The sequence below is a fragment of the Coturnix japonica genome, chromosome 2 (assembly GCF_054131305.1).
Source record: "Coturnix japonica strain WE chromosome 2, WE-NBRP24, whole genome shotgun sequence".
NCBI classification, from domain to species: Eukaryota; Metazoa; Chordata; class Aves; order Galliformes; family Phasianidae; genus Coturnix; species Coturnix japonica.
In genome coordinates, this window is record NC_140664.1 from 8943492 (window position 1) to 9065387 (window position 121896).

Consider the following 121896-nt stretch of genomic DNA (forward strand, 5'->3'; position numbering starts at 1 on the left):
TTGGATGTAGTCAACCCTTCTGGTATGATAAAACAGATTAGCTGTAGGAGATCGAACATATGGGCCCAGTGCCAGATAATGGTCCTACATATTATTACTTGTGTGGATACAAATTCAAAGAGCTGTTTGAGCCCTAAGTGAGGAAAGAACAAGGCAATTTGTTAGAGGTTTTAAAACCATATTAATCACTACCCTAGTCAGACACATAAATAAACGCACAGGATGCTGCTATCATTAAGTATCCCAGTGCCAAGTCTCTGTGGCTATGTCTATACTAAGTAAAAAGGCCAGAGGCTGTCTCAGGATGGGATGGCTGATGCCCAGACAGCTGGATTCCCCCTTCTCCTAGCACCACCACTGAGTCAGACTGCCTCTTGCAAAGCTGTTGGCTTGGTCTGCCCCTGAACCATGCCAAAATACTGCCCAGGAGAGCTATTTGGGGTAGGCTTTTTGGATGACGATGTGACTGCAATTGACCTCATGTCTTTACAATAACAGTTTATACAGAGCTGTGTTCTACAGAGCTCTCTGAAAACACAGGCAGTACAGCAGGATGAACTACTAGCTTCAACTGAATATCTGCTGCACAGTAGATTTTCTTCTCTATTTTCTTTACCTTCACAGCATCGATTAAGCAGCCTTCCATGAGTTCTGTGCATCCCTTCTGCATAATAGAATTCCTCAGCCAGTGTAAGGTGTAGATGGAAAGAGTCCGGGGCTCCAAAGGAAAATCCCTTCTTTGGAAAGTAGGAGGCAGAGGTGCCCAGCCATGGATCGTTTTTGTGTTGATTCAGCACTATGAAAGCTATTTCTGTCCTCATTTTAGAGACTCAGAATTTTTTTAGCATCTATAAGTGCACAGCTGAAAAGTAGGTCAGGTAGAATAAGTGTAACAAGACAGGCCATTCCTTGGGAGGTGGAAAGTTCAGCTATTATAAGGACAGTTGTGACAAGTTTAGCTTTGGCACTCACTGATCGGGATCTCTCAAGCAGCTAATAACTTCAGCCTTCTCCCTAAAGGACAATGTGGCTCTGCTCGTCCTTAAACATTTTGTGAAGTTAACAGCAGAAAGGATATATTTTAGGGACTGAATATTCAATTAAATAAGCAATTTCAAGTTACTTAGGACAGGATAATAAAGTAGCTTCAGAAATTATGCTTTGCATTACACAGTCAGTTATAGGGCATTTCATTTTTAACTACAGTATATTAATGTTAGGGATCTGATTAACAATGAACCTAACAACTGTGTATGAGATGATCCATGTCTATTAAGATGTATTAATATAATGCAATGAAATATTTTCCAATCATAACACTATTTATTATGTATAAGCTATCTAAACTTAATTTTTGTTAAAAAAAAAAAAAAAAGAGCAATAGTGTTGTTACTTGTTATTTTACTTACAAAATAGCTGCCAGCTTTCAGAAGCATCTCTGTAAATACTAATTATATAAAACCCTAATTTTAAAGCTTCTTTAATATTCATAGCAGCAAAGCTGGAAATCTTATGTAATTTATAATATAAGGATATCTACAAAAGCCAATTAAAACTCCAAATTTCAGCCATAACAGTTACAGGCTTGACCATTTAAAAGTTAATGAATGTTAACATAGAGGCTGTTCAAATATTTTTGCAGTGTTCATGCCAGACTCCTCCCACATTCAGCACCACACACATTCGGTTCAGCTCTCACCCATGGCATAGATCAGTCCTGGTAAGACAGACACAATCCGATGATCCCATTAGAAGGCAAAAGTTTGTAGCATCTTAGCCAGCAGGACTAACAATAGGAGGATGGTTGACTCAGTGGGGCACTAGTGCAGGATTTTGGAGATATCAGTTCTCGCTCCTCCTGAGTCACAGGTTCTGCATCATGGGACATCTGTATTTAAGGCTCCCTCTGGGGAGTATTAAGAGTAACAAATGAGGTGCTCAGGTGTGTCAGTGACTAGGGTCACACGAACATGCTTGGTGGCTCAGTTCCTTCTTTTCAACCTTCATGCACTTAAGATGTACGTGAATGCTAACTAACTAGGATGTTGATCTTTGGGTGGCCTCTAAACAACCTGAAAATTCATTTGAAAGGCAAAAAAAATTCTACTTTATAAATGAAAAGTCTACAAATTACTGGCTGATTTTTCCTCTTTCCCACAGATACCAAAAACTGTTTGTGCTTTAAGGTAGAGTCATAGATTCTTGGTTTATTAAGGCACCAGAACAGGTTGCCCAGAGAGGTAGTGGATGCCTCTGTCCCTGGAGACATTCAAGGTCAGGATGAATGGAATTCTGAACAACCTGCTCTAGCTGTAGGTGCCCTTGATCACTGCGGAGAAGTTCAACCAGATAACCCTTAAGGGTCCCTTCCAACTCAAATGATTTTATGATTCTCTAACTCCATGCTAGTACCACCATGCTGTAGAAAACCCTTATCCAGCATCCCACAACCACCTTCGGCTTACACCATCACTAACTTCCATCTAGTAGAGCAAGAAGGCACCATAGGACTGGTAGCACTTGTTTTGGTTATGCCCAAGCCTGGCTAATCTTCAAAGATCAAAACAAGCTTTCAGTCTCACTTACACATCTACAGGCATGTTGTACACAGCTTTATGTGATACTCGGAGCCAAGAGACTCTTGGGAATAGATTTTTTGTACGAATTTTCTCACACATGCACTGCTTGAAAAGGAAACAAGGAAACATGATAAACAGTGTAGTTAATAAAATTATCAAAGTTTTTTAGAATTGCTTGTGACTTGCTTTGCAGGCTTTTCACCTGGAGGAAGTCATTGACAGCTGGGTAGCTCCAAAATACTTTTCAAATTAGAAAGATTACATTTAACATTTCACAGTCACTCAAACATTGTTAACCATTGCACTTCACATTCTTCATACTTCATAGAGTATATTAATAACAATATGATATTCTGAGTTCTCTTTCACAAGGAACATATGACACATCTCTCCTACAACCATGAAAACTTGTGAGATACCCTAACATTTGGAATTTCCTAGCTTTACAATGCTTCATCTCACATGAATCAAATGCAGGAAATACTGGGGGATTTTAAGGGTGGCAGGAGATGAGGGGGTTCCGCTTTTGTTTTAGGCTCTTCTTTTGAGGTAGGGATTTGCTAATTTTTGTTTTGCATATAATTTCATAAGTATTTTTAAGCACAAAATAAGGAAATAAGAAAATTTGGTTCAGTGTCTAAATTCTACTTCTCAGAGTTTTAAATAGCTTTTTTTTTCTTTTTTTTTTTCTTTTTTTTTTCTTTTTCTTTCTTTTTTTTTTTTTTTTTTCTGTACCAACTTACTGTGTAGATTTCTCTCCTCATACATGGAGAGTCTTACATTCGTTCTGTTAAAACTGTGTTCTCAAACTATGATCTTACCTGCTTTTCCCAGAATTTTAATTCCTCCATGAAAGAAATGGTGTACCAATAAGATCTGCACACAAGTGACTGCACCACAGATTAAGATTTTGGTGGAGATCTCATACAAAGTAGCAGCGAAGCCCACATGATAAAAATGGGCACAGTCCCCTAATGTGCTGGGGCTTCACAAGCACAGAGACATATTTACCTACAAGGGCTGCTTTTACGGTAATATCTCCTATTTATTATGTTGGCCTACAGCATCATAGGCAAATGTTGGTGGTATGGCAGTAGAAGATGAACCTTCCCACCAGCATTGTTACTTTTTTTTTTTTTTTTTTTTTTTTTTTTGCAGTGCAACAGAGGGCATCAGAGGGACAGTCAAGACAGAATGGCAACTGATATAGAAGTTCAGATGAAGCAAAATGGGTGTAATTGAATCACTCCATGTGGAAAAAATGGCACCCATTGAATTCATCAATGCCTACTGAACAATTATGGAGACCAAACAGTGTAGTGAGGTGATGGGTGACATTTCAATAGTGGCAACATTGACAGTGGATTAGTTTTTGCAAGTGTGGTATGCAGGCTCTTATTTATTGCTGGTGAAAATGTGTAGCTAATAATGGTGACTGCATTGAAAAATGGTGTTTCGTAGGTCAGAGTTTGTTCTATCAAATAGTGTTATCAGGCTTTTAGTATCTGTTGTCATGTCCATGGAAATAAATAGAAGGCATTACTTTTCAGTAACCTACTTAAGTGAGCATGAGTTTACCAGCTGTGTGGTTACGAATAAATGAGGGTCCTTCTGAAGGATCTCCCTGTAGGGTCTCCTCTCAGACATATGTAGGGACTTCTTTCAAGTTAGGTGGTTTTGTTGTTGTTTTTCTCTGTTTAGGACACTGGTAGTATGAGATTTAATTAAATATGTGACTAAAACTGCAAGTTTTGTGTCTTCCCCCTGTGAACTCCCCTCCCACCTTCCCCATTTCTTCCGAGAAAGAGAAGCTGAAAATGGCTGCTTGAGATTTTCCTTTCTGTCGAACTGAAAATGAGAGAAAAGCTAAGACTTTCTGGGTGCAACTGTACTTTCCCAATCAATAGCAACTGATCGAGAGCCTTAAATGTTCTGCACAGAGCACTGCATTTCCTGTCACAGCCTGAGGTGAAACCTTCCACTGCCTAGTGCGATGATTCATTTCCAAAACTTCAGTTATCACAACGCAGGTGACCTCCAATTTTCACCCATGTCTTTTCCCCACCCTTGCTTTCTTTTATTCTGTTTCTATTAAAATGTGACTCACTGTGATGGAATTTTGTCAGAGTCCATTAAACCTGATTCTCTTCCACTCCAAACCCTGTTTCTAATACATCTGTCACAAGCACGTATTTTAAATCTTGTTATTCAGTGTTGTCATTTCATTGGATATGTCTGCACTTTCCAGAAGCTGAATTCAGAAGGGCTCTGCTGTGCCAGGTGCTGTATAAACATAATGAAACCTTCCCCCAGGAACTCTGTTTAAAAAGATATTCCAGGCCTTTAACAATATGCTGTCTTTCTCTGTCTTTCTCTCTCTTTTTTTTTTTTTCCTGTTTTTTTTTTTTTTCAGGCTACTGTTGGTGCTCTCATGAAAGCTGTGGCCTGGCTGCACACTTGTCTTTTGCTATCATTGCAGTAAATGAGCTGATGTTTGAGGTACTAGAACTACTCCAGGTTTACACTTCATCTAGCCAACACCAAGCTACACCCCTTTCACTCATTACAAAGTCCTCTCAGGTTAGAGATCCGATGAACCTTTCTTTATTATTTATTTTTAAATTCCATGTGATAGTACCTGCTCTAAGGTATTTTAATTACTAATTAGCTATGCGGTGCACTTGTTATATTATATTCGTCCCTGCTTTCAGCTGGGATTTCAGCATCTGCTGGAGGGGAAACCTTGGAAAAAAGCCAGAAGACTGCAGTAGATGTCAGCAATGCTTTTTTCATGTCAGAACTAGATTGCTGACCCCATGTGATGGTAGTTACCCCACTGTGATTCTGTCTTGGATAGCATCCTGAGAAGGTGACATTGCTTGTGCTCATCAGAGCCTGGAAGTCCTAATAGCAAACTGCAGTGCATTAAGTAGAATTCAGGCATCTAAGTGAAAAGGAAAATATTAAAGAAAATTTAATGGAAAAGAAAATACATTTTCTTATAAACTGACCTACCTAATGAAGAGGCTACTCGGGAAACCTTTGACTTAAGCACTCTTGGGTGAACTCTTTCACATAAGAAAAAGCTTATCACTTTCCCCATCAGTAATGATCTTCACTTCAAGTGATAATAGCCAGCAGCCTGACACATAAGCAACCACACACTGGTAGCAGAGCTAATTGATGCAAATGGTTTTCAGGAACATCTAAACTATCCTCATACTCCAGGCTATGCCACAGCCTTGTTAAACAGGTTACCTTCACAAGACTTTCCTGAAGGAGAGTTGAAACATGCTAACAAAACCAAGTACTCAGTATTTTAACAATGAAGTTACATGTTGTGTCTTAACATTATTGCTATTCTCTTAAGCACCTAAAAATAATTTTTCCCACGTAAATAAATAAATAAATAGATAATCAATCTCGTGCCTCAGATATTATGTCTTCACTTCCTAAGTTACCCAGGTGAAGCTGTTGCCTCTTCCACTTCATACAGAAACCCAAATCTGAGTGTATGCTTTCCATTCACAGCAGGATTACCAATTGAAGCTCAGGCTTTGTTTTCACAGGGGCTAACTCTATCTCACTGTTGAAGAAGTAGTCACTGCATTTGAATACTGTGCTTCCCAACACTTTCCCATACCTCTCTGTGCCCTTCACTTTGCATGTACTGTTCTGGGTGGGATAGCTACGTCATCATCTCACCTTCTAACTCACCCTTGGTCTTGGTTTCCCTCAACCTTTGAATTCTCAAGCACTTCCAATGTTATCATAACACTCATAATAGTAATATAAAATATATATTATATATAATAATATAAAAAAATAGCCTCCTTACTTCTGCTTTGGGCTCCCAGTAGAAGGAATTACCATTCACCCAATATGATCTGTCCATAGCCAGCTTTTCTGGTTGTTTCTGTCAGTTTCTCCAACTTTAGCTGTGGAAAAGTTAAAAATGCTGCAAATGAAGAACAAAGATACATGGCAAAGTTTGATGGAAAAGCAGTAATTCAGCTATCCTATGGTCATGCAGAGGGAGCATAATATAGGTGGAAGACTCAAGAGTTTCTTATACTTCGTATTTGCACTGCACTAATGCACAGATCTATTTATTATGTGGTATTTTAATAGAAAAGAGGGAGCCAAGTATCTCTTCCTGAGCCTGCCCAGAGCCTAGTTTCAGTAGCAAAATGTTGGCAGTTTTTAGATCTTTGTAATCATTTTGTTTAAATAAAAATTCTCCCAAACCACTTCAAGCAATCTGGAAGAAAATACTGCTGTAATTGGCAGCGTAGTACATCCCCAGTGCCTGAACACACACAAAAGGTGCCAGGCAGCTGCTTTAGGACAAAGAAACATCTGCAGCTTTCTCAGTGGTGTGGCTTTGCTCTTACATGTAATGTCAGTGGCATTTTTTTTTCTTTCTCATCTGAAAATCAGTTTAAACTACATCAAAAATAGTATTACTGGAATGTGACTTAGTTGTGGAGGCATCAGAACACAGGTAGCTGGAAATCTGCACTGCAATAATGCAGGAGATAAGGAGTTCCTTCACATCTTGGGTAGCCTGCATATCTCCTTCTCACTCCCAAACTAAGCAAAAGTCTTTACTAAATGACAGCTGTAGAATTCAACAAACCATTGGCTCCATCTCTTCTTGCATACTGTAAATATCCATATCAGAAAGCCTACAAACACCCACATATATTGGAATCTGAGCAGATAAAAATCAAAGGAGAGATACTGAAGTCTGCTGTCTTCATCCAAAGCTGACTGAAGGCAATCTCTTAAACGACTTGGTATTTATAGCTATCCCTAAATTACCCTTCATTCTTGGGTATGTGTAGTAGAGGCTGAAATCTCTCCAAAGCAGGCTTAAGAAGACTCCATGTGATACATATATACCAAGTTTGTGTCACCTTCTTCATACTAAGCCCAAAAAATCCATAAGACAAGCTGGAGCCTGTATGTATATAATCAGCCCTAGAATTCCAAGCTTATTATAAAATAAATAAATAAAAATAAAAGTCTCTCTAGTTAAACTGCCCCTTTTCAAATCCACACTGGTGACAGAAACCCTATTACCAGTCACGCACTAAGTGTGCTGATGTGAGCACTGCAGATCATTTCTAACATGAGTTACTGCCCATTTTCAATGGCTTGTTCCATCAGTGGGTTTTCTAATTGCTTTGGGGATTAATAACGCAATGGGAGGCCATTTCACATTGGTTGACAATTATTTTATCCAACTGTATAAAGAACAGGTGATAAATTAATAAATTATAATCAGTCAGTTATTAAAGCTTAATGGCAGATGGCTGTAACAAGAATAAAGATACCCTGAGCCTCACAAAATGGTATTTTGATAGTATTTTTCAATGCATTTTTAATGAGAGGCATATAAAATGCATAAAACTTATAAATCATTTATAGAAGAACAAACTACAGAGTAGAATGGTCCAGTTATAATGCTGTGATATTATTAATATCACAAGATTACACAGCAGCCAGCAAATCTGCTGGAAGCACAATGTGCCAGGCACTACACAAACAAGCAGCACTGTCCAAGAGCCATACAGCTGCAACTGGAAAGGAGGCAGAGATAGAAAGTGACTTGCAAATGTCACAGCAGGTCCCAGGGATTAACCTCACTTATCTATAGATATCTTGCACTCCAGTTCTTAGCAACTGCTGGACCTCATCTAGGATTCTAGGATTTTAACACTGATGTTGGTTAAACGCAAATTTCTTATGCATTTTGGTGTGCAAAATGTGCTGAGTTGTGAGACCAGAAAACATCCCATATTCAGATGGGGAAATGGATGCTCAACAGTACTGTTTTCTTTCATTGTTGGTAGACATAAGATTTTTTCACAGCACAAATGTATGTTCTTGTACCCTTTTGGGTACCCATTCGGAAGATGTGGTCAACCAATTCAGTCTAGAAAGTCTACTGCTTTCCCAATTTTCTTCAAGGCAATGTTTAACCCATGTATACATTTTACCATTTTTGTACTTTTGAATGAAATTTTGGCCCATCATAGGCTGATAATAAAACACTTTTTGATTTTAGCTTAGTAGATTGGCTCTACTTTCAAGTTTAGAGTATTATTTTGTCCACTGTATTCACATAGCACCTGCACAAATAACACCTTGGAGTCCCAGTCCAATGAATATTTAAGAACAGATAATAGTCTCTGACTATTGCTTGCTAATGTCTGGCTCGGTCACTTAAAATGTAGGATATTCCCCATGAGCAATTTGATGCTAGGAGGACAGGGGCACTTAAACACATCTGCGCACAGGAATTTAAGCTCCTCCACCTCAAAACTCATTTAACACAAAATTTGACCTAATTTCTTACCACTGAAGTGATTGAGCCAACATTAATTTAATATTCCAGTTCCCCAAAGCCAGATGTGTTCCTCACAGAGCAGTCATTGCAGGTAATAATCCACTGCTCATATTAAGCCACAGATCAGGAACTAAATAACCTCTGGAAACTCAAGTATGCTTCTTGTCTTGGATGTAAATGCTTTGGCTCTGCAAGTCTCTAAAACTGTGAATGACAGCTGAGCAGCTATCCAAGAATGTGTTCTGTCACACCCACTGTCTCTGTCTTTCTGCCTTCGAACAATGTTCTCCCTCCCATTTCTGGCCAGCATTGCTGGCTGCTTACTCCTATCTCTAACCCACATCTAAAGATCTACAGGAGGCACCTCTTGTTTTCAGTTCTTGTACAGCCCTTAGAGTCATGGGGAGAACCTGGTCCTTGGAAATAAGTTGATTGGTTACATCTCACTCACTTTCTACAACTAGTCCATGGCTAAACACGGGAGCACTAGACAAGCACCTTTTGCAAGAAATGGCATTTATGCTGCAGCATACCCTTACATGGCCTTGAGGAGCAGAGCAGTCCTAGGAATGGCTTGGGCCCTGGCTGCAAGCTGGCCCTGTGGAGCTGAGTGGATGAGGTGATGATCAAGGTGAGCTTTACACAGACCTCATCTGTGATCAACCTCCCTCCAGCACAGCAAGACTCCTTCTCTAGGATGTGGTCTACTTCACGGACATAATAATATCAGATCCAGGTCCTCTTATGTCTGAAGAGTGATTTGGGTCCAATCTTGTGACAAACTGCAGAAGGACATTGTTGAAATAAACATATAAGTGAGGTACCTTCAAAGCTCATTAAGTTTCATACGTATTAAAAGAAAATAAAGCATTATTTTATATTCTTCTCTATAGTACCTGATTTCATCTTTGTTCAGAAGGGAACAAAATCACCCATAAATCATGAGGCAGCTTCTGTCTTCTCATATGAGAGCTCAGATGGTTTCTTGCAGCCATAAGAACATGGTAAAGGGTTTCAGCAAGCAACACGGAATTACTAGTTATGTAGAAAACTGAGGGTCTGAATCTTTTGCAACCAATGAAGAGCACAGCCAGGTCAAAAACATGAATTTTCCCAGACCATGAAGGAGTCTTCAAGTTGCTGAGAATCTGTAAGAACACCCTTCCTCTGAGAAGAATACTCTGCATCTAAGAGACCTGAGGGAAAATTCTGACAGTCGACAAGACATTCTCGATGATAACTGAAAAGTCAAGGAAGTCAAGTGAAGTCTCTGGTGACTAGAAAAAAGACAATAAATGACTAATTTTTAAAAAGGGTAGAAAGGATGACTTGATGAGGTGGAAGACCATGGTGCAGATCCTCCTGGAAACTATGTTAAGGCATATGGAAGAGGGGGAGGTGATATGGGATAACCAGTATGGCTTCACCAAGGGCAGGTCCTGCCTGACCAACAGTGCTGCTTTTTATGATGGCATAACTGCGTCAGAGGACAAGAGCCACTGATGCCATCTATCTGGATTTCAGTAAAGCCTTTGACATGGTCTCCCATACCATACTTCTCTCCAGACTGGAAAGATATGCATTTGATAGCTGGACCATTTGATGGATGAAGAACTGGTTGTGAATAACCCACCCCTTGATACATTCAAGGTCAAACTGAACAGGGCTCTGAGCAACCTGCTCTATCTATACATGTCCCTGTTCGTTGAAGAGGGTTAGGACCGGATGAATTTTAAGGGTCTCTTCCGACTTAAAAATCCTATGATCCTATGATTTAAAATGGACATGCAGTGTGGATTCCCAGGGATTTGCAGGTGGAGAGCATGCTCAGATTGTCCTGGAGCCCCTGGGATTATCAGGCAACCAAGCTAGCAGCCCCATGTCTTCCTCCAGGGAAAAAAAAAAACTGGACCTATGCCATCCCCTAAGCAAGATTAGCTGAGATGAATTATTTGCCTCCACATCCCCAGCAGCCCCATGATCACATCCCGTGCTGGCTCCCCCGAGAGCTCTCATCCTCCCTGCTCTGACCAGGTTCACATGAAAGTCTGCCCTTCCTAAAACAAAATATGTGTTAATCTCTTCTTCATATCACTCCTCTCTCAAGAATAATGAAGCATTTTAGACTCTATTTCTGCAAAGATCTGGGAACTGCAGCTCCCACAACTCCCACATTAAAGCTGCCAATACACAAAGAAACTCCCCATCAACCCCACCTCACCTTCTCCTGGTTCAGGGGTCTTTGGCTTATTATCATGATGCTGCATTTATCTGACCTTTACTGAATATACCATCTGCTGTGCTAGAAACTTTAAAAATCATTTAACTCCACTTGTATCTAATTGCAGTTTTCCTCATTGCCCTCCAAATTTAGCACAATATCATCTGCAAGTGCTGTGGATTCAGCTGAATCACAAAAGCCAATTATGCCAATAATAATAATTTAATTTCTTTTAAAGAAAAGATTAAAAGGCAACTATGCACCCAGGATTTCAAGAACTAAGAAACAGCTCCACTCCCTTCAGGTTTAACTAACAGTTAATTTCACCTTATATTTTTATCCACTCTGTAGTGCAGGCATCAACCCCAGTCTTTCCTAACAGCTTTATTCCCCCAGCCCACTGAGGTGCACAATGCCCACAGTGAGTTGCCTTTTTTTTTTGGTCTCCCTCAGCGGCAATATCCTCAAAGAATTCCAGCCAGTTAATGAGGCATGCCCTTCCCTTCCTGAAACCATATTAGATATCCTTAATTAGGCCATGCTTTTCTAACTGTTCCTCCCTTAGTATCTCAAAAGAGGAGCTGAAGACTTTAAACTGCACAGATCTACAGCTTCCCAGTGCATCCCCAGGCCCTTTATAAAAATAGAAAAAGAGATCACATTACCTCCCCTTCCACCCTAAGATATCTCTCCCCTGAAGGAAGCAAACTTGTAAAAATAGCAACTATGGCTTCTCCAGTTTCCTAACCAGAGAAATAGCAGCCTCAATACATGTGTATTTTTCTTTCTTCAGCAAGGATGAGCCTCAGAAAGATTGAAATGTGTTTCAAATGAGCATGGGAAAGCAAAGGACCACATGCCTCTGTTTGTCCCAAGTTCATCTTTCTATTGTTTACTCTGATCACCTGAAACTTTGTAAGATAATTTTATGGTTTTCTAAGACAGAAGTTTCTTCTGTTTTTCTCGTTCACAGTTCTTATTGCTAACCAGAACTGAAACACAGTTCTTCAGGCATGTAAAGCTTTGACTTTGCGCCGGAAATAACCGAAGTTTCTGGAATTTCTATTATTTTTCTGAAGATGGGCCCAACACTCTCACAGAATTCTCTCAATTTCTAGAACCTGATCTATAAATAAGGTTTTCAAATCATAACCTAATTGGCAAGTCTCACCTAAGCAGATTACCATAAGTTTCTCTCCAGGTTGCCTCTTGGAACTGTTGGCACAAGTCAGCAATTTGGGGATTGGTTTTGTGAAAGTAACCCAAATCTGACCCTTCTCTATCTGCAGTAACAGTACAGTCCAGTTCTTCCTCTTTTTTTCCATGTTTATCAAGAAGGGAAAACAAACTCCTGCAATGATGCCTTATTAGTCTCCCCTCTCTCACTACAGATTTGAGTGATGAGTTAAGGAGAGGGGCGACTTGTTCAACAAACACGGTTATCATCTCCTCTTTATTCTTTATTCTTTATTCTTTATTCTTTATTCTTTATTCTTTATTCTTTATTCTTTATTCTTTATTCTTTATTCTTTATTCTTTATTCTTTATTCTTTATTTCCCTTCCCTTCCCTTCCCTTCCCTTCCCTTCCCTTCCCTTCCCTTCCCTTCCCTTCCCTTCCCTTCCCTTCCCTTCCCTTCCCTTCCCTTCCCTTCCCTTCCCTTCCATTTCCATTCCTCCCCTCCCCTTCACTTTCCTTTTCCTTTCTTTTCTTTTTGCCTGAGGTTTACATTTTTCTTGTTTAATAAGAATGATATAAATTTTAATTCCATATAGAACAACCCAAAACACAGGAAATTCTGAGGTCCATCATCAGGCAATCCTGGCAGATGTGTGCAGGACCCAAGCAGAGCCTAACTCTCACACAGTTGTCAGACATGGACTGAGCTCAGCCTCCCCTGAGGTACAGGAGATAGTTAATTTGATTTCAGGAGTATACGAACTCCAAAGCAGTTGCAGAAATGAACATCTGGTGCCCAGGTAATGCCACACAGATATGTAGGACTGTGGATCAGAAGGTGTGAAAGCCGGTGCTAGCAGCTCAGATGTGATGCTGCAGATAGGAAAAGCTGAGTTCATCACTGAGGCTGTGACACTGGGAAGCAGTGCAAGCAGAACAGATGTTTCAGCAGCAGGGTTTCTGCCAAAAGAAGCTTCCTGTTTACTGATGCCTGACATTTCTTTTGTGCAAATGACACCAAAAGGACTAAAGAGTAATTTTTGTGACCAGTACCTGCACCATAGAAAGTACTGTTCTGAGGAGCTCCAGATTCTGCTGTTGCTCAGTAGGCTGGTGACAGTGCCTGCCTGGTGAAATTATTGGATTTAAGATTTTCAAGAACTCTTTGAACTCACACAGAAAGGCTACTTCCAGTACAGTGAAAACTTTAAGAAATTATTTACTCTTTTAACATAAACTTGCATTTACCCTTGATCCCGTTTAACATTGGTGATTTTCCTACTTCAAGTAGAGGCGAAATGGGAAATATCCAGAGGTCACAGATTTTCAGCATTTTTATAGGCCTCTGAAGTAGAAACAGACATCTCAAATCTCATGGAAAATATATCTTGTTGGGTAAACTTAAGACATAAAAACCTCCAGATAGAAATCGATTGTATAATCATGGTCCACTAAAAAAAGATATTATTTGCGACCTTTGAGAAATAACCAGATTGTTTGAAGCCAGTGAATATATGCCACAGTTGAAGGCAGTCATATATGTGTGTACTGTTTTTGTGTGGGAGACATTCACATTTATCTCAATGAGTTACAATCAATCACTACCATCAAAAATGTCTCAGCTGAGTTTCTACACCAAGAAAAATGTGGTTTTTTTTCTCTCACCCTGCATCAGTTCTTGTTTTTAGCATGAGAGAAATATAAAAACTTTCTGTAAACAGGACATACATCTCATCCCCATCATGCTTGATTCTCTGCATCTTATTTAGTTGAGGGCAGTGCTGAGCTTATCTTCCTATCTCTGTGGCTAATAACTACTTGTGCTTTTCTTTAGGGATATACGTACACGGCATCATTACGTAAAAACACAGCACAGTGAAAGCATTTCAGTTTTACCTCAAGGTAAAATCATAAAGGTCAGTGTTAAATGTGATGTGGGTATTAACCTGACTCTAAGAAAGCCAATCTAACGTTTAAGTTGAACTGCCTTTTTTTTTTTTTAATGTATATGCATCTTGCATGTCTGAAAGGTGCTGGGTACCCAACTCTGTGTGCCTGTGAAGCACTGGGTACCCATTTCTGTACAACTGAGAAGAGCTAGGTACCCAACTCTACTCGACCACCTGCTCTCCAACCTGTTTTTCATTCAATCCAATGAAACACAACCGTTTGCAGAGGACTTCCCCTGGGTTTCTACGTCATAGAAAACCCCTGTGGCAATATCCAGAAGCTTTAAGTAAGTATACACAGCAGAGGTTGACATGACGTGCAGAAATATGTTTTGCTTGGCAGTTGTATTCCCAGATCATTATTTCCCCTCTGTTTCTGGATTGATGGGTGCACATGGAGAGCTCTGGATGTGCTGCTTATGCTTGTCTGTGGTCTGGGGAAAGCTTTTTGGTTCCCATTTTCTGTGCTGCACTTTAACTTTTGTCACTGTTCATTCTTCTTTCATTGCTGTGGAAAAATGTTTTTTTTTCAGTGCTGTAAAGGCTGTATCAGAAGCAGATAACACCCTGGGAGGCTGCTGAAGGCATGACTCCTTGGAGGTCACCATGCTCTGCAGAGAGAGGGCATTACTGCATCACCTTCCCTCTTGAGCTAAACTACCCACAGTGTTGAGCAGCCTGGCTGCCAGTCTGCCTGCTCTCCTATCACAACTGCTCCTTGCTATCCTCATCCTAAGGTGAGTATCAGAAGTCAAAGGGATCTCCTAAACCAAAATCAAAGCAGGGCTCCCTTAGGTGCACTTCTGCTCAGCTGGCTGGCCTAACAGTGCTTGTTACACTGAAGCCTGATGTTTCTGTCCATCTACACTTTAAGTCTCAGTAGTACTCTCACCGTCTCAGTACTAATTGATTCACCACGACAGTGCTTCACAATATTAAGGAAGGACTAATTACCCATTTTTATTAATGAAAACGGAAAGTATCCTAATTCAGATCTCCTAAATCCAACATAAATTTTTGGATCTACTACATCTTAATGACTTGTCCTATGCTACAGAAGTAGCTGTTGAATCGCAGAATCACAGAGTTGTAGGGGCAGGAAGGGACCTCTAGAGATCACTGAGTCCAACTCCCCTGCAAAGCAGGTTACCTAGACTAGATTTCACAGATAGGTGTCCAGGCGCGTCTTGAACATCTCCAGAAAAGGAGATTCCACAATGCCCCTGGGCAGCCTGTTCCAGTGCTCCATCACCTTCACTATGAAGTTCTTACAGACATTTGCACTGAACATCCTATGCTTCAGTTTGTGGCCATTTCCCCTTATCCAGTTACTGCACACCTCTAAGAGTCTGAACTTGTCCCTTTGTCTCCCACAAATGGAGAGTTCCAAAGACAGAATCAGCACTGGTTGAATACACTCCCAGCCAAACAATAAATTAATTCATAGAAGAACGCAGACACCACTCCAGCCTCTACATGACTTCCTTCCCATCCCATTCTTCCGCTCAACCTCAACTGTTAAAAGTGTTGCAATAGCAGAAGTAGTAAAAAATAACCAATTTAGAGGAGTCACCATGGCACATGACAAGCACTTTTTTTCTTTTCTTTTTTTTTTTTTTTTTTTTTTGTGAAGCCCTCAAAAGCCCATAAGCTACTCATTAGGAGAGAGTGAGGCCAGCTCAGCAATAAGCATTTATGAAAATGTCACCCTAAAATCAAGTTAGAAAAAGCATTTTGCTTCTCCTTCTGTTTTTCACTGGAAATACAAATGTTTCCTTTGATGTGCCACAAGCATCAATTTGGAAAAAATCATTATGTGAGATTTAGCAATTCCCAGGAATATTTTAATTCAGTCTAAAAATGTACAGGAATAAGTAGCCTTCTAAGGGAAATTTACATCAACACAATATGGGGCTATCTGATTACTGGATAAAATCTGGATCTGTTCCCTGAGTATATCAGTGATTCAGAAACTCAGACGAGTACCCTGAGAAAAGTGTGTACATTAAAACAAACAAACAAAACATCCTTATATGCAATATTATTAATATTAAATGTGCAGAATAGTAAAAGTAAAATGCATCCTTCTAAGCAATTGTAAAATAGAAGTAGTTCCATGGAATTCAATCACTGAGTGTTGAAAGTTAGGCTGGGGATGAGACAGAAGATGTCAAACCACTGTTGTGAAATCATTAATGTTGTGAAGACATCCTTTTGAGACATGTAAACATATGAAGACCTCATAAGAATTTAAACTGTCATAACTAGCCATAGTTAAGCACTGCTGCAAGGGCCTAAGGATGCAGGATGACTGTGCAATAGCCTAACTGCAGAAATGAGGATGTGTCATTTATGTCACATGTGATCTTACGGTGTCACTGCTGTTGCAAAATTGGCCCTTGTAAAATAATACCCTTACAGGGGTGCAGACAGACAATATAAAGAAAAACTGCACCAAGGCAGACAACCTGCCCCCTAAAAGCAATCCCCATGTCTACAAATTCAGTGGCTGAAGTTGGAGGCTGGGATGGGAACTGAGGCACAGCTTTGGTTGGGAACACATCTGTTGCAGCCTGAGCCCCACCATTCCAACTGTGGTTGTGGAGACACAGAAAACAACAAGAGCTACTAAAGCAAATGGCAACTGTCTCCCTTATGAGGGAGACCCTTACTGAGGGTCCCAACCTCTTTACATGAGTTCTTACTCACTGAATATTAAGCCAAAATAAAGCCCAGTCACAAGGTAGAAGCACAAGGACGTATGAACACAGTAACAGAAGTGTAAAACTAGACCCTGTAACTTCATTATTTCTTATAAAATTACTTGGATAATGCAAGAAAAGGAGACAAATTTCCATTTCTGTGAAGAATAAAATCCCTTTAAAGTGACCGGGAATTCACATGCAAAAAAAGCACACACGCACAAATAACAATAATTCTATACATTAATTAAAACTGAACTTTCTTCAGTTCTCCTGTTTCCTGCTTAACCATAGAACTTCCCATACAAAGCACATCCAGCCACAGTATAATTAAGCCCATGATGTTATTCTAATTACAACAACAAAACAACAGTTACACTCTGTCTCCCTTGGTATGAAATCCAGAGTGCAACAGAAACAAACCAATGAGGTAATCCTTTTTCCTGTTTTGTGCTTCAAATCTCCTGTAGCTACACACATTATACAGCCAAAGGAGTTGCTGCTCATTTAAGCTTTTTCTTCTTGCAAACCATAAACTGCACTTTAATTGGTTCAAAAGGCATACAGGCAGGTAGGGATTAGCAGAATCAAAGTCAGATAAGAGAGGGAGATTTTTTAAGACTTCCAGTGGCAAATACAGGCAAGAGGGTAATGCAAACACAATTAAACTCTTTTGATGCAAAGGAAGCAAATGCTTGCATTGTGACTTTGAACAGAATGAGTCAAGAAATTAAGACAATTGGGCTATGTCATGTTTTAGCTCACAGTCACTATAAAGTCTGGGGTTATAAACTCTTTCCTTTCAGACAAGCAAACAGTGAGAGCTCTGTTCTGTTTTCAAGGAATGGATGCTATCACTCAGACAAGATCCGAACTCCCAGTGAGCGATAAAAGCTTATCACTCTCGCGAACAACACAGCTCAGTAACTGGTGGGTGCCTCTATCTCACAGCCCCAGCTGCTGGTTTCCTCTGCCTTGAAGTGAGAGGAACATAAATAAAACAATCACCATATGGATATTGCATTATGTAAATGGCAGCGGTTGTAAGTAATGCAGTTTCATACAGCATTAGCAAAAGGCTGAATTCATCACCAGCAGTTTTGGGGCTGATTGAACCTAAAGAAACATTTCTCAGACATGATTCTCCAGCAGCAAGGGACATCTGAGCATTATCTTCAGGACACAGTCTTCCTGGCTAGCTGACACAGATACAGGGCTGGAAATTAATAGGAAGTGGATGAGGATGGATGATTCAAACATCTTGAAAGGACATGGTACCAGAGGATGAACTGTTGCATCTTGGTTCTCACTACCCTTCCAATTAGCATCAGTCTACAACGTGTTTATGAAACAAAGCGTGATTTGGGATGAAGAGCTTAAGGAAACATCATCCAGGGCCTGATTCTCTCTCCAAGTTAAAATCAGTGATAACAGAACAGAAAGATGAAAGACAACTATGTGATGTGACTCCCAGACTGCAGCAGAAAGATCTTTTTTACATTGTGCTTTACAATGACCCGAAAGGAGGATGTAGTAAGGTGGGTGTTGGCCTCTTCTCCCAGGTAACATAATAGAATGAGAAGTAATGGCCCTTAAGTTTTGCCAGGGGAGGTTCAGGTTGGATATTAGGAAAAATTCTTCTCTGAAAGAGTGGTGAGGTGTTGGAACAGGCTGCCCAGGGAAGTAGTGGAGTCACCGTCCCTGAAGATATTGAAGAGGGTGGATGTCATGTTGAGTGACATGGTCTAAAATGGTCATAGGCAGGGGCTGATGGTTGAACTAGATGATTTTAGTGATTGACCTTAATGATTCTATGATTCTAAGGCCTTTTTCAGCCTTTCTCCATCTCAGTCTTCTCTATCCTGGGGCTGATTTGCTGCTCATGTCTGTTTCCAGCCAAAGTCTGTTATTCAGTTAAACCAATGCAAATCAGTAGAACCCCCAGCAAAGCTGGCGAGCTCTCTGACTGACATGGCTCTGTAGGATCCAACAGCTTTCTGCCTGCTGTGGTCAGTGTTTATTACCATAAGCAGAGGTCTTCTCAGCTCAGAACAGAAGGCTAAGACCATGCTGGTTTACGTTACTCACAAGCAAAAATCAGTTTAGGATTTAAGAATCTAGAACAGGACTGAAGCTGAACTTGGGATCCAAGATCTCAAACTGAGAGCAGCACTCCTCTACACTTCCTGTAAGTGCAGTTTCTTTGAAAAATCTGTGGGCACTCAGATGCCCAACACTGTCCCATGTTGTTTCATACAGGGTCAAAGCTGTCCTCCAGCCGCAGCTCAGGGCTCTGCTTTGTGAGCACATCCAAAGTGTGCACAACATGTCATCAGAGGTAAATGGCTGAGCAATCATAAATTTTATTCTAGGGCTTAAAACCAGGGGATTGCAGAGGCTGTTATCAGACCCAGCCCCCATCTTTGTGCCTGGCTGCCAGCACAGGTGTGAATTTCAGCCTTAAACAACTTGGGTGACTTCATTTAAATAAGCTGCTAGTCTGAGTCCCCTTTAATCTCTGAGATAGGGGATTTTTGCTGCTTGTATGTTCTGTACTTGTAAGAATGAAAAATGAGTGGTCAGACCGGTAGTTTGCAGTTATATTGACTGTTTCCTTTTCCAGAGATAATTTTTTTTACTCAATGAGTTGGTTTTCTTAATGACTTGCAGCAAGGTGTTATTTTCTTTTTTTAAAATCTTTCATTGTTAGTAATAATTCTGGTGTAGACTGCACACATTTTTACAGAAGTGTGAATGTTCAGCTGTGAACCTCATGCAAACAGATCACAGACCATGCAAGTCTTAAAATTGACAGAGCAAAATGAACAAACCCGCTTACATAACTCCTGCATAAACTAGGAGGCAGCAATTATTTGCTATTCCTTTCATTGTACTTAAGCAGAAAAATGTAATACACAACAATAGACCTCTGGAAGCTCCAACCAGTTATTAAGCTTAGAGAAATCCATCCCCACCATTCAGTGAAGGAAATCCATTCTACTGCCAAGGTAAATTATCTTGTGATAAAGTTAGGAAGTACATAGCAGTATCGTTGACCATCCAGGGCTTTAGAAACAAATTACTGGGGTTCTTCCCATCTGTTACAAGCCAGTGTAACTGAAAGTAGTTACCTTATCCACTGTGGGTGATTTTTGGACTTCCACTTTCCTTTGTTCAGCAACAATGTCAATACTATAACAAATTGCAGATCAGAGGCAGCGGGGCCTCACCTATTAAAGGGATCCTAATGCCTATTATTCTTTCTAGAGGATATGTTGCCCTGAAAACTGGGAATAGGAAGGGGAAAAAAAAGTCCTGTGATCCTCGGGTTACACCTAGCACAAGTTAATAGCTTGGAACAGCCTTTAGATGAAAACTTTTAAGATGCAAAGATCTTGCATCACTTCCTGCATTACCCATGGCCTTTTGAGGTGATGCCTATCCACAGACTTCAGACACACCCACAAAAGAACCACCTTCTTCTTCCACTGGCCTATTTTCTCTTGCCAACACTTGCACTTTCTCTTCCATAAGTAGGAACATGGTTCCTGGGTTACTCACAAGGCATGTGTAAGTCATAGTCATTACTGGTAGCTCAGATTCATAGACAAGAAATTCATTTCAGGTTTCAGACCAGCCTGTGAAGAGTAAACACTCATGCAGTTATTCTGCACAAAGAAGATTGTTGCAATATCTACTTCGCATAGAATCCAAGAACTAGCATCAATCCAGCTAACTTACAGGTGCTAACATGGTCCAGCAAATAAACAAATAGTTACCTGAAATGTTTATACTAAATTCTGTCTTACTGATGGGAGCCATGTTATTTTCATTCAATTAAACTAAACACAATAAGCCCAACAAATTTTCAGTCCTGGGTAACATTTGTAGCACAAGGAAGAGCATCACAGCCATAGGAAACATAGATTTGACCACCACACCTACTGAAAGCACTCACATCTCCCTGTAGTGATCTTCAGCTTGATTTCAAGTTTAGAAGCCTGTAATGACTGCCATGCTTTTGCATGCATTTCAAAATGAGGATTTACAGAAAACTCCATGAGCTACACATCTTCATTATTACCACAACCTGCTGAGCACACAAAACCTTGCACTTACTGTTTTCAGTCTGATAAAAGATCTTTTACTTTAATCCATCAGCAGAAGAATGAATTACAACTCATGCATTTTCTTCCCATATATAGATCTAAGCTGAATGCTTTTCATTCTCTATATGATGAGGCCAATGTGAAACCATCAGTGGCAAAGAGTAGATGAGTAGGGAATGATTATTCATTCTTTCCCCCCAAAACCAGAACCAGAAGACAGTAATGAATTATCAGATAGAACATTTAAACCAATGGAAGTACCTTCTCATGCAAAGAAAACTTGAGTAAATAGAGCCCACTGCTGCGGAATCATGTAAGTGCCAAGAGTTTAGGTGAATTCAAAAAGCTGTTAGACAAATTTATGGAATGGAATGTTATTAGTGACAATGAAAAATACAAATGCACCTTCTTTATCAGAAGTTGCTGGAAAGAGATGTCAGGGCAAGTGAAAATGGATGCTTGACATATTTTTATACCTTGCCAGGTTTTTATACCAGCAAATGAATGTTGTAGGAAGAAATCCCAGGATAGATGAATCTTGAATTTCCATTCTTAATTAATTAATACTCATTTCTCAACTAATGTCAACCCAAATTCTTTATCCAGTTCTGCAAACAAACTAACAACTGTCTTCACAACATGCAGGTTGCTACTGTAGTAATTACTGCAATGGTTTCCATCTGCTTCTTACATGCTGTAACTTCAGTTGCTAGCAATCTCCTAATTGGTAGAAGACTGTTCTACTATTTCAGGTTCAGTTTAGATATCAGTAACCCTCTTACAGAGCTGTTAGGCATACTTGCCCAATGCTATTTCTTATTTTGATATTTTCACCTAATACAAGCTGAAATTTTGACTGACAATGTATGTTTATGTGTGGCATTCCAGTATCTATGGAACATGGCTGGCAAAGTCACTTCTGTTGACACAACAAGGTAGAAAACAACAAGGGGAAATTCAAATGATAGGATCTTTGAATCACTTGGGTTGCAAGGGACTTCAAAGTTCATCTGGTTCCAACTCCTTCCTGTGGGTAATTACTGATTCCTTCCAGGTAATCTTGTGTGTTTTAACATTTGTTATTACACTAAACCACAGCCCAGGAGTACAAGCTGCTCATGATGTGAAGCCTTGAACACTTGAGAACTCTCCTCAGTGTTTTGGCTTTTTTCTTTGTTTTCCAAATCTGCTCCAGTAGTACTTGGGACTGACAAAAAGGATGCACTGGTAGAGAGAAGTATGCGCTAACTGCAGCCACAACTCCCACATCACAGCCCCTGGCAAAGGTAAAACTGCATGTTCCTTTGGTTGTGCCCCTAGAAACTGTTGTTTACATAGGGGACAGGTTGGAAAAATACCCCTCTGAGCTTTTCTCCTGTTCAAAAAGAAGTTTGAGGGTAAGCATCAACTTTATGTTCACTTAAGCACAAAGAGTAAAAGAATAAATCAGAAGAGGGGATTAACTACACTGGTATAAAGTACACTTGCTTTTTGGCTGTCAGGGAAGGTAAATTTTCCCTTAAAGGAAAAATATTAGTAACAAAGAAAACAAACAAAATACTGTAGGCAGAGGACTTCAGCTTGCAGTTGCCCTCCAACTGGCAGTGCAGTCTCCCTGTAGGATATTCTCTGGAGAGCTGGGTACAAGTCAGCAGTGCTCGAAGTGCTGGGGAGTGGCCCATAAACGATGATCTCACACTGGAGCGGTTCTGCACAGGTGCAATTTTTGCCCTTGGCAAATACAAGCAAGTGACACAGAAGCAATAACTTTGGTGACCTCTCACAGATGATTTGCATCTGAAAAGAGACATTTTTGGAAACAGAACTATTTTGTCTCAATGTCTCCAAAATAAAACGATTTGACTGTTAGATTTAAGTTGACTTATAATTCTGAAACCGCCTTCAGAGCTCAAGTATTGAAGTCCAAGGCTTTTTTAAAGGTTAAACTCCAGAAGGACTTTTTCCTTCTTTGCCTTTTGATTTTTTTTCAACCAGCTTTGCCTTAAAAGCAAATTGCCAGAAGGGAATCAATCAAAATGAGTTATTAACAGTTGTGTCAAATAGAAACAAGGGGGAGCTTATCACAGAAGGTGTTGCCCACAAAATTTCCAGAGCTTTGCTCAAAACACGGGGTCATTTTTGCACATTTTGGAGCTATTTTTTAAATGTGTGGACAGCAATAGTGACATATTAAGAATTAGCAGCTAAGCCTACAAAGAGAGCTGTGTGCCTGCAGAATTCAGTCCCAGGGAGTTCACTGTAGCACTATGCCTTTGATATCCATGGAAATGTGTATTCCCAGGAATTGTAAGTAACCCTGTGGGGGCACATTTATCTTACAACACTTGGGAAAAATAAAAGGCATCCAGCATGAGGTCATCACTTCCTACTGGGGAAACAATTGGCAAGATGTAGTTTAAGAGGCAGAATTCACTTGAAATCCCTCTACATCTGGAGCTTGCTTCTCATGTTACAGAAGTCCCAAATGTTCAAAACAGCAAGCCATTAGTGACTGAAGGAACAGGAAAACATCTGTATAATGCATGAAATGTCTGGAAGTGTCTGACTCTCTGGGAATCAGCTGAAGCTTTCAATTGATGCTTTAATGGTGGTAATTGAAGTTTGCAGCACTGGCACATCCTCGCTCGGTAATTAGATGGATTACAATCTTTCTAGTTTGGCAGCATTCTTTAAACAAGCTTCAGCTTTTCATACAGTCAACACTCTTGCAGAGATAAATGTCACATCAGTTCGGAGTGAAAAGTAATTTAAGGAAAGACTCAAATTTATCTTCTCTGAGTACCAAACAGGAGATATTTCAAAGACAGGACAATGGCCCTTTCTATCTTAAAAGAATGGCCCATTTCTCACATATAAAGGCTAGATTGTGAGTGGGAATCTATGGGTGTGCCTTCCCCGAAACCACTGAAGCTAAACTTGCTTATAATATTTCAGGATCCAGTCTACATGTTAATGAATGGATGAAATTCTGATAAATAGAAGTGTGTAGGGAAGGGGGAAAGGGAGAATCCCAAAGGAAAAAAATAAATATTACCTATCACTTAGTAAGACAAGATTTGTCCCTGTGATTGGTAAACTATGAACAATCTGGAAAAAAAAAAAAAAGAAAAGAAAAAGAAAAAAAAAAAAAAAGAAAGGAAGAAAGGAAGAAAGGAAGAAAGGAAGAAAGGAAGAAAGGAAGAAAGGAAGAAAGAAAGGAAGAAAGGAAGAAAGAAAGGAAGAAAGGAAGAAAGAAAGGAAGAAAAAAGAAAGAAAGAAAGAAAGAAAGAAAGAAAGAAAGAAAGAAAGAAAGAAAGAAAGAAAGAAAGAAAGAAAGAAAGAAAGAAAGAAAGAAAGAAAAAGAAAGAAAGAAAGAAAGAAAGAAAGAAAGAAAGAAAGAAAGAAAGAAAGAAAGAAAGAAAGAAAGAAAGAAAGAAAGAAAGAAAGAAAAAGAAAGAAAAAGGAAAAAAAAAAAAAAAAAAGGAAGCTGTGAAAAAAAAGCTCTGTGATGGAGTTAGTTGAAGTGAAATTAAATAAAGGCAGTGGAGATCAGGAAGATCAGGAACCAGCCTTCACGCACAGGGGATTGGGAGACAGTTACTTATATCCGAACCCTGCTTTTAAAATAACGCTCACACTTAGCCTTGAAATGACAGTATCTAAGTTGTCCTTGCTTAACAGCTGCTGATAGTTGTGCTATGTTTACCTATCTATCTTCTTCTACTGGTGCTCTTTGAAATTTCAGAGAAAAAAAAAAAAAAGATTTTGAAACCAACTTTGTTCCTAATGTTTATGTCATGATTTTCTTCTCTCTGGACATTTTAACTGAATGACATAAGAGCTTCTAAACATCAGCCAATCCATTTACCTATAGAACTGAGCAGCTTGAGGGTTTCACTGAACAAACCCACATAGTAATGCCCTTGGAAGTGGATGTCATGCTTCAGCCACCACTGTGATAGAAGACCTCCAAAGCAGAACAGAATACCATGACTGATCTTGTGGTCACATCATCACCTAAGTTTCCTCTACTGTGTCTCCCATCCTTTTCCATGTGTTTACGTAAAACCAGTCACACGAACTTCACCTGGAAGAAACTTGGTAGCTGCCACTGTCGTTATTCCCTTATTAAAGATTTCACATCATGCTAGGTTCCCACAACACGTTTAAAAAAGTAAAACCTCTCTCCACACTTTTTCAAGTGCGAAGCAAGGCCTCCCCATGTGAACAAGTGAGGCCCATTTGAAGAAAATTTGTTAAGCACATAGAGATGAAACCTCAATCATTGAAGCCTCAACGCAGTACCTACTGCCATCAGCAAAGGACTCTACTGATAGCAGTAACCAGGCAGTCATTCAGAGTTCAGCAAAAAATTTCCATGGAAAAAGAATCTTGCAGGACATGCTTCATTTTCACTGTAATTTGCAAGGTAGTCAATTACTTCAGTGATTAACCCAGAACAAATGAACAGAAAAAAAAGAATGAAAGAGACACAGTCAGATGAGTGGTAAAAACTTTTTCTGGTGGCAACAAATCACTCAAAGTCTGGGTTACATTTCCAGCTTTGCTACAAGATGCCATCCGATATTAGGAAAGTCCCCTGAAGGCCATTTCCATTCTGAAAACTGTCTATCTGCAAATCACACCAACTTCCTTCTTGAGTAGTCAATATCATCATATCTTCATTCATGGAATAAAAATAAAAAGAAGGCATCTTGTTTTTCCTTCTGTTCAGGCCTGAAAAGCCAGTACAGTTCAACCTATGGGCCTTCCTGTACTCACTCAACAGAAAATGAGTTGTATCCCTGCAACCTCAGTATCACAGGCTGTCAAGTCTGGTCCCTGAGGACCCACGAGCTTGCACCATGTCCAGTCAAAGTGTGCATGTACTTCCAAGAACAAATTAATCTAAACTCATTTTGATAGAGGACTGCAGCACCTACAAACACCAGGGCAGTGGTTTACCAGGGAAAAATAATAATAAAAATAAATAAAAATAATAAAATAAAATAAAATAATAAAAATAAAATAAAAGCTTCAAGGAAGAACATTTGTGTGTAAAACATATTAACTATAAGACTGAGTTTAATCAGTTCATAAAAGGGATTGTATAATGTGATTGCCTGCACACATGAGACCCCTTCCAGGCCTGCACTCCTTAACTGCAGAATACATCTTAAGGATAAGAGATCAATCGATGGTAAGGACCCTTCAGAGATTTGTCTGTGTATGGAAGGTGTATTTTAAATGTAAGTGCTTCAGCTGTACATCACTTCCCATCTTCTAACACATTCAGTAATGTAGCATTTAGGAGGATTATGATAAACGGCCTGTATAATGATGGGGCCGGGATATCCCAGGGGAAAGGAAACCCTGGATAATGCTGCTTCTAGCAGTGGTCTGAGTACCACAGTCCTTAAACATTACGGATGTCTCCAATGCAATACGGTACAAAAGAACAGAACCATCTGGACCAGAGTTACAACAAAGAGTACTGAACCAAAATCAGCCACTCTCCATAAACTAGGAGATGATGGACAGAGCCACCCACAAGAGCCTTGCAGGAGCAACCCCACACTCAGCAGAGGATGTTTAAAGCCTCTGACTGATATGTGAGTTTCCACATACCTTATAAAATTGTTTGAGTTGGAAGAAAACCTTAAAAGCCATCTAGTCCAACTCTCCTGCAATGAACAGGGACACCTACAGCTACATCAGGGTGCTAAGAGCCCTGTCCCACCTGACCTTGAATGTCTCCAGGGATGAGGCATCCACCACCACCTTGGTCAACCTGTAACTGGGCCTCATTACTCTTACTGTAAAAATATTCTTCCTTATATCCAATCTAAACCTCCCCTCTTTTAGCTTGAAAGCAATTCACGTTGTCCTATCACAACAGACACTGCTGAAGAGTTTGTCCCCTGCTTTCTTATAGCCCCTCATTACATGCTGAAAAGAGCTGGATCTGAGAACACCATCAATGCATGCACTTGGCACCATGCCTACAATAATAAATGATGATATGGGTGGTTCAGGGCTAGATCTCTCAGCACCTACTGCATGGTTTATGAGAAAAACCCACCCATGGATAATGGTGAATTGACTATAATGCTGAATAATTTCTGCTCCCACATGCACTGTATCAAATGAATGGCCACACATAAAGAAACTGAAATCTCCACAGAGTCAAGATAGAATTGTAGTGGCTGCAGAAGTCAGCGTTGTACCATGCAGAAGAATCACTAGCTGCTATCATTCACAGTCATCTGTCGCTCAGCTTTACAAAGGGGAACTCTATGTCCTTACTGACAGCTTGACTCTATAGTTCACAATTACACTTTCCCCGTGCTCCAGGCTGTACCTTTGAGCAACAAAGTATGCGAATACACTATTTTAAAATTTCTCTTCAAAACACAGGATCTCACCACTCGGGAATGCTGTCAGGGGTTGTTCAGGGTAACAGCAACTAGCTGCAGAATACAGCAGTTTAACATTTCCTGCTTCAAGTGTAGAAAGTAGAATGGATGTTGAATGGTTACCATTCCCCTAGATTCAGGAGATTAAGCAAAAGAGAGATATACCATTTGATAAACTTGGTTTAAAGAAGTTCTTTGTAGAAGAATGTTTCAGATTATATTGTATAAAGTACTGAGCTTTCTATTCCTCATTCAGGTGGCACAAAAACTGTACAGACTGGTGATAGCCTGGGGTCAGACCTGCAGCTTTTAGGTCTGCAAACTGCACAGAACAGATACATTAAGACTGCACAAAGAACAGGTGATGCTCCCTCTCTGTGGGACAACTGCCAGTTGGCTCTATGTGCTGAAGGGTGGCTGGAGGTCAGACTGCTGTAAATCCTGTACAACATTATACTTTCTTTATATCCAACAGAAACATGCTGCAGCAGTTTTTTCTTCTTCAGGGCCTGCCCTGTGGCATCACATAAGTTAACTGGTTTGCTTTTTTCATATACGTAAATATATTATTTCTTTGTGAATTTGTTAATATTGACGGACCTCATCCACACCTATATGACACAGATATGAATATCATTAAGGTAGGAAAAAGAACATGCAATAGTAACTTCAGTCTTAGTCCTCCAAAAAGTGTAAGAAAAGAAAATGTTATAGAGAGTAGTTTCAGCTTGACACAATTGGATTTGTTGCTGTCTATAGAATTCAAGTGGAGAAAGTCAACAGCATAGTAGAGAAACTAATCACAATAGGTAGAATTTGTTTTATCTGAGATTAGCCATCTGAAAGCCAAGAATTTAACTTAAGGCTGTTTTCTAGGCTCCTAGAATTCCATACTGAATGTTCAGTATGGGCAGGATCAGTGACCCTCTGAAGACATCTCTTTCTGATGACTACTTAGTGAATTTGGACTTTTAGCATGCTTAAAATGTCCAGCTTTCATTTGGTTCTGAGAAGTAAATACTCTCTAAACATTCTGTGTCTGCAGTATCCAGGAATTGTGCATGGCATGCCATTTTGCTTGGATTCTCTCTCCAATTTCATACATTTTCTGCCAAGGTTAAAGAGGTTATACCTATATAGAGGTATAGAGGTTATACCTCTATACCAGGTCATAGAGATATAAATAAGACATCACTTTGTTTCTCTGCATAACATATGTATACTGTGGGCCTTTTCTTTTAATATATAAGAAAATTGTTAGTCATTAAAACAATCAAGTGGGGAACCAATCCTGAATTTCAATGGAATGTTCCCCAATACCTGTCACTGCAATGGCAAAGAAATGCCTATTGTTCGGTAAAAGCCCTGCTTAAGAGACCCAGGATAAGAACCGTGAAGCAAGCGGACACTGTTGGACTTTTGTATCCTCTGAAGTGTGATTGAAAAACAGTGACTGGTTCAATGCACTATTGTTCAAAGATTAAGGCAAACAGAACAAAAAAGCAGCTAGGTCATCCAGTCCATCAGAGAAGACACACTTTCTACAGCGTTTTTTGAGTGTTTTGCCCAGACTCATTTTAAAAGTCTCACGCTGTGGGGGCCATACCAGCCCTTTTGGGACCTTGTACTAGTCTAATAATAGATCTCCTTCTCAGGAACAGTGACTTGGTATTTGCCCTGTTATTCTGTGTACAGTATTAAATTGCTATGTTCACTTCTTAGATAACTCTGTATAATCTTTCCTTCATTCAGGGCCTTTCATGTACTTATAAACAAATGTGATTTACTTATGATATAGATAACAGTGTTTAGAAGACTGTGAAAGTAATGAATTTATGATGTCTTGATGCTGCAGCTGGAGATGTGAATTCAAGCTTAAACGAATATAATAGATACACGTATTTCTGCACTGGACAAGTACTAGCCTTCTTCCCATTCACCAGGCTACACATGAATATTAGGTGGATGAGTCAAGGGCACTTTCTGATGTAGCTCCAGCTTGATATTTTAGATCACTTGATATTTTAGATTACGCTAGTCTACTGCATTCAGGATCTTTTTTTTCCATCTTAATTCAGCCCCACACTTTACTGAAGTCCTTCCTGTTTTGCCAAAATTGTTTTGACACAATGAGTGTCCAGCACTGAATATTTTATCATATATTTATGGTAAGAAGAAAATGTCATTCCCTTGAGTATAATTAATGTTGTTGTAGCACATAGAAACTTTGATGCCATCATGCAAAGTTCTGTAAATAAAGAACCTGGTCCCCGTATTATGATTAAATGATCCACTTGTACATGAGATCCTAAGACAACATATCATACTCATTTTCATTAACTCTTTGATGACTCCCCCATTTTGGCTACACTTTCTTACCAGCCATAGATTATCACAGTGTTTTGACAAGAGACCAAACTTTGATTCAAATATTCAGTACCAAGATAAACGGGAAGTCTCTGCCATCTCAAACCAAATGTTCCAGGAATGGTGAAAGATGTATTTCTTTTAATACTATACCTGCAATTAAGAACAGAGGCCAAAATAAATAAATAAATAAATAAATAAATAAAAATAGGGTGTTGCTCGTTAAAATAATATTTTCTTTTAGGTAGAAACAGTGGAAAGCAAACTTGAAAAGAGAGCTTCAAAGTAACAAAATACAGTGGAAAAGAACTAGAAATGTGAGTAGGGAAACAAAACCAGAACACTTATTTCGAGGCTAGTATTCATGTAAATGTATTTGGCACAATTCTTTGCACTATAAAAAGCCTTACTTACAAAAAAAAAAGTTGCCACTATCAGGGAAAAAAATAGGAGGAAGTATATTGAGATTGAGAAATTCACACGCCCACATGTCCTTCCTCCATCTCTCCATCCCAGTTGTGATTGTCATCTTTTTCATATAACTTAATTTATTTTACTTTCTTGACCTGCATCTGATCATGGTCTTGACTGGGGTAAATCTCATGGTTTGGCTTCACTGTACCAGCATTCCCTGTGTTGAGAGCGGATGTGTCCCACTCAGGAGCTCATAGGGATGAATGAGTTGATCAGTGTTTAACTTATCCTAAATTCTTTGACCTTTCTCATGTTAGACTTATTTTCTTTTATTTTTCCCACAAACCACTATATCTTACTTTCCAGTTGCACCACATGACCTTTTTCTACTCTTCCTTATTCTCATATCTCAGAGCAACTTTGTCTTCTTTGTATACTTATTTTATTGACAACTTAGCCTGGTGCCACTCTTCCTGTGATATGAGGGGGAGATAAAGCCCTTGATGCCAATCAGTTACTCTACATTGAAGATACAACATTCCTCTGACAAATATTTAACTAACCTTTCCCTTGGCCTACTCCTAGCCACATATTTCAGTGAACCACCATGAAGTCCTGCAGCCTACCAGATCTGCTCGATATTTCAAGGAAAGGATTTACAAAAATGTTAAGTGGAAGGATGGACAGACAGAAGAGCAGAAGAAAACTAAAATATGAGGTAGAATTCAGCTGGTATGAATTAACAAAGCTTCCCTAAAGCCAAGATCTGTATAATTTTACTGTAAGGATTAAGTCACAGAAGTTTATATCCCCAGTATCTCTCCTGATATAAAATTTCAGTACTGAGAACTGTTTCAATTAGACAACAACTTGGCACCAAGTTTAGCAACTTAATGGGCTCAGTATTGAAAAACTTTTGTATAAAATGCCAAATGAAACCAACAAAGACAATATTTCCCATGGACATGGTGTGTCTCATTCACCTTTTGCAAAGTCCTGGGATTTATACAGATCACAGAGGAGATGGAGCATCTCTCCTATGAGGAAAGGTTGAGGGAACTGGGCTTGTTTAGCTTGGAAAAGAAAAGGCTCTGGAGAGACCTCACTGTGGCCTTCCAATACTTGAAGGGAGCATATAAACAGGAAGGGAAACAAGGGTGGATTATGACAAGGGGGAATGGTTTAAAACTGAGATGGGGAGGTTTATGTTAGATATTAGGAGGAAGTGTTTCGTACAGATGGTGGTGATGCACTGGAACAGGTTGCTAAAGAAGGTTGTGGATACCCCCTCCCTGGAGACATTCAAGGCCAGGCTGGATGTGGCTCTGGGCTGCCTGGTCTGGTGGTTGGTGACTGTGCACATAGCAGGGGGGGTTGAAACTAGATGGTCACTGTGGTCCTTTTCAACCCATGCCATTCTATGATTCTATGATTCACTCAATTCATATGAATATCTCAGTTTGATCAGCAATCCGTTTATAAATGATAACTCTTGAAGGATGAAAGCAAATGAAACATTTCTTCATAAGCCAAAAGAGGTGAGCAGAGATCCAGCTGATGGGAAAAGCTGAACAGATAAATGAAGTGGATATGCCTTCACTGAGGACCAGAGAACTGCCTACAGCCACCAGTGTCTAGAGTGAGGTTATCATCTGGGATAGTGCTACTCCATGCCTACCCAACTTAAACTCTGACCATAGTGAAGAATGTTGCCACATTTCCAGAATATTTACATTATGACAATGACCAGAGCTTGAGATTTACACAATCAGGAACTAAGGTCTGCAAGGTCTGTTGAGAGCCTGAAACCAGAAAACAGACAGAAAGTACTGAACACACACACACGACTCAGAAACACAAGTACAGCTGACTTCATTGTACTTCAGCTGTGGTGCATGCCAGCAGTTGGATGCAGTGACCATGCAAATCCAAAATGAGAGGCAGTAGCCTAAAATTGTAGAGAAGGAGCTATCTAACATGGAGGCCTGTAGACAGTATTTTTGGAGTTCCTCAAGGACAGGTCTCATGACTGATGTGACTTAATAACTTCATTAAGAATCTTGCCACAAAAACAAAATAAAAACAACTAAAACCAAAAATTCTGCTGTAAATGGAATTTGCTGATGAGAAATTTAAAATCTGTGGTACTGCCAATGAGGAAGTCGCACAGAAAGCACCAGACGATATCAGTGATGGGAGTAAGAGAATAGGGTGACCTTCAATAGGGAGAGCAAGTTTTGGTGCTTCTCTTACAAGCCAATAAAAAAAAGGATGTGTGGATCGATGGTGTGAGTATATAAACACAAGCCTGCAGCAATGTGGATCCTGCAAAGTTTGTTGCTCCCGACCCCAAAGTAATGGATGATTTGATAATGGATAATGGCGCACTGTGTATCCAAGCACTTTTCAACCAGCTTTCAGATACATTTTAAGGAAAGTTTCATACGTAAAAACACTCTGAGTGACATAAAGAATAGATAATTACTGGGACTCATCTCTCTTGTGCTTATGAACTCAAATCAAAAATTTGGTCCACAGGCAGACACAGAGCAGAGCACCTACCTGACCCACACGTGCTGCAGGGATGGGCATCCTATCACCCAGCAAGTTTGTTTAGAGTGTAAGAGGTACATCCTCAGATGAATACATTATCTGGGAGAAATGCAGCCCTGCCAGGTGCAGAACAGTCTCTGTCCAAGGATAGATATGCAGCCATGCCTACAGTCTCACATGGGGCAGAAAATGTTGCAGTTTTGGATCTCGGCCATTAGTACAAACCAGCAGATTTAATCCCCAAGTGTTTCCCTTAAAAGTTACAAAACACAAAAGGGTTGGCTTTTGCTCTACAGACTGATTTTTGGCCTCAACATTGGTGCCCCCTTTACAGAAATTGCTGAAAATGTCATTTTGGGGGGCGAGTAATTCACATCAGGCTTTTCAGAGCCTTTGTGCCCAAACCTCTTCAGATAGAAATTGCAGTCAATGCAGCCTAGAAGCTGAATTTTTCAGAGTGAAAAAGAGGGAAAAAAAATTAAATCAAATCTATCATTTGGCAAATTAAGCCAAGGTCCATAGATTTCCCACTCTCCACTGCTTCTTGTGAACAAAGAAAATACACCTGATCAGTTAGCATCTCAGTGTCTGAATAAGAGAAACTGCCCCTTATAAACCTAAAGCTTCCACTAAGGGGACAGAATGAGTTTGGTTGTTTTATTGGCCTTTTCTGCTTATTTGGGGAGGAAAAAAAAGGAAAAGAAGAGAAAAAAAGGAACATTTGAAACTACTGCTAGACACAAACACTAAGACTTCTTTGGCTCAGGATTCCCAGTCGATCCAGTAAGTCAATATAAACACACTGGCAAATTTCAGTTTAGCCATACACCCCCGATCTTATGATTTTCAAACATAAAAGTTGGGTTCAGGCTATTCCCAGTAAAGATGTTATCAAAACTAAAAATGTCTTACTCTGCTGGTAAATTTATTACTCAGAGAGACTACTTGTCTAGTTTCTTGTCAGCCTACAAAAGTTTTTTGTTGGTTTTATTTTTTGACAGCATAGTAACATTTTCTTTCTTCAATGCTTCATTACCTTGTCTTACTCATACAATTTTCCCCATTTTATTTCATGTAAATCAAATTACTCATCAGCTCTGCAATGCCATCAGTGTACAAAGAGCCTTCTATAAAAAAAATCACCTATTAAAATCGCAAAACCAATACTTACGTAGGTAGTTTAATTGGTTGGAGAAATTTTCATAAAAGATTTATATAAATTTCAATGTTCTTATAAGGGAAAAAGGACTGACTTGGGAAACATTTTAACAAGATTAGGTTCTCCAGCATGTAGCTGAGGTAGGGCAGTCAGGAAATATTTTCCAAACCTTACTACTTTTTTTTTTTTTTAATTAATATTTTATTTTATTTATTTTTGGTTAGCGTGGCTAATGGTGCTCATACTTCAAAGTCTTAATTCCTATTCCTTATTGCAGAGCTGGACCATAAGTAGAGCACGTTCTTATTCATCAGCATAGGCAGCTAAACTGCAAACAGTTTACAACTTTGCATGCAAGTATCTTCTCCAAGATCAAAAATGATAGCAGAAGCAAGTAGCAGGTTTGTATTTGACTGTGTGAAAGAGGTTTTGCTGAGGGAGGAGTGCTCGCTGGTAGCTTCTGGTAATGAGAACAGAAGCCCACATGCATGCAGATCATTATTTTTATATGTCTCATTTTACCAAAACTTCACGTTCCAGGTTTACAGTAGAACCAAGCAAACTAACTGCTGCAACTGACAGCATCAAAGCAGTCAAAAGCAAATATCTGAATGTTGAGTGAGCAGGCAAGAGAAAACTGAAAGTCATACCTAATAACGTGTCTTAAGGGTCTTACCTAAGCATGGTCAGTAACACAACCACAAGAAATCCCTTCTGGCGCAGACAGACAGCATTATGTGACGTTTGTCACTCCTAGACAGAGCATATATGAAAATGTTTCCATAAGACACAGAAACCAGACAAAATGGAAACATGGAGGATTGCCTCACGTATACAGAAAGTGATTAACGAAGGGCCTTGTCGCGTGCAGGCCAACCCAGGAAGAAAGTGTTGAAGAGATATCAGTATGATGAGATGCAAAAAGGCACATCTGTGAGAAATTAAAAAATAAAATAGAAAAAGCAGCTGATGAAAATCTCAGGGAGAAATTTGGTCCTAAATTCATTATAAAGAAGCTTTCACCTGTAACTAATCACCTTGCTTGCAAAAACCTTTTGGTTTTCACACAGGAGGCAAAGTGGACAGAGAAAAGATTGCTGCTCATGGCAGGGAAAGAGCTAATTAGCACACAGAGACCCTGGGGAGTAAATCTGTGTATGACTATGAAGATCAACATTTCTTGAGAAATTTTTTGTCAGGCTGAACTGAGAAAGGATACATAGCTAGGAGCAGTCTCTTTGCACAGTGTCACTGCTTTCCACTCTGGTTGGAATTGAGAGGTAAGGTGGTTTGTGAGAGTAAACAATTATCTTCCTGTTTTTCACCACAATGTTGAATTTCCCCTCTCATTCTGGGATGTAATTCCAATAACAATTTAGTGGGTAATGAACTCAGCTGGGGATAAAGCACCAGCTAGGGATAGCGAGCCTTCAGCATGCTTCAACTCTACAGCCTCTGCTCCTGAGGACTTTACAGAAGGAAAAATGATGGGGAGATTTCAACATCCTGTACCCAAGTTCTTGCCTGTGATTTGTCCTTGAAATGCATTATACCAACATAACACTAATTCGGAGCCAAGTACCTGTCACATCTCTAATTAGCATTGTTCTTGCTGTTCTGCTTTGGATATTTTTCCCCTGTGAAATCATTATTTTTGAGCTCACCCTTTGCATCTCAAAACTATTTCAGCTGTGTTTATTCAAGTTGGTTTGTCCCTACCTGATCACATCTAAAAAGCTTTTCCATGAATGGTAGTAGACGAAAAAATGTTCATTTCAAAGAAACATCCAGGTAAACAGGAATTTACTGCAAAATACTGCCCTTCGTTTCTCTTACTCGTTTTTCTACACGATTGCAGCTGACTGGGGTGGAATCTTGCAGCAGATAAATGCTGAGCAAAGCTATCTCCTTGCACTAAACCTTATTTTCACAAGATGAATATTTCTGTACTTTCAGCAGACCTACCTCACAATTTGGTGTAATTTTTCAACTTCTTGTACCCCAGCAGGGCAGAACTTCCTCACAAAGAACTTGATCTTGCACCAGTATGAGCCCCTGAGAAGCTGTGGATGTCCCATCCCTGGAAGTGTTCAAAGCCAGGTTGGATGTGTTCCCAGGCAGTCTGAGCTGATGCCTGATTTAGTGGATGACAGTCCTCTAAACTGGGTGATTGAAACTGGTTGATCTTTAATGTCTCTTCCCAACCAAGCGATTGTATGATTCCATTATTCTATCTCTACCCAAATTCCCATTTTTACCGGGGATTGAACAAAATGAAGCTGTTGTTCCCAACAACTCAGTAAAAAGCAAGTACCTTGTAAGCATGAGACATGCATTACACCTTAGCAAGGTCTGGCAGCTCCAGGGTCTTCGTGCAGACAGAGAAGTCCTGGTTTCAGCATCACTGCCATACAGGAAAGAAAGTGGTGACATGGGATGAAGATATGACTGATTTGTTATAAAAAGTCAAGTGTGGCTATAAAAAGGCCTGGAAGCTGCCCATGGTGATATGCTGATGCCAAGACATGCTTCTGGCACAGAGACTTCTCCACTAGACACTGCTGTGGTGTTTTTGAGCTATCTCACCACACCAAAGGAAAGCAAGCCTATTTCCTCTTGGTTTTCACTTCCTAAACAGGGGTCTTCACTCCATGGGAATAAGGAATCATTGTATGAAAATGAACTGAAAGCTGCAGAGACATCCTGTCACATCAGATGTTGGACTAGATGATCTTAGTGGTCATTTACAACCTTAATTATAATTCAGTAATTCTATGTAAGGTAGGGAATTTTTGAGTTTCCAGTGCTTGTCCCACAGAAGGGAGCTAGTATTTTCATGGTATTTTACAGAGCCTCAGATAGAGTTTCACTCTTGGTTTCCACTTGCTCTTCCTTTCTACCCCCTTGACATCACCACCAGCTGTGTCTGCTGCACTTCCCTCACCAATGTGCTTTGCATCACACTCAGAGAGCTGCCAGAAAAAGGCAGGCAGAGGCCAAGAGCAGCACCTCTTTCTGAGTATAGATTACATGGTTAAAGATACAAGGTGAGGTTGACACAGGCAACCCTCCTGCATTGGGATGCTTGGGAGTCTGTATGAGGGGCCATGTAGAGCAGAGGACTCTGATGCCTCTCCTGAGACGGTGCTATTTTGGCTTTGTGCAGCAGAGGCTAACAAACTTCTTGGAAGAGATGAGTGCAGAGCTATTGCAAAAGAACCCAAAGTTCCTTCTGCGTGGGGGAGAGCTGTCTGCATCTTTCTGCCTCTCCATGTTCTTCTGGGTTCCCTAGCTCTTAACAGGAATCAAGAGCACTGTAGGCCAATATTTTTGTGTTTCTGCTACTTCTGTGGAGCAATCTTGTTGAGACTCCCCAGAGACAGAAGTATATTCACCACTAACCCAAAAAATCCCTGTTTTCAGGAATGCATTGGGAATATGCCCTGACTATTCCATGCTGGTACAACAGCTCAGTCATTGAAATGAGGTTGCTCTGATTTGTTTCAGCAAGTCAAATTATCTGAGATGCTGGCAGGAGCTGACTGGAGAAGCTGTGGGAATTCCATCCCTAGAAGTGTTCAAGGCCATGTTGGATGGGGCCCTGGGCAGCCTGTCCTACTGCCTGATTTAGTGGGTAGCAACCATACTCAAAGCGAGGGAACTGGAATGAGGTGTTCTTTGCAGTCCCTTCCAACCCAAATAGTTCTATGATTATCCATCTGGTACAGAGATCTGGAAGATGCAGGCTTCCTGAAGCTAGTCAGTCTTCAGAAGTATCAGCCAAATGAGGCATTTGAATCCTGAACTCTTATGGGTGTGTTAAAGACAAAGTGCATTTCAGATTCACTTTGAGCTCAGTTCAGGAATAAGCTTTGGGAATGAAAATGCTTGAGATTTGCTCCTTTTTTTATTATTTATTTTTAATTTTTTTTCTTTTTTTTTTTTTTTTTTTTTTTTCCTAGAGGTCTGCAGAACGTGTGCATGGAGAAATGCTCTACCTCAAAGACCTGAGAAATCAGAGATGCTTTCCCTGCCAACCTCTCTCACCTCCCTGCCTTCACAGAACACTTATCAGCACTACTCCTTTAGTAGATATGCCTTTGGGGTTGTTCACTGCCAGTTCCTTGTACTGATTCCCTATAGAGGGTTTCCCCAGCAAAGATTGTGTCCCTGTAAGGATTTAGTGGGATTTATGAGTAAGGCTCAGGAGACAGAACATGTTCCTTCCTCTGCTTAGCTCCAGTGGCCTCTAGAGTGCTGTAGGCAGAAACAACTTCCCTCAGACAGTTGGAAGTTGCCATATCTCCTCCAGCCCACAGGACAGGGAAGTACTGGATGTATGTATGTTAAGTACATAATGCCCCAAATATGTGTCACATACAAGCTATTACACATATGTGCCTTTTCTATCTTTTATAAAGCATGGAGTAAATAACAAAATAATAGATTGATTTCTCTTCAAGATCGAGCTACTTCCAAAGCTTTGGCAAGACATGTAAGCATTTCACTAGTAAGTCCATTTCAGCTGTAAACAAAATAAAATGAACCTGGAAATTACACAAATAGACACAGGACCACAGTTTAAGTAGTTTGCCTCAACAGATTATATAATCAGGAAATCTGCACCGCAAAACTGCTTTGACATCAGTTGTAGGTCCTTACTCCTCACACATGGTATGATCCTACAGCAGTTTCAAACAGTAAACTCTGAGCTTCATGAAGACTTGATGAAAGATTAAGTTGTCATTTAGTACACAAAAATTAACAGTAAATTATCAATGTTAGATCAGCCTGTCCTTTTCTGTTGCCGGACACTTTCTTTCCAGACACTGTACTATACTTTCTTAATCAATTTTGAATCAGCAAATAAAAGATAGATCTCTCAATTAGTGTCAGTCTTGGGACTATCCTAGACCACACTTCTGTTAAACCTCTGTCACTGCCCCCATATTTCCATTCACTTTCTCTTCAGTCGTCTCAACCTACTATAATTACCCTTTTTCTTAGGCATTTGCCACCTTCATATGTCTGTACATCACTCTGATTTAGTTACTATTGTCATTTTCATACCACATCCAACCCTCCCCTCATTTACTCTTACTTTAAAACACAGGGAAAATGCCCCGTTTAATACCCCTTTCTTTATTAATATGGATAATTTATCTGATACCTTGAAAGGCTGATGAAGAAGAGAAAGAAGAAATAACTCCTGTAGCCACATTGTCCATAACATTCAAATCTGATGTGAATTTTAATTACTCACATTTCCTTGACTCACATAACATCTTTTTGGCATCAGGAGGCTCAGAGCAGCATGAAGTTTGCTTGGCTCACACTCACCTTTGCCAGGTAGGGATGTCTTGTCAAGTCTGTAACCTCTGCCGAAGTCAGTCATCACAAGGTCATTAGTAAGAGTTTGCCAGCACACCACACAGCAAGTCATATTTAATAGCCCATCTGCTGTCACACTTCATAAAATACTTTCCCTTTGTTTCTTCTTTCTCTTCTACACCTAAGAAGCAAAGCAATCCTCAGTGGATGAGTAACTGCCAGAATCCATTTTTGCAAATAAAAGAGCAGAAACAAGAGTTGTTGCATTTCCCATTACCCCAAAAGTCTGATATCTCTTATCATTCTTGCTGACATTTTAACAATGCCAGTTACTGCTGGGGATCAGCATTAGGATTCCCACTCACAAACCAGGGCCTTATTTTACTAGGCACTGTAAAGACATACCACAAAATCTGTGTCCCAAATGGCTGCAGAATAAGTACATTGATAGGGCAATTCCCTTCTCACTCAAAATTACCCTTAGGAACCAGCCTCACAGTTCTCACCACTGCCTTTAACAATCCTTTATGGTGACCTTCTCATTCTAGATGCCGAATTCCTAATTGTTTTATTTGCATGCTCAAAGCTAAGTTAATGAGATATCAGTAACTGGTCTATTTTTTTATCTGTCTGTTTCTACTGTCTTTATTTATTTATTTTTCCTGCATTTTTAAAGATGTAGAAACAGCAAAATCTTTAATAAACTCTGCCTTCATCCTGTCCACTTTATGCCACTTGAGTCACATTAATCATCTTGAAATTCAGTATCTCCAGTTTTATGTCTGATACATTTTTTTCCAAGACAACCTGGATGGGGGCAGGCCCAAGATGTTATTATGAATTAACTGATCATTGTATGTACTCATTAAATATGCCAGCAGTTATTAATTATTAATAGCAATGGGGGTACATTCTCCTCTCTCCAAGAAGCCAAGAATGCTATTTAATAGCTGTAAAGCAATCCTTTTAAAATAGATAATGAATCTGTTCCTTGGGGGTAACAGTAAATGATCTGGATTGATGCTTTCCATTCCTCTTCCTCTACAAGGAATTTGATTTCTAGACAGTTAATATTATGCTTACTTCATCTCTGCAAATGCCTCAAAGTCTAAGTGGCAGATATCACACAGAGCATCCTCTCTAGAAACCTTTTTGCTCACGTCAGCTCCATGATGAAGTTGTATCGCAAATGACAAAAGCTTTCCACCAACAAAGTCTTCGGAGACAGCAACCCTGAAATCTTCTCACAGCAAGAAAACACCCTTTCCTTGCTACAGAGTAAAAAAAAAAAAAAAAAATGCAGCAGAAGGTGCAGCTTGCATGAAACTATGGGAGTCTGAAGGCCAGAAGACAAGAAGAAAGATGAGGGAGACCAGACTTCTGGTATGGTTGTCTCAGATATGCAGGAAGTCACACAACTTCAGTCCTTGTGGCAATGATCATGTACTCTACACCACCTCCTTCTGCGCTTGTTAAATTCTATCCATCATGACATGCTGCTGAGATAAATATTCAATTTTTGATCATCAGTGGCTGATACAGCCACAGCAGAGGAAGAATGCGAAATTCAGCATGAAGCAATTTCACTTTGACCAAATGAGACTTGCAAGATATGTATATACATTCATTTCAGTGAATGACGTTTTTCTCAATCTTAAACAACTTATCTGTTTACCCACAAGAAAGCAACTAAGTTTTCTGGCCATGAAAAGAAATACATTTAAAAAAGAATGAGAGAAGAAAAATATATATATATATAAATTATCTTTCCCTATTCCTGTGCTAAACAATTACAAAACTGGACTACTTTAGCCATGCAGAGGAGAAAAACATGGTTTTAGGACAAAATAGTATTTGGTGAAATAACAGAAAAAGTTATGGCTTCACTTATAAGTAAAGAGGAAGAAAAGGCTGATTTTCTTATGCATACGCTTATTATATTAATAAGACTTTTAGTTTCAATATTTCCCACTATAATATCAATTCATCTCTGGTGAATGGGGAAAACCAGTCTTCTATATTATTTATCTATAATTTTATTTTACTTTTGAGAGACAGACTGGTGGAATTGTCTAAAAGTGTCCTTCAAAAGATGCGTTTCTGATAGTAAGAACAATTTTACCCTATTGCATAAACTATCAAAGAGGAAGGAAATGATCATCTAAAGAAGTAACAGCAACAAAAGATAGAGAATCTGCCTTGAGTTTATAGTATGGAGAATTAAAGACATCTTGTAAAAAACAGAAGTGAAGGAAATTGTGATCCTCTATACCAAGGCAAACTGGAAGTTGTACCAATTCTCACCCCTTCTGGAACACAATAAACCTATGTTATTCTAAAGAATGAACATGAAGGAAAAGCTCTCTGCAGAATTTGGTGTCCATGTTCAGGACGTGGAGAGAAGATTAGAACAAGGCCTCAGGTTATCAGTAGTGGACCTGAGGTCAAGGTATCCTGCTGCTCCTGTTGAAAAGCTGGTGAACACTGAAATTAGCAGCTAAGCAGCCCAATCCTTGAGACAAATGTACAGAGCAGAGGATACGATTCCTGTGGAAGCACTGTAGGAAATCACAGACAAACCACTTCCACTTCCAAGATTTCTTCTGTTTCATATCTGGATGAATCTGTGACCTCTGGAAGACTTTCTCAGACTTCTGAGAGCCACCCATCTCAGACAGGCCAGTGGACTGACTGGTGGGCAGGGACCTAGTGATGGACAAAGATGACCAATGTTCAAGTCGCTTGTCAATACAAATCAGATTTCTCATATGCCAAGCAAGTCCCATAAATATCAAACTGATGTCTGTTTTGGGCAAGGCAAAATTAGTTTATTAAAGAAAAGAACCTCAAACTTAGACTTTATGTGAAAAGAATATAAAACTGAAACCCCAGGAAGCTATTAGGAAAACTAGTACAGGTAGGAGATACCTTAGTATGGGGAGACTTTCTTTTATGGATTAATGAAACAAACTGTGTTTTTACAACCTGCATGAGCTTCAAGGGGAGCAAATAATTATATGTGACCAGAAAAATATACCAACCTGACCGAGAGTAAAGGACATCTACATCTGTGGGAGGCATCTCCAGGAAAACAGGAAGAAAGGAAAAGAATATGAGATATATACTCTAGAGATACAGTCTCTAGAGTATAAGGGGAATATACCACGAGAAGAAATTTAAAAAGAGAGAAATAATATATATGCATTTAAAATTAATGGGGGTAAAAAGTAAAATTATGAAAGACATCTCCCACTGCAAATGGACAGAGAAGGTGACTTAGAAGAAGTTCAGAAGGTTTCATCTGTAAACAAATGTAAAGAGATTTCAGAAAGCAAATAAGGAACTAAGAGAGACACAGGGCAGAATATTTCAACATCACAGATGTACCCAAATCAGAGCAAGGAAGTGAAAGTCAGGGAGGATGGGTGATCAGGCAGGGGAGAGATGCAGTACCAAATGACACAAGCACTGAGATTTGTGCCTGGCAAAACTGAGACACTCAGTCCCTGAAGAAAAAAAGAAAATGTGTTCATCTCCTGTTGTGGTTTCAAATGCAATGGGTTGAGGAGGCCCTTTTCTCCAGTTCTGGGGAGAAAGAAAGAAAAACAACTGAATTAAGATGCAAGAACAAATTTACTACAAATGGCAAAAGAATGTAAGATAATAATAAGAAAAGAGTTACAATAACTCAAACGGGAATGAGAGGAAGGCTGTAATTGTGCTGATGCTCGCTATGCAGCTGGAACCTGGAAGAAACCCTCACCTCCATCACCTGGAATCAGAGATCATGTGGGGAATCCTGGAAAGCATAGTACATTTCAGCGTATCTTCCTCTTGGACAGTCAGAACTTACGTGAAACTGATACAAAAATAGAAAGTACAGCTCTGCAGTGCACTGTGCCTCTGCACCCAATGGCCTGTTGCATGACATCATGATGTGGAATATTTATATCAGGGCATCTCCATAACAGACCTGCCCTGTGGTAGGCACCTCTTTCATTCTTACCAAAAACCTATACAATGGCAAGCGCCACCTTTAGAGAATCATAGAAGCAACGAGGCTGGAAAAGACCTCATGTAGTCCAACTGTCCATCTGCCATCAATGTTGCCCACTAAACCATGTTCCTTAGTACCACAACTTAACATTTCCGGAATTCCTCCAGGGATGGTGACTTCACCACCTCCTTGAGCAGCCTGTTCCAACACCTGACCACACTTTTAGAGAAAGCTGTTTTTCCTAATATCCATTCTGAATCTCCCATGGCACAATTTGAGGCCACTCCCTCTAGTCCTACTGCTAGTTGCCTGGGAGAAGAGGCTGTCTCCCACCTTGTTACAATTACCTTTCAAGAGTTGTAAGGAGCAGAAAGGTCTCTCCTGAGCCTCCTCTTCTCCAGACTAAACAATCCTAGTTCCCTCAGCAGCTCCTCCCAAGACTTGTGCTGTAGTCCTCTATTCTGCTTCTCAGAACACACTCCAGATCCTCAGCATCCTTATAAAACTGAACACAAGTACTTGAGGTGCAGTCCTACAAGAGCTGAGTACAGGGTGTTAATTACCACCCTGCTCCTGCTAGTTGCACTGTTTCTGATACATGACAGAATTCCATTGGTCTTCTTGGCCACCTGGACACACTGCTGGTTCACGTTCAGTCGACCGCCAATCAAGAATACCAGATCCTTTTCCTCTGCACAGCCTTCCTGTCACTCTGCCCCAAGACTGTAGCATTGCCTGGGGTTGTAACTAAAAACCTGCCCCCAAGTTATCAAGGCTTGTGTTCACATGCCCTGCTGAGTAAACTTTCTGTCAACTTTTAAGATCAACCACTGCAAACAGAGTTGGAAGGAGTCTTAGAAGGTTACCCAGTTCATCTTTATGAAAAAAAGGAAAGTTTTTTGCACCTTGTTAACTCCTGACATATGTTTATCTTGTCCATATAAGTTACTTTATGTATTTGCATCTGAACTAAAATATTGCAGTCATGAAACTGCATTCGTTTTTAATAAATCTGTTTAAAGCCTACATCTAGGTCTGCCTGGAAAGTTGTCATCTCTACAGGCTGATTGAGAAGTCAAATCATCCACTACTCTCAGGTGACAGACCTGTTTTTAGACTAGACCACTATTTCTTTGTGGGTAGGAATCAAGTTGTATTTACTGAACAGTGTTAAGTACCGTTTGGTTCCTTGCAGCATGCATGTAATTCACAAATACACACATGCAGTATGCAAAGAAAGAATTGAAGATCTTCATGCTGTAAAAACAAAACAAAATAATATGAAATGTAGATATTGAGTTCAGAGTAATCAAACTTAACTTGAATGTAAGTGTGGATGTTGCCATATATCTCAGTGCTAGAGAAAACCAACAGCTAAAAGCCACAGCCTTGGGCATGATTGTGGCATCTTGAAACTTCTACAAGCTGTAGCAGATGCACTGTCCGTACCTGTCATGCTTTGGCACTTTCAAAACTTTCCATATCCTCTGTTTACACACTTACAAGGATTGTGGGACATATTTCCCTAGGATGCCACAAATGATGTGGGTCTGCATAATGTTAGTATGGACTCAGGCAAGGATTCATGAGATGAGTCAGCCTTCACTGGTGTGGCTGACCAAGCTCACCGCAGTTTCACCAGCACTGTCCCATAGTAGCAGCTCTTCAACTGACCCAGTGTTGGGTCTTGTGCAACCAGCCACACAACTAAAAGTTCATGCTGAGCAATACCACACTGACAGTTTCCAAATGTTTATTGTACAAGCATAGAGTAATCATAATGGGAACCCAGTTCGACCAAAGCTGAACTAAAAACATGCAAGGCTTCAGATGGAAGTCAAGTTAATTATTTTGTAAACAAGCTTGGTAGTATTCCTAAAAATAGAGTTCAGATCCACATTTGATATAAACTAGTATGGTTTAAAGAACAGTTCAGGTTAAACAGCCAAGCACTGAAAGTCACATTATAATGGCAGTCCTGGCTGTCAAGACGGCTAACCACAACTGCCCTAGTTTCTTTGCCATTGCTGACCACAGGTCCAACTCTGTACTGGGACAGTGGCTTTTTCATTCCTGATATAAACTACAATAGTAAGATTTCAACTGATTATTAGCTGTTAATAGAATCATAGAATCATAGAATGCCTTCAGTTGGAAGGGACTATAAGGCCCATCCAGTCCCATCCCCCACTATGGGTAAAGTTGTCAGCTCAAGCCTCCCAGGGCTCCATCCAATCTAGCCTTGAACATCTCCAGGAATTGGGCAACTAGTGTCTATAGGCAGCCTGTGCTAGTGTCTCACCACCCTGAGAGTAAAGAATTTCTTCCTAACATCTGTAGTAAATCTCTCCTCTTTTACTTTCAAGCCATTCCTTCTTGTCTTATCACTACCAAACCATGTAAAAATTCGGCTCCCCTCCCATTTACAAACTCCTGAAAGGGCATAGTGAGCCATAATTCTCTAATCTGAACAAGCCTGACTCCCTCAACCTTCCTTCATAGGAGAGGTACTCCTGCCCTCTGATCATAAAAGCAAAACACCTTGAAATGGCCCAAGACTTCTGCCACAGGAGGAATGCACCAGTAAGTGATTGATGGCTTTCTGTTCTACGCAGTTTGCTTTACCCACAGCAGGTGAAAAAAAATAAGATAGGCAAGTAGAACTCAGATGAGTTGATCCTCCACAGGCTGCTCCTGAAGGCCACCAAAGAGGTGGCAGCAGCTGGAAAGGGCCTCAGATGCCCAGTGGGCGACAAGCAGGGGAAGGGGGCAGTGGCAACAAGACGTTGTTCTGGTGTGACTCATTTGTTTTCCACTTGAGACTGTTCTTACAGAAGGAAAAAAAAAAAAAAAAAAAAAGTAAAAAGTAGGACTGCTGCTTTGGGGCTTTATTTTAAAAGTTACTGAAATAAACAGAGCTCTTCTAGATCTTTTCTGATTCTTCATCTGATATTTCATGTCTTAATATGGGAGAGATGAGATTTCTTTTCTATTTTTACCCCATCTGATAGCTACAGACAGTGACATTTGTTCACATTTATGTAACAAATAAATGTTTTTCACTTATGTAAAACATAATGACCAAAAACACAGTCATTTTTATTTCTATTATACCACAATATCTGGAATTTGAACCAAACCACACTGTGGGTGGAAGACATTGTCCTAAAGACTTGCCTTTCTAACTCATATTTAGAGAATTTTAGTACGTTTACCCACATTCAAGTAGTTTTTTAAGTCCTCCATGCTCTTTTATTTTTAAATGGTATCAGTCAGATAGGAAATTATGCATTATGTTAAGAAAAATGCTACTGTCTTCAACATTCCTTTAAGAGTTGCGTGGTTATCAAGAGAAATGTCATGCTGAAGTCTAACTTTTACTTTCTTTGTAGAAACCAGTCTTTTATATACCTTTATTACATCCATTCATCTTCACCTCCTCTTAAAGCCAAGCAGCCCTGCTCTGCTGGCTCTCTCCCCTCCTTCAGGTCTTGCCTAGTTTTCAGAGTTTGCCATCCCCCTCTATGGAGCCATTCTGCTTCTACAACATTTGAGAGTCTCTGGCAAATGCCTGCTACTTTTATTAAATTCTCACCCCTTCCTGACTAAAGATTTATATGTTGTTTTGTGTTTTCTTTTTTTTTTTTTTAACTATATCCATACAAAATAGCCTTTTATATGTGTTTTTCTCAGACACATGGAGAAAGACTGTGTTTATTTCTGAAAATGGAGTTCTGATCCTCTGTCAAAGGGAAATAAAATGCAAAGAAACACTCCCCCCATACGCATACACACATACAATCAAAGGATTAATTTCTGCAAGAGCAGAGGGAAAACCTGGCAGATGGAGTTTTCCTCCCTCTGAGGCATTTTAGCTAATTTACATCCTCATTTTGGAGCTAAAGGCTCCCACTGAAAGGCAGCCATGTGTTCCTTTTAAACAGGTAGATTTGATTAAGGGCTGGACTTCTGGGGCATGATCCTGCTGCCTCTGTACAATCAGCCCTACCAAGGATAATGAGATTACTCACAGGAATAAAGCACCGCAGAACCAAACCCTGGAGTCTCACCGATTAATAGGAGAACGTTCTCCTCTTTTCCCTTCCACCCCTTTCTTTATTGCCTTTAAAATGCCAGGGGAGCTTCAGAGTTATAGCAATTATTGTTATGGAGAACGGGGCATAAAATGAACTGTTATTGCCTTTAAAAGAGCTAGAATCTCTTTACCTTTCAAGAGCAGGGCATAAAAATCTGTATGCAAATGAATAAATATAAATGCAAATATAATCTACATCAGGAAAAGCTGTTTTTCCCTGAGCTAAGGAAGCAGAACGATAATCATGCTCCCAACTGTAAATGGTGCTCAGTGTTTTGCAAGGGCTGTGGAACAATGAGGCGCAGGCTTAATCCACTTTCTCCTCTAGTTGGAGGAAACAGGTGTGGCTCCATTTGTAGGTAGCTTGTTATTTTTCATGAATATATTACAAGACATTTTACACATTTTGGGAGGTGGCAAATTTTGCTTTTCCTGCTAACAGCTGAAGCAGTCGCTGGTTACAGAACAGCATGGACTGGCTGAGAAGTTTAACTGATGCTTTGCTCAATTTTAATGGCTTCTGTAAATTTAAAAAGGCAGTAAAACATCCTTTGGCAAACAAAGGGTTCCAAGTGCATGGAAGATGACTGCATCCTTTGTCTGCCAATGAACAAATAAGACAGAAATTAAAAGATGGGATTTTTTGTCCCCACCACACAAGTTCCAATGTGGAGACCTTCCAGGAGACTCCTGGACTCATAATGGGGTATGTGAAGTTCACATGGTTGGACTCACTATTGGTACTTTGCCAACTGTGGAGCTCCCTGAAGTAACATTTGCATCAATTCAGTTTTTGGCACTGAGGTAAATTGTGATTTCACAGGGTGAGCATCTAATGTGTAGATGGTCTCAGGCATGTGGGCAGAACAGGCACTGAAATGTGTGCTGGTTGATGGAGAACAACTTTAATCCAGCAAAACTGGAGTAAAATGTTTAGGATGAGAACTACATTTTTGTGCTCTCTTGGTTCCTAGGGCTACGAGTAACTGTGCTAGTCCGGATCAAGCTGAAACAGGCTCTGAGCAATGTGTTCTATCTGTAGATGTCCCTGTTCATTCCAAGGGAATTGCACCAGATGACCTTTAGAGGTCCCTTCCAACTCCAATGATTCTATGAGTCTATGAAAAATAATGAATATACTGCTGATAACCATGACTTTATTGTATTGTGAGAAAAAGAAAGAAGTTATGGTGTACTCTGATCTGGGGCAGAATGGGAGCACATGGACTGTTCTGCAGAAAAGTTGATGATGGAAAAACAGATAGAGGATGGAAGTGTTAATGGACTCCATGTGCGTGCTCTGTCCCAAAGCTCACCTGTGGTAAGTTGATGGGAGTGAAGTAAGCTTGATGAACGAGAAAATGAAGAGAGTAGATGTGAAAAATAAAGGCAAAAGATCATGGCAAAGGAAGGGAATCGAAATGACTCATGAGACACCAAACTTCTTAAAACAAAAAGACTAGTAAAATTCAGTTGCAGACAACAGTCTGGGAGAAACTAAGAGTTCATTGAAGCAGACAGGTTGCAATTCTCCCAGGATGCAACACAATTTATTGGTAGAAGACATTAAAAAGTCCCTAGTGGAACTAAAATTAAAGAGGATTATTTTGCTGCAGTGTTCACAAAAGGACAACAGGGAAACAAACAAACATTTCCCATGGGGTGCAAAGGTCAGAAAAGAGACACGAACAGATGAACAAGAAATCGAAACTGCAAGTGACTTGACTGTTGTGATGGGATTGTTGCCAGCGCTGAGAAGAATGGCAAATTTCTAAGAAAAATTTGGCAATAAATTAATGAGTCAGGAGAGAACAGCGAAAGTAGGACATGATGATGACCTTGACTTCAGTCAGATAAGTGAAAAAACAAAGAACAAGATATTTTAATCTGGTACAGAATAATACACCAGCAGACTGACATTTAAGACGGGTAGAGATGAAAACATTACATAAAATGAAGAGTTGAGAAAGAAACACAGAAAATTTCTTCAAACTTAATGGATATGTTAGCAGAAGCATATAATGAGAAGGGGAGAACGATGTATAAATTCAAATGTCCCTGACACTCGCTGACTCAACCATGTCCCAGATAGAGGAGTGGCAGGGAACCAAAAGGGAGAATAGCCAGGAAAAAATACACTTTCAGGGACAAGAGTGCCCAGAGACTGAAAAAAAAAAAACAAAAACAAACTAAAAAAAAACAAAACCCTAAGGATAAGTGGGAGGGATACCAGGAGCATGAAAAGAGCATCTGTAAAGAATGCCTTGAGAGCATATGTAAGGGTGAAATGTCCAGGGAACTGAAATGTCTCAGTATGGTTCTGTGCACACACTGATAAGCACACATCCAAAGCAGGTGGAGAACAGTGCATATCCCCAGTGAGGAAACCAGCTGGGACATAACAGGCAGGGTGTGCTGGCAAAGGTTATCATCCCAAGGCACACAGGAAATTATTGCAAAGACACACACAGCAGGAAACAACTGTCATATGAAATTGCCTAGAAACTTGGAAGAAACAATCAATAAATTTGGGTAAACAAGACCAATATAGTCATTACTGAAAGTGGGCCCTAACGTTTTGAGCTAATGTTCTGCCTGGGCTCAGAACCCTACTGATTTCACTGATGCTCCTTATCTAAAACCGAGGAGATTTAGATATAAAGAAAAAATTTTATATAAGAAAAAAGTTTTTTATTGTAAGGGTGATGAAGCGCTGGAACAGGTGGCCCAGACAGGTGGTAGATGCACAGTTCCTGTAGACACTCAAGATCAGGCTGGACAGGGCTCTGAGCAGCCTGATCTGGCTGTAGGCATCCCTGTTCATTGCAGAGAAGTTGAACTAGATGACCTCAAGGGTTCCTTCTGACTCAAATGATACTACTGTTCTATATTCTCTGCCATTATCAGTCACAAATAAGAAGGATGAGGCTTCCTTACACACTCCATTTCATCTATTTTTCCTGCAGCAGGCCAAAATCCAAAAAAAGAAGAGCAGTCTCCCTATAGGCTGTCATTTGGGGTCCTGACTAGGGCACAGATGAATGACTGGAGATGGGGGAAATCATAGTGAAAGCCCCAGAATGATCAGCAGAGTTTTCAACATTATCTGAAGAAATTACTCACTGGTGATTCATAAATTCTATGGTCAGAAGGGGCGATGATCATCCTGTCTGACTTCCTGCAAAACAGACAACTAAAGCCTCACTTTGAATTAGGCTCTTCATCTCTGGCTGTCGTGGAGCATGGTATTTAGGTTGAGTTCAAAACCTGCAGGGATAGAACTAATCCATCTGCATTTGGGTGTCTGCATTCAGCATTTCCTCTACTGACTGGAATGTTCACCAGATGGAAACTAGACACAGAGATGAGATGTAAATGCATTGCTGGCACCAAAAGCTGACTTAGAGGAGTCCTGGCCAAGGATCATGGAGTCCAAAACATCTTTAAATTTGCTCTGATTGGTGATCTTCTTCAATCTGTATGTAGATAAATCACACTAGAAATGAGGTATAATTCTTCTGTCTTCATCTTCCAACCACTGGTTTTGTAATCTCATTGCCTACTTAACTGGAGAGCTGTATGCAATTAAATTCTTCTGCTCTTTTGATTGCTTTTTCTCTGAATCATGGACTCATTATACATATTATTGTATTTATTAGATATACAATATTATTTGATTGAAATGTTGATCCTGAGACAAAAAACAGCAGTTCCTGTCACAGGGGAAGAAATGCGTATGAAGCAAACACCATGACAAAAGATGTGCCATTACTTTTTTTATCCTGGTGGGCTTCCTCTTGGACAGCACAAAAGGACACCTGATCACAATGCAGTGGAAACTTTGTGCCTCCAAAAATACCTCAAACGGAGAGAACAACCATCAGGTGCTAGTTTTGTGTTTGTTTGTTTCCAAGCTCATAACACGGATTCTTCCAAAAGATGACCCTTACATGAGCCGAGTCACTTGCATCTGGAGCACAGAAGTCCTTGAGGAGCACATTGGAAAATCCATCTCTGAAAGTTCACATTTCTACTACCACACAAACCTACTGCACATTCACGAAGAAAACTGCCATTCTGAGTGTTGTGGAATGGTGAAGCTTTTTGTTCTGTTCATGCATAGTCTTTATTTTTCATTAAAACTATTTTTATTTTTAAAATATATTTTCTAAATTTTACCTCTAAAGTAGAATCCCAAGCTAGAGGTGGGTGAAGCATATTGCTTCTGGAAAACATGCATTTTGTTTCACACTGGTGAAGGATAAAATAAGCAGCTCAGAATACACAAAGTTAGGCTTGGTGCATCTGCATAGCTTGTTTAATAAAAGCTGTTATTTGCTTTGCAGTATCACTTCTCCCATTCCAGCTAACTGGAACACAGATGAGCACTTCTCAGAGCAGAAAGCTGTTGTTAATGATAATCACTGAAATACAGCACTGTCAGAGTCTTCAAGAGACCATTCAGATCAGTCCCTGGGAGGATCTGCATAAACTGTCTCTGATGAACTACTATAGTAAATGCATTATCAGGGTTTTGATGCTGAAGGCTGTGGTAGAACAGTGTGGACGTCAGGAGACTGAATCGCACAAGTGTTTGGAAGATAACTTCATGCCAGCCCTGAGGACTCTGTGAACTGTGTATTATCCTTACAGCCTGAGGGCTTTCCTTACCACCACCAGCTGACCTGCTCCAGGAGCTCAAAAGGGAAGCCAAATACATCTCCCCAGAGGGGATTCCCAGCGTGTACAAGACCATCCATGGAGAAGGATAACCAAGCTGTTCCATAGAAACTTACACATTGCTGCAGATAGTTCGGATGTCAGGGAGAATATATGCCTGTGTGGCCACTTGCTATTGAATGTTCCTGTTTATGCTCTTTTAAGCTATTTCCACTGTTTGCTCTGGATTCTTTACTGCTTTAGGCCCTAAGAGGGAAATTAGTCATTATAAAATCAAAGCAAGAATCCAGCACTTTCAAAACGTGGTTGTGCCCTGGAGGCCTGAAATATCCCTGAAACCTCCTTTCCATTTTCCCTGGCAAATCCCTTCTACACAAAACTATTTTCAGGCGTGCCCAGTATGTTCACATGTGCCTCCCAAGCAGCAGCAGGTTAACTCTGCTGAAGACTTCTTTATAACATAATGTCTTCAATCCTATCATGATTTGGATCTGCACCAATGGAATATGCAGGACTTATGCAGGGCGCTTTGTGCATCAAAGGGTCCTTTCAAAGCCAAGGTAGATAGGTTGCCATCCCAAACTTTAATACTCCACACAAGCAGATATCTGACAGCATAAGTAGAAAACATTTGATTTCCGCCACAAATAGTACAGACATAAAGACTGGAAATTGAAAGTCATGAGAAAAAATGAAATAATTTTTTCAGTTAATAGTAGCATAAGCTTGATTGCATGACAGTTTCATCAAGAGTACTCCCATAAAAAAAGACATAGTGATGCTTTTGCACTTTAGGCTTGACTTCTACAAGACACATTAAAGAAAAAAAAAAAAAAGATTTCTCCCAGTAGGTAATAACAAGAAAAAAAAAATCAAAAGCTATGATCTGGACAAAAACTAGCTTCAGAATAATGACTTTGAACAATTTGGATGGATTTAAATGTAAGAGCACAATGAGCTCTTCCAGTTTTGTTTTGTTTTCTTAATTGTCAGCATGGAGAGATGAGTCCTCTTCTTCATGTGCGTCACTCCTATGCTCTCTTCTCTTGGAAAACCAATCTATTTTACTTTCTCCGTAAGCAGCTCTCATCCACTGTGCTTTCCTGTTCTGTCAGAACCAAACTAATTTTTCAAACAGGAAGACTGAGACATCCATTTTGGTAGTGTGCTTCCACTAAAGTGTCTTTTAGAAACCATCTATAAGTAATTCCTGCTCTACTTTCATTTCAACAAATCATGTGCCTATACACAAGCAAAGGCATTCTGTGAATCATTCCTCTGCCTCCGAAAGATACCACTGCCCATTTGCAATTTCTTCTTGTCCCAGTACAATACTTAAATTGTTGCCATCATCTGCCTTTAGTCTAACAAGTATCAGTTTTGTAATCATGAAGACTTGCTTGGAAAGCAGACACGCATTCAGTTTACATGTAAGCAGGTAAAATTACCTTTCCGATTAGGGATATCTCAAACTTCCTGAGCAGTGCAGGGCCCTTCTCTGATTAGAAGCCAACATTATTTTATTTCAGTTATTTGTATTCAGTTATAGCCTTTGTTCTGGGAACACAGCCAGCTGGAGTACTGAATACTTAGTGAGCATAATTAGAGAGGTAAGCAGCTCCAAAAAGGAAATAAATAAACAAACACACACAGAATCATTACACAGGAGGCATGAGGAGAAAGTTGAGTAGAGGGCAGAGACTTGGACGCACACAATAAAACCCCCACACCCTAAGTGATCCATCTCTACAAAACTGACATCTCTGTCAAATGAACTCCATTCCCCTGATAATTTGGAGAAATGTTTGTTTGTGGAGTGGGTGGGTTGGACTCATGACCTGTTTGCTGAAGCAACAAAAGCTCTTGAAAAAGAGCCTTCCAAAGATCTGACAGGCTTTGGTCTTCAGCAAACAACATGTTCAAAATAAGCAAATAACGAGCAGCCTTCATCAATGAGCTGCCAGCACGGAATACCTTTAGATCTTGTGGAACAGCTCTTGCTTGGTTGTTCTTCAGGTCTTTCCCCATGGCTTCAAATAACTGTGTGGATTTCTTTTATTTTTTATCATTTTTAAAAATTATTTTTATTTTTTGCTTATCCAGCATTCCTTTCAGCATTTGAGCTGTTGAGAAAATCATTGGGAATCAGGAACTTAAATATTTTTGGAGATGTCCACCACTTCTCCTCTTGAAACATCTGTCCATCTCCTGCTCCTACAGTAGATTACAAACACTGTTTTTCTCTAGTTTTATATCACAGGCTTCTTTTTCACCTGCAAAGAAAGACCTCTGAGAAGTTTTGTACCTAACTGGAGCAGGATAGTGACTAAAACTGGGATAACATGGTCGAAGTTATAAGTGGCTGCAACCACCCCACTTCTGGGTGCTTTACGTAAAGGGGATTACTCAGATCAGCCTTTTGGAACAGCCGCTAGGCTCTGCATGACCACATCAGTCCAGGCAGAGCTACCTACGAGCTAAAGGAAGAAATTCAGTTGAGGTCTGCTGCAGAATCCAGCAGAGGCTTTACAAAGATTTGCACTAACTGTGGTAAACTCATTAGCTCCTATATGATCTTTTTGTCTCCTGTCTCAATGATTTCAAGAAGTGACCAAGTGCTATGCATTTAAAAGAAAAATAAAAAACCTTTTCCTCCAGAAGTCAGGGTTGAGAACTGCTGGGTAGGGATTACAATATGAAGATATTTGCATTTCTGTATCATAAAAGTGACCCAAACAGTAGTCTCCAAGCCCCATCAGTGTAGAACATAAACGAAACCCCTGTACCTGCTTGGGTTTGCCCTTGCATCTGGAGCTGTGAGAAGCCACTTCACAATGCACAGAGCAAGCTGTCTTCCTCTCACAAGCAGCAAAATGTGTAATTCTGGGACCATCCACTGTTCCTATTTAAAATCTCACATCTGGTTTTCAGGAGGTTTCAACCTCCTAGAATGTACAAAGAATGAAGGGGTGTAACCTAAGGCCAGGCTAGTGTTACTCATTTTTCATGCCTAACTTTACCAGATTTTGACTGAAATACATGCATTAGTTCCAATAGGAGAACAAAAAACAAACAAACAAACAAACAAAACAAAACAAACAAACAAACAAAACATTAAAACAGTGCTCTTATTCATATAATTCATTTTGCTAATGATCAGAGGGTGAAGGAGAAAGTAATAAATCAACCTAAAAAGAGCTAAGATGTGTAAAATGCACACACAGTAGACGACCTCTGTCATAAGTATCACACCTGTGACATCTTCCAGCCCTGATATTGGCTTTACCTGTACTGCAGGGTTTCTTTTCCTTGCCTCGGGGCTCACTCTCCATGTCTTCTAGTGCTGCTAAACCACTGTTTGTTTGTGTCATGGCCTCTCAGTGTATTTTCTTGTTTCACTCCATTTTGCTTGTTTGATTTGACTTCCACCCAGTTTTGAAAGAACTGAAGTTCTCCCACCCCACACCTAGTTTTAGCTTTTATTTTTGCTCTTATTCATAAATAGCCATTCTCCTGGGCCTGAAATGAAGCATTACTTCTAACCCAAGCAATTCTATGATTCTGTGATTAAAGTCATGCCAATTTCCGGCGAGCCCATGGCAGCTTCATTCAGCTTGGTGACCCTTCCAGTAGTTGAGGATGAAACCCACTTCAAGTTCACTCCTCAACAACTGTGCCATTCAGTGTATGCCTTCACAGCACCCTTCCCATCAAATCTACATTGTGTTAGGAGGGAATTGTGTTTCACCTCCTTAAGTGGCTGTGTTACAATACAAGAAGTTCTACTAGCGCACTCAGGACAAAGATGTCCATGCAAGAACATAATCAATATCCTTGTAAAATTTTAGGCCCTATATATCCCATTTTTACCCTCAACTGTTCCATTTGGTTGATCTGGATCAGGAGCAAGTCTCAAAGTCAATACATTCCATTGCACCACACCATGCAAGTCAAACCAGCCAGCTGTTCTAAGAGGATTTCACTCACTGCTGATTTGGATCTATTGCTTTAAATCACATACAATGTTTACATTTGTAACACAAGACACTGGGAAAGCTAGTTGTGTTATGTCAGTCTCCTGGTTGATATTTTAATCACTTAACCATCCCTCTGCTTTTCAGCGGGAAGGGGAAGCCCTGTTATTTTGGCATATTTCTATTTCCTTCTTCATTTCCATTTTAGAGAGGCTTGGTTTACAGCTGTGGACAGAATGATATTTGAATATCTATCCATTAAGAGATTTGAGATTTCTGGCTGAAAGTGATCATGCATATCTGCCATCACAACCAATACTCTGATTTAAGCCAGGATTTAACTTTATTATGATTTAAAATAATAATAATAAAAATAATAATAAAATATCACTTGTGTCTGTATGCCATGACCAGATTGTATAGAACAGCACACCTACACTCACTGCATCCTTGTCATATTATGGCATCACTGCACTTCATTGCCATTCTGCATGCTCCTTCACATCTCTCTGATTAATTGAAATTTCCGTGGCACTTTTCTACTTACGAAGATGCTCTTTCTTGAGCTAAGGTCAGGTTATTATCTCTTCCAGTAAGTCCATTTAAACCAAAGAGTACAGTTTGTTTTGTCTTCCTTACGTAGATGATATCTCTCTGATATAAACTGACACACCAATCTGCAGATCCCAGTAACTTGCAGTTTTGGCCTTTTCTGTGCTGCCTACAAAATATATTTTTCATGCAGGGACTAATTAAGGCACAATAGTCATCTCCTAAAAGCTAGGGACAGGGCAATAGAGTGTTACAATAGGTCTTTTTAACTGCAAAGCAAAATTATGTTACAGAAAGATCTGGCTGAACCTTGCTTCCTATGGAGCCTCACAAGCTCTCATTTCATTTATATTTCAGAAAAGTTCATTTGCTGAGCAATGAAGATACAGACTTATTTTTTTTTTCTTTTTCCAGTAATTAGGTATGAAGGTAGTGAAATGTGGGTGTACAGTCATCATAGTTTTGTATAGTGTTAGCATTATATGTGATTTTATACCAATCCTACTACATGTGACACCACGGCCCTGCTGGTGGGCAGATGGCTTCAGATCTGAGAGATTATGATTGTTTTCTCTATCTCAGCCCCATTTTTGTCCCTTGTTTGTGTATATAGAAGTAGATGGATATGAAACAGCTTCTTAAGATAACTTAGGACATCTGATGGCAGTAGTTTGTTAAATACCTCTGAAATTATAGGTAAGAAAAGCAACTCCATGAATAGGAAAAAGACACCGTGAAGACAGTTTAAAACAAGGAGTGGTTGCAAAATGGAAAAGTCCCCAAGCAGAGTAACTCAAACTGATGAAGGAAGAGTACTCAGCAACAAAAGAAGTTTATGATGTAGAGAGGAACCAGATGACTCAGTTGCTTAGAGGAAGGTAGACTGAGAGCAGGCAGGAAAGGAGAAGGTCTGCTTGGTAAAGAGAGAGGCTCTGTGATCTGGATCAGACTTCATGTGCTGGAAAAGAGGATGTTTTCCTAAGAGGGCTCTATCTGTCAATTTTTTTTATTATTTTTAGGGAGGAGGGGATGTGAATATGAAGATGTACAGAGCACTGGGAAATATGAAGAGTTTGTGCTATTTCCTGTATGCTTTGTGGGAAATAAATTCAATAGATTGGTACAAAACTATTTTATTATCCATAGATCTTCTAATGGGCTAACTCTTCTTGCTACCTTAAGGGCTCTTTCAAATACTGACTACCAGATAAGAACTGGAGGCAGAACAGCTTTTTGGATGTACAGAAGACATGAAATGGCACAGGAAAGAGACAAACTAGCTGGTTTAAAGAATCTAAACACAAACCCAGTAATTTTACAGAGAAGAACTCTTGGTTTTATCTCTTTGAAATACAAGATTCCAACTTTTATCTCCAGCTTCTTCCTCTAAACAGTGAATTTTGTGGATTTTATGAATGTGCCTGATTTTCTTAGAAAGAGTCCTTGGAACCTGATCAACTTGCCGCCTCAGATGTGTAGCACTCACTAGCTTATAAATACGATAAACTAATACAAATCAGGAACAGTACTGTGTTGCTGGCTGAAAATGTAGCTGTACTCAGGGGTCATGCAATCTGCATTCATTGCTTCTGCAAGAATCCATTTGTTGCATATTTTCCATGTTCACAATAACCTCTTAGAAAGTGAAAATGAATTGCCATTGAAGATGACTTCTTGGCAAAGTTGGCAAGTTTAGCTGTAATCATATAGACAAAACAAAAAACTACTGACCCTCCAAGAATCCATGTACTTATACTAGTGCAAAATTATTTATAACTGTGCAGTTTAGGTGATGACTACAACACAGACTTTGGAAAGCATCAGACATGAGTGTTGTGACTGCACTATGTGACAGCCACATCTGAGTTGGCAAGAGTACCCAGCCTAAGCTGATTTCTAGATGGCTGTGCTGTAACCTGCACAGTTTTCTTTATCAAGCTACACAGGTGGGAGAAAATTTTTGTCTATATAAACTGCACCCCCTTTACTATGTCTGATCAAGATGCTAGACTGAAAAACCCCAGGGAATCCTACCCACCTAGACCATCCTATGATTCAGTTATCATTAGACACTGGAGGGTCCACACAAAAAAATTCAACTCCAAGACATAGATATATAGGAAATTAAACCTCCTCAACTTGGCTACTCATGGAGCTACCCGAGCTTTTCAGTAGGCATTTTCTCTGTCTTTGTTTGTCTTTGTTAAGAGAAAGTTGTATTGAAGCGGTAGTATTGAAAATAAAGAATAGAAATGTGTTCAGATTCTTCTTTGATAGGTAAAAAAATAAAATATACGTTTCATAATAGTAAAAATGTGTTCCTTAAAAGGTGAAAGGATTTTTATTGCACAGCTTTGTGTTCTGGGGGCACTAGGAAATCCTACGGTAGATGAGGTGCGTGCCTTCAATTCCAGTATAGGAAAGGAAACACCATAACAGCAAGGAACCAGGCATTGCTGGTAATCTATGCCCAGTTTTTTTTTTTCTCTGTCTCATCAGATGGACCCACGCACCCAGTTATGCCTCTGAAAATGTTGCCTTTAACTTTAAGTGATCTGAAATACGATGCCATAACTGGCTCTGGACAAACTCTATTTCTTCTGCTCCATAAAATCAGTTGTACAAAAACACTAAGCAGAAGCACTGATTTTACTTTTTCCCAGATACAAGCTCCAGGAGGCTGTCAGGCCCCAATCTGTGATGGCACAGAACAGAATCGGAGCAAACTTGGAGCCCCTATCCTGTCACTCCCAGGTGAAAACAGTGCCGCACAGTACGTTGTGGACTCTCTTGGAGTATGCAAATATGAGCCTAGAAGGAACAGGGTCTCCATTTTAGGAGACTTTCTAAAGCTCACTTGATACAGGCCCCAAGTAGCCTAATCTGACCATGGAATGGAATATCTGCCCTATGAGGACATGGTGAGAGAGCTGGGGCTCTTCAGCCTGGAGAAGGGAAGGCTCTGGGGTGAGCTGAGAGCAGCCATTCAATATCTAAAGGGGGCTATAAGAAGGAAGAGCACGGGCTCTTTTGCAGGGTCAATTGTGACAGAACAAAGTAAATGGTTTCAAACTAAAAGAGGGAAGACTTAGATGGATAGAAGGAAATGTTTTCTACAATAAGGGCAGTGAAGTACTTTAACAGGATGCTCAGAGAGGTAGTGGATACCCTGGAGACATTACAGATCAAGCTGGATGGAACTTTGAGCAGCCTGATTAAGCTGTAGGTGTCCCTGTTCTGTTCTTTGCAGGGGAACTGGTCCCTCCCAATTCAAACAGTTCTATTATTCTATGATCTTAATGCTCTCCCCGCTTTCAGCAAGAGTCTGGACAGATCTCCTGAAGTCCCTTCCAACTTATACTGTCTTACAACCATTCAGGTATTTATTAAAGAGCTTTAATGCTAATATACTTATCCTGCATGTTTCTACTCCTCTGCATACATCAGTCTCAAAGGAAAAGATGAATAAAAATCTTAAGATGGGTTTGTTTATTTATTTATTTTAATTTCAGCAGCCAAAAAATATAATGCAGGATTAGAGATTCCTTCTTTTCCTTCCTTCCTTCCTTCCTTCCTTCCTTCCTTCCTTCCTTCCTTCCTTCCTTCCTTCCTTCCTTCCTTCCTTCCTTCCTTCCTTCCTTCCTTCCTTCCTTCCTTCCTTCCTTCCTTCCTTCCTTCCTTCCTTCCTTCCTTCCTTCCTTCCTTCCTTCCTTCCTTCCTTCCTTCCTTCCTTCCTTCCTTCCTTCCTTCCTTCCTTCCTTCCTTCCTTCCTTCCTTCCTTCCTTCCTTCCTTCCTTCCTTCCTTCCTTCCTTCCTTCCTTCCTTCCTTCCTTCCTTCCTTCCTTCCTTCCTTCCTTCCTTCCTTCCTTCCTTCCTTCCTTCCTTCCTTCCTTCCTTTCTTTCTTTCTTTCTTTCTTTCTTTCTTTCTTTCTTTCTTTCTTTCTTTTTCTTTTTCGTTTCTTTCTCTCTTTTTCTTTCTCTCTTTTTGTCTTTCTCTCTTCATTTCTCCATTTCTCTCTTTCTCTCTCTCTCTCTCTCTCTCTCTCTTTCTCTCTTTCTTTTTGTTTTTAATTAAGTTTACAGTTTTAGCACTGAACTCCTTTAGTTTAAAAAGAATTCCCACTCTGGAGCAATTTAATTTCAGCATTTTTATTCTGGAAACACATCATCTTTAGGCAGGATTTTCAACACCCTTTAATTATTTTTAATTGAGAATGATTCAAAATTACTTTATTTCACTTGTCTGGCTCTAACAAGATGTTTTTAGTCCTCTTCCAAACTGTGTTTATTTTGAGATGAGGAAAGCAGTCTTGACTTCTTAAGGTGTTCATCAGGAGTTGCTTGGTGCTTCACTGAAAATACAGATTAACATAATTTTAGTCAGTTTGAAACAAACGTTAATCACAGAATGTGGGGATCATGAAGTGGTTCTTTCTGTGCCCTAAGCAGCATGATCTCCCTGTTTCTCTTGACCCTCTTGTCAGTTTACCAAGGGTCCTTCTCCCCACTTTGGCCATTTCACCAGTGAAACTGCTCCTAGAACTTTGTCCTCCCAGCTTTCTGGTGAAGCCTCCCTCCACATAATTCACCTGGAGCAATCCAATAGTCTCTGCTAAAGTTCCAGGTTTCCCCTTCCAGAAAGCCATTTCTGACTGAAGATGATGGTGGGACCAGACCATGCTGGGTTTATTATTGTTCTGAAATGTTCTAAATGTTGAAATCTTGGCATGTTTACTAAATCAGGATGGCTAAATAACACACTGCAAAAATATCAGCAGTCTTCTAAGAATGCTGCATGCATTCACTATAGTTCCTTTATTTCCCCAGATAGCAGCATATGTCAGTCTAGGAGAGGCCAAGTGTTAATAGGCCAAGAAGACCAAGTCTGTGTTTTTAGCTAAGACAGGAACTTGCTGAAAGAAAGTATCATGTGATACTTTTTCATGCCTTAAGTAAGCACTAGCTGAGGTTTACCATCACTATTCAGTTTGCAAAGAACAACAACTCCAAGGGAAGTGACTTGACTCCTTAAAATCTTGCTGAAAAAGCCACACATTGAAACCCGGTCAGCTGGTGTGCCTTCCCACCTAGAAAATAAACGTGAGCAATCTTATATAATTACTATAATTAGCATTTGCAGCATGATGATGCTTTGAGGCAACCCATTTATGTGGCTTTTTATCATTGTTCTTTAATTAAAAAGATCTGCATCTATTGAGATCAGCACAAGTGTGTCACACCCAAATGAGTGAGAAAGCAACTTTATCCCAGATTCTAAAAATAAGAGTTATTTAGAATTTGGATACCCTGGAGGTGGCAGTGACAGTAGCTGCAAATTTGGTTCACGCTTCTGTTTCTAAATACTATCCTATGCTTGGCAGATAAGGAAAAGGAGCAGAGCCAACAAGTTTCCTAAAGCCATCAGTGGAGTTGCAGTCCCCTATGCTGGTTCTCAGTGTCCTGTCAGATCCAAAAAGCTGTGCCCTTTTCCTGTTGTAGCAGGTGCAGATGTAAAAGACTATGAAACAAGTCACATTTTCATTTTCTTTTATTGTTTACTTTTTGCCTTAATTTATCCTCAAAAAAAAAAAAAAAATCAATTACAGGAATTGCTATGTAGAGTGTTCTCAAATATGTGGATTTTATGGCAGCTTGTGAAGTACAATCACGGGACTGAAGCCCACAACAAGTGTTTGAAGGTGCTTAACACTCATTCCATCTTTGTTCTGATTTAATTAGTAAACATCTTCAAAGGGAACTGGCTTACTGCTCAGGCAAAGGGCACAAGCAGTCAGGCACCGCAACAGGCAAATAAATGTTTAAAGGAAGATATTTGGAACATACTAGAACCTGGGGTTTGTCCATGCAGAAATGAGAACCAAAACTTTCCTGTGACTCACAACCTTATTTAAAGACAAGGCAAATCTATTCATTATTCTGAAAGAAGCCTGCTATGGAAATAAGGGTTTCCTTTACAAAGAATTGTGTTTATATGCAGATTTACGCTGAAATGCACTTGGGATTTGCAACTGCATTAGCTACTGTCAATACTGTTTTCCTTGTAAACAGGCTTTTTGTCATCAGTTATCATAACAATCTAAGAAATATTGACCCATAGGAAAATAGCACCCTGAGGCTCACGATGAGCAGTGAGCTGTTTCCAGGCTTCTGCAGAATACTTACGTGCACACAAAGTCATGCTAGGTACAGAGAAAGTCATGATTATGTATTGGAAAAAACCTCCTGAAAATGAAGAGTTTCTAAATGGGCATTGATATCTGCAAATAGGAAGGCAGTGTCAGGTTTTGATATGTAAACTACCTCTTCTTCTCGGTGCCCAGACATCCTGAGCAGTCTGTTTTGCAGCATTGATGACTTGGCCACAAATGTTTACAGAGATCAGTGGAAGTCAGAATCACAGAATCATTAAGGTTGGAAAAGACATCTAAGATCATCTGGTCCATCAGCCACTTAAATAGCCTCATAGAACCTGTTCTTGGCCTCTCCAAGTATACAACAACTGCATGGATCATCTTCTGCTCAGGGCTGGAGCACGCTATGAGGCCAGACTGGAAAAGGTGAATCTAGGCTGGGAAACGAAACAGCAGAATTGCTGGTGGTGCCTGTTCTCCTGCATCTGGTCATGCTGGATAGGGGCCGTCTGACTTTTCCTTAAGCCATCCCAGAAACATTCAGCAGCATCCTTTCAATCTCAGCACCAAAAAAAGGCATTGCCTAAACAATCATTGCCAAAGTCAGGTAAAAATCCTTTCCTGCAAATGTTGTGATTTGACAGAATGAATCATGACAAAATACCAAAGTGGAGAGAAAAAGGAGTGATGTTGTCGTGTTGTCTGACTGTCAAGGTAAATTCAGTTTTTGATGACCACAAAATTTCCCTGGGCTTTTAAATCCTCTCAGTGTAATCTGAATTCACTCTGCAATCCATATTCTATAATCCTTCTTCTTTGCCACCTGTCAGTCACGTCTGTTTTGAATGTGAGATCTTCTTGGCAAGGATAATATTACTACATAGAAGAGTACAGACCTGCCACAGCAGAGTTACTGCCCCAGCTGGAATGCCTGTATACTCTCAAAATGAAGTTTTAAAAATCAGTGGGTTTGTAAATGCTGTAAAAAGAGCATTTAACCAACCACAAAACATTTTAGGACTCTGAGACACTGATGACTCAAGAATTATTCACTGCTGATGAAGAACATTTCAAAAGACAAAATAATGGAGTAATAAAAATCCAAAGATTCTTTCCTTTAAAATTATTTCATGATCATATTAACGTGGAGCACATAACTAGTATGGAATTTGAAAGTAGGCTTATGTCTGTAATTTAATACCATGAGTGAAAGTGAGTCAGGAATTTTTGTGTCTCAAATGAAAAGGCACAAATAGTTGTAGGGGATTTTTCAGTACCTCCTCCCCTGATATAGAGCCATGGCAAAACAAAAAATGTTTAATATTAAAAGTGTGAAAAAAAACATGGGGATTTTTTAAATTATTATTATTATTATTTTAGGCTTTGTTCTTCTAACAGAACTTTCCCATGTTTAAGGGAAAAGCAGAACTGTTACGACTCTTTCCATAGGAGATACTTATCACTTCCCAGACTGCTCTCATCTTCTTTCTCTTGATTCATGCTTTAGACAGAAGTTGACTAAACCCTGAATCCCAAAAATTGACTCAAGCATCATGACAAAAATAAAGATAATAAAATGGTATTTGATGGACTATAGCTAATACAATGAGACATATTGTCTAAAATCTGTCTTGCTATTATATTGCTTTATAGTTAAGCAGGCAACCTTGTGACAGCAGGGAATTTACTAAAATAATCTTTTCCTCTCCACGAGTTTAAAAAAAAGCACTTCTTGGACATATGAACCAGAAACCAATTCAACCTTTGCAGCCTTCTCTTTGCCATAAAAGGACTCCTCTCTCAGCAGCCACCAGAGTCCATTAGCTGGGAAAGCAGGCAGGTGTAAAAGAAGTTCATGTTTAACCTCACTGGTTTTGAAAGCCAGCGTTGAAGTTTATCAGCTCACAGGCCCGTGAAGGGAGGAAGAAAGGCAGAGAATGGGTTTTAGTCAAAGACTTACTCAGAGTTAACACAGGCCACTGGCGCTAATAAACAAACATTGCCAGACATCAAAAGGAAGTAAGTAAATCTGGGAAGGTTTAGTCCAAACAATGGCAGGACAAGCTAAGCCTGTTGCAGGGTGGGCAATGGGACGGGTGACATTGAGATGTTAACCCTTGCTTAGGCAACAATGGCATCAAAGGGTGGGGGGGGGGGGAAGGATGGTTCAACCCCAAATTTGTTCTACAGAAGCAAGAAATTGTACTGGAAAAAAGATTCTGATCTAAATTTCAAACTTCTCTGGTTCTTCATTCTAAATTCATTTGCTTGTAGAAATTTAGGAATCAGCCCAGTGCAACCAAGAAGTGGCTCCATGAGTAATCTGCCAAAGGATTTGCAAAGACTGATGAACTCAACCTGATTTCCAGGGTAGAAATGTGACAAGCTTCACACAGCACCTGGACAAGAGGTAGGTGGTGGCCTTACAGCAGAACAACCTCTACTGTCATCAGATAGTTTTACTGCAGTGCATGGAGCCTGAGGGTGGAGAAATCCTGGAAATACAGCAGTACTGCCTTGCGCAAGCAGGTTTGTCAGGTCTCCAGCAGCAGTCTGAGAAGCCCACAGGCAAGCATGAGCACCACATCTTCCTTGTCTAAGTCTCTCTGCTTTAGGTGGGATTGATTCAGCACAACAAATCATATACCTATGTGCACAGTTCAGCAGATGGGGCACCTAGGGCTTCCTGATCTGCATAACTCCCTTCCTCTCCTTTTCTTCTTTCAGTTTCTATCAATTCTCAGTTTTAGCACAGCACCTTGTGAGTACAACTCCAAGTGTGGCTCCATGGAGACTTACTTATGGAGAACAACTGTCAGAAATGGAAAGGGTTTGAGGAAGCAGTTAGAAACTGGAAAAAAGGAAAGCTTCTCAGGTGGTAGCACTCAAAATGTTTGGAGAGAGATAGTTCAGAGATATGAGTAGTTTCTAACTGATCCATTAACTGCAGGGTCTTCTGAACCACCAGAGTTTAGGATGGGCTTTACCACTCTCAGCCAAGGATCTTCTTCGAGGTCAGATGAGCAGGAGGGTCACCTTGCATGGGATGCCCTAAGAATGACTATCTCTCTGCAAAGCCAGACCTCTTCCTGAATGCTTTGAAAAGCTGGGAGCTGCTGTTTCTCACTGGGGAGGTATCAGCTCTTACCTGGGGGAGACTAAGAGCCACAGTGGTGAATAAATCACGTGGTGAGTACTGCTGCTCTTTGCAAAGGTCAGAAGACACCTCCATGGGCTCTGGGTGCAGAATCCTCATCTGCAATAGATCTCTCATAGGTTTCAGCTGTGTATTTCCCCAAAGATTTCTTGAATCACCCTGTTCCAGAAAAAAATTGAGCTGTATGGTTATAACCTGTATGGCCATTTGTCCCTCATCCCTGTATTTCAAGTAGATGTGTAAGGAGCTGAACCAGGACTGTTACACAGCTTGTCTTTCTTCACTCTGGGAGAGAAAGAGTAGAGAAAATCGAGAGCTCTTATCCAGCAGCTGGAAGCCTTGGACACAAACTCTTCCTCCCATAGGATCTTCCTCTGGCTGGATGCAGACAGCATCCTGCAGGCTGCCAGCAGCTTCATCCCTCATGAAGAGCAAGTGTGTGAGAGGGAAAATGACGGAAAGAGTTTGGAGAGTCCAAGGAACATAAACAGAGGTCCAAAAAAGGTCCTACAGCCAGGCAGAATCAGGTCGGTTGTGTTGAACACCATGCCATTGTTTCTGCAGAACTTAAGGCTCCTCTAATTTTGCTCCCTGTGCCCAAGTTAAGACAGTAGCATGCTGCTACAAAAATCAGTGATGTGTGAAAACAACAACAACAAAAAGTCCCATAGCAACTACAATCAAAATAGAGGTTTAAATAACATTATGCATAATACATTGCAAACTCCCACCTACAAGCGAGGGAGAGATGGCTGAAAAGGAGTGCAAACTGAGCCAAAAACAAAGCAAAGCTTTTTTTCCAAAAGCTGGCAAATCTGTAAAATTCTGCAATCTGCTGTAGCGCAGGCTATGTGAAGCATGGCAAGCCAAAAAGGCTCCAGTGTCTGAAGAATATTAACTTTCTTTTTTGTTGTTACTTCTGATTAATCAAAGCTCAGCTTGGCACCTCATGAACACCCATCTGGTGCTGGGAGTGCAGATCTGGACCCTCTGAAACAAAACAGGCCCAGATCTTCACGCCAAGGCCCAGTGCTGCTCTGGCCCAACTCTGTTCCCCATGCACCCCTGCCTCACAGATGCCCCTTGGGCCATCATGCAGTGATGCCCAGCCTACTGTCACCTCAGCTCTCCACAGGCTCCAGTGCCAAACTTTGTATCACTTCAGCTTTTTGCCAATCTTGCCCTCTGTTAGACAAGGGTATGTGATGACAGGCTGATGGGCTGTGCGTTGATATTGTTTGCACTGCCATCGTGTACCTGCTATCCTTTTCAAGTGGTCTTCTGTGAAGTCAGCAAAGTTGTGTTTCTCTAAGAGGTCAAGAGAATTATCTGGAAGCACTGAGTGTGTCTACTCAGACTTCTATCCTCCTTTTTTCAAGATCATGTCAGGTACAGAGGCATCTAAAGCAGCCCCAAGCTTCAGATCCAAAGCGCACAAGCATATATTTGACTTTGAGTGAAAGGATTCCTCCAGACTCCAGTTTTATTACCACTGTGCTTAAAGCTAAGCACTTGTCTTTTGTGGATCCTAACAGCATCAATAATTTACACTGTGAAAGCAGCTAGAGGCCCCATTTAAGCTGAGACTGTTGTACAAACAAAATAATTGACAGTCCCTGCCCTAAAAATCTTTCAGACTGGAAAGTAAATCTGCAATTCCCTTTGTAGCTTGCTCTTCCCTGATTTATTTTTTGCTCGTATTTAATCCAACTTAAACATTTCCATTCAGCTACATCAGCATGATATTTTTATATTCAGTTCTTAATGACTAATGAGGAGACTTGACCCTTGTCTTTACTGTTCAAAGAGGGCAGCAGCAGTGAGGCTCAAATGCTGAAAGATTTACTATAGAGTGACCGGTTCTGCTGAGACACCAACTGAGATATGAGCCTTGGATTAAGATGCTTCCTTCTGAAATATTTGTGCAAGCTTTCAGCACCAGCACAGACTTCTTGTCAGATCAGCTGTTTGCTGGTCAACAATAAAAATACTCCTTCCGAATTAAATCTCCCCCAAGGAGTTTGGGCTTAAACCACTCATGATGTTTTCTGACTGCATTTGGATACTGATGAATCAGTGTCAGTCCTCTTGTAATTTGGAGCAGATGCAGAAGCAAGATTATGAATGGAACCAAATTCCATTTTCTGATACTGATTTGTGTATTTGGTGTAGTTTAGCAGCTGTCACCCAAAACAGAGCGAGATCCTGAAGACAGAACACCTCTGACAATCAGGAGACTTGCAGTCTGAGTGTTTTTGTTTGTAATTGTCATGAGCTGTCCTTGCTCACTTCTCTTCCCTTCAGGCCAGAATCTCTTCTTAGAAAAAACACTGATTCTCATTTTCCACATGCTGCTGTGGTCAGCTCTCCTGGCTGTCACTTGTCCTCTCCCACAACATGAAGCCCCAACCTGAACTCCAGTCACTGCTGAGGACAGCAGAAAACTGAGTGTCTGGGTACTTTTTATTTGGGTTTTGAAACACACCCTGCACTACCAGCAGCCCAGTAGAGCTTTCTTTAGCAGTGTGGTGCCCCACTGACTCATAGTCAATTTAACATCCTCTAAAATCCCCCAATACAATTCCATGATAGGAAAATACTGGTTAGAAAACAGCTCATTTCCTCTTTTTTAAGGAGATTGATGGAACTATTTAAAGTCTTTTACAGTAGTAATAATCGTTTTTTTATAACACCCTTAGTATGCACAAAGTTGACCACATTCAATATTCTTACTTAATATCTCTGTAGTTGTAACATAATAAGGACTACAAGAGAGACAGAATAAAACAATAAACAAATATTTTGAAAAGACTTCAGGTTTTTGGCCTTATTTATTTATGTATTTATTTTTGGAGGACAATGACAGCAGCAGAAGCTGAGTTTGCAGCTTTCCCAGCTTTGGCTTTTCCAGTGGGGTGTGCTCACGATGCTCCAGAAGCCCCATCTGATTCTCAGATCAGAATCACCCTTTATGCAAGACCCACTTGGCACCAAGAGGTACAGTTTGGACAGAGAACAGTTGAAGTTCAAGCTGTCCCTAAGCAGCTGAGTCCATCCATCTGGAGCAATGAGAAGCAGTTACCACTTCTGCAAACCACCATGGCCAGGAGCTCTCATCTCTAATCTCTTTGTTAGCTGCTCCAGTAATGCTTTGCTCCCAAGTGGGGATCCGTGGTTAAAGGATCCATATACAAATCCTGACATGGAGGAAACATCTTGATCTCCCACAAGCTTCCTGTGTGCTTCCTTGGTACCTGTAAAATCAACAAAAGTGCACTCTGTCCTTCTAATCTTCCATGCCTTTGGGACTTCCCAAGAGCAGATGCTCTTCTAATTTAGACCACTGACCAGAAGAATAAAAACACAAAAACTTTTTATCCATAAAATACACCTTCTCAGTGATAAGGCTTAAAAACAAAATCCACTCTTGTTTTGGAGTGAGATTTGAAGCCTGTTTCCTTAGCCAGAGGTGTCAGGATTCCCAGAGATTTTTTTCCAGTATTCCTTCAAACTTTTGGCCCTTTTAGCCTATTGGGGATGTATTTAATGGTGAGGTTTGGCTAGTTTACAGGTCTTTTATTACAGCAGGGATGGCTCAAATAGGCGTGTAGGAAGTCAGTCTACTGTCATTCTGAAATCTGGCTGTGGGACAAAGAGCAGGCTTCATATAAAGGACCAAATCTTTCTTCTATGCTTTTCTACTAAAATGTATTTGATAGATAAGACTAGAAATTATATTATATCCCAAAGAAAATTTTTTCCTTTTTTATTTTCCATTTTTTTATTTCTTTCTTCTGAGAGAAGCAACCCTCTGACAGATCTGTTTCAAGCAGAGCATACAGATGCTATACTCAACTAATTTCTGAAATCAGCTTTCTAGGAATAAGTTAAATAAATGCCTTCTGATTTCAGAAAGGGGTGTAAGTTAAGGGGACAATCCAAAGCTTCCTGACAACATTAGAAAAAAAACCTCTCCTTGTCTGAGCAGATCTTGGATTAGACCCAAAGCCAGCTGGTCTGAAAGAAAAGAAGGGCAGAATTAGAGTATTCCCCAAGTGTTAAGAGACATAAACAAGGCTGCATGTAATGGAAATAAGGAAAGGCTGGCTGATAAAGATAGTACAGCAGAAATTCCTTTCAAGTTTTTCTTTGTTCCTATAATTTTGGATATGACAGTTTCTGACAGATTAGGCAAGCATCCACTTTCCTTCCAGGAGATGTGGTGAGCATAAGCAAAGGCTAAATACACCACACAGCATACCAACCCTGCTGTTTGAGGTAATAGCCTTAAGCAAGGACACCAGCCAGCTGGTATGAACAAGAGGTAGGCATACAGGCTGCACACTGCAAAACACACAATTGTATCCGAAGTACATAGTTACCTGCAGTACCAAACAGGAGGTACAAGGAAATTTCTCTTGTCCAAATGCAGAGCAAAGGACACTGAAACACATTAGGCCCAGGGAGTGATAATTCAGTTGACAGTACATTCCCACTGCTGGTACAGAGGCAGTAACCCCTCCACAATCCATGGGTGACCTCACTGGTGGTGCTTTACAGCCCAACCAGTACCAACCCTTGAAAAATCCCATAACCCTTTTGTAAGCCTGAACACAGACAAAATCCCAGTTTTGATTAATACATGTTGCCTACCAACATCTTCCCCATTGCTATCCCCTGTAAAAACAGTACAAACCTCATCCTTGGTGGTGGCTGCATTTGTGTGCAAGGCAGGCATGAATCAATTACTGTTTATAAAACGCTTTTGGCTCCTAAAAGACTAGAAGTACCTCTATAAACATACCACACTATCATAAGCTTTCCGTTGGGCTCTGATGATTGATGAACTTTCAGGCCAGAAATGTCATTTCGATCAACTAAGTCAACCCTGGGCACAACAGAGGCCAGAGAATTTCCTGTAGCAGTTCTCATAATCATATTAAAACACACGGTTATACCTTGTGGCAAAAGAGGTAGAAAACAAACAGGAATGTTTCTGTTTTTCCCAGAGAAAGAATAGTGTATCTGCAAAATGTGTTTTAGTATCAGTGATTTTAATTCTGAAAAACATTTTAAGCATTTTACATTAAGTTTTTATTTAGGGAACACTGGTCTGCACTGTACATTGTAACTTTTTCTACTTAGGGCAGAAGGTTTTTACCCTTCTTCCCCTGCACAAGAACCACAAAATATATTTTCCCAGAATGGTTCAATTGAGTATAATTATAAATTAAAGATGAACTATCTCTATACTGAAACTCTGTTCAAAACCCACATCAAAATATGTCTATGTCCCATATTTTCCCCATGCTAAGAAAAAAATGACATTTGCGAGTGGCTGTGTGTTTTGTATTTCAATGAAAAAGCAGGTTTTAGCTGTAGTTTGTGAAAGCTGGGATTCACTAACCAGAGAAAGGGGAGGACTGGTCTCATTAACATCCTGTTGAGAACTGCCCTGCTGGAAAGAATGTTCTGCAAGTTATGAATCTAAAAAACAATGAAGAACACAGAATACCCAAAATAATAAGATGTCCTTCATGCACAAGTTTAACCTGGAAAACTGAAGCAGGGTAGGTAAGAAGAATGAAAAACAGAAGTGCTAGACAAAACTTTAAATGTTTTCTGATAGTGGCATCTGCTCACCTCCCGCCACAATAGTAAGGGCGTCTCAATCGTATCAGTGTTTTTCACAGGTCCTCCGTGCCTGTATAGTGAAAGCAATAGGAAAAAGTACAGAAAAAAAAAGTGATGTAGATAGCATAACAGGGATAAAATTCAGCTCTCCCAAAATCAATGGCAATTTTGCTGCTGGTTTCAGCATAGCCAGATTTCTCATATACCTAACAGAGCAGATCAACAGTTTTTGCATCAGACCAATTTCAGATTCCATGCACGGAAGATGCTCTTTGCAAAGGCAGTTTTCACTTACCTTTCTAAAGTCCTAATTCAACCTGGTACTTAAAATCCTTAAGAGAAAGATTACTCATAGCTTTACTTTAAGTAAGTGCTTATCTTGTCCAACTGCAGCAAAAGATTACAGGCTTTTGGGAAAACACACATGTGGAAAGGAAGGAATGTGTTCTCACCAAGAAGATGGCAGGTCTGAGTTCTCCCTAACCCTCACTCTTGAATTTATTTTTTTCTTTGAGTGACTGAAGAAAACATTGTTAGTTTTCTCTCATTTCAGGGAAAAGTAGCATTTGTGAATCCTAGATAATGGCAGGAAATGTCTCCATGTTCTCTGCTCAGTGTTACATTTCTATTAGCCACAAGTCTTGGCAGGAGTCCTCATCTCGCTCTGAGATTCCCAAAGGCTTGGGAAATTGTTTGAAACCAGAAGCCAACTGGATGTGACCAGAGGCCATGGTAAGATGCAGAGTGGCCTTTTCCAGTCTTGCCAACCCTACTGATTCTGAAGCAGCCATCACTGGTGGATTAGCCACTGAGGACACCTGCCTTCACTTCCCACTGAGGCTTGAAAGACTTGAAACATGTCCTCTCTCCACTTATCTCATTTCTGCAAAAGGCAAAAGAACAAACATCCACAAACACGTTCTTCTTATTGAAACCACCTTGCTGCATAAGACAGTACGTGCTCTACCTTTCAAGCTAAGGTGATGTAGAAAAGGTCAGTCAACACGTGAAAGAACAGAAAGCTGTTCTTTTTTGGTATTCCCAGTTTTAGACAGCCAGTTCTTTGGACGGAGCACATTTTTAAGAAATGAGTCCAGACAGTACTTTACAGATGAGTCACAGCAACTATCAGAGTGGAACAATGGAGCTGTTGTCCTATCAGGGCTCAGCCAAAACAATATTTGTTTTCATAAGTCTTTTACCTGATTCTCATCCTCAATGAAGTCCAGTGGGGATGGGAGAACTAGTTTTATGTCAGCTCTAAAACCTTTCAAGATTTGTAGCAGATATGTTACAGAAAAGTACATAGCAAAGGAGATTGCTTGCAAATGACTAAAAAGTTGTCAAAAGTGTCAAAAAAAACTAGTAAGCAGGACATGGCATAATTACGTGTTTCTTCCTATCCAATAATATGTTTTAATATGCATCAATCCTCTTTCAACATAAAATTCTATCACTTGTTTATTAGCATAAGGGACAAGCAGGTCCACTCTAGGAATTGCTGCTATCCCTAGCAGTCATACTGCTCCTGCAGTACACAGTCAAAATGACTGCAGAATTGCCCTCAGCTGTCTTTTTATTTCAGGCTTACACAGGCCTTTCACAAAGAGTAAAATCCACTGTCCTGGAGGAACACAGAAGACTATTACAACTATAGGACAAAACTTTCTTTCAGCCAAGATAGGTAACATCTTTCTATCACTCTCACCTCTGCACTGATCTGTGCTGGGTTAGGTTATGTGTCCAACTAAGACAAATCTGTGTCATGCCATGGCAGGGGTGTTCGGCCTAATTTCTAAATGGGACAATTTTTTGAGTGCCTGAATTGAGATCTATTCAATTGAATAGATATTCAGAAGTCTTAAACATCTGCCCATGGGGGAAGAAAGAAGAGGATTGTAGGGAAAGGGGGAACATATTTTTAAGTTCGAATAACAAAAAAATCACTAACAACTACTTTAAGTTGTCGAGATGAGGAGTCCTTAAGTAAGTCGCACAACAGAGATAGCCAGAATAGTATTACAGATCAACTATCTAGAACAGAAAAATCAAATGATTTTTTAAAAAACCTCTATGGAGATGGAGGCAGAGCCAGAAGTTTGATATTTCAAGTGGTGACCGCACATCCTTCCCTGAAAACTGGCAGATAACTCCCCATACATTTTTTATAACCATTATGGAATTTGTCATGTGATATGTTGATCAAGGTTTGCCATTCAAGCAAAGGGCTTTACTTAAATTCAGACCTGCTTTAGAGTTGAGCACACATCCAAGCAAAAACACACATGCAAGTTAACAGATCCATACTGTCATGGAAACAAATGATATTCTTTCAGGGCTTCAGGCTGAGAGAGGGGGACAAAAGCCTTTGGCAGTGCTCAGACCTCCCAGCCTGCGAAGACAGCCTTCCAGGCTGCTCTGTGGCTACACGCTTTTCACTGATTTTCTGGCCATGGGAACATGGCAAGAGGTTTATAACCTCCTCCATCTTTTGTACCTTTTTAGTGTGACAGACAAATGACAAGATGTGGGAGGTGGCAGGGCAAGGAGATGGGGAATTTTTCCCCCACCCAAATAGTTGATCCTTCTTGAGTACTTTAGAACTACCAGCACATTTCTGTGCATCTTCTTCACTTTGGCTTAAATATGTTGCTAACCCTTGGACAGATCCACTGGCTTGAGCCGTTCAGCTATATCCGGATGCCTGAGTCAAGCCTCATGTCCCCTCCTTCAGGATGATTTTTGTTAAAAAGCATAAGATACAGAAGACTAGATGGATATAAAACAATGTGGAGATCTTTCAGGACCATAGTGTACCTGAAACCCTCTATGATACAAAATCCCTGCTGCCTCTAGACCCTGTCAAGTACTTTCTCTTGACAATGTGACCTATGTAGATTGGACCCCATATAACAGGTCATGCAGATGCACCAGAATATACAAAGAGGACTGAGGCTCACCGCTATTTTTTCAAGTAGGGCATGTTTATAGCGTTAATTGGTCAGTTAGAGACATGCCAACTCTTCTGCAGGTACCCTGTTAAAACTCAGGTAAAGTACTATTGATGTCAAAGCTGAGTAACCAGGGTATGTTCTATGGTGAGACAACTGTAAGTTGAAAGAAGTAATTTCTCTCAGTTATCTGACACTTGTGAGATTGTGTTTGGAGCAGTGTGTTCAGTGTTGGGATCCTCGGTACAAGCAATACATTGATGTACTAGAGCAAGATGCATTTTATCTATAATTCATCTGTGCTGGGTTCCGAGACTAATGGTTTATAAAGAATGTGGTTTGCAGTATTGATTCAGATCTCAGTACAGTTTTTTTCCCAGGAACATCAGGTGAGTCTACTTATTTAGTTGTATAAATTTCTCCTGGGATTTTAAGGGCAGAAAAATTAGTCATTTTTTTAACAGAACCTGTATGTATCACCAATCTGAGAATAGCAGATGCATTTTACAATGAAATTATGAGTAATAAAATGTACACTATTTACCTACATATAAAGCCTACAGATTATATAGAGAGTAAACCTCTATGCACGGAACTGTATACCACTTCTTTGGGTTATGTCAATGCTTTTGAACCGTCTTACCTTCTGTTTCTCCTTCCTTTAGTCTCAAGAGAAGATACCAACTGCTTTTTAAATGTATCAGCACCGATCTATGAATCATCTATGGTTTCTCTGTTAACCAGAGAAAAACTTCTCACCAGACATTTCACATTATTTTATGTCTGCTATCTGAAAATGAGTGTTTCCTCCCTTCCTGTATTTCAGTATGGGAGTAATAGTAGATATACAAGGTTCTCAAGACTATATGAGAGTAATATAGTAAGTGAAAATCCAAGAAAAATATATATTTCAAAAATGCACCTAGAACTGCAGAAATAATGTATGTTATACTTCATTACTGAGAGTCCTGTATCCCTCAAGCCTTCATCTTGTCCATACAAGAAAATAAAACAAGTCAAGGACTGTGTTTTGGCATAAGAGCCAGCTGCCCAGCAGCTCACATCCAGACAGCTAAGCCCTTTCACCTCCCCAGAACAAGATGCCTGTGGCCAAATTACCTACTGGAGATGGCTGCTGGCCAGCCAAGTCCCCAGACAGTGCCTAGGCGCTGTCTGGAGAAGCACTAGATGGTGTGGGCTGGAGTTGTGCTAACAGCTTTATAGTATGGACAGTGCTCAGGGCTATGCCTTGTCCCTGTTTAACCTATTAGGATAGATGTAGCTATAACATCCTAAGGTCCCAGTATTTGCAGGCATTTCCTCTCTTTCATCACAGAATAATGCCCTGTGTTAAACCAAAGCTCAACTGTAGTTGAAGATTCATGTCAACAAGGGCATAAGATAGAGAGGCAGAACAGAAATTCTTAGAATGTATCATCTATGAGAACTGACTATTTAAGGTGTCTTTAAAGGGCTAAGACAACTGTAGCTTTTCTGGAAGCCTACGGGTAGTCACATGACGAGGAAGTGGGGGTAAAACCCAAAGTATCTGTCAAGTTCTGGAAGCACAGTATTAACAAGAGGAGACAGATCAAACACAGCACGCCTGCCACTTACAGCCTGGCTTCTAAAAGGCGAAAAGACACAGCTCTTATTTTCAGGTCATGTTTCCACGTCCTTCTACAGTATCTTTGCACAACTTGATGGAGACACATCCCTGAGGGGCCACCATGTACGCACTGGCTATGCCTGTCATTTATCATCACTCTGAAAGTGTTCATGAATTACTCTCCACATATACTAGTTTATTTAGAGATAATTCGAGTTGCTGCATGTGTGAACAGGGCCTTTCATTCGAAATCTGTAAGCAGCCTGACTGAGGGAGGGCTTGTGGGGAACTGTGATAAAGTGTTGCAAGCAAATGACACCCCAAACAGTTCTACCTCTGCAATGCCAGCATGCTGCCCGCAAAAGAGGGAAACATCATAGCAAACAGCTGTCACTTTTTTGCTATGCCAAAAACAGAAGTTTACATATTTATTTAAACTCAGCTGACTGTTGAAGTATACACATGTAAGACTGACTATAGATGTAGCAATGGCATGTTTCAATGGTATCTTGTTTTCCATTAACCTTCCCACTGAGACCAGAAATGGGTAATTCCAGCAGAGAAGAAAAACAGAGAAAGGAGAAATGACAGGTAAAGTCCACTTTCTATCTCTATGTCTCAGGACAACTTGAGGTCTGTATTAACAGAGCCTGAGTGGATGCCAGATTTCCACTTTCCTAGAGGGTGGAAGGCTTGAGGATACACTTCACTAGTGGAGATTTTTAAAACCTAACACAACTTCCCACTCTGTGAATATTAAAACTGCTAAGCAATGTCATGTCAATTGCCTTACAACTACAATTCTATTTGCAATTACAATTACTCTTTACAGCTTGAATAAATAGTTCTGCACTGGCAAATCACTTGTCTATGAGGGTAGTACCATTCAAGGTCTCAAAAGATGTATTACAAGACACCAACAACTGATATACAAAGGCCATGGTAAACTGTTGAACTGAGAAAACAGACTTCCTAATTTTAGCCAATCTGGTGGTTACAAAAATATTTTCTAAAAGCATGTTCCAATGCAATTATTAGTGTATCTTTGAATAATCCCTGGTATTTCAAAGCTGGAAAAAGGGATGTCTAGCTTAATTTGCATCGTGAAAGAAATATATAGTTCTGAGAGTGAATATTAATGTATAACTGATTTGGTTGGTGGCCATTCCTGTGGCAGGAGGGTTGGAGCTTGATGTCCCTTCCAACCCAAGCTGTTCTATAATTCTATGATTCTATGATTCTATGATTCTGATGTAATTGTCCCAGTTGTGATGATTCCAAAACTAGGCCATCTACTGCACTAGTCTGTGCAAAATGGCTGAGGCCTTCTGTTAACAAGAAGATTTTTCTGAAGATAATTACCTCTCAAAAGCTGAAAACACCACCTAATAATCCCCACCTTTGTTCCAGCACTCATCTCACAGCATACAAGCAACCTATGAAACCAAGCTCACTCCTTCCTGCAGAAATCTGGTTTTTTTTAACCCTGACCTGCAAACAGGATTATTACACCATGAGCAGGAGTGTCTCCAGAATTTAAGTCATGACTAGTCACCATGGACCACTGTTATTTCTAAGATCACAATTTGTCCTATTCATCTAATTCTGGACATTATCAATATATACACGGTCCTTCTCCTCTTTGTATATTGTCATTCATATGGCTTTGATTAGTTTATCTGGTGTAGGCCAAGTTATTCCTTCCTTGCAGTGGAGATGAAATACTAAGAGTTAACAGTTTTATCTGAAGAAGAGTATTCTAGACAGGTTAAATATATATGTATACATACACAAATTTACATGTATATATATGCATACAAGTATATATATATACAACAATACATATACACACTATCTGCATCTACAGAAAGGTTAAAAAAGGAAGAGTCTGGTTCGCTGCATTTTAGTCCCTGGGAAAACTATGGTACAGGTCCTTGCAAAAGCAATTCCTAAGCACACAAATGACAAGAAACTCTCTGTAAAACAGAACAACATGGATTTACTGAAGGGTAAATCATGCTTGGCCAAACAATTTACTCAGTTGAGGAGAGGAAAGCTGTGGATATCATCTACCTTGATTTTAGCAAAATGTTTGACAGTATTCCACAAAATCCTCTTTGTCAAGCTGTTAAGATAAGGTCTGGACAGATAAAAAATCCACACTAAAAAAAAAATGACAGAACTGTTGAACTCAGAAGCTGCTTGTTAAAGGTTCAGAGCCAAGGTTGCAAATGAAATTTCTTGAGTCAATGTGGTTCAACTTGAGAAATGATCTGGCTGATAGGATTGAATGCACCCTCAGCAAGTTTTAGGGTGAACTAGAAAAGGAGGAAGATATGCTAGAAGGAAAACGCACCATATAGACAGATTTCAACAGATTTGGCCAATAAGAATGAGTTTTACCATGAGGTTCAGAAAATACAAATGTCAGGTCCTGAACCCAAGATGCAATAATCCCAAGCAGTAGCACCAGCTGGGCACTGGCTGGCTGGGCAGTAACCCTACTGAAAAATCCCTGGGTGTCCTGGCAGATAGAAAACTGAACATGAGCCAACTGTGTATCCTGGCAGCAGTGAAGGCCAGCAGCATCCTGGGCTGGATTAGCAAAAATATAGCTGGCAGATCTAGGCATGTGATTTCCCCTACTCTACTTGGCACTAGTTAGGCCACAGCTGGAACACTGTCCTGTTTCTTTTTCCACAGTTGAAGAAAGACATTGAGACACTGAGATGGTCCAGAAGGGGCTGAGGAAATGCTGATTGAATTGTCCCTGTTCAGACTTTGGATGTGAAGATTCAGAGTGGAGGAATCAAATAACTGCCTTCTGATACCTAAGGGGTGCTTCTGGGATTTCCTCCAATATGATGGGAAAAGAAGTAACAGGAACAAGTGGCTTCAAAGGAAATTCCATCTAGATATTAAGAAAAAATGTTGCTGTGAGAACAACTGAAGATTAGGATCAGTTACTTGGAGAAGAGCTGAATCTTTCTCATCAGAAATACTAAAGATGTGGCTTTTCTCAGCCTTGAACAGCCTAATCTGCAGCTCTGCTTTCAACAGAAAGTTGGACCAGATATTTTGAGAGTTCTTTTCCAACCTAGACTTCATGTTTCTGTGATTCTCTTCCACTACTTCTTAGTATGTACTTTGCTGCATATAAATTCAGGGGAAAAATTGTCCTCATCTATTGAGGTTGGAGTAGGAAGCAGTAAGGATGCAAGAGTACTTGTTTCGTATGAGTGCAAAAGATAGAAAGAGTTAAAGATCTTTTGCTAGCTCAGACAGCAGCTCCAGCTCCTGCATATCCAGACTTTTAATGGCCTGGGCTGCACCCTCACCTGGCAGACAGCCTCCACGCCAGGTTTCTGTACAGTCTAACCCTGCCCAGAGGGGCAGTGAGCCTCCTGCTTCTCACTGTCTAGGTTTCCCCTGACTGCCAACTTGTTTAATGCTCCACATCATGAACCAGTGCAAAGCACAAGCACTTCCATCTTCCATCTCTGACATGAGTGGGCATGCAAGGTTCGGCCTCCGAGTGGGTGCAGCATTTTCCCATGAAAGTGAGGAAAAGAGGCTATTCACTTGTAGAGGCAAAACTGGTTATAGACAAAGTTCTCAGCCCACCAGAAGCCCATCGTGGCATGAGCTACAAGCCCAAGAGATCCCACAGATAAGATACCCCAGAGTCATCAGCCATAGGATTAACCATACCAGCAATAACACATGCATGAGGCAAACAGATCACACTATGTAATTTTTGGCTGGGTGCCTTAAAATTCAAAAGCCTAGCAACAAAGGATTGTTTCTCTGTAAGGACAAACACTGTGATGGACACAATAAAGAGGATGGATGTATCAGTCACACTGAAGCTTTCCTGACCTCCACATAGAGGCAGAAGGGGAGTTGGGCTGGTGGGAGATGGAAACCATAAGCATGATAGCTGGAGAGGAGTTGAGGACAACCAGTCACCACAGCACACCTGTGGGACGTCTTCTACCTGAAGTATTGCACCTGAAATATCTCTCCAAAATTGCTTCAGATAAGTAGCAATTCCTACCCTGAGGAGCTGGAGATGTGTCTTATCCCACACTCCTCCCTTCCCTGATCCCGGATCCTAATTTGCCATATGTGAGAGTGATGCAGACACCTCCGTAGCTATTAAACACAAAGAGATGTTTGAGACAATGGGAATCCACTGGGTGCAGCAATTCTGGAGGTGCTTGGGGTGATGCCTACATGTATTTTGTTTGGCTCCACTTGCAGGTTGCCAGTAGACCATACGTCACTGTTCTCTGTCCCAACAACATACCAGTACAGCTTCGCCAGCCAGGTAGGGAAACAAGAGCACTTGTAGTGGGTCAGGCAGCAGCCAGGCAGCCACCATGGAGCCATTTGAAAATAAGGAAGTGAGCAAAGTAAGCACCTATTTTTGCAGAAATGATCTGCAATTAAATTGATATTACCTGTTCCAGGCCACCCACAGGAAGACAACTTACGGCTTGAGAACAGGCATTAAGCACAGCTTCACAAAGGCAGGAAACTGATGCATTCATGTATTTATACCCATTTCCCACATAACAGGGTCTAGGACATCACTGTCTGTCCATCTTCACTCTGTTTAATACAGTTGCTGAAAGCAATTAAACATGTCAGAGAACTGAAAGATAATGAGATTTCTACCCATTGTGCAAAAGCAGCTGAGCGAAGGAGAGAAAAGCTAAAATTGCCTGACCAGCTTGGGGATAAGTTTGCACGCTGCTGGAGATCAGCAGTTTCAGATGGGGACCAGCTGTGGCTCTGGGCTATGTGCGCCAGGAAAGCACAGATTCTGCCTGGGGATGTGAAGCAGCAATGGGTAGGTGACTGACTGGAAAGGGAAGTGGGATTTACTGGGAAGCATTTTGCAACCACTGGATTCTTGACACCTGAAAAATTCTGATATTTAAAATGTTTTCTTCTGTTCCAGAAAATTGGTCTTCATATCATACACAGGTGAAGTGAAATGTGGGATGACCAAGATGTCCAGCACTCTTCCCCCTTGCACTGAAGTGGCCAAGGCTGCAAGGAAGATCTTGGGCTACTCAAGGAAGGTGCAGCAGCAGCTTCTGTCTTCTCTCCTCCCTGAACAAATGCAGCTGTAACTGCTGAAACACTAGGGTTTGCAGTTGAAGCATTTTCAGATAAATTGATAAGGATTTGGAAGTTTTTCTAAAACATCTAGCTAGCAGCTACAGATTTGGCAATGGCTGACATACTCTTAGATGTATGAGTTTGAAGCTCAGCTCCCTGGAACTAGATGATCTCTTCCAACACAAACCATTCTGTGATTCCTTGCTACATCAAAGCATTTCAGAGTGTTCACCACAAACCTTAAGAGTCCTTCTGAGTGCTCACCCATCACCTGCTAATTCCACAGATGGACCATTCTGATTTGTATTAGAAATCCTATTCTGATATACAGAACTTTGCACAAATGAGGTCATCACCCCAGAACGACCAAGTAAGAATGACAAATACTACAGTTCTTGATATTAACAAAATATAGTTGGCTCTCAGTTGGTTTAAGGTTCAATCATAACAACCAAAGCATGATGGAGATACACAGTAATGAAGACAGACATTGGGGTGATGTGGGAGTGATAAGAAGTGGTTAGATTCTTCTTACGCAAGCAAATCTTGCTGTGTCTTGTCTTAGGAAACTATTTCAACTATCTCTCCTATGATAAAAGGGGCATACCCTAATTGAGGGTTAAAAATGGGAAATCCTGCACCTGAAAGAATAACCATCACAAGGAGGCATGCAGGAGATGGCTGAGAGAGACAGCAAGGGTTTCATGAGAGCTACTGACTATTCAGAAAGGGCTGAATTTTAAAGCTTTTAAAGTTGTTTGTTTGTTTGTTTGTTTGTTTGTTTGTTTTCCCCCTAACCTAGGATGCTTTCTTAGCTTACCAGACCCTGAGGTCCTAATCAGCACTGGGTGGTTAGATGACTTGGCAATCTTCCCGAACATTTTCTTTACAACGAATACGCTTTACAAGCACTAAACAAGTCACAAACTGCCTTGACTTCCAGGAATAAAAAGAAGGTTCAGAGAATGCAACCCTGGAGTCCCTGATGGAAATTCAGCGTATCTCATGGCAGAACCTTCCCATCTCCACCCTCCTTTTCATTCAATTTTCTACCCTGTGCACATTTGCTACAAGGCAGTCGGGATGTCTCTGTGCAGCCAGGCTCATTCCAACTGGCAGCTCTGGATCAAAGAGCACTGGAAACATTAATCACCAGCGTGCCTAATCATTTCCAATCACAAGAAGCTTTTCTCTGTGACCTGGCATATAAACACGGAGTCATTTCATTCACTGGTTGACAGACCAGAAACCAAACAATCCTTATCATACCTAATTCATCTTACTCCTCCGGGTTATAGATGGATCAGCCTGTGGTTCTCCAGCAGCTATGGCAAACTTTAGGCGCTTTACTTAATCAAACTAATTAGCGACCTGTCTGTAGCGCCTTTTATCTGTTGGTGCCAAAGTAGTTTACAAGCATTAAGTGCATCTAATTTTGTGATAGCAGAGCAAGATGTGGTTAATATTTTTAAAAGCACCTCCAGTAACAAGGGAGAGCTCTTGGTTTAAAGCTGGGAGGGGGCTCAAGGTGGCAAGTTTAGCTGATGCATGAAAACTGCTTTGGAAATTAAGTGAGCAAATGGTGAAGTCAGGGAGGGAGCCCAGGAATTTTGATTGCCAGCTATCTGTGCTGCCCGCACTGCCATATGGTTTGTAGCAAAAGGCAAGAAATAATCAAAGCAGACATCTGTGCCCAGAGCCTTATCTATTTGGGCACCATCCTCTGGACAGCCGCGCTTTGAACACAAACAAAGCATGATGAGATCTCCTCTCCCATCAGTGGGTCTGAAGGAGATGTTGTACCTCCTGCTCCAGTTCAAGAATAAATGTGTGTGTGTTTGCCACCTGTTTGGCAGTTTGCTCCCCCAGTAACATTGATTTCTCACTTAATGCCAGGAGCACAACAACATTGTCGCTGTTGCAAGGAGAGCTGACACACAGCTAAGGGTGTATTAGCTTCCCTTGGCTCGAGGGGAAAAAAAAGAGAGAATTATGTCAAAGGTCAGTCTGTTCCAGGGCAGCGTGTTCCTGCTTTGAAGTAGAAGCAAGAGGTGGTACAGGAACCTGCTGCTACACCTGACAGACTCCCACAGGTAAGAGCCAGTGATAGGGCTGTGCAGGAACAGTTTGCAAACATGCATGACCCATCTTGAGCTTTAGTCAAAGCATTTTGTACCTTCTTCTTCCCAGTGCATGTTATCAGAGGTATCAACACAGAGCAGTATTTCAGTGTCTTTTCCCTGAGAGCAGATGCCTTTGTGAAGAGGTGAAGGGAGTCTAGAAGGGGTGCATGAACACACAGAAACTTCCTTCCTACCCAGTTCCCTGTAGTGGGTTGGTTTTAGTTAAATGAAGGATTTTCTGGCAGAAAAGCTGCCAATCCAAAGCTTGGGAGAGCTGGATTTCAACACCTGCTCAGCCACAGGCTCACTGCCTGGCCATGCACAAGACACTCAGAAGCCACTTGTATAATGGCGTTGACATATTTGGCTCCTGGTAGAAAGTCCACAACACTGAGCTGGTGGGATGCCGAAGATTAGGCGTCTATGAATAGGTTTGGCAAGAGGCAGCGTATCCAGTGATGGCTGCCAACCAGGGCAGAATGAAGTGCCAAAAGGCAGGAGAAAATTTCCCCCAAGCCTCTGCTATTTGAATCACATGGTTCCATGAAAATTGACTGTTGCGTGGGCAGTGAGGGTCTGCTTCACCCTCCACTGCACCAGTATCTGTGATGGCTTAGTCCATTATCCTCCTCACTCCCATTTTCCTACATCAGTTTTCCACAGCACCGTGCAGACCTCACACTGCATTTTATCCATTTGGTTCCCAGTATGAACCTGATGCAGAAGCTGAAGAAAACACTGGGAGGAAGGGGCTGATCACAGATGCTGGGTCCCTTCTGTTGCCTTGATTGGAGAGCAGGAACCAAACAGGGCAGCTGGAAGCAGCACCACCTTCACCAGCTTTAGAGGGAAGTGCCAGAGTCAGTCCATGGGCACTACTTTCTCTCTGCATATGGCAGAGGACAGGGAATTCATACCTCTGCCTACTGGTCAGGCACAGGGAGCAAGTAGGAGAGGCTGTGTCTGTGGAGTTGCACAAAGTCTAGGCAGCTCCAAAATAGCAAAGCAGAGCTGTACCTCCTTCCAGTTGTGAGCAGTGTTTTTTTGGTTGCTGACCTGGCAGAGGCAGCATCTCAGTGCCATCTCAATACTGTGGGCCTACAGGGTCCCAGGAAGGCAGGAGACAAGGCAGCCTGAGGTGTCATGGCCAGCCCCGTCTGCAGGATTGCTCTGGGCACCTGGAAGTTGTACCAGTGTTCTAGAATCATAAATCCCCATCTTCTCAGCCCTCCTCTGGACACTCTCTAATATTATGTCCTTGCATTATGGCACCCAAACATGCACCATGCTCGAGGTGAGACCACACAGCCTGGAGCAGAGAAGGATAACCCCTCCCCTTGCTGGGTGGCAGTGCACCCCAGTGCACCCCAGGTGAGGTGGGGACTTGGACCTGGTGCCCAAGACTTTTTCTATACATTCTCTATTTCCTCTCATCAGAATGGGAATAAGGACAGAACACTACTGAATATCTCAGTCCTATGGGGAGAAGAGGCAGATGCTGGAACACTTCAAGATATGAACCATTCAAAGAAATCCTCTTTTCTTATAGGTGACCAGCTAGTATTGAGACTGTCCTAGACATTGGCTATGAGGAAGGTCTCAGGAGCTGCACCACCAGGTTAACCCTTCCCTGTTCCTGAGAGTACAAGAAAACAAGGAAGGATTCATGAGAGGAAGGGAGCTGCTGCTGATGCTGTAAGAATGAAATGGGAAATGCCGAAGTCATAAGAAAGTGAACTGTTCTGATAGCAATCATTTTCTTGTGTACAAGGATTAACTTGAAACAGTTAACTTTTCCCAATCTCTAAACAGTTGAAAACAAGGTCTTCTAGCGGGATGCATCAGGCAGCCAGAGACCAGCTGCCTCTGACACACTCAGCAGGTCAGATTCTTGATTGGCCTAAAGCAATCCAAATCCATCACGGTCAATAGAGTAGCAGTGATTTCTTTAGGTCAGTAAAACATGGTTTTCCTGCTGTTTCTTCGAGACGATAGCAGCTATGGGGCTGAATTTTCCAAATCTGTCTGAAGCTTCTGACATGTCTTCCCTGCCAGTAGAAAGGTAGAGCTGCTGTGGAGAAAGATGGCTTAGCAGAATCTTGGATTAATCACAGTCAGACAAACATTCATCTTACCCAAACCAAGAAAGATGTTGGCCACCTTGTTCTTCTCTGGGAGTTTTGCAACTGTGCTATGATGCTGCTAACTGAAGTTAATACACCCTTCCTCTGAGCAAAGCTTTTTAGTTGAACCTTGGCACTAATGGCAGGCCCTAGAGCTCAGAGACCACAACAAGCACCCATCTGTCTGTCCCCACATATCTGCAAGGATGTGCCCTACATAAAAACAAAGCACCAGATGCCACCATGACAACTGTGGAGATGCACACTGCTGTCACCTGAAGGAGAGTCAAGAAAAAAATGAGAGAGGAGTGTTGGCGGTACCTGTTTCATCATCTTCCTCTCTTTGGGAATTTGCTACTGGTAACACAGTAAAATGGTACGATGTAGTAAAATGCCCAAGTCTGAGCATACAATCAGAGCAGGATTGTTACTGGCCTCTCCTGTCTTGACCTGCTGCATTTTTGAAGTTCAAATGAGCACAGCTCCCATTCTTTGTTCATTCACTAATTAGATTTGAAAGTGGGTCAAAGTGAAACCCATGCCATTTTGCTTAAATAAAAAGGAAACTAGAACAAAATCAGCAGTAATCAAAACTCAGATTTTGGCTCCTGTTCACCATCTCCTTTGATTTGCCATCCACTCATTTATCCAAAAATATTTGCTGTTATGAAAATCTGCATGTGTGAATAAGCATTTTGAGAAAAAGAACACTGCAGCGAGCAAGGAGGAGAAATCACAGCTTTTTCAGTTCTGTGAAATATATTTGTTCAAAACTGAGAATGAAATTAAGGGATAAAAAACTTCTTCCAGAGAAGCCGCCATTTTCATATGTTTTCCATAATGACAAGGTTTTCAGAGGGCTTGAATATACTCCATGACTGTTAGTTTTATAAGAGCATCGTTATCCTTTAAGTATAAAAACAAACATAAAGCCTTTGGCCACCCATCAGTGAATGAATGACAAACAGGTGAAAGAGGGTTTTACTTCTGTTGCTCTCTCAGATGAAAGAAGAAATAAAAAGCAAAACAAGGAGTGCACAGGGATGAGAAGTAATGGCTACGGTTTTTTCTTGCTTTGCTGAAGCCCTGGAGCATCAGCTTCCCCAAAAAATCTCTGGGAAGGTGTCACTGTTTATGGTTTTATGTAAATAGTCTGCTGCTATCATATTCTCAGTGTCCATGGATTTAGGACTTTATTCCTACTCGCTGTAAGACAGTATTTCTTTGTTAATGTAAATAATTTTGCCAGCACCTTCATCCAAAGCCACTGCAAAGTGGGTGCATCACCTTCAAGGGGCATAGGGATTGGAAGCCTCCACTACTGATAGTCCTGCTTGCAAATGGGGACATTTGTAAGAAGAATCATGCTGCTGATAGCTGATAGCAAGAGCCCTCATTCCACCACCAGGAAGGCAGGCTACTGCCTGGGATGAAAGCAGTGCCTTGACACCAGACCACTAACAATGTTGGAGCTTAGCCACAAGGACATCCGCTCACAACAGCTTTCCAGCATGGCATGGATGGAGAGGCTGAGATGCAGGGAGGGACCTGGGAATCAGAGCTCATTACAGAAACTCAGCTAAATCTGTCTAGTCAAAAACACTTGCAAGAGTCACATCTCAACAGCCAAGCTGCATTTTCCCCCTCTCATCCATTTAATCAGCCTGAAAAAAAATCTCTCCAAATGCATTACTTCTCTCTGAGCATCCCCCAAAAGGAAAAGCTACAGAAGGCAAGCCTGCCTTTAATGGTGATCAAAATATTCTGATTTGTTCTTAACAAAGTCCTGATGTTTTCTGCCTTCCCTGTGCTTGCCTACTTTTAGATTTCTGTCCTATAATTTGTCTGACAGGTGGGTGGAGTGCCTGATGCCACATCAGTGAAGCCCAGCAAGTGGGTCAGGTTCAGCATGGGACCTCCAGGGACCACTCAGCTTGTGAGAGCTGACTGCAGTTTCTGTATTATTTGAAGCATAGACAGTGCCAGACAGATCATCACTGGGTGCTTTGTTCTGATAGCTCCTTCTGACTCATAGAGGCAGATGCAGCGGCAAGGGGGATTAATCTCATTCAGCTTCAGACATTCTGAGTGTAGGAATAGACATCTCAACCAGCTGTCTGCCCTCCCCTCATAGTTTCTGTAGGGAAACAGACATTATCAGAGAGCAACTCACCTATTTTAGGCAATTCCCTTAAATCAAGATGGATCAATGTCTTTTGATCCAATAGTTTAAACCATGTTATGCACTAGAGAATTTCCTTATCTCCAGGATGGATGGAGGAAGGTGCTCAGCATTGTCAGCACTCTGAAGGTAAAGGCAGAATGAAAGAAATTATCTACCCTGCATTCACTTTCAGATCACTCCTCTTCACCCAACATCTCTACATAATAAGCTCAATATTTTAGAATAAATCTGCAAAGCACATAGATGACCCTAGGCTGACACTGGGATTTTCTCCAAAATCCAGAAGGCCAGAAGGCTTCCAAGGGTTCATTCTTCACATCAAACCACTGACCAAAGTTCCTTCTGTCAGACTTGGGAGTCAAGTCACCCCTTCCCAGACTTCTTCCCAATTAACCAAATAAATAAACTGAGCTTCTTAAGCTTTACATCAAGGAGTTCTGGTTTTGCAGTGTCAAGTCACTCCATGGCTCCCCTTGAAATACTTCTTGGCATTTTCCCATCCTTCTTCAAATACAGACACCTGCAACTCTGTCTTCAAAGGGCAGCATCACTTCCATGTATCTACTTGCTCTTCAGAATTAGAGAGATCCTTTCTGTCTCGTTGCTCCATCAAGAGCTCACATTCCATTATTACGTATGAAGAGCTATTAAACTTCCCTGACTCTGTGTTGTGAAGACAGCCCCACTTAGGTTTGAGACTGAACCTGAATGAATTCATTTCCAGCTACATCACAATGTCTTTAAATACCACAAATGTATGATTTCATGTTTTGTTATTTGTTTGTTTGCAAGTGCTATTTATCAGAGATAGCCCTTAAAAGGTTGATTATATAATTAGTACTGGACAGTTCAAGGGAATATTCTTAGTTATTGCTGATTACATTCATACTACTGTTATACTGCTCCTTCACATGCTCTTGGCTCATGACAACTAGCACCTTCCTGAATGTAAAGCAGTAGTCATACAGACCATTCCCAATAATCAGCTGGCTGTAATCACCCAGTATGGAAAACTGGAGAGTTGATGCTATGTGGATACAGGCTGTTCTGTGACATTTGGCTAAGTGACAGAATCACAGAATAGTTAAGGTTGGAAGAGGCCTCTAGAGGTCAAGAAAGCAGCCTTGTGTGTGTCAGACTAACTCATCATATATTGCACAGCTTTGCTTCAAAACTTGTTTTTGCCACATTATTTTTTCTTATCTCCAACTAGAGCACTGCTTTCCTCTGTTGCAGTTTCTCTGTTGCAGCAAGCTAGGGCACAGGACTGGAGCTCAGGGACTCCTAGACAGGCAACTAAGCTGTCTCTTACTTTCCTACTGGCTTCTGTAACCCCAGCTTTGGCAGCTTGCAAACAAAATATGTGGTCATTAGCATGCTGCTTTTCGATCTGTCTTTCAATTGCTTCAGGATCACACGGTGCACAACTCCCACTGGGAGCAGAGATGAGACCATTGTTAGCTGTTCTGCAGTGATGAGTTGGTCCTCAGATGTTTGTTAAATCAGGGCTGTCACTGGGCATCACTCATTCCTGTAGTCATGGGATGTCCATAGTAATCAAGGAGTTACTTTTTGCCACCCATACTGAAATGAGAATAACAAGTCCAATTTCATCCTACTTTACAGGACAATTCAGAAGTAAAACAAGAGGATGTAAAGATGACAGAATGGGTCAGTTTTGTTGTCTGCATACTACCAATGCATTTTTTTCATGGAAACTAAAAAAAAAAACCCAAAAAAAACCCCCCAAAAAAAAACAAAAAACAAAAAACAAAAAAAAAAAACCAAAAAAAAAACCAAAACCCAAACCCTGACTGTATGATTCGTAAATACTAAAGGATGAGAGAAACCAGTAAAATGATCTTGTCTGACCTCCTGCCCAATAAAGACCACAGAATTTCATCCAGTGATTTCTGCCTGAAGCCCAATAATTTGTGGTTCTAACAGAACATCTCGACCAGCCTACTGTCCAGCTTTGATGTGAGGATGTCAAATGAGGTGCTAACCACTTCCTGTGCTGTCAAAAACTGGCTCTTCTACAGGGTGTCAGCAGTTCTTCAGCACTGCATAACTTGCCATAGCCTTCCTGAGGACACAAAACTTTTCATGTGTTTTTGCCCTTTCAATCAAAACTCTCAAATCACCAGAATGAGGTGAAATAGGAATTCTGAAGCACAAAATACTGAATAAGGACATGCCAAGAGAAAGAAAACAGAGCATCTCAAAGTAATCTTTTGTAGCTGCAAAATGGGTGAAGTCAATATTAAAATGCAATTCAAGGTCCTTTTGTTTTCCCACTTGAGATAACACAGTGGAGAAGTTATTTTGGTTAGAAACAAAATTTTCCAAACATACACTTATCTGTCAGTATGACTAGCTAGGAAAACACATTTATTTGGTTATAAAAGCGATTTTTTTTTTCTACCACTTGTAAAGCTTGCAACAGTTTCACAACAACAAATATTTCCAAAGCAGAGACCTTGAAGGGCCAGAGCAAAATCCACTTTAGAACCATTTACGGTAAGACAGGCTTAGTAAAAACACAGCTTGCTGTTAACTGCACCTTCCAACCTTTTGTTTCTGCTTTTTTTGTGGTTGGAAGCACTGATGGAGTAATGAAGATATTTTCATTTTTTTAAGGAAACAAACCCAAAATGGCAAGAAGAAGGCTGCAAGACCAGACCCCTCTCAGGTGAGAAGAATTAGGTTGAATATCAAGTTACAAGCTCTTCCTTCATTGTACCTTGCAAGCACAGCATTTTATGACAGCCCTAATGATAAAAGTTCCTCCACTCATAGACATCCAAGATGACTCCCGCCCCTGTAACACCAACATGTGTTTGAGGGTGGGAAAGGATTTCAGGCACCACATCCCAATACCACTCCTGCTCCTGCAAGTAGTCGTTCATCACTAAATGACCATATTCATGTTTAGTAAAATCAAGCCAGAAGGTTCATTCCAGCAGTGTCTCTTTCATTACCACTTTCAAAGAGACACTTTCTCACCTTCTGCGTCTTACCCTCTACCTGCACTTGTGCTATGGCCAAACATGGGCTGAAAAGAAAAAGCTTGGGGTAGTCAGTGTGGCGCTGTTGATAAGAGTGCCCAGGGCTTATGCAGGGTGTCTCTGGGGGGGCTGAAGTTTACCTAATTACATGCTTATAGCTGTAATCCTTGGAGTTCATAGTTAGTGAGGTGATTGCTACATGAGTGCAAAAGCACATTTGGCCATGGCCTTCTCAGCCACCCATGGGCTCCTGCTACCCACGTGGCACTTAGGAGTATGGCAAAAGGATCATTACACAGACCTAAAAAAGCATGACATGATGGCTTATGAATGAGACATCCATTAAGCACACCAGGTCTGCATAAAACATCTAGCATTTCACCACATGTGAGGCTTCAGTTAAGGCACAGTTAAGGCAAACTGCCCAGTGAAGCTGTGGATGAAGCATTGTTGGAAGCATTCAAGGCCAGGTTGGATGGGGCCCTGGGCAGCCTGATCTGGTGGTGAGTGACAACCCTGCCCACAGCAGCTGGTTGGAGCCGGATGGACTTTAGGGTCTCTTCCAACTCAAATGATTTTGTGATTTTATGATTTTATCATTCAAGGTTTAAGGCACAGTCACACTGTCTGTGGGAACTCTTAAATCCATTTAAATCCTGTTTGTATCTAAGTGTACAACCAACCTGATGCAGCCTGTCTGAAACTAGAACACCTGAAGCATTTCTGTACTCAGAGATCTGTGGAAATGAAGCCTGCTGTCATGATGCAAAGATGCTGTATGTCCACATAAACTCACTGGCACTAAGTGGATTCATGCTGAACAGAAGCTTAGCTGAAAACAAATTCCTTTTGTACATGGAAAAAGTTTATTGCACCCTGTCTATCCAAGTTTTGGATAACCAACGGTTAGAGCTCTGCTTTTAAATCATCCATCTTGAAGTAGTCTCAACAGACAAAAGTGCTGCTTCAATCCCAATAGCACAGTAGCATAGACATCAGGGTGAAACTCTGCAGCCAGCATAACTATAAGCCTCATAGTTTCCACTAATGATACCGTAATGATTTTGTAACTCTCATTTATTTTACACTATTTCAGCCGCCAGTTTGTGGCAAATATTTTGCACAGTAAAAAAAAACCAAAACCCCATCCTTGACAGGAACAGCCCTGGCATGTTTGGAATGTTCAAAGCCACAAAAGAGCCATTTCTGTTCACATTACTCCTTATGAAAACCCTTTTCAAAGACTCAGTTTCAGAACCCCTTCAGGATTGTGTTTCATTTTGAGATGCCACTTATCAGCCAAAGCCCAGGTGGATCTGTGCATCTGACTGTGTGTTTTGCATTGAACTCCTGGGCTGTTACAGGCATGGCTACTGAACTGGCCGAGCCATTTTCCTCTCCTCCTTTGTCCCCAGGTTCTGTGTAGATAAAAGCCACACCAGGCTTGCTGCCCTACCCAATGCAATTTGACTGTTAATTTTACACCGAAGAAAAACCAAACAACAAAACTCATCACCACACAGAATGATTATCACCATTACCCACATGAATGCCAGAGCAACCACAATGTGATTCAACCAGACCCAGATGCAGTATGTATCTCTGGACACACACAGCAGCAGTTTCTAGTTATGCAGTTTTGCAGTTCCCTGTCTGAAGTGTCCTTTTATCTTCGCATTGCTCCTACAGTGTTTTTTTTCACCCCTGTGACTTGTAGTGCTGCTGTGAGCAGAGCATGCAGACTTGTTCATTGCTGGCAAAAATGTGTAGCTAATGATGGTGTCTGTGTTGAAAAACAGTGTTTTGTAGTTGAGAATTTGATCTGTCGAAGAGTGTTATTGTGCTCTTTGCATTTGTTGTAGTTTCCATGGAAATAAATAGGAGGCATTATTTTCAGAGCAACCTACATAACTAAACTCTTGCCAGCTTCTTCTTCTTTTATTTCCCTTTCCTTTCCCAAGCTTCCTGAAGGTTTCTGGATTCATCTTCCCAGACAAAGCATCACCATGGCCACAAGCAGTATATGGTGGGAGGTTCAGATCTAGCCCAAACACCAGAAAACAATGCAGGGCAAACCTGATACACAGGAACGGTCACCTCCAGTTTCCAGCAATTACTGCTTTTTATTCTCACAGATTGACATAAAGCTTTACAGAATGCAAAAAGAGACAACAAGAAGTCTGGTGGGAAAACCATTAAATACAGTAAACAATAGAAATAAAATAGGTATCTTGCAAGGAACTGAAGAAAGAAAAAGTGAAAAACTAAGCAGGAATTCTGCAGTGGACTGAGTTTATCTGTGCAACTGAATTCAAGACATTGTTTTTTTTAGCATGACCTTGATGTGCATACAAAGGATCTTTAACCAGAAATATCCCATCTTGGAAGACATAAAAATAATAATAATATCAAAAAGCAAGAAGGATAAGGATTGTTGCTGTGAAGGGTGGAATGAATGGTTTCTCCTCGTTAATGCAACTCACAGAAGTACACTGCAGCTCCTCCTCCCTCCCTGCCCTGGGTCAGCAGCACACCATGCAGCTCTTCCAGAAAGCTTCCACAGTTAGAAAACCTGAAATTGAAAGAAAAACAAGCAGGTGAGTTTATTTGCATTCCAGAATCACAATTAGCACAGCACCGAATTAGCTGGTAGGAAGCGGAAGAGTAAAAAGGAAAACCGCCAGCTTTAAAATGCAAATGTTCACACTACAATGTCAAGCCACAACCAGGACTCCTATGGGTGAGGAAGGCGAGAATACATTTTTCACTATATTTTCAATGTGGCCACCTCATGAACTTGACAGTGGCTTGTGATATGCGGTTTCATTCCTATCCCATATATAGTCACATCTTATTTCCTGCGTAGAGCACTAACAGAAAAGCAAAAAGCCTTCAAAATCATTATACAGGTCTTTCTGCCTTTCTTTTTTTCCATCTTTCCTTTCCTTTCCTTTCCTTTCCTTTCCTTTCCTTTCCTTTCCTTTCCTTTCCTTTCCTTTCCTTTCCTTTCCTTTCCTTTCCTTTCCTTTCCTTTCCTTTCCTTTCCTTTCCTTTCCTTTCCTTTCCTTTCCTTTCCTTTCCTTTCCTTTCCTTTCCTTTCTTTCCTTTTTTTTTTTTTTTTTTAATTTTAAACCTTTGCTGCACTAAAAGCCAGCACCTTTGAAATCAGTACAATATAAAAAAAAACCTGATCTTTTCCCAAGGTTCTTGGATCTTAAAGAATATAGGTTGCCGGTGTCCTTTCAAGCTCTCACACACTAACTATTGGCAGTATAAGATGAAATTGGGTGTATTCTGTTTCAGTATGGTGTATGTACATATATACATATATATCTACAATTCCTGTATACATGGCCACCAGGAATGGTGCTTCCTCCAGAACAGTAAACACAGTAAGCAAGTTTTGATCATGCTTTGCATTTGGGGCACCCATCTTAGCACTCCAGAACAATCACCAGTCACAGAAAGAACAGAGGCAAGTAAAAGCATGCTTTACAGATGAGTAAGTGAGACAATCATAATCCTAAAAATGCACTTCTTTGCATTTTTTTCTGCAGAACTCAGTTCATCATATTATCTGCCAGGGTTTGACCCTCGTCTCTGAGAAAGCCCATGCCATTAGAAGCCAAAGAAACCAGATGAACAAATTAGTTCAGTTGAGAAGCACCAGGCTGTCTCAGGTAGGAGGACTTGTCTAGAGAGGCTGAGGCTATTGGGCTCGTTCAGTCCAATAGAGAAGACAGAGCTAGGCTCTTCACCGTGGTGTCAAGCAGAATAATGACAGACAATATATTTGAAACAAGAGGTTCAGACTGAAAGTTGGGAAATGCTTTTTTTGAGTGGAGCTTGCTGTGCACTTCCCGTTCCTGGAGATTTTCAAGTAATTTGGTCTAATGTCACACCGGATCCTGCCCCACACAGGTATGGCTAGAAGCCTATGTCCCTTTCATGCTGTAATCCTACAGTCCTACGATCAATTTTATAAATGCTACCAGCGCAGAGACTTTGGAAGAAAGGATTGGGATCATTCTGTACTCCAGAACTAAGATATTATCCAAACAAAACAGTTGAGAAAAACAACCATCAGTCAAGTCCAGGGGGTCCATCATGAAGACAGCCCAACCATGTTACAGATTGTTCATCAAAGGGCATGATAATTACTTCCTGTCTGCTCTTTCCTCACCCTTTCTCTGGATATGAGCTCTAAGATATTCAGGGTAGATCAAGTTCCCGTTTTGAAGGCCCCAAAATGTACATCCTCAGTATCATAACTTACACTCATCTCAGAACATAATAAATCCCACTTCTGCCTCCCAGTATGACCTGCAAACTGTCCATCTCCATTTGGAAGGAGCAGTTTGGGAAGCAGTGGTCAAGGAACCTCAGTGTTCAATCTGTAGCACACAAACAGCAGTGTTAGAGAGCTAGTGTTAGTGTTAGTCACGGCTCCTCCTGCTCCCACAAACACACTTATTTACAGAACAAACAGGAATTCCTAAGCTCAGTATATAGCATCAGCTGTAAGAAGACTATCAGCACTTCCTGAGGCTGCAACTTCTAGTACACACAATCAAGACATCTCAAAAACCCCTCCCTCTGCTCCACCAGTTGCAATACTCTGGCATGCAATGAGCCAGCTACACTACCAGCATGACCCTCCCCCATTCTTCAGCCCTTGTGTTGTGAAAGGTGTCGGAGCAATCCTTTGCTTCCAGTCAAAATAATACACGTGGCTAAGGAACAGGAAATGTCACAATCAAGGAGATGAAAAGGGACCTTACAGACAGAGCTGCTGAGCTCTCACTTCTTAGAAGAATCCAAACCAACAATGAAGCAACCATCACATGGAGGGGTAGGAAGGAGAGGAAGGAGTAGATGAAGAAAGCTTCATCTGCTTGCCAGAGGTCATCCACAAGATCAGCAACAAAGTCAAGCTTCCCTTTTTTCCCAGTGTCTTGATGCTCCCTGCCCTCTTCATGCCTTCTGTGTTCGGGGGCAAAGCTGCCCTACTAGCACTGCATGTAACCACACTTCCTTTAAGAGACCAAAGCTGAAGGGATGCCAGCTCCCCACCAGAAGTCATTCATGACCAAACAGCACCTTTTAAAAATGCAAAACTGCATCTACACTGACACTAGCCTGACTCTGAAAATACACTCTGTAATGTACTTTGTGATGTGGTCTATTCTCACAAGGCCCTGGAGGGCTCTAAGGGTTCCACATATAGATTTTTATACTTGGAAGTGAGACCAATAAGCATTTTTATACTTATCTGCACAGAGATTTTTATTTTTAGTACAGAAAAGGGTATCAGATCACTCAGTTTCAACTTCTGTCGAAACTCCAGTGTAACCCAGGCTTGCTAATTTAAAGCAGCTTCCTACATATTGAGCCCCCATAGTGACTTGTGCTGGCCTAAATTTCTGCAACTGTACCCATATGCACATCTGTACAAAACAGCAAGAGAAACCACAGCTTAAGTCAAAATTAGTACCTTGGTACAAAATAAGATTAAAACCTCTACCTTCTCTTCCTCCTGGAGAGTTGAGGCCTTGGAGCCAGATGTGCCTTTGGAAACAGTGTCCCCCTCCTCCTCCTACCCTGTCCTCCTTCATTGAAGCAGTGTCTCCAGGCAATACTTTGGAGCCTTGTTTGATAGAGGAGAAGGATGGTTTCTGTCTGGGAAGCCAGGCAGACTGAGTCGGAGCAGAGTAGACCCTGGGCATGCAATTACCGAAGTAGCAGCAACAATATGTTAATTCACTGGATCCATCTGAAACGAAGCACAGTGCAAGTCCCTGGAAAAAGTGAAAAGGAGCCTGTTAAGGAAACTCTGTGAAAGCCTTGTACACAGCAGCCCCTTGGAGTCCAGACAAGGACAGACTTTGCACAGCCATCATTTTTAGAGCATCAGCAGCAGCCAGCATGCCTCCTCTTCTTGCTGCGGTGCATCGAATGTGGCCAGCAGGAGAGAACTGAACCACCCCCAAGGCTGACAGCTCACTCCTGCTGTGGTTCTTCAGGATAGAGGCACATCAGCAAATGACATTACATGCACCTGAAGAGGAGGACCATACATGGCAAGCTGATACATGAGGAGATGGTGTAGTGGGCATGGTAGTGATGGGTTGATGGTTGGACTAGATGATCTTACTGGTCTTCTCCAACCTTAATGATTCTCTGACTCTATGATAAATCCTTATTTAAGGAACTGCAGACATGTGAAGTAGCCCTTGCAAGAAGTGCCTCATCTGTGGTAAGCTCACCCTGGACAGATCATGGTCATAAGGCCATGATGCCATGTGCCTTCTCTCCACATCCACACTTCAATACACAGCAAGGGTGACTTGCTGCAGGCAACATCCCTTCCCATCTTGGGGGACAGGGTTTAAGAAAATCTCTTCTACCTCTGTCTGCTTGATGGACTACCCACTTGCCCACTCTCATGCTTCCAGTGTTGCTTTAAGATGACTACAAACCTTCCTGAGCAGTAAACAGTTATTTCCATCAGCAGGGCTCTAAATCTGTGCAGCCTCTAGTACGGAACTTTCTTCTGTAATTAATAGATTAAATCTGCCAAGTGGAAGAGCTGAATACTGAGAATCTTTCTGCAGGACACTGACCATTGAGGTGGCATATTGTGGTCAGCTGAACATCTGTGCCAACACAATTCTTCAGGGACATAAAAATAGCTTTCATGCACACGTGTTACCCCAAGGAGCAGCAGGCAACTGGTTTAACTACAAGAAGTGAACCCCACAGGTTGCCCCCAAACCCTTGTGTTTTCCGCAGGAATAGGATCTAACAGTAGCAAACATCTGACATGCACTGGCCTTTTTTGGATATATATATATATATATTATATATATATATATATATATATATACACATATTATTATTTTTTTGGAGTACAAGGCTATGAGAAATCACAGTTTGCTCTTGTTTAAAAATGTACCTATTTTGCATGGATTTACTTGTGCTGTCCAGGGAGAACACAGGGAAAGCAGAGCTCCATACTGAAATGCAAAGCCATCAGAAATCCTGCCATTGTCTAGACTTGAGTTCTAGCCTTTCACTGTGCTCCCAATGGCTGTCCCTGAAGCAGAGCACTTCACTGCCCAGTGACGTGTCCCAGATGAGGCAGTTTCCTGAAAAGCACTCACAACACACAGTTAAAAGCTTAGGTTGAGACAAGCAGTAAAACAAGCCTGCTTCTGGTTTCTGAGTGTCTCACGCTGGGCTGAATATTCAACACTTTCCATGTTTACTCACTCACAGGTTATCTGTGCTGCACAATCAGCAAAAGTCCTGCAAAACACTTGCTGGGGCTCCGCTACCAGAAGGTCTGTAATGGAGTTGTTCTAGAGAAAAATAGAACTGTTACCGTACCTACAGCTGTCTCCACACAATTAGTCATATGTGATGGAGAGATACGAGTCCTCTCAAGGCTCTTACTGTCTCGTCAACAGCTGAAGTCAGAATGAAAATATCCTAACCATCAACAACCAACTTGAAAGCTGAATCATGAATCCTGAAAGCAGCCTCAAAACTATGAAGAGATGCTTCCTCCCCAGCAGACAGCTGGATTCCTTCTGTCTGTCCTGTGTTTCTCCTTCCCCTATCATTTCCTGACATTGCTCAGTGAAATAACATTTATTTCTTCATCTCCTCACTACAGCAACCTTTCTCTGCGCCAGCTAAGGGGTACATTGGAGTCAGGAGAGGAAGCCGTACTTGCAGCAGGAAGTAGAAAAGGCCAGAGCTTCAGCTCGTCCCAGTCATCTCCTCTGCATGACCTTGGACAAGTTTCCCAACACTGCCTGGCCTCATTTCCCAATTGCAATAGCAAGATGCCCACTCCATTGAGTGATTACCATTCAGATGTGTGTGGTAGACCCGGTATTACCATCCTGGGGTTAACACTGATAATTTGAAAATTAGATAATTCAAAAATAAGGCATATAATCTCCTTGTCCGATAACATGGAAATCTTCATTGCAACCTAGACCACAGTTCCATAGAGCACTTTTATGCCCTACAACTTCCAAAACTCTCTCTGGTCTCTTGTAGCTCTGAAGGTCTTGACCAACAACGCCTACAATAATTATACCACTGTCAAGCTCAGGAAATCCATGTTCTCTTCCCTACTTGGCAGACAGTTTCAACTTCACAGGGTGCTGCATTCAGACAATGAATATGACTGAAAAACAAGTAGTACTGCTGCTGGACTTCTCAGCAGTCACTTGGCCAGATGGTATAGTCCAGACTTCACCTGGATCCCCATGGCTGCTTTTTGTGGCGAGGAATCTGGCACTTGGTAGGAACACACACAGGAATGTGCTATGGTAGGGACAGGAGCAGAAACCCAGGATCTGTCTTCATAATCTTAATTAATCTTCTGTTTTAGAGGCTTTCCAACCAGTTCACATCAACTCCATACAATGCCACAGGCTTGGGTCAGAGTGGCTGGAAGGCTTTGCAGTTGAAAAGGATCTGGGGGTGCTGGTCAATGCCCAGCTGAATTTGAGCCAGCAGTGAATCCAAGTGGCCAAAAAGGCCCATGGCATCCTGTTTCCTATCAGAAACAGTGTGGCCAGCAGGAGTGATCATCCCTCTGTACTCAGCTCTGGTGAGGCTGCACCTTGAGTAAGCATTCGGTTTCCAGCCTCTCATTACAAGAAAGACACCATGACCCTGGAACATGTCCAGAGAAGAGCAGTGAAGCTGTGAGGGGTCTGCAGCACAAGTCTTATGGGAAGAGACTGAGGGAACTGGGATTGTTGAGTCTGGAGAAAGGAAAGCTCAAAGGAGACCTTGTAGCTCTCCACAACTGCCTGAAAGGAGGTTGGGGTAAGGCAGAGGTCAGCCTCTTCTCCCAGGAATAGGACAAGAGATGATAGCTTCAAGTTCCACCGGGGAAGGTTCGGGTTGGATATCAGGAAAACCTTCTTCTTTGAAAGACTGATCAGCAATTGGAACAGGCTCCTCAGGGAGGTGGTGGACTCATCATTAGAGGTGTTCAAGAACCATGGAGATGTGGTATTTAGGGACATGGCTTAGTGGGGAAATATTGGTGATAGATAGACAGTTGGACAAGATGATCTTAGAGATCTTTTCCAGCTTGAATGATTTTATGATTCTATGACTTGATTCTATGATTCTAGCATTTCTTTCAAGAGGCAATCTCCACTACCAGAACACAACTCAAAACCAATACCAGATCTCCCAGCTCTGAGCCCCAACAGTCCTTTTGAAGTGATAATTCCAAGGCAAGAACCTACTGAAACCACACATCCATGCAATCATTTAAGAGCAGAACAATTGCTGTAGGTTGCCATGGCAGTGTGCATGGCTGATTTTATCATCCTTATCAGCTGCAACAGCATTTAGGCCTATTATCAAAGAATACCAGCTTTTTTTTTTTTATAGGTGCAATAGGTGGGAGAAGCAGAAAACCAGCACCAGGCAGAAAGTCAGCAGCCAGCACACAAAACCAGAGCTGAGCAAGCTGCCCACAGGCAGACAGCCATTGATCCAGCCCTGAATTTGTGCCAGAGCACAGGGACGATAAAGGACACCCCAGCAGCTCCCAGCTCTTCCTGGATGGATGTACCCAGGTCAGGCAGACAGAACAGAGGCACGGTGTCGGTGAGAGGAACGCGCTTGTCTGTGCTCCCCACAGAGCTGATGAAACTAGGTCAATGTTTCTGCCTTGCTGAGTCTTTTGGCAGGTCGGTGCCATGCTGCCGCTGCCGCTCACAGCTGATAATTTGTGCTGCACAGCAGACATGTCGTTCAGAAGTTAACATATTCAATACATCTAATTAAATCAACCTTGGCATTTATTCAAAACTCTTCTCACTGCTTTTTTTTTTTTTTTTTCTTTGTCATTTGGTTGTCGTGTGTGCAGGTGTTTTTTTTTTTATTTTATTTTATATTTTATTCCTTACTCTCAGTGGCAAAGAGATGCAAGAGAAAAGAGATGAGAGATGGTTGCTAAGGGGAGAGCTAGTTTTCATCTTTTGGCTGTTTCCCCACTGCTCTCCTGACATCATGGAGATGCTTTGTCTTCCTCACGGGAAAGTGACAAGCCCACATGGCATCAGTGCTTATGCCCCCTTCCTCCTGCCTCTCATCAAACAAAATGACCTTTTTCTGTCTTCTCGTGGGCTTTGTAAACAGAGACACACGCTCATCAGCGAGCTTTTGGCTCTGCCACTGACACTCACTGCCCTGAACACGTGCCTGGTGGGTCTGTGTGTCCTTCCTGTCCTCCCACCCAGCATTGTCCCTTCCTGGGGACAGCTCCTGGTGGCAGGATCAGTTTGCACTGTATGTACTATTCTGAAGCTGGATTGAGAGTTTTGCAAGGTACTGAAGCAAGAGGCACTAAGAGCAAGCAAAGGACATGGCTGGCAAAAGAAGGCACATCAAAGTCCAACCTGCTGCAGCTGGGCTGTGCTGATCACCTCAAGGTATGATCATGATCTTCCAAAACCGTCATGAGCAAAGACAGAGGGATGGCTGCGTGGCCTGGGTGTCTTACAGATGCAATCTTGTGTAGCTCCAGAGTACCTCTGCACACTGGCTCTGCATAATGGATGTAGTCACCAGCAGGGTCCTGCCTCATTCACCAGCTCATCCTCAGGTGTGACTGCAGGAGCTTCGATCATCCCAGAAGAATCAATTGCCTTGCATCCTGACTTGTATCAGAAATAGTGCAGCCAGTAGGACCAGGTGATCCATCCTCCTGTACTCAGCACTGGTGGGCTACACCTTGAGAACAGTGTTTAGTTTTGGGCCCCTCACTACAAGAAAGATACCAAGGCCATGGAGCATGCCCAGAAAAGGTCAACGGAACTGTGAAGTGTCTGGAACACAAATCTTATGGAGAGTGGCTGAGGGAACTGGGATTGTTCAGTCTAGAGTAAGAGGAGGGTCGGGGAGACCACATTGCCATCTACAACTCCCTGAGAGGTCATGGTGAGGTGGGAGTTAGCCTCTTCTCCCAGATAACAGTGATAGGAAGACAGGATAGCCTCAAGTTGCACAAGGGAAGTTTCAAGTTGGATATCAGGAAAAACTTCTCTGAAAGAAGTTGGTTGGGCACTGGAACAGGCTGCCCAGGAAGGTGGTGGAGTTGCCATCTCTGGAGATGCTCAAGAACCATGGGGATGTGGTACGCAGGGAAATGGCATAGTTGGCAATATTAGTGGTAGGTAAATGGTTGTGCTCTAGGTGCTCTTAGAGGTCTTTTCCAACCTTAATGGTTTTATGATCCTGTGGTTGTAAGAACCCACATGCTATATTCTCTGATCCCTGTATTGAATTTACTGTCTTTTCCAAACTCTTTAAGTCTTCTTTTTCCTTCCCAGGCTGGAGAATCAGGACGGGAGAATATTCCAGGTGTCACCAGAGCAAGGCAATGTTTGAAGTGTTGTTACTTCCTTAGTTTGATAAGAAAGACCTCACTAGCAAAGCAGAACAGTATATCTAGATGATGACACTCAGGACATCTGTGGTCTCTTCTCAGCTACCACCTCCAAGACATCCTTAGCCTCCCACCACAAAAGCAACTGTTTACCTTTCCGTACATATGCTATTTTCTCTCTTTCAACCCAACATCCCATCATTCTTAAAGCACTCACAACAATTCTGGGCTAGTCAGGCTCCCCAAACCCTGCCATACTGTGTCTCTGCTTTGCTGGCCAGCATTTGACCAGCACTGGGTACCCAGCAGCAGCCACTGCTCAATGGGAGGGGAGGACATTTCACTCAAAACCTCCTGATCATTCCTTTTTCAGCAGTATGAAAGCAGCCTAAAAAGTACTATGAACTCCTCTGAGATGAAGGACATCAGCAGAGTATAGGATATCACTCTCCTTCATGGCAGGGAATGTTACACAACTCCCTCTGTCAATGCAGAAGGTAATTTCTCTGCAGACAGGCTCCCCCTCCTTTTCTGCTGCTGATGTTCACCAGGCACAGGACCATCTCTCCTTTTTGCTTCTTTTCGTTCAGCACATACACTTCAAACTGTACAGCAGTCAAAGAATATTCCTGGACCAGAGGAAAGAAATGGGACTAGAGGGTACCAATTTAAGGTAATTACTTTGGCTGCTGTGAGTCTCCCCTGACACCATTGCGGGGGCCTTTCTCATATGCTGAGCCACTCAGCAAAAAACACATCTGTGTTTTAATTTACATTTCCTTACTAACTACTGATCAGATAGCACGAGCCATTTATATGCCATCCATTCTACATCAGCTTGTCCCAGCAGTGCTGGGTGCTGCATGAATGCAACTTTGGTGATAATAGTGGTGACCCCAAGAGCTGAGAGAGTTCAAATAGACCCAACTGCACAAGGCACCGAGTTCTGTACAGAGGTGGCTTGCAAAGCTGAATTAAGCAAAGAGTAGTGAGAGAATCTGGTGGTTTTAGCACTGGGGTTGATGTGGAGCTGCTGTGGCTTTCTCAGAAATACGAAATGTCTTGCTAACTACTATGAAAGTTCATGCAAGGTTATCAGAGATCTGGAGTTCACAGCAGGCAGCCCAGGACCATGTCCAGGTGGCTTCTGAACATCTCCAAGGAGACCCCATAATCCCTCTGGGCATCCTGTGTCAGATCTCAGCCACTCACATAGCACATAAATTTTTCCTCATCTTCAGATGGAACCTCCTGTGTGCTGGATCACTGGACCTGGATCGCTGATACACAAGGTTCAAACCTCTGCAGAGTAGACCTAGGATTTGTTTCAGCACACACAGGCGGGAAATGATTTGTACATCCAGAGTGGGAAAGAAACCAGAATATCAGCCCCAGGACTGTCTAGATGTCACTGTGGCTGCTTCCAACCCTACGTGGCCTCCCTACCCTTGTAACCTTCATACAAGGGATGATCCTTGATCATAGAATCATAGGATATCTCAAGCTGCAAGGGACCCACAAGGATCATAGAATCAGTAAGGTAGGGAAAAAACATATACAATCATCTAGTCCAAGTGTCCACATACCACCAATATTGCCCACTAAGCCATACCCCTACACACTACATACACCCTTTCCTTAAACACCTCCAGGGACAGTGAATCCACCATTTCCCTGGTAGCCTGTTCCAATGACTTACCACTCTTTCGGAGAAGAAACTCTTCCTAATATCCAACCTGAACCTCCCCTGGCACTGGAGGTCATTTTCTCTCATCCTATTGCTGTTGCTTTGTAGAAGAGGCCAACCCCTACCTCACCACAACCTCCTCTCAGGGAGTTGCTCTGCAAAGGTCCACCCTAAATTCCCTCCTCTGGACACCAATCGTAACTTTTTTCTTCATATACTGCAGCACACTGGGCACAGCACAGCATGCTTACCGGTGTCTACAAGGACTGCAGTAACTGAACACAGAGGACAACCCACCGTGACTCAGCCACCCCAAGGACACAGTACAAGGACTGTTTCAGACTGCTGCTATCGATGCCACCAACGACTCCACAGCCAGCAGGAGCCATACGAGGCTGCAACAGGAAATCGGTCTTAATCACCATCTCACTTTTCATCCTCCACTTCAGTTCTGCTATTTTAGCAGCTGCTGAGAGCTGGCTCCACGCTTTCAGATGAGCAACGGTTACAACATGGCATTTAGCTCGAGTGCTTTCAGACTGCAGCTCCAATAGAAAAAAGAAACATGAGGTTGGAGAGGTGTGGGGAGAAATCTGTCAGCCGTGCCTTGAAGACCAGGCTGACATCATATATCCATCTTTGCCCGTGTTTAGATTTCCTGATGTCCCACCACAAGCTCACCAAGGAAAACACTGGTTATTCTTTGCTTTGCCATTCCTCTCCAGAGAGCTGAAGTTCTCTAGATGCAGCACAGAGGCATCCGAGGGACGTTCAGAAGCTGCCTTGTCCCTGCCCCATCCAAACCCATAACCCATGCTGACAGATGCATGCAGACAGGACGTGGGCACTTCATGGACTCGCTGCCTCACCATGCAACACGGATGTGTTTCACAGATGCATCTCCAGGTGCTTCCCCTTCTCCTTGTTCTTGATACAGACCTGTTGTGGTAGTGAGGCCAAGCACTATCACTGTAACTGCTCAGCCTCTGTAGGGCCCAGCAAAATTCCCCTTGCAAAGGGAAAGTCTGTTGCCATCATAACCCATGCAGATGGCAGAGCTGCCCCTGGACACCTGCACTGTCAATAAGAGACAGAGGGTGCTGGGATCCAGGAAGAAGCACAGCCACAGCACATTGACAAATCTAGCCCTCTGCAGCAGGGCAGGCTCACTCACAGTCAGCATGTGTTCTCAAGGCTCATTCACCTCCAAAGGCAGCAACCAACCCAGGAAACAGAGGCTGGATATCAGTTGCCTTCTCCTTTTGCAGCCTCCCCACCACAGCACACCAGTGCTGCAGCAGCTGCAGGAGACAATTGTTGTGTGGGTGATTGAGCTCTGGATGTCCAGAGGAGCTGTGGAGTCATTTTGGAGATGCCCAAAACCTTCCTGGAATGGTCCTGGGCACTTTTCTTTGTGTATTCCTGTTTGATCAAGAGTTGTGCCAGAAAGACCCAGAGTTTCCTGCCAACATGGGATTCTAGCATTCTGTTTCCCAGTGCACCTAAAAATAGGGAGTACCAGCTCCCTTCTGGCCCCTCACTGAGCTGCTGGTCCCTGATGGCGTCTCTCCTTCCTTCAGTGCACACCAGTGGTGTCCCAGCACTCTGCAGGCACCCAACAACATCCCTATGCCCAGCCTGGTGTTGGCCCATGACAGATCGTCAACGGTTATGCCAGGCTGGATATAAGCTGGCTGCTTCCTACAACTGCTCTGTACTTACCCCAGAGGGACATGTTGCCCAGTGAGGAGAAACTCATACCAGAACCATCGTTGTTGCTTTAATGTCACCTTCCCCTGAGCTAGCTGCAGTTAAATGCATCCCAGACATGTGATTCTAGAAGCTGACAAAAGTCTTCCCTGTTAATTTTCACTAGCAGGATGGAAGTACACATTTATGTTTCCCTCCTGTTCATGTGTGCACATTTCAGAGCCCCAAACCAAGATGTCCTATATGAGAACTATGAGGTTCTCCAGGAAACCACAGGAATTCCACTTACAACCTGTGAGAGGCCTTGAGTTTGTCCCACTAATTGACCAAGTGTCTGAGAATGGTGGTTGACCTCCCAGAAGCCACGTGTCAAAGAGGAAAACATAAGCAGGGGACTCCACCTCCAGTGAAAACAAGTTGAAAAGAAACCTCACAGCACCCTCTCAATGTGCTCCTTCACAGCAAGAAGCATCTTGAATTCCACAAGGCCCCTTCCAGAGTGAATGACTGTAGACAAGAAACATTTTTGTGCCAAGCTGACAGCAACACAGCAAAAAGCCATGGAGATATGCAAGGAGGAGCAGAAGTGATAATGGGGTTTTCACACTGGTCTTCTACCTAGAGGATGACATGTGCTGTTCAGGGTAGACTCTGAGCCTGTCTTTTCTTTGAATAAAGTGCCCAGTATTCCTCTGCTGCTTTTCTACATTGCAAGGTTTTCCCAGCTGACACTTTAAGATACACTTCAGGTGTATGAGGTCTGCTTCTCAAAGTAGATGGCCGCTGAGCAGCCGGTTCACAGCACACTACCATGGCTTCAACAAAGCATCTTGTGACACTTGAACAGCATGATTTGCCCAGACATGATAAAACACCCAGGAATCTATTCTTAGGTACTACCTGTCATTAAATCAGACAAAAATGACAACATTTTAAGTTATGGAAGCACTGAGCCAAGATCCAAAGAAATCTTTGACTCGAAACTAATTCAACCTTATGGAAACAGTGGTATTCACCTCTTCCCCCCTACACTGCCTCAAGTAACATCTCTTCTTAGAAGCCCCCAGTAATCCTTGTGCTCTGCATCCAACTGTGGAGATGTCACTGTCCTCACTTGCTGTGTAGCCAGAGATCAATCCCCTACCCACAGCAAGGGGAGGAAGAGTAGACCTGTCAAATGTTGGCATCCTCTCCTCATGCTTCAGCTCTCCTACTAACAGAAGATGGCTTTGTGCTAATAAGAAGCAACAGATAGGTTGTAAATGCTCCTGTCTCTGAGGATAGCAGCTTTATTCAACAGGAAATGGGAGCAGCAGCATCTTACACCGCTTCACTGAGATGCATTTTACCCAAGGAGGATTATCAGAGCATGGAAGCAGGTGAGGCCAGTTCAGCAGAGCTGTGCTACAGCATCTCAGGAAAACACCCCAAGACTCATGCCACATGGGCAGCTCAATTTCTCCTAATAATGCACTTACCACTGGCAGAAGTTAGAGACTGCAAGTGCCTCATGAGCCATTTGCAGTAACACTTGTAGACATTGCTGAGTAACTCGGGAACTTAATGATCTTTTTTCAAAATTACCTGTGTTATTTAAAAGCCTATTTGTACTACAGGTGCCCTGGGAAATGCACTTCCCAATCAAACTGCAGAGCTGGCACTATCTGGAAGTTACCATACAACTCATCCACACTGCCTTACGTACCTACCTACCTACCCACAGGAAGACACCCCAAAATTCACCTTCCCAATTAGAGAAAAGGGTAAAACTCCAGCAGCAAACTCCTTATCCTCATCCACTGCCTGTTTGTGGTTACCAAACGAGAGCAAGAGGAGCATCCTCTTTGGAGTACAGCAAACACTCAGCGCACACACACACACACACATCTGAGGACATACAGATGTAAAATAAATATATTTAGGGAAGTTATTACGCTTCTCGGAAACTCTTTGCAAGTGCATTATTTATGAGGCTGAGCAGCAATTTTTAGAGCCAGCATGCAGCTCACAACTTGAATCAAGAGGCACATGCACAAACCCACTTACTAATATTGGCCTTTGTGGCTGGAAAGCCCCATGCACCTCCCAGCCCTGCTCGCAGCAAGGCGACACAGCCGGGTGCTCACTTTGAATGCACACAACCAGGGCTCAGTGGGGGAAACACCAGGTCCCACGGCTGAGCTGCGAACATCACCCCAGGGAGCAGCTTAAGGTGAGCAGGGCAGGGCTGGCACTTTCGTTTCTCTGCCCCAGAAGTGTTTCCATGAGCATTCAGCAGAGTGGGGATTAAGAGCATTTGTCAAGGTAGTGGGTTTTTTTTGGTGTTTTTTTTTTTGTGTGTGTGTGGTTTTTTTTTAAAGCATGGTATAGAAGAAGGACATGCCTTAAGTGAAAGACCGTGCCATTAGAACTCCCAAAGAACCTTTCCTGGTGGATGGCACACAATCCCTGAGAGCCAAACTCCCCAGAGAGCAATGCCGGGTTATCACTAAGGACGGTTTTGTCATGAGATCAGTCCATGCCAAGTGAATATCTAATACAGTCTAAATGGAGAAGGTCTTCAGGGCATTTTCTGCTTTACTGGCAAGGGATCTAGTTGACCCTGTGATGATAGATAAGCTGTCAAACAAGGGCTTCTGCAACAGCAGTTGTTCCCAGAGCCAGCTGCAACAGTTTATTTTTGCCACATACGCAGGACACAGCTCTTCACTGCAGTGTGCACAAATGAAAGCTCTGAGCAGACCTCAGCAAAAATTACCTTGTAATGTGAATCCTGCATCATTGCTTGCAACAAGTATGGCAAAGCATCAGAGTTATGTTGTCAGGACACAAGAACAGATCCTCAAGCAAGACTTCTCTACTCAGCATGCTCTGATTCTCTGTCACTGCCAAAACAACTGCAGCACCTGATGTGCTATCACGACTTTGCTGCAGCTTCGGTCTCAGCATGCTGATGGCAAAAGGGAACACCCTGCTTGTGTGGAGATGTGTAGGGTCACTGCCCAGCGTCCTCATGGAAAACAAGCAAGCTAAGCCATGAATAAAGAAGTTGACGCGGGGCCTTGCACACTTTATCATCATAGGCACATCACTTTCTGCATCACTCCTCATCCAAATATCTCCTTTTGGCTTATCTTTGCACCCCTCCAAGTTGCCTACCTACCTCCAGCTAATGGAAACAGGGACTGATACCTCCCCCCAGTAGCTCTTGCCATGTTCTATCTCCACAGAATTGCAGAATGGGTGAAGTAGGCAGGGACCCGTGGGTCCATCTGGTCTGACCTCTACTCAAGCTAGAACAGTCAAAGCAGAGGGCCCAGGACCATGGCTCCTGCAAGTCTGCTCATTCTGCCCCTAATACAGTCACTCCCCATGCTCACATGGGTCCAAGCATGGTGGGTATTATTCTCACCACAGTCAAGCCACTGTTTGTTTGTTTTTTCTATGCTGCCTACACTGCAGCCAGCATTTTGTCTTTAATGATTAAAATTGAGCACCCCAAAGCAGCAGCAGTCTTACCTGTTCTGGACCTTTGGAGCTGTTGTGCTGGAAAAGGAGTCAATGATTCTGGAAAGAAAACAGAAACAAAAACCACAAAGAATCGAGGAAAGCCATTAAATGCTTCTATTAAAAAGACAAACTACAGGATGTCCTGGAGAACAGCTACAACACTGAAGCCATTCATCACCAGCTTTCATTTTAAGATGACATCTTGTAATACGGTTTCAAGTGACATGAGCTATCCTGTACCCTGTAACCTCTCAAGGAGGCAAAAACACTTCTGTGAGCTGTTTTGGTGTACAAATCAGGGGGTAAAAGGTGCTAGAGAACCAAAGAGTGCTAGTGGGAAAGCACAGGGTGGGTTAAGGTTCCCGGCTCTTGGTACAAATATATTCATGTCAGCTGCACAGCTATCGATATTCTAGCATGAGTCATCTGTAATACTTATCTAATGGTGATTAAGCTTCTCTCACTGCTCATACTTTCCAGATAAATCTGTGAAGAAAACAAAAGGGGAAAAAAAATATCAGAACATGTTACTAAAGAAGTAAAAGGAAGGGCACTGGGAGCACAGCTGGGATAGTACCTGCAAAACAAGACAATACACAAAGCATCATGAAGAGACTCAGCTCAAGGCTAGTTGAAGAACATGGGCACCAGGAGGAGCAAGACAGCTCCAAGACTCATCTGGGTCCTGATGATGTACCACTAAAAGTCCATACCCATGCCATTTCCTGCTGGCAAATGCTACAGCCAATGGCTGCAGCACAGCCTGTATGCAACACCTATTTTGTTTAGATCAGGACTCAGATTTACACAGTTTTCACCTCACAAGTGGAAAGGTGCCCTGTAGCATTGGCAAAGGATGGACAGGCAGACTAGTGAGGAGGCCCTGGAGCCAGAGGAGTTGCTGCCCATAAAATCTACACCCAGCCCCTGTGAATGGTGTGCAGAGATCAAAACAGTGGCCATGCTTCCCTTCTACCCTTGTGCTTAGGAATGCTTAGATAGCAGTTAAGCTGCAAACATTTTTCATTGGGCAAATAATGAAAGAACAAAACGAATCATCTTGTTTCAAGTCTCTGCTTGATCAAAATAACTACGAACAAGCAGCAGGACACGACCTTTGCATTCTGGTGAGCCACAAGAGTCAATGCATATCTTTGGAGGACTTTCTCACCAGAGAAATCACCGATGGGAAGCTTGGGGAAATGCCCCCGGGTCTCCTGAGGGAGCTGAGTCATCACATGGGCCCCATGTGGAGATTTCATAGTGGTGGCTGAGGAGAAGGTGGGCAGCAGAGAGAAAACACCTCTGCAGCTTCACACAGCAAAAAGGAAGATAAAAACTATGAATCACTTGCACTCTGCCTCAACATCTTTCACTAAGAGCTACCAAAGCATCTCACACAGGATGCCAGCAGGTTTCCCAGCATGTCAGCTCTCCAAGAATGGTTTGCAGGGCAAGGAACTCCTGGGCAAAATGCTTATCTGCTGAGCAGATATCTGCATGTGCGCAGTCATAAACATTCCAGCTGCCCAGCAGAGTCGGTAATGTGGATTCAGATGCCTCTCTTCCCATGAATGAAGCTTGCTGTCAGGCCATACCACTTCTGCATAGGCCATGGGGACCAACTCAACAGGCAGAACCAAGCCCTGAGACAGCCACCTCTACCACCTCCATCTCCTGCTTGCTGGGAATGGAGAAGAGAAGCTCTGCTGTGGTCAAGATATATGAAATTCCTTGACCATCTTGCTACATAATCAAATCCAGTGGACAAAATGTCAACACAATTTAAGTTTGCTTTGACTAGGGGATAATTCTGATAGGATGAACATCAGGATCCTGGATCCAAGGATCTTTCTAACAAGAACTGCATGTGCCTCAGGACCGTGGGCAGGGCTGTCCCCCACCAGATCAGTCTGCCCAGTGCCCCATCCAACCTGGCTTTTAACACCTCCCGGGATGGGGCATCCACAGCTTCTTTGGGCAACCTGTGCCAAAGCCTCACTTCCTTCTGAATAAAGATTTTCTTCCTAATATCTAACCTAAATCTCCTCTCTTTTACTTACCATAAGAATCATAAAATGGCCTGGGTTGAAAATGACCATAATGATCATCTAGTTCCAACCCCCTGCTATGTGCAGGGTCGCCAACCACCAGACCAGGCTGCCCAGAGCCACATCCAGCCTGGCCTTGAATGCCTCCAGGGAAGGGGCATCCACAACGTCCTTGGGCAACCTGTTCCAGTGTTACCACACTCTGAGTGAAAAACCTCCTAATATCTAACCTAAACCTCCTCTATATTAGCTTAAAACCATTCCCACCTGTCCTAACACTATTCACCCTTGAAAACAGCCATTCCCCCTCCTGTTTATACGCTCCCTTCAAATACTGGAAGGCCACAGTGAGGTCACTCCATCACAGAAGGCCACCAGATTGGGCAGTCAAAATCTGCCTTTGGTAAAGCTATGCTGGCTGTTTCAAATCACCTCTTTGTCGTGCATGTGCCTTAACATGGCTTCTAGGAGGATCTGCTCTATGATCTTCCCAGGCACTTATAAAACATTATCCCTTGTTCTGTCTATTCTATTTTACCTGGAGGACACAAGACCCGAGCTTAGTGAACAGCCTGTCTCAGCAGCATGGCCCATGTCCCCAGTCCTCTATGAAACCTCTCCAGCTTTTCTAGGTACACAGCTGGTGCTCTGTGATTTTTCTACTGAAAACTTTTACTCTGGTTTTTGGACATTTTTTTAGTGGTATGCTAAAAACTGCATATGGCTAAAAATGCAATTCATAGGAAATCAGTACAGAGGGGAGGAGGGGAAAAAACACCATATCCTTCTGTCAGGATGCAAATAAAGCACTGAGTGGGAACTGAACTGGCCACAGTTGTCACCTAACCCCAGCAGCGTGTGTGATACACAATTACACACAGATTAGGAGACTCCTTTAGAATAAAATAGGACTGTTTCGTCAGGAAAAAATAAATAATAATAATTAAAAGACAAGCGGACTATCAAACTCAAATCAATTGAAAACTTGATCTATCAAAGCATTTAGCCTAGTCAGTTTTGCACAGGGGAAAAGAAAAAAAAAAAAAAAGGAAATCAATGATTATCTGTGTAGCAACCTGTCACAGCTCTACACACATTTCTATCAGCAAATAAAGGCAGTCGTATTACAAGGATCACTCATCTGTATTATGATACAAAGGCAAACAAATGTGCACAACCAGCTTCGGACTGTGGCTCTGGAATTTACAGAAGCATGGAAAAATCAACAGGCTCTCTGTCTGAATAAAGACAGTGGGTTTAAGCATACACGACTCGTGCTGATGTGTGGTGAACCAGCTCGGTTTGCAGGCATGTGTGCACAGCTGAAGATAACTATCTCTACATATTTATATCAAAGATACATATTTATATCAAAGAGGGAGAAAAAACTTATTGCATGCAAAACATAGTGATGTTTGCACAGATCTCTCACCAGAGGTCACGGCTCCAGAGATGACAACCTCTCTGACGTTGGCATTTTCTGAATGGTGAGCTATTTTGGCTGCCCTACAACTTCTGCTTCATACATCCTGGGTTCAAAAGTCACACAGCAAGCATGCAGTGATGTGACACAGCATTGTGGTCACTTAGCTCCTTGTTTCCTACATTTTTGGTTCTCCAATTTTACTCTCTTAAGTTTGGAGACTGGATCCTTAAGAAAAACACACAAAAATAGTCCGTTCCTCTAAAATCCTAAATTCATCGTTTGCTTAGATAGCAACTTTAGCTTGCAATTGGTGAAGAGCCTGCATTTTTCACGGGAGAAAATCACAGCCACCAGTGGCATTTGAAACAACTACAGCTTGGCATCACCTCTACAGTTATTCTACATCTGGATCTGCATCTGCTCTGCCTGTTCAGCACCATCCAGCTGCTCCAAGCACAACATTCAACCTCCACAGCAGTGTGTTGGGGGTGTAAATACAGCCATCACCTAAGATGTCTGCAGCCACTAATTAAACTTCCGCCTCGAGGTATGAGAAAGGCTATCTCTCCTCGAAAGCAGCAGCCTTGACTCAGCAAACGGAGCAAAGGGAGGGACGGTGCTCAGTTTCTTCAAAGGTCAGCCAAGTAACGCCCCAGAAACAGAGCTGTAACACCTCATTCCGAATGAACGAGCAGGAGCTGTATTTACGCAGCTGCCTAACTGCAAGAGCTACAAGGACACATTTGCACGACAGGAACTCGAAACATGGATGCCTTCTGTTAGCTCAATGTTTATTTTGTACAGCTTGGCTCAGAAAACTGAACTCCTCCATTGGTGGAAACCAAAGCCTGTAGAAGAGTGGTTTTTAGTAAAGCAAATCACAAACAATGTGACACTTAAAAAAGTGCTAAAAATAGAGGTGGTGCATTAATAGATGGAGCGCAAAACTGGGACACTGAAGATGAAGATTTTCATCTCAAGCACATCAACATCCTACGATCTAGGGTAAATCTCTTAATCTGCATGTTTCATTTTCACAAGTTACAAAGCAGTCAGGAAGATGACTTCTCAGCAAGACTGCAAGGCTGAGTTCCTAAAGGTCCAGGAGCACTCTGACAGCCCCTGTGCCACCTCCACACAATTGGAGCTGGCATCTCCATGTAACCACAAGACAGTGGTGGCTGAACTGGCTCAGTGACAATAACTTCACACCATTTATGTGCAACACAGGAAGCAGTTCCAGGAAAGCTGTGGCATTTACCTTAAGTAGCTGTCATCACTAATTGCTGATTAGAGAAGCAGCAGCTTTAGAGCCAGTTTCCTGATGGCCAGGTAATGCTGGAGCAGAGCAGCAGGTAAAGTCTTCCATGCATTGCCCCTCACACTGCCCCCATGTGCAGGAGGAGCTCTACAAGGGGGAAAAGTCTGACTCAAACACTCTGTGCAAACTACAGTCCCTTCAAACGTCTTCTGATCTGCATCTAGCTAAAGACCAGAGGCACAAAGACTTTTAAAGACATAATAACAACCTCTATTTTTCTACCAGACAAGCATGTTTCTCAGCCTAGAGTGGTGAGGTTGGCAGGGAATCAAAGATCCATCTCATCCAACCCCAGCTCAAGCAGGGACATCTGCAGCAGGGTGCTCAACAAATGTGTGCTCCTGTTCCAAATTCCTGGAATCCCAGAGAAGCTCCTATGGCCAATCACTGACTAGACTTACAGGGGCACCAATGCACTCTCTCACTTCAAAAATCCAACCCACTGATGGCTACACGCAGCCACCTCACCGTACCCAGCTGTGAACAGCATTTGGCCCACCCACGCAAGCAGCAGTTGGATGCAGCCCTAGAGTTGCCATAGGAGTTTCTCGAGGTTTTCTCCCTCTGATGCAACTGTGTGAAGACTTAAAAAATTCTCATGAAAGATGATGATGCAAAATGCCATGCTAGGAGAGACTGTGTCTGAAAATGAGATGATGCAAACCCAGTGAGAAGCTATCCTACCTCTGCAGTGATATAAAAGAGATAAGAATCTGCCCTTGAATGTTTTGTTACCTTCTCCTCAAGAGTTTAAGATAACACACACACACACACAAATAAAATAAATAAATAAATAAATAAATCAGCAAAAAACATGAAAGCCACAAATGCTAGTTTCATTACAAACAAGCAGGGATGTTTTTCTTTAGCTATTTTTATCATGGCAGGAATAAGAAGCTGAAAATAGCTGCAGGAAGATAACAAAATATTGAAGTTACTTGTTAGCTGTAACTGTCAGCTACCATCATCTCAGGCTGAGGCTGCTCCCATGTTTCATCCGTAATAGAAGCCTCAAGACGGGCTTCAAAACACCGGCACATGTTGGCCACCCAAGCAGCTTTTTAACCTGGAGCTGTGGTGGGACTCTTCTCAAATGGCAGGCTGAGGGTGGGCTGGGGGAGTGGGAGAGAGGGATGGATGTGGCACAGAATGAGCAGCCTCCTTCTTCCTTCATGTTTCCTCTCCCTGCCCCTCATGATATCAGGCTACCCAGTGCTCCTGTTGCCTGTTGTGCCTTCTAGCAGATGAGCAAAACCACCAAGTACACTCATGTCACAGAATAAGGTTATTCATCATGTCACAACTTATGAAAATAAAGAATTGGGAAGAGGTAGAGAAGAGTTCGTTAATAAAGATCCCAGGACCACAGATAAAAGCCTTATGTACAGCAGGAGCCTTCCTTCTTGGAGATCTCCAAAAGCTGCATAGATGTGGCCATGGGCACCTTGCTTCAGGTGTTCCTGCTTGAGCAGTGGTTGGGCCAGATGGACCAAGAGATCCCTGCCAACCTCATCCATCCTCTTGGATTTCACAGAGCTATAGATCACAGAACATCCTGAGTCTGAAGAAATGTGAGCTGCTGAACCTCTCCTACAATTGTACAGCAGGAGGGGCAGTAATTCCTCTCTTCTGTACCTTGTTCACCATAATTCAGGCCAAGGATCACAGCAGCCCAGGACCTCGGCAAGTGCACGAGGACTGCAGAGCAAAGCACCCAGGACTATTTTTAATGTAGAACGACACCCTTCAAAGTAAAACATCTTTGAAAAGAACAAGGAAACTGTAATAAATAAATAAATAAATTCTTATCTTAAAAAACAATCACAGAACTCATAACAAAGCGAAATTCCATTAAGAAAAGGGAAATTCAAGCTAGATGTCAGGAAACCTTTAATAGACTCATGGCCCTTCCTGCCAGGGTTGTGGGAGGTGCAGGGTTTGGGTGCTTTGAGAGCCCCCCCCTTTGCTGTTTAAGGGACAGAGCAAATGGGAAACTGCTCTAGATCCAAAAACCTGAGAAGGAAAGGCCACAGCTTCAGTCACTTACTAAACAGGATGCTTTGTTGAAAATGGAGCAGTTTGCATGATTCTCACAGAAAGAAAAAAGAAAGAAAAAAACAGGAAAAAGAAATAAAAAGGAATGTAGAATCCCAGGAAATAGCAAGCATCCTGCTCTTATGAGTAATACGAGACGTGAGTCTGCAGTGTTGTTATTGAAATACTTTGAAATGATGCTGTAAAGCATAGATTTACAATAGCACAAAAAAGAGACGGTGGCACTGTATCTCATGTAATGAAATGCATATAGATTAAAGTCATAATTGAGTTTAAAAATATACATCTCAGTTTATTTGCATGAGTGACACCAGGAAGACTGATGAGCAGTCTCCCAGCGCAAGGATAAGCAGCCACCTACTGAAATGAGCAAACATAGTGACAGACTCCAAGAGAAAGCATGCAGAGATAAGCCAGAATGCACCACTTTTCTACATAATGATGCTCAACTCCCACCCCATTTGGCAGGCAGAGCAGCTTCCCAGTGACCTGTAGAGGAGGGATATTCCAAGGGAATTTCTGTAGGCTCATGGACACTTGTACAGACTTCAGTGTGATCCTGCATTTTGTTTTTCCTCTGAAGCACCTGCTCCTGTTGAGAAGTCTACAAAGCACTGGATCATCAGAACTAGAAAGATTTCTCTCTTCTATGTGCAGCTCTCTGCAAAGCACCTGAGCAGCAATTCTGGGACTTACTGGTTGAAAGCTGCATGAAGGTCAGCTCTTTCTGGACCATGACCTGCCTCCTCCAGATGAGTTTTGCATTCCATGGATACTAATATAAAGAGAAACAGCTTCCCACCCATTGCCACCTGCAGCCACCCCTCCTCACACTTTCTGAAGCTTTTTTCCCTCTTCTACACTAGCAGGTGATTGTTCACCTCCAGGCTGAAGCCAGACCTTTACAGCGGTGACAGCACTCACTGCTGGGTTTCTACACAGCCAAAATAGCTGCGGCTCATATTACAGAGAACGCTTGTACTACCCAGCAGAAAGAGCTGTGAATGTTTCAAAAGCAGAACACGGCAGCAAGCTTGGATAAAGGAGAAAAACAGAAAGGAAAGTGAAAAGGGTGAGGGAGAAGAGAAAAAATATATGGGAAAAGAAGAAATGATCAAGGCTGGAAGAAAGAAAAAGATACAGTTGATTGACTTTAGCAAGGCTCAGGCACCAATCCAAACTGAAGGCACTGGTAGGTCACCTGGCACACAGCCCACCAAGGGACAGGTATCGCATCAGGTGCCAGCTCCCCCACACCTCTGGTGCTGGGCTGTGATCTGCCTTCCGCACAGACAGACAGCGATCGAGTTTCAATCTTATAAATCATTTACATCACATATGAGGAATTGGAGATGTTAGAGATGGAGAAGAAGCACCAGACCTCCCCCAGGGAAGAGAGCTGGATCCATCCCTATGTCACACTAGCAAATCAGTGGTGCTCAGTTTCTCTTTAGAAAGCTGTTTTGCTGCTCGGTGTCCCTCCCAGGATGAATTTATTCTTGATAATTTTGCATAAATTGCATTTGTTTTAACTCCTCCTTCCTTTTGCCTGGAATTACTGCCTTCTGACTGCATCCTCTGCAGTTGCACAGCATCTCTGGCATGCTTCCCTCTTTAAAACCATTTAAAACGAAGGCTTTCAAAGGAAACTAATCATCCTGCAGACCCCAGTGAAAGACACATTAAAGGATAATCCAAAGATCACATATTAAGAAAGAATTCATGCTGATTTTGAAGACTGAGGACCTTTCAATAGAAATTCAATCTTCCTTCCTTTGCCTCCCAGAAGCAGAGGGCAACAGTTGGCTGGTGATGTGCTCAGCACATAAGTATTTCCTGTACTGGGGTCTGACCACTCTATGAAGTTAGTTAGTTCTGCAGCACCGCAGCAAAAGACTGACTCCAGCACAGCTCCATCCCACATCCCACCATGCTCTGTCATCTGCAGCCAGAGACTTTGGGCAGCTGCCAGACTGACTCAGCTACCATTGGGCTGACTGTGCTGGTGGGTTACCTCACCCTGAGCACGGCACTTTCCATGATGGCCCATCACCTCCACCTGAGACAGACCCATGGAGGCATGAGACCCAACACCTCCACCATGCCCTGAGGTGCACCAGGCCCAGCACTGCCAGTCAGGTGAGGGAAGGGGTTATCCCATTCTGGTCTGCGTTGTGTGGCTGCCCTTTGAGAACTAGGTATAGGTTTGCATGCCACAAGATACGGACATAATATTAGACAGTATCTATTAGACAGTGCTGAGCTCTGCTCTGTGCGACAGCAACAGAGCCCGAGGGAACGGCATGGAGCTGCGTCAGGGGAGGGGAGGGTGGGGACCAGGGACAGGGTCTGCACCAGAGGGCAGTGGGCATGGAACGGGCTGCCCAGGGCAGTGGGCACAGACCCAAAGTGCCAAAGTTTAAGAAACATTTGGATAATGCTTTCAGACATCGGGTTTCATTTCTGGGTAGTTCTCTATAGAGCCAGGAGCTGGACTTGATGATCCTGTGCATCCCTTCCAGCTCAGGATATTCTGTGATTCTAGGATTCTAACCATAGCATGCCACAAGATGTCAGGTACTAGGGCAACACCTGACTGCACTGTGTGGACCTGACCTGGAGCAAAGTCCAAGGGCCAGATGGCCATCCACCACCACAGAGCCCTCTGTCCAACAGTGATCTCAGGGGACAGGCATCACATCATTGCTTAACCAGTGGCACGTGTCCAAGAAGTGACAGCCCTGGCCGAGGACGCTGTGTGGGGCCAGAGTGACTCATGGTGATTCGGCAAGAAAAACAGAGCAGAAAGGAACTCTGCGTGGAAGGCAAGCCAGTCAGCAAGTGATGGCACAAAGGAGCTGGGACTTCCATGCTGCTTGCTGTGACTGAGCACAGGATAGAAAGAAGAGGACAGGAGGCAGGACATAGAAATGTCTTCAGATCAGCCCATGAGTGACCCATCGTATGAGACTGCTTGGGGGAAGAAATACACAGAAAACATTTAAATGGCCCTTGTCATACATTTACTGCCCAGGAAGGCTCCAAGGGTTAAAACTTCCTTGGACCAGGCATAGAAAAGCTGAAGGGAAGATGCTGTAAAAGAAGAAGCTACAGGGAAGTGTAATTTTCTGTTCTGGAATGGAAGTTCACACATTAACCTTCAGTTTGAGAGTGAAATTCCTCCATTTAAAGGTGATGGTGGGAAAGTACAAGTTTCTTCTTGTCTCTCCCCTCCCTGCAACACAGCTGGAGAGTACCCTGAATCATTGGCAACTAACAGATAAACTCTAAGTAACATAAGAGAGAAAAGGAAGAAGGAAAATAACTGTTAATTAGGAGGAAGAAGGATGGAGAAATAAAGCTGTATGCAAGCTGTAAGTATGGAGAAAAGCTTCTGGTAGAAGGAGATGGTTGTTTGCAACCTTCCAGGAACACAGACAGTTCTCAGAGTATCCTTCTGCAACTGAATCTTGACGCAAGCTCCTCTGACCTACAGACACAAATCCATTTATTGCCAGGCTGGGACAACAAGGAGCGGTGTCTCTGAGCTGGGTGCCAGGGCCACTCTCTGATTCAGCAAAGCCCTTGATAAGAAATGTCATCCTCCATTGAGTAATTTTAGCCTGCGAGATAAGAATCTCTATCAGGCTCAAACATATGGCCGGCTGCAGAGCACGCAGCAAAATGAGACGGGTAATTTATTTGCTTGTGCTAAGAGCACTTCCAGGCTCAGAAAAGCTGATGCAATGAAATAATAAGTGCCAAATTACACTCTGTTCTTCTTTGGAGACTTGAAAGAGGCTCCTGAGAAATACAAGAGGCTCATCTATGCCGCCCAAAGCATCCCCGTCTCTCTTCTGAGCACCGAGCTATCATAGACACCAGTACTATGACCAATGAATGTGGGTCTGCATAGGATTTTCTAAGATTTGTTCCTCTCATTAAGTTCTACTCATTACAGAGGAGCTTAGACCCACAGACATGCCGGGTTCTCTGTATGAAATGTCAGTAATTACTGTGCTAAGGAGGAAGATGAGTAGTTAAGTGACAAGTACACAACACCGGTGGAGCCAGGGCCTGAACTCCAGTTCCAGGAGATATGCCCTGGACATTAGAGAAGTTTAAAATTCATGGCATGCAGCAGTACCAATGCAGTCAGTATTACCATCTCCCACTTCAACTTAGCACCTATGATCAGGTGATCTGGGCTAATCTGCACAATACAATATTGGGTCAGGCATTGCTAGGCTTGGCTGCCTAGCTGAGATACCAAACTGAATGGTTTCACTCTCTACAACCATTTCTATTCCCTCTCATCATTATCAGAGCAGCTGTTACTCAACATGTAACATGTACTCCCCCACCATCACCTTCAAATGGGGGATTTTCACTCTCAGACTGAATATTAACATGTGAACCTCCCCTCCAAACCAGAAACTATCAGTTAAATGGCAAACATTTCAAGTTGGTTCATCCAAGGAATGGAGTGGCCCTAGACTTTTAAAGTGTCCTTCCTCTCTCTGATTCAAAGCTACTGCAGAAATGTAGTGGCTACACGCTTAGTCACAGATAGTCTATTCATTGATGTGAAATCAACGTTGTCTCTTGACCAGCAGTATCTTCCTATCACCAGATCTACCAATCATCACCATTCTCATTAGAATTATAATCAGTTAAGCCTGAGACTGAGTCATGAAGATTAATAATTTCTCACTAATACTAAAAGATGGTCCTTCCAGCTCAGTGCTGAGACACAGTGGTGAAGAGCAGTGGGGAAACTGATCTGCCAAGAATTAAAGGGTTGTCATCTCGGGGGAGGGGGGGGGGGGTCAATCCAACATCTTTCATCCCCACCAAATTTATCAGACAATATTAACACAATGATACAGGTCTAGATGCATTGCTGGCAAGGCTTTGACTGCAGCATCACACACAGCAGCCTCAAAGGATGAGTCTGATGAAAAGCACAGCTTGTCTTTTTCTTAGTTTGTGGATTACACTGTCACTTGGAGCCTTACTGTCTTTCCATCCTTACTACTATACAGCCTTCATAAGAACCAGCTGGACCACCTAATGCACATCAGAGGAGTCACATGTCCACCCAGCCATGGAACTCTGCCAGCAGGACACAGCAAACCCAAGGCCCCACTGCTATCTCAAACACCTTTTCCCTCTAAGGAGCCTTTCCAGCATACTGGACCCCAGGGCACAAAACAAGGAGACAAGTGTGTTTATCAGGAGCAATGTTTGCAGCAGTATCAACTTTCTTTTCTACAACCAACATTTTTCAATCCTCCAGAACTGGTAAATCAAAAACAGGTAATTATACTCCACTTTTCCCAGCTCTGATGCTTCTCCTTATGAGGCTTTGGATGATGTAGTGCAATAAAGCCCATTACTTCAACATCTGGAAAACATTTGGCTGTTTTGGGGTTGTTTTCTACCTTTCGAAGCCTCAGTCCCACCAAGAGGTGAGGATGCAGGTCTGCAGGATCACCTTTTCTTTTCCCTCCTGTATCTTGTGCACTCTTCTGAGCGAAATCCATCTTTCCAGAATGAGAGCCACATTCCAAGCTTTTCTCCCTTTAAGCACTTCTGACAGCAACACAGTACTGATTCTACAAAGTAGCCAACTCCTTCCCTTCTCCATGTGTGAATGGAAATAAACACTTAACAATGGCCAGTTCTGAAAGTCTGTGGCAGGGGCTGTCTGGAGAGTATGGAATATCCTTCCAAATAATGTAAATTCAAGCCAAATCACGGCCCATCAAACTTCATAATCCAAATAGTGGATGAATCTACAAGGAAAACACAAGTTTAGTATCTTTTTTCAGGATTCATACTTTTTTTCTTTTTTTTGTTAGTATGAAAAGAGCTGGAATGTTTACTCCCATATGAATGTAATGTTTGGTCCGCCCTTCAGGGGCTGTCATGACCATACAGTACTGATGCCATGGTGCCTTCAGTTTCAAAGTAGGCTTCTCGGTCTTTGGAAACCTCT

General features: G+C 41.8%; 1 long non-coding RNA gene across 5 annotated transcripts; it reads right to left on the minus strand.

The window, feature by feature from the left end:
- Positions 1-60765: 60765 nt before the first annotated feature.
- On the minus strand, positions 60766-121469 carry LOC146761678 (uncharacterized). 5 transcript variants are annotated; one of them, XR_014942420.1, is made up of 4 exons: positions 121340-121469; positions 93188-93276; positions 65933-66100; positions 60766-60984 (listed from the first exon to the last, which is right to left on the minus strand). It is a non-coding gene; the product is annotated as an uncharacterized LOC146761678 (long non-coding RNA). The 5 variants fall into 5 exon arrangements; XR_014942422.1 differs by lacking the exon at positions 121340-121469 and adding an exon at positions 109052-109152; XR_014942421.1 differs by lacking the exon at positions 121340-121469 and adding an exon at positions 96199-96328.
- Between the last annotated feature and the right edge of the window lie 427 nt (positions 121470-121896).